Source organism: Nannobrachium achirus (genome assembly GCF_963921795.1).
Source record: "Nannobrachium achirus genome assembly, contig: SCAFFOLD_230, whole genome shotgun sequence".
Taxonomy (NCBI): Eukaryota; Metazoa; Chordata; class Actinopteri; order Myctophiformes; family Myctophidae; genus Nannobrachium; species Nannobrachium achirus.
In genome coordinates, this window is record NW_027664857.1 from 1 (window position 1) to 125814 (window position 125814).

The 125814-nt window shown below is 42.1% G+C and overlaps 1 protein-coding gene across 1 annotated transcript; it reads left to right on the top strand.

Annotated features, from left to right (window-relative positions):
* Window positions 1-24149: 24149 nt before the first annotated feature.
* On the top strand, window positions 24150-84950 carry LOC308280769 (NACHT, LRR and PYD domains-containing protein 3-like; the record flags this gene model as incomplete). Its single annotated transcript, XM_080755088.1, has 8 exons — window positions 24150-24465; window positions 26842-27084; window positions 27925-29698; window positions 29794-29961; window positions 73288-73461; window positions 75719-75868; window positions 76750-76787; window positions 84844-84950. The coding sequence occupies 8 exons, from the start codon at window positions 24150-24152 to the stop codon at window positions 84948-84950; spliced, it is 2970 nt and encodes a 989-aa protein (XP_080611214.1).
* Between the last annotated feature and the right edge of the window lie 40864 nt (window positions 84951-125814).

Sequence of the window (125814 nt, forward strand, 5' to 3'; positions counted from 1 at the left end):
TATATAAAATATCCAGATTCGTCTGGCCTAGTCATAAAAGATAAACATCAAGCATACATGTGCGTGTATACAGTCAGCCCCACAACACATTATTTGCCTTCTAAAACAATGTCTCCTCTGTTGCAAGCTTGCAAGCTCTCTCTCTCTCTCTCTCTCTCTCTCTCTCTCTCTCTCTATATATATATATATATATATATATATATATATATATGGGTGAGTGACGTGACGTAACGTTTTCGCTGTCCTCGGTGTCAAACATGTATAAATAAAAAATATATTTGTCAAAAACCTTCTGAATATTGTGCAGGACATTAAGCTTTATGTGAACTTATTCAAGATTAAAACATTTCATTCCTCATTTCTTCAGAATTTTCAACCAAACATGGCAAAACTCATATGGTGTGACTGTCCTGACCTTGTTTCTCAAAGTGGGAACTTGAATAAAACTAAGAAAAAGAATTGCTAAAAATCATTTGAAAATTAATTTAGGCAACAAAAAAAAGGCTATTTGTGAGCCTATATCTTTTCAAAGTCAAAGCATAATGTTTTCAGTCATTTCTGATCAAAAACATTTTGTCCCCCAAACCAAAATCATTTGGTGTGACACTAGTTTGGAAAAATTAAACAGGCAATTATTTGGACACCTATTGGCTAGAGAGGTCCTTCTTCTGTAAGGCTATTCAGCACTCCCAGCACAACTGCAAGACAGGTGTCTGAGGTGAGTTATGATTTCAACATTTTCATGAAATGCCATCTTGTTGAAACTTTGACAAGTGCACCACTTCTGGATGTCTGTTGGTGTGACACCTTTTCATTAAAAAAAGCTTAAGTTATTTGAAGTTTTGGTCATATTTCCATGTAGATCTAGGTTGCTTTGTTATAGCTAGCATGCTGTTAGCATGCTAATGTGTACATAGTAGCCTCAAGGTAAACCTAAATGCAGAAAACGTAATATAGTGTGACACTTAATCATAATGGTGTGACATGTCTGCTTGTCACGCCATATGACTTGATTGTCACACCATATGATGTATACTGTATTTAACTACAGATATAACAATAAATAACAAAGTTCCATGTTTCTTTTGTACATTTAAACATTTGTTTTAAACATTTTTACATAAAATTTAATTTAGCTTCATTCAGTGATACTTCAAATTCATCAGACAGAGCAGAAACCCCTTCACAGAAACCTTAACATATTGTTTCAATCTAAACAATATTTTCTCTTTGTCTTAAACTATACATTCCATTTTCTTTTGTCAGCTGGAAAATGACAAGTGCTGAGAGAACGAGAAAGTACAGGGAGAAACTAAACAATGACCCAGCAAGGAGAGAGGAGCCAAAGGGGCGAGACTGCATTTTCTACGAAGAGCAGGAGGTTGTCTGTGGCATAGCAGAACCGCAACAAGGCAGCCGGTTTGCTACCCTCACCAAATACGACTGGCTGATGTACAATACAGTCTAAATGTATAATCTAATCTGATCTAATACTTTTGTACTTTCACTCACTGGACTGGACAGTGGACAGTGTTAAGGTAGGACCCGAGACAAAACTAGCGAAAATAGCTGATCTACAAGCTCTCAACACGTTGTGCTGCGAGAGCTTGTAGATCAGCTATTTTCGGAGTTGCGCAACCCAGCACTCTTTAGCTAGTGGAGATGTGGTGTAATGTCATGATTCCTAATTACATTTGTTCAACACAAAATGCTGTGTTCAAGTTCAGGAGACTTCGGAAAAAAGCAATTTACCTGAATGCTGAGTTCTGTTTCCACTAATTGGTGTTAATAAAATGTTGCCTTGGCTCCAAGTGTGGCTATGGCTTTCTTATCCCATGTTAAAGCCCTACAATAATATCCTGTTCAGAAATATTAAGGCCATGTTATCCTGGGTAATTGTTTAATCAATCAGTAAAGTTCAGTACTCACTAATAGGTAGGTTAAAACACAGTTTGCTTTGACACATGAAGATATGATCATACGGTGTGACACTAAATCATTTGGTGTGACATTCCAAATAGTGAAAAATCATACCTTTATTAATGATGAAACCAAAAAAATGTTTATGGATTACATAGAGAATAGTATCAGGAAGAGTCACAAATATTTGTGTAATTTTAGAGAAAGTTTTGACAGAATACATTTAAAATATGTTGTAAGATCGACAACATGGGCCTCACACAGAGTGTCGATTATGAAAAAAATATACAGATATAATTAATAAAAAAAAAACTATAGTGGATCACTGGTTAGTTATGATAAAGGACTTTGATAAAGTGAGTAACTTAAGAAATGTACTCCATTTTCATTTTATGAACAATTATTTTCATGTCACACCATATGACGATTTTAGTACAACAAACTGCTGAATAAAGTCTGATTCCAATAAAATATCTAAAAACAAAATGTATTTCCATAAGGTTGAGAGTGAGTAGAACAAAAGTAAATAACTTTTAAGCCTGCAATTTAAAGTTTTTTTAAAAACACATTTTTTGGGGCGTCACGTCATATATACCTTTTCATGTGAAGGACCCCAAAAATGATATGTTTTTGGCCTCGGACCCCCATCTCAAAAGGTTTAGTTCCAGGGACCCCCCAGAAGCAAAATTTGAGTTACAAATGTTCGCTTAAAAAATATACATATTCAAATATTTGCACACATTTTCACGACTTTTCAAAAATAGCAGATCTACAAGCTTGCAGCGTGGCACTCGGTGCCGCACTGTGAGCTTGTATATCTACTATTTTTCTTAAGTAGAAAATAATGAAGGCCCCAACCGAGGGAGGGCGGCCGCACTTTGGCACTCGCCATTACTGCCCCAACCACCTTGGGCCTTAGTAACTCAGTCGCACTTTTCCCCCCCTTGTGGTCTGAACAAAGCATGGTGGGTATTCAGCCGTTCGGACAGCGCTGGTCCAAGGAACCTTTTGAAAGGAAAGGACGTGCTGGGAGCCGGGGGAAGCGCAGTGATGCTCATGGGTGGCAAAACTCGCACAGGAAGTTGGATTAAATGCATGGCAGTGAATAGCAGATATACAAGTTTGCAGTGAGTCACTTAAGTGCCACACTGCAAGCTTGTACATCAGCTAGAATAAAGGGTTATTTAAGTTTCACTCACTTGATACAGGCAAAACAACAAGAACAGATTTTGAAACAGTGATGGAGCACTACTGCCATCTTGTGGATATAGTCGAAATTTGCACTGACATTGATTGACACTGATAAAGATTAATTTATACAAGATATACATTTAAGTAAAACTTGACATTAATGCATCATCATCATCATCATCATCATCATCATCATCATCATCATCATCATCATCATGCAGCCTGAGTTGAAGTTGCAACCAGTGGTGGAAGAAGTACCCACATTCTTTAAGTAAAAGTATCAATACCACAGTCTAGTGAAATGAAAGCGAAAAAGTATTGGTATCAAAATATACTTAAAGGACAACTTAGATTGCAATTAGAGAAAAGAAAAGATGAGTTTTAAAATGTTTTCATTTTCTGCTTTCTATTGTTTTAGCGATTTTAGTATTGTGATTTCAGTTGGTCAGGGCATGCGTACAAGTGGCTAAATATGTATTTTTTGACAAAATAAGCCAGCAATTTCTTTGTTACTATTTACACCAGCCCCCATAAGTCACATCTACCCATGAAAGATTGTGGTTCATCTTGGGAATGGGCTTATTTTGTCTAAAAATACATATTTAGCCACTTTGCATGCATGCCCCCAACCTGGGGGCACTCATTATCCAGAATGTCCAGAATGTCTCATTTCACAAGACAATATACAGATATTTTGAAAATGTAGCTCTTGTATAAGACTTAAGTTGTAATGTGTGTTTTGTAATAATCAAATCATCTACAAAGTAACTACAGTAGGCTAGTAACAAAAGATAAATATATTTCTTAGATGTAGTGGAGCAGAAGTAATAGTATTGCACATTGGAAATACTACAGTACAGGGGACATGGCCATGCTGGCTTGTGCTGGACATTTTAGTAAAATCATATTTTTTCCATGGACACAATAAAGAGCTGTAACTCTCAGAGTTATGGTGGTCCTTATGGTGGTCCTTGAAAATACAATGTTTGAGAATACTGTCCTCCTAGTGGACCCCTAATCAATGTTCCATAGAGTCATAATCAATAATAGAACTGCTGTCCTAGTGGACTCCTAATCAATGTTCCATAGAGTCATAATCAATAATAGAACTGCTGTCCTAGTGGACCCCTAATCAATGTTCCATAGAGTCATAATCAATAATAGAACTGCTGTCCTAGTGGACTCCTAATCAATGTTCCATAGAGTCATAATCAATAATAGGCTAAATCAGTGTCATACATATCCTGAAGAGAAACCTGGAGACTGACATTCACTAATTGGGTCTTATGATCAAAATAAGAATATTATAATGATTACAAAATCTAAAGATTGTAGGCTACAAACAAACTACATGCCAGAAGAACACTCATCTCAAGACAGACCTCCATGGTTCCCTTTCTTGGTCTATTGGCAGTGGTGTAAAGTAGGGACCATACCTATGTTCCCCAGGTTCTATGTTCCCCACTTTCTTACCACCTAACCCTAACCCTAACCCTAACCTCAGTCAAACTATTGCAGGTTAACCTGTGGGGAACATAGAACCTGGGGAACATAGGGTGGACCCCGTAAAGTAACTAAGTACATTTACTTAAGTACTGTACTTAAGTACATTTTAGTTAATTAATGTACTTTACTTGGGTATTTCCAATTTCCAGTTGCTTTTGATGACATTAACATTTTATTGCAGACGGTTTACACAGCTTGCCTAAAATGCAGAATCCATTTCATATTTAAATCAATCTTTGTAAAACAATACTGCAAGGATCAGAGGGAAGGGGGCTGGGCTTATAGCTCAGGTGGCTTTGCTTCTCTGTAATGTGTGTGTGTGTGTGTGTGTGTGTGTGTGTGTGTGTTTGTGTGTGTGTGTGTGTGTGTGTGTGTGTGTGTGTGTGTGTGTGTGTGTGTGTGTGTGTGTGTGTGTGTGTGTGTGTGTGTGCGTGTGCGTGGGTATGCATGCGTGTGTATGCGTGTGCGTGGTGGGTGTGTGCATGCGTGTGTCTGTGTGTGTGTGAGAGGCCCGGAGGCAGTCTCAGGCACCCATGACCTCAGGATTGGGCCATGCTCCAGTGAGGCGCTCCGTTGTCAAATGATGGTCGTTCGAAAGAACGAGATTTCCCCAAAAGGCCAAGCATGTTCGTGATGATGGTTTATATGATGATTGTTATAAGTAAGTATATCCCATCAAACAAGACAAGTTAACAAGCAATATTGGAACCCATTCTGTAAAAAAAAAAGATACTATGTTGTTACTGTACACTGGTAACAGACGGAAGGACGGACAGGGTGCTTTCGGCTGGTGGAGACAATAATTGCCACCGCCAGGTCGCAGTTACTATCAAAACCTCCACTGGCTGTCAGTCAGTCAGTCAGTCAGTCTGTCCATCAAGTCAAGTCACACTTTTGCCCTACTCATATCTCTGTCACCGTTGCCCCTATCCATGCCAAACTCCTTGGCTGGCAAACCACAACCTCCACCCCTCATTTCTCAAATGGCCCTCTTCTAGCGCCACCATGAAGCTGATTCTTGCAAAACACATTTTTGGACATTGCTCCTACAGATGTTGCCCTTATATCACGCAAAGCGGTACACAGTATGTCTAAAGTCATGTCATCAACATGGATCTGTCCCATTTCCCATTTTCCCTCCTGATTGCCTACCATTGCCTTCTAAAGTTTGTGTATGTGACATGACGGTCGCTTATCTTACTGGTAAATAAATCAATCCATGAATTGAAGTCTCTATGGGGTGAGTAATCCATAGAAACTGGGTGAACTATCCCTTTAATGAGCAGAATCACAGATCTAAAAGTGTAGTGTTATTTAGCCTCCTGTGCACAGAATCCCTCCTATTAATGGTGAGGATAAAAAATATACAAGTTCACATTGCGTCACACTGTGAGCTTGTAGATCTGCTACTTTCTGTGCTGCGCTACACCTCCGGGTCCTAAGGCAGCTGGTGGATTCCTCAAAGGAATTGTGCTGCCTCAGCTGTGCCTGTCTCAAATAGCCTAAATGTAGCAATAATAAACAATATGCCCCAATGATTTATTAAAGAATAATCTACTCAACAATGGTGATTCAAGTTAAAAAAAATGCACCCATGACTAATGTGTTTCTTTGACAGCCAACAACAACACGCATTCAGCTTCAAACCTCATTTATTTATTTATGTATTTATTTATGTGTTTGTTTATTTAGACAGGATAATATCAGTTCAAGAACACAGAGATATTGACATATTGATTGATTGAAGACTTTATTAGAAGAAGTTTGCATAGGAAAAAATACAGTTGCATGACAGTACAGTTCACTGGTACAAGGTCTACTAAAAGGAGATCCTAGAAAAGACTAAGCTTATTTCCATAGGAAACCATTGAAGTATCTCATATAACATTGAATGACAGACGGATAGAACACAATACTATGCAGTAGATATAGTCAGGAAAAAAAGGAGAAAACAATAAAAAATCAAACCTTGGTTCGAAGTGGAGCCGTGAATTTGAGCACTTCCAGATCTATGTTTTTGATTCTATGTGTTCTAGATCTATGAATTCTATGTGTTCTAGAACTATAAATTCTACCCCCCTCCCCCCTTCCCCCCCTGTGTGTGTGTGTGTGTGTGTGTGTGTGTGTGTGTGTGTGTGTGTGTGTGTGTGTGTGTGTGTGTGTGTGTGTGTGTGTGCCTGGCCTGGCCTGGCCTGAAAACAGCGCCCCTCCCTTAACATGTGTGGTCATAAAAGGTACTGTTCGAACTGAACGAAACAACCTTGTTCGAACTGAACGAAACAACCTTTTCCCACTAGACGGGACAAAAGCTGAAAGCTGTGCACTGGGAGCTCATGTGCTTTGCACACGGCTCCAAAAATAAAAAATAAAAAACATACAGTAGGCAAATACAAAGAGGGTCAGGGGAGGGTAGGGCTGGGCTATGTTTGTTTTTAACAGTTGCGAACGGCTGCAGCCTGTAAGTGGTTTTTCAGAGCGATTTTAAAGGATAGTGATCCACACTCCTTTAAGGCCTTCGGTAAGGCGTTCCACATTTTTGTGGTATAGCAGAAGAACGAGTTTGACCCTTTCTTTGAGGTGACTCTGGGTTGAACGTGATCTGTGGCGCTGCCTCTGGTGTTGTAATTATGGACATCCTTAGCCCCATATAGAACCTCAACCGTCGCTGCATACTGTTGTGCTCCGAGATGAGGTCCTATAAAGGTGGCGAAGCGATCGCTGGACTGCCGCAACGAGTTGGAAAACACTTTCAACACTAAATTTTATCCAAAAAGTAAAGGTAGTTCCGAGCTCCCAGACTGTGATTACCTAACCACACTAGATAAAACATGAACCACGGCATGAAACAACCCCTTAAATCGCTAGTTTTGTAATGTTTTCCCATTCAACCGAAACTCCCCCTGCGGCAGTTGCCAGTATCTGCTACAATGGGAAAGATGCAGTACTGGCTTCGCCACCTTTATAGGACCTCATCTCGGACCACAACAGTATGCAGCGACGGGTGAGGTTCTATATGGGGTTAGGACAGGGAAATCTCGCTTTTGCGAACGCCCATCATTTCAACCGGAGGGTTAGCGACTCACTCCACGGAGGTTAAGGAAGATGACATGTAGTAACAGCGACACACTCCCGTTAGGACATCCTAAACCTTTATAAAGTATTTTGCCTAAGAATAGTCTACATATGATCTTAGTGTAAACCAGCCGGAGTTAGCTAAGGATAATTTTCATCCATTGTCCTCAGGACATAAAACAAGAAACAAAACAAGACAAACAAAAACAAAGAACAGAACAATACAGGGCAAACAACAACATAACAAAAACAAGGTGCTTGGCGCAACAGAGTGCCTAGTGTGACAAAGTGCCTAGTGCCAGAAATAAGAAGTTAAAAACCACACTGGAAAGAATAACCTGACAGACTAACTCGTACAGGCATCAACTCTTTGCTTATAGGTGGTTACATGTTTGGGAGTGCTTTAACCATTGCTTCAACTGCCCTTTAAAAGCACCGAATGTGGGGATCTCTCTAATTACGGCAGGGAGCTGGTTCCAGTATTGGCAACCAAACCAAAAAAAAAAAAGAAAGAAAAACAGTGGTTCTCAATATGAGGTCTGGGGACACCCAGGGGTCCTTCAGGGGTTTCCAGGGGGTCCCGAGCTAAAAGACTGGTAACTCTGAGAGAAAGGGAACCAAATGGACCCTTATTGGTCCAGTTATTGGGGTCCATGGCCCAATCGACTGGATTGTATCAAAGAGGAATTCAAAGCCAAAAGCCAATCACAACATGCCACGTCATCGTTCAGACGGAGAGCCAATCATATTGTGTGATGTCAGTCGCAAGCGCAGGACCCGCTCGCTCGTCTTGCAGGCGAGCCCGTTTGGTTAGCCTAGTAAACTGACTCCTCCTACTTTCTTTTCGAATCTGAACCCCCCCCCCATCCTCAAGTACGGGAGGAATACACGCACGCGCACACCACCTCCTGGTGGCGCTATAACAGGCCCATGTGAAAAATGAGGGGCAGTGGTTCTGCTCTGGCACCCAGGGAATTTAATTCACTGCCATCATGGCAACGGTTCTGGTGATTAGCTGTCCATAGACGGACGGACGGAAGGACACACGGACGGACGAACGGACGGACGGACGGACGGACGGACGGACAGGGGCGAAAACATGGTCTCTCGGCCTAGCGAGGACAAATATTCCCCCCTCCCATTTCACACAAGCAAACACGCGCACAAGTAAGCACAAACACACACACACCAATTGCTTAACCTCCAAGGTACGCTTCTTCAACTCCAGAGCATGTTGACACTTGTAGTTTTGTAGGCAGGATTCAGCGTGCAGCAACGGTCACATAGCATTGTGTTGACAGTGTTGTTATGCAACACTTTCTCACCTTTATGTCATTATAATGAACAACTATACATTTATTTGGACTAGATAATTATACGATGCCAGCTAAATATGAAGATAAACACAGAGACAAGGTTTAGAAACACCTGCTATACCCTCTCTGTGCTTCTCATGTGTGAGTTTGTATTTCTGTTACTGTGGTTGTGAGGACCCAACATCCCACACAAGCACTGATGTGTTCTAGATTATTTATTTAGGTCATACTATAATCCATGGGTTTTCAACTGGTGTGTGCATGCGTGCGTGCGTGCGTGCGTGCGTGTGTGTGTAGAGAGAAATTTGGCTCTATTATGATCCAGGTCTTATGCCTTATGCCTTAACTTCTTTGCCTTTTTTTTACTATTTTGAAAAACATTTTTAAATACTTCAAATGCTGATCTACATCTGCACGTTGTGAGCTTGCAGATCAGCTATTTGAAATATTAAAATAAATATGTCTACATAGTAAAAAAAGGCAAAGAAGTTAAGGCATAAGGCATAAGACCTGGATCATAATAGAGTGACTGAGCGACAGAGTGTGGGAGAGAAAGAGAGAGAGAGTGGGAATAGAGAGAGAGTTTGATAGTAACTATAACTTGATATCAGATCTGCATCCATTCATGAAACTCGGCAGGTAAGTGTGTGTGTGCAGCGCGATTACACAAGCCTGCCTGCAGGCTCACATTAATGTGGCAACCACCACACACCCAGCACAGCAGACACAGAGAGGAACGTTTACATGTCTGCACAACTCTGTGTCATCCGAGGTTACACTGATGTATATCTGCCCTGGAAACACTGCTGTCATCTCCCCCTCTGTTTTAACCAGTGGTGGATAAAGTACTATTTTTTTTACTTAAGTACAAGTATCAATACTGCAATGTAGAAATACTCCGTTTAGGGTGCCCACACACCAAAATACCTATGAGAGTGGAATCTGCGTTGCGTCAATGCATTTCAATGAGAATGGAGCGGTTTCATGCCAGTAGAGGATTTCTGCAAAAAAACGTTTCCATTCTCATTGAAATGCATTGGTGGAATGGGGAATCCACTCTCATAGGTATGTTGGTGTGAGCACCCTTAAAAGTAAAAGTCTGGAATTCAAAATGTACTAGAGTAAAAGGACGCAAGTGTTGGCATCACCATGTACTTAAAGTATCAAAAGTAAAAGTACAAAATGTTTGAAAATAGCAGATCTACAAGCTCACAACACGTCGCGACACGACCCGTTGTGAGCTTGTAGATCGGCTATTTTCAAATAGCCAAGGTATAACATAGGGTTAAAGTGCATTAATGTATGTTTTATAATTTATATCTGCAAAGTAACTAGTAACTAACTTCAAATAATTGTAGTGGAGTAAAAGTACAATATTTGTATCCGAGATGTACTGGAGTAGAAGAAAAGTACTCAAAACTGGAAATACTCAAGTAAAGTACAAATACCTCAAAACTGTACTTAAGTACAGTACTTAAGTACAGTACTTAAAGGGATATTACACTTTCAAAAAAACTTTTAGGTCTAATCAGGCTTGTATGAACACCCTGAACAGTTTTTAATTTGCTTCATTCAGTATTTAGATATTTGATGTAAATGTTACCAGCTCCAACACGCCCAGGCCCTCTCCACATACACACCCATTGTAACTTCAAACTCCATTTTAACCATGATAGATTCATTAAAAACACACATTATTTTTTCTGGTGACTCATAATACCCTCCTAATACGTGAGCAGACCGTGTTTTTTCAATAACCTTTTTCTTTTATTTTTAATAATTCTTTGGGAAAATGGAAAACATTAAATACAATAATATTTTATTGAAAATAAATGAAAAAAGTTATTGAAAAAACACGGTCTGCTCACGTATTAGGAGGGTATTACATCAAAATATCTAAATACTGAATGAAGCAAATTAAAAACTGTTCAGGGTGTTCATACAAGCCTGATTAGACCTAAAAGTTTTTTTGAAAGTGTAATATCCCTTTAAGTAAAAGTACTTAGTTACTTTACACCACTGGTTTTAACCACATGCACATGAACACATATAGGCCCTATTTTCATCCATGCCTTAAGAAATACTAAATAAAATACTTCAAATAGCTGATCTACATAGACACGTTGTGAGCTTGTAGATCAGTTATTTTAACTATTGTAAAAAAACAAAAATCAAAATAGTGACAAAAGAGTTTATGGATATGGATGAATAAAGGGCCCACTCTGTCCACACAGCGACAGAGGCTCAGGGGAAGAGAGGCTGGTAGAGAGGCTGGATGGAGAACCACGAGGTTCCCAGTTCGATCCCGGGCTGCCCCAGAGGTAGTGCTGAAGTGTCTTTGAGCAAGATGTTGAACCCCTAGTTGCCCCCAGTGAGCAGGTTGGTTCTTTTCCTCTGCCATCGATGTGCGTGCTTGTGTGTGTGTGAATGGGTGAATGTAATGCACAATCTATGTGAAGGGCTTTGAATAAGAGCGTTATATAAATGCACCATTTACCCTGTATAGGTAGTGTAGTGGGAGGTATGAACACATACATTACCTACCTTTGCTCCATATACACAAAGATAAAGTTCAATATGAAGATAAACATAAAGATAATTTCTAACAAATACACTCCCTCTCTGTGATGCAGTTGATTAACCTAACAATTAATCATTCATAAGTAACAACATTATGATATCATTGTCATTGAGTTGTTTGATTGCTGTCTTGTCTATCAATGTGTGCATCAAAAGCACACAGAGTACTGTATGTGGAGGGGGTGCGTTTGGTTGCGTGCAAGCTGGATTAATCAACAACGGTTGTTGTGTTGGTCTGGGTTCATTCCTGACATGATCAGACCTGTGATGCCTGCTGCAGTAAAACACATTGCTGAGACGCTGCAGGCCAGACTGCTATGGAAGAGACTTTCATTAACCATAAATACCACCTGTATCACTTACTACACTTGGAACATCCAACTACTGTTGTGTATCAACATGATTGATTGATTGAATACTTTGTTAGCAGTTCGTATGGGAAAAGCACAATACAGTACAGTTCAAATACAAGCTCTATTAATAGGATTTTAAACCCAATAAATCACTATCTTGTTTACATCGGGGTTCTCTCTTTGTACTCATTTCATTGAGACATTAAATGACAGACACATACCGTATACAACAACACTATGGAAAACATCATGTTGGCGACAGCAGGATACCAAACTGAATAAGTCGCTGCGAGGCGATGAGGTGGGCCTGACGCACTACAAACAAAAGCTGGGTCCAAAAGCATACGTTTTAAGGGGTTTTATTAAAGCAACAAAAAGGTAACTTAAAGTAACTTAGACTCTATAATACTCTATAATAATAGAACAATAAGGGAAACCAGTAAGATTCCCTAAATGGGGAGATAAGCGACCGTCATGTCGCATACACAAACTTTAGAAGGCAATAGTAGCCAGTCAGGAGGGAATATGGGAAATGGGACAGATCCATGTTGATTTTGATTGATTGATTGAAGACTTTATTAGAAGTTTGCATAGGAAAAGGTACAGTTTCATGACGGTACAGTTCACTGGTACAAGATCTACTAAAAGGAGATCCTAGAAAAGACTAAGCTTATTTCCACAGGAAACCATTTAAGTATCTCATGTAACATTGAATGACAGACGAATAGACAACAGTATATGCAGTAGATGTAGATGACATGACTTTAGAGATACTGTGTACTGCTTTGCGTGATTTTAGGGCAATATCTGTAGGAGCAGTGTCCAAAAAATGTGTTTTGCAAAAATCACCCAGATGGTGGCGCTAAAAGGGACAGATCCATGTTGATGACATGACTGTAGAGATACTGTGTACCACTTTACGTGATTATAGGGCAAAATTTGTAGGAGCAGTTTCCAAAAATGTGTTTTGCAGAATCGGCCTCACGGTGGCGCTAGAAGAGGGGCATGTGAGAAATGAGGTTGTTGGTTTGGCAGCCAAGGAGTGTGTGTGCCAAGTTTGGCATGGATAGGGGCAACGGTGGCGGAGATATGAGTAGATATGAGTCGCAATAAAGCGTACAAACTAAAGCAGTAAACAAAAGTGTGACTTCCCAACACTATACATACTACACATCCACTCACTGACACTATACTGTTTCCACTAATTGACACATCCCAGATGACTATTGTTGCATTTATGTCATTAAATAAACATATCTTTATAGATACACTTTTAACTGTACCGTGTGCCTTCCTCCTTTTTGTTATGGTCTAAGAGCCAGGTCGTAACAAATAATAATAATATATAAATAATAATAATAAACCAATTCATGGCTCCTGCACATCATAAACAGTCAGAAAGTCAAAAAATGTGTTCTTTGCCATTTTGTCACTGGAAAGATTTTGTCACTCTAAGACAGTGGTTCTCAACCTGTGGGTCGGGACCCCCAGGGGGTCCCCACATAATTGTGGGGGTGTCCCCAGATGATTAACTTAATGTGCAACACTGTACTCAACAGTAAACAAACCAACATAAAGTTTAAGTGTATAGAGGGTATATGCACATTTCTAGAGTGACAGTTTTGGGACTTTTTAACGCTTCCAGTGCCAGCCCCTAGATGGCGCCGTTGGAATGCCAGACTTTCTCCCATAGGCGAGCGCTTCAGCATCCAGGGGCTCACGTTGCAGTGACGCGCGTGCTCACATTCGTGCACATCATGGAAAGGTCCCGGATGTTAATGCTAACAGAATAGCTATTCCCATCTAGTCATTTTAAAGATCATTTTTAGGCGATTTCGCCGTAAATAAACCTCGGCGCGCATCCCTAAAAACACAATCCAGAGATATGGGCCTCCAAACATGTGTTTTTTCATTGGATTCGGCGGCGATTCGCGGCTACGTTCGCGGCTCACGGCCGGCATGGCTTCCCCAGGATTTGGACCAGTGGATTTTACATTTAGGCCCAGGCTTCAGAAGGCCTCGGATCATTTTATTCATTTCATTAAATATCCCGAACATGTTCGGGATAGGCACACTGGACTACGTTCCGGAAGCGGCGCTGAACATTTGGTGAACATTGGGGGTCTCAAAAATGTATTTTAAACCATTTTTAATGGAATATATCGTCGGACCATGTAAAATGGCTAGCTGGCTAGCGTAGGACGAGCCAGGACCACCCACGACTATACAAGCAGCTCAGGGTAAGTCAATTAATTAAAAAAAAATTGTATTGGACTGAAAATATCCCGAACATGTTCGGGATAGGCACTAAATGAGTTAATACCTCTAAAATGACAAATTAAACATTGGCCCAATTGTCAAATATTAGAGGCCTAAATTGTGAAAATAGCCGATCTACATTGCGAGGCGTTGTGAGCATGTATCGGCTATTTTCATACAAAATGTAATGCCTCAACTCATAATGCTCGTCAGGGTGGGGGGGGGGGTCCAGAGTTAATATAAGATTATTTTGGGGCTCGCGGCCTGAAAAGGTTGAGAACCACTGCTCTAGTATGACCCGGCCTAAGCCTAACCCAGGTAGGTAATTCCATCTTTTCTTGAGATAACATTATCACCCACATTGACTGTGAAGTTGTCGACGTTGCCGAGGTTAAAAGACGAGGTTAAAAAGAACCAAAGAGGGAAAACAGAACCATGTAAGATGAACGTCTCAACAACCAAATGTAAGGTGACGCGGGAGCGTGTCGCTGTTACTACATGTCGTCTTTTCGACACCGACTCTAACCCTCACCCTAACCTTAACCTCCGTGGAGTGAGTCGCTAACCCTCCAGTCGAAATGATGGGTGTTTGAAAGAGTGTGATTTTGCCAGCTGACACATAGATTCAGTTTAGACCAGTTTGACTTCACAGATGTTTGTCTAGATAAAATGCAACCTCAGATCAACTCAAACACCTGGGATTGTATAATTATGTACAGTAGGCTACATGATTACTGTACGTTAAGACAGTTCACTCTACTGTACATACACCATTATTTTAAGAATGACTCATCAGTGGTCTGCAAGATAGAAAATGTATGCAAACACGCGCACACAGGCACAGGCGAGCGCACACGCACACAAAACAATAACAAGACAGTGATTGACATGTAACCTGTGTGTGTGTCACATGAATCATTTTATACATGTGGAACATCGATATTGCAGTAGGTCAGTCTATGCATGTTGTGCTTTTGACAATAATTCATAAAACTTTAAAGACGATTGTCTCAACAAGCAGATGTAACCTGACACTTAGATTCAGGGTAGACCAGAAAGGCGTCACAGATCTTTATGTAGAGTGTGAGGAAGAGCAACTCCCTCAGATCAACTCAGACTCTCCACATCCACGGAGGAGAAAAAACAACGTCTCTTCTTTCAGCCTCTCCTCTGCAGATGAAGGTAAAAACTAAGAAATGTCTCTTTGATTTAAACTTAATATGAACTCACCTTCCTATCAGGAAATATGTTTTTCAAAGTTTATTCTTTGTACTGTCATATTGCATGATAAGATGACTGTATGGCATTTTGAAATATTATGCATTGCATAACACAACTCTATGAAAGTACAGCTCAGTTGGCTTGTGGTTAGAGTGTCCGTCCTGAGACTGGGAGGTCGGGCTCAAGGTGGAGAACAGATTTCAGATTACAGCAAAAGATTATTAAATGTATAGGAGCAGTGTCCAAAAATGTGTTTTAAAAAATCGGCTTGAAGGTGGCGCTATGTGGGACAGATCCATGTTGATTACATGAGTGTAGACATATTGTGTACCGATTTGCGTGATTTTAGGGCAAAATGTGTAGGAGCAGTGTCCAAAAATGTGTTTGAAAAAATCGGCCTGATGGTGGCGCTATATGAGACAGATCCATGTTGATGACATGAGTGTAGACATACTGTGTACCGATTTGCGCTAGAAGAGGGTCATGTGTGAATTGATGACAGACAGACTGAGGACGGACGGACGGCTGGTGGAGGTTTTGATAGTCAGGTTGTGGATTGTATTGTTGTCAGTAGGTGGATGTGATTGTAGAGGCTGATGGATAAACATACAGTAGAACTTGAAGGAGAGAGAATCAAGCAGACGACTAATTCAAAGTTCACAGTGCACGTCTCTGTCAGAAATAGTATTTTTTGGAGCGGTGAAAGCGCTCCCAATAGACAGGAATGTCCGTGGGTATGTGGATGGGTGGCTGGCTGGCTGGCTGGGTGGGTGGCTGGCTGGCCATGTCCGTAGCCTGGCAATACCTTGAGTGGCCACACACAACACACTAGTTAAAGGAGGGGCGCTGTTTTGTGCAGGCCAGGCACACTCACCACTCACTCACAGGCACAGTTTACTCACTCACTCACTCACTCACTCACTCACTCACATAGGGTACAGCTGCTCAAATTCACCGCTCCACTTCGAACCGAGGTTTGATTTTTTTTAGAAAGGAATACCAGCTCTGATTTTTTAAGGGTTGCTTGTTTATTAAAGGAGTAGTTCACCCCCAAAATGATTATTCTTATTTTTTTAATTGATTACTCACACCATGGAGACTTTATTTATTTATTCATTTATTTATTTATTTATGTGTTTATTATGTATTTGTCGCTTAGACAAAAATCTATTATACTGTAGTAAATCTACCCCCATTGAGTCCGCATTTGGGTCCCCATCAGGGGTACATTTATTGTAATCCAATTATTGTTTTAGGAATGAGACAAATACAAAAAAATATATTGAACTCAAGTCTCCATGGCGTGAGTAATAAATCATGTTGGGGTGAACTACTCCTTTATGGTCACGCCCCAGCAGCAGATCCAACACAACGGACGTTTCAGCCCGTAGGCCTTCCTCAGTGTGATAAATCATTCATGGGTTTGAGACTCCCTAATCGGGAGATAAGCTACCCTCATGTCGCATGTATACACGGCTGACTCTAAAGCTGGCAATACACTACAAGATAATCTGGCCCGACTGAATCGGGTAGAATTAAACACTACAGGATAATTTTTTCAGATTCTCTGACCAGATAATCTAAACAGGCTCATACTAGCCGTTTTGGACAGTCGGGCGCTCCGCACGCTACAGGATTCTATCCCGTTTGAGTCGGGCTCGAACACAGCAATAATAAATAATATAATTGATACAAAACGCCACAGGGGCTGTTCTGAGTGCTGTGCTTTGCAACACGCACGCACACGCACATACAAACACATTACGTTATCCACTCGCTCAACAACACACAACACCGCCTCACGCAACAACAAAAAAAGCTTCAATATGGAAGTTGTGTCCTATTTTGATGATAATATGAATTAACTTTGACACGTTTCATGTATCCATCCCCTCTCTCTCCTGCGCTATAGTCAAGCGCTGCTCCTTCTCACCGTGCCTGATTTATGATTAGTCGTATGACGGTGTTGCGCACACAGAACATATAGGTCTCCAAGACCAACCTGTGTAACCTCCATGCCACGTTGTAGGCTTGCAGATCAGGGGAGAGCCCCCGTAGATCAGGATGGGCGTGTACTGAATGATGTGATGTTCTTGTCGCAGCATGTGACTGACTGCAGACAGTGGCTGGTAGCGTTATTTCTTCTTTTTTTTTTTTTTCTGGATCGCGTTACCGTTGAGTTTTAATTTAAATCCCAATCATTCATGATACAACATAATGGACGGGCGGACACTATGAAAAGTGTGTCTGTGTGTGCGCGCGTGTGTGTGTGTGAGTGAGTGAGAGGCAGAGGGAGAGGTGGAGAGAATAAAAAGAGATAGATCTGTCACTCAGATATGTATGCTCAGAGACTTGCGTCTATCAGCGGCTGCTGTACCTATTTTCTCTCAGCCCCCTGCTGCTGTTCCAGTCTTCCAGACCAGTACTGATCCAGGAAAATATCAAACATGTTTGAAAAGAGTCGGGCTACCCCCGATCGTCCTCCGAGCCACTCGGCTGGGCTCCGAGTGGATCTGTGAGACCTCACGCTAGACGACATTCATGCCCGATAGTCGGGCCCGTTTCAGTCGGAGGCAGCCCGATTGTCGGGGGGGTAATTAAATAGCCCGATTATTGGGTAGTACTCATCGTTTCCCCTATACATAGCAGGGACCCCCTGAGTCTAAACATAGTAATACAGTCCCTAGCAGGGACCCCCTGAGTCTATACATAGTAATACAGTCCCTAGCAGGGACCCCCTGAGTCTATACATAGTAATACAGTCCCTAGTAGGGACCCCCTGAGTCTACACATAGTAATACAGTCCCTAGCAGGGACCCCCTGAGTCTATAAATAGTAATACAGCCCCTAGCAGGGACCCCCTGAGTCTATACATAGTAATACAGCCCCTAGCAGGGACCCCCTGAGTCTATACATAGTAATACAGTCCCTAGCAGGGACCCCCTGAGTCTACACATAGTAATACAGTCCCTAGCAGGGACCCCCTGAGTCTATACATAGTAATACAGCCCCTAGCAGGGACCCCCTGAGTCTATACATAGTAATACAGTCCCTAGCAGGGACCCCCTGAGTCTATACATATAATACAGTCCCTAGCAGGGACCCCCTGAGTCTACACATAGTAATACAGTCCCTAGCAGGGACCCCCTGAGTCTATACATAGTAATACAGCCCCTAGCAGGGACCCCCTGAGTCTATACATAGTAATACAGCCCCTAGCAGGGACCCCCTGAGTCTATACATAGTAATACAGTCACTAGCAGGGACCCCCTGAGTCTATACATAGTAATACAGCCCCTTGCAGGGACCCCCCGAGTCTAAACATAGTAATAATAATAATAATAATAGCTGTGATTTATATAGCGCTTTTCTTAGTACTCAAAGACGCTTTACAATACTAAATTGTTTGTGTGTGTGCGTGTGTGTGTAAGGCAGGTAAAAACAACAACTTTATTAGGAGAAAAAAAAAAACTAGGATAAGATAAAAGATACAGTAGAGAACAATAAAACATAAGTATGGTCCGAGATCAGCTGGGGAAGGCAATTTTGAATAGGTGAGTTTTCAGGGCAGTTTTGAAGGAGGGGAGGGAGGGGGCATCTCTGACGCATTTGGGGAGTTCGTTCCAGAGGGTGGGGGCGGCCACTGAGAACGCCCTGTCTCCCCAGGTTCGGCGGTTAGCCTTTGGGACCTCGAGGAGGCCAGCCTCTCTGGACCTGAGCGCCCGGGTGGGGACATATGGCTGGAGGAGGTCGGAGAGGTATGTGGGGGCCAGGTTGTGCAGTGCTTTGTAGGTGGTGAGGAGTAATTTGAAATGGATCCGTTGTTTTACGGGCAGCCAGTGGAGGTCATGGAGGATGGGTGTGATGTGGTCTCTGGAGCGGGTGCTGGTGAGTAGGCGGGCGGCAGAATTTTGGATATATTGGAGTTTGTTGAGTGAATTGGAGGTGATGCCATAGAGTATGCTGTTGCAGTAGTCGAGTCGGGATGAAATGAAGGCGTGTATGAGGGTTTCAGCAGCAGAGAAGGTCAGGTAATAAAGCCCCTAGCAGGGACCCCCTGAGTCTATACATAGTAATACAGCCCCTAGCAGGGACCCCCTGAGTCTATACATAGTAATACAGTCAAGCCCCTAGCAGGGACCCCCTGAGTCTATACATAGTAATACAGCCCCTAGCAGGGACCCCCTGAGTCTATACATAGTAATACATGCAGTCAAGACCCTAGCAGGGACCCCCTGAGTCTATACATAGTAATACAGTCCCTAGCAGGGACCCCCTGAGTCTATACATAGTAATACAGCCCCTAGCAGGGACCCCCTGAGTCTATACATAGTAATACAGTCAAGACCCTAGCAGGGACCCCCTGAGTCTATACATAGTAATACAGTCAAGCCCCTAGCAGGGACCCCCTGAGTCTATACATAGTAATACAGTCAAGAGTAAGACCCTAGCAGGGACCCCCTGAGTCTATACATAGTAATACAGCCCCTAGCATGGACCCCCGGAGTCCATAAATAGTAATACATGCAGTCAAGACCCTAGCGGGGACCCCCTGAGTCTATACATAGTAATACAGCCCCTAGCAGGGACCCCCTGAGTCTGTATTACATAGTAATACAGCCCCAAGCAGGGACCCCCTGAGTCTGTATTACATAGTAATACAGCCCCTAGCAGGGACCCCCTGAGTCTATACATAGTAATACAGTCAAGAGTGAGACCCTAGCAGGGACCCCCTGAGTCTATACATAGTAATACAGTCAAGACCCTAGCAGGGACCCCCTGAGTCTATACATAGTAATACATGCAGTCAAGACCCTAGCAGGGACCCCCTGAGTCTATACATGGTAATACATGCAGTCAAGACCCTATCAGGGACCCCCTGAGTCTATACATAGTAATACAGTCAAGACCCTATCAGGGACCCCCTGAGTCTATACATAGTAATACAGTCAAGACCCTATTATCCCAAGTCTATAAATTCATGGAAGGATGATTGTTATTGCTTTATAATTTTGTGGGATATAATATATGCTATATCAGGGGGTCTTCAATGTTTTTCAAGCCATGGACCCCTTAGCTGCAGAGAGATGAAACAGGGACCCCCACTCCATATTGTATGAAATGGTGTTACAGATTAAACATGTTAAACCTGACCATACACTCTGTACTTAGTCTGTTCTTTTCTCCCTTTACACCAAACCTCTTCTGCGAGGTGTTGTGAGCTTGTAGATCTGCTATTTTTGGCTAATGTTCTCCTCGAATGGGGATGCTAGCTTTCAAGTGGATAATATAAAATAAATCCTACCACACAAAGGTTTGGCCGCCCCCTATAACTCTGAGGTCCCCCTAGGGGTCCCGGACCACCTGTTGAAGACCCTTATATATTAGTTAATTAAAGGGCTATTTCACTTTCAAATACATTTTGGGTCATTTTATCGTGGGGAACCATTGCCTTTATGCCCATATATGGAGGTCCCTGATGTCAACTTCCCTAATGTCCACATTTAAGATTTACTGTAAATCCTACAGCCTGAAAGGACAGTCAGACATTTTATTGGTTGTTGTTGGTTGTCAGGGAGATCAGTGGACAGGCTTTTCATTGTTATTACTTATACTCCGCTAAAATTACATAATTTGACAGCTTTAGTTATGTTACTTTGCAGATTTTATTATTAATACAAACATAGATTTTATTATTCTAGATGAAACAATTAATACTTTGGCTAACAATCGTAAGAAGCTGATATACAATTTGTCACATGTTTTGAGCTTGTAGATCTGCTACGTACTTTTACTTTTTTTTAATATTTGTTTTGGGTCTTTTTTTTTATCCCACAGTTTTGCAACCCATTTTCTCACCCAGTGCCAACTACCTAACCTGTAGTCCTGGTTTCCACTCTCCCCCTGCCGTGCCAGGGGAATTGTGGAGCACCTGGCTGGCTAGGGGGAGGTAGTATAGAAATCAGGACTACTGCATGTTTTTGTGAGGGCATCTACCCTAGGAGACACGGGGAGAACGTGCAAACTCCACACAGCTTTGTTTGGGGCTTTTATGCCTCTATTGATAGTACATTAGACCGACAGGAAATGGGGGGAGAGACGAGGAGTGACACGCAGCAAAGGTCGCTCCCCCAGTTGGCAATGCCCAAGTGGTATGCGCCTGGACCAGCAGGCCAGCGGGCGCCCCTGAGTACTTTTACTTTAATATCCTAAGTATATTTTGATGCCTATACTTTTGTGCTCTATGGGTGTGTTTGTGTCCTAACCAAGTGCTCCAGTACTGGCTTGGAGGGTGGAGTCAGGTAATCTGCAGAAGGGGAGACACCTGGCTAGTGCCACCCCAAACAAAAAGTCATGCTCTTCAAAGCTCCTTCACCTCAGTCTTACCATGCAGCTGGATTGGCCACACAGAAGAGCACCTTTGTTATTATGTTTATGATACTGGGAAAATGACCCTGGGATCAACTGTTTTTAAGACGATTGCACTCCATAAATCTGTCTAGAATTCATATCATACATAACATGACATACCACAGTGTCATACTGTATGAGGGTAGGTTAGTTTAGTTCAGGGGTCTTCAATGTTTTCATGCCAAGGACCCCTTAGTTGAGAGAGAGATGAAGCAGGAACCCCCACAACCTGTTCATAGATTCCATATAGTTTCATTGTTTGACAGCACAATCATCAGTGTATTTTGCATTCATGTCAATTTGTGTTTTCAGATATTTAACCACTTGAACCGTCAATACTTAATAAACTTGACCTTTACCTCTGCTCTTTTTCCCCTCTACAGCAAACCTCTTTACCAAAAATAGCCGATCTACAAGCTCGAGCTTGTAGATCTGCAATGTTTTGCTAAAGTTCTCAGAATATGGACGCTAGGGTTCAAATCTTTAATATAAAAAAGAGAAAAAAAATCTATCACACAAAGATTTGGAGGACCCCCTGTAGTAACTCTGAGGACCCCCTAGGGGTCCTGCATGGACCCCCTGTTGAAGACCCCTGGTTTAGAGTGATAACTGTCATTAAGCTAAAACATTGGAAGGGCTGGTGTGGACTTATGGATCATATCCTGGTTGTGTTGTTTATTGTTGAAAAGTGAAGTGATCCAAGGCTAGTTGTGAATAATGTCCTTCACCCAAATGAGACGTCACCATGGAGAGTAAGAACATGAAGTAGAGGCTGGGGAGCTTACTGTACACCTTCAGTGTTGACAGTGGATCCTACATTTAGGACATATAAGCACTTGAACCCCAGCATCCCTATTCTGGGGAGATGTGAACATTCACCAGAAATAGCAGATCTACAAGCTCACAACGCATCAACAAGGTTATACCAGTATCCGTCAGGCTGGACGGCCAAGAGCCAGACACAATGTTTTCGCCCCTGTCCGTCCGTGCATCCATCCATCCATCCATCCTGTGTGCGTGTGTGCTCCTGCACGCGTGTGGTGTGTGTGTGGTGTTTGATGTGCGTTGTGCATGTGTGTCATTGAGATCACATTGAGATAACTTTCAGAACAATGATGTCTGGTCTCTGTATAACAATGTATTTTCTTTGCTTTCAGTGACTTCCAGATAGAATCACCAGAAAACAACAGAAGTTACTGAAGATCATTCCATCGGTGAGTCATAAATGAAGTCTCAGAGCTCTCTGTTTGACTGATACACCCACGTCTTCAAGGCGACCTTGAGCCACGTGAGACACGGCCTAGCGAGCGGCAGCGAGCGAGTTGCCGTGTCGAGTGTTGTGAAGGTCGCATGAGGCGACTCAGCGCCATTAGAAGTTGTGAAACAGGGAGCCAGAATAGTACATAATGTTTGGGGTTGAACTGTCACTCAAAGTGCCTCTGGCCAATCAGAGCGTGTCTTTTCGAGGACTTGCCTGCATGTCGCTATCATTCACTAGCTGGGGGGGGGGGGGGGGGGGGGACTGGGCACCTGGCATAAGGGGTAAACAAACAAACATACAAAGGCTTTGTGGGCTTGTATCTGCAGTTTGGGTGTGACTCCTGGGCCACAGTAGCCTGTGATTGGGCTACCAGGCCGGTATTCAGATGATAGACAAGCCTTTCTGTTTTAAAGTTAATGTTGTTGTTATTGTTTAGTTTAACTTAACAGTGACATGATGCTATTGTGCAGGTTCTGTGCTACCTGCTGTTCCTCCAGTCCAGGCAAGATGAGTGGTCCCTCCCCCCCTCCCTCGCATCCATCATTCACCACCAAGATGACATGCACACACACACGCTCACACAAAGGAAATCGTCTCCTTATCGTGTGTTTCTCAAACATACCTGCTCGCTCTCCTTGGGCTAAATCAGCACCATCGGCTAGGATTTTTGCTTACTTTCTCCTCTTCGTTCTGTGGAGTATGGATTCGTACCTTAACTCACCACGGAACCTCCACCAAATAGAGTCGGAGAATTATGTTCGAGAACAGAAGGAGTCCCACAACGCCTTCTACCTGCATGACGGGACCGAGCGCAAACATCTTGGTTTCGGTACAGCTACTATCTACTCCACGTTAACATCAAACCCGGATCGGAAGAATAAACCCCTCTCTGGCAAGTTTGATAGAAGGACATTGATCTTCCTTTACCTGCTACGATCGGGAGATGTACCACAAAACCCTGGTCCAAACACTACCAGGCAAGCAGATGCCAGTTTGGCCAGGGATCAGCCGATCCCACCCCAAGCTAATGTTGCTAACGCTACCGCGACAACAACAACAATGGATCCTCAGATCACGACTCATCCTCAAATCCCTGTCAAACCCAGCTACATCGGGACGCCAGGGAAGGAAACATTTTGTCCGACCGAGGGACAAAACGCTGCAGAGTACGAGGTTCCAGGGACCCCCGCAGCACCTTCACGGCTAACCGATGAACTCCAAGTGATCAACGCAGCCGTCCGCAGTCGTCCACAAATCCTGCAAATCCCTGTCAAACCCAGCTACATCGGGACGCGACGTAAGGAAACATTGAGTCCGACCGAGGGACACAACGAGGCCGGGAGTGGAGATCCAGAGTGTCCCACGGCAGAACACGGTAAGATTCACTTTTTGACCTTCTCAGAGACCAAGCTTGATGACTCAACAACAGACTCTTAAATTGAAATAGAAAACTATTCAGTAATCAGGAATGATAGAAATAGGTGTGGAGGTAGAGTTTGCATGTACAGTATATGTAGGCCTACTAATAGCACTGAATACAGACCTCCCCATCAGAGTGATTCTATGATTTGCTTGAGGAGTTCTTAGCAAAGTTGGATGGTGAAGAAAAACATCTTATTGGGTCTTCAAATCGTTCAGTAAGCTTTGTGATCTGCACGGCCTCAGTCAGCTAATTACTAAACCCACTAGAATGAGGGTACACTTTCTCAAAACATCAAAGGACAAGTCCATAATCACCTTGAGTGGGGCTATTGTATGCGGTTTAATTGATCACCATATGATTTATTGTACCCGTACAAAACAAAAATCCAATGCTGGCTGTGACAAAACATTCTCAGCTAGAAACATAAAAACCTACTCTAGCGAAGCCTTTAATCACAAACTGGTGAATTTGGACTGGTCTGCTGAACTCAGGAGTACACAGGTCAAAGAAGCATGGCTGGGGTTTAAAACCAAATAGATATTCTAAATGCCATGGCTGCCATGAGAACCATCAGGGTCAAAGCACGCTCAGAGCATGGATAAATTCAAACATAATGAGGCCTATAAAACTGGGGGTAAAAAGAAAACTCTAAGATTAAAAAAGAGTATGACTAAACTCACCAAATGCTTCAACAATGACCTCCAAACCCACATTGGGAAACAACCAGGCAAACACCCAACACCAAATCTGACCCAAAAAAGCCTATACATGATAAAGTTGCCGAAAACATAAACAAACCACATGAGCTTGGAAGTTAGGACTACTGAAAAACCAACTAGGCTGCAGTCAGAAACTGAAAACCAAACACCACAACTGAACATCAACATTATATCGGATGACACTCTCATTACAGACAAATCACTTACAGGTGGCTGCGACTCGAAACTGGTAAAAGGACAAAGCCAAAGCCTACCCATACCTCCCCCTGACCTTGCTGGTGACAGCTTGATGAATGCAGGAAAAGGTGAGTTTTTTCTGTCTATCTAAAAGGCGCATAGCGGCAGTGAGCCGAACGTTTGCTGAGGCTACATGTTGGGGGACTCCTCTTGTATCCTATCACAGAAAATATATCATAATAATAACAATGAGATTTCTGTTTTAAAATGAAAAGGGAGGACATGTATTAAGACCAGACTTTGTGTAGGTTATTATGAAATAATATTGCTATAATAGTGCTAATTAAATTGGAAAACAGTAGTGGGCGGCACGTAAGACACAGTCGTTTTCTGCGTCTGCAGTAATGGAAAAAGTACTACATTTTTTACTTAAAGCCATACTGTGTAAGATGCCCAACTAGTGGTCATTAGCCCTATAGCAAACCGCGGTCGCGTCCGCGTCTTTCGGACGTTTTTCGTACCTTCAGACCCCCGCGTCTGCCTCCACCTCGCTGAGATCTATCTTTTAAGGGGTCCCTTGTTCCTGTGCGTTCAGTAATTCCAGAGATACGGACTCCTTCACCCTGCCTGGTAGGCGAAATTACCTAGAGAAGGGATGGTACAAACGGGCGACAACAAATATGGCTGCCATAGCGACCCCACTTCAAGATGCGCTGTGATTGGCCGGCAGTTGTATAACCCTCGCTGTGATTGGCCGGTAGTGTGATGACGCAATTTTGGCGCGAGATCCGGTCCACGGCAAGGATCTCAGTTTACATACAGAGAAGGCTTTACAGGCTGAAATTCACGGCGCGGATCTTCTAAAACTTTTGTGATTTAATAGTTAGGAGAATTTTAAGATTTGTTTTATAAAAAAAGTTACATAGTACAACTTTAAGTAAAAGTATCAATACTGCATTATATAAATACTCTGTTACATGTAAAAGTCAGTAATTATTTGCCGTGGTATCAGGATGTGATTGGCTACTTGGGTCTTTTATTTTTTTAACCTAAGCCTAGCTGAATTATCACCTGATCATCACTAAGGGGTTGCAACAACACACACACACACACACACACACACACACACACACACACACACACACACACACACACACACACACACACACACACACACACACAATGCTATGCACATATATTATATATCATTTGTAAAATACCCAGCATAGCATTTGGGAAGGCCCTAGCCTTCCTTACCCTATGAACAGGAGGAACATACATCTTATTCCCAAACTATGCACGTACCAGTTGTTCCACTACTATTCTTGTGGGGATGTACAGATGCAGAGAGATTTATTTTTTAAATCACATAATGACAATTTTCTGTGATATATTTATCTGATCAACCACTCTTTTTTTCTCTTGCAAACAGGACATTTTGTGATCCAGCACAGGGCGCGGTTGATTCAAAAGGTCACCGCAGTCATGCCTATAGTAGACAGTCTAGAAACCATGGTCCATCCTGAGCACTATGTTGGGATTCGAGCTGAGAAGACAAGCATGGACCAAATGAGGACAATGTACACCATGGTGCTAACTCCAGGTGGAAGAGCCGTTAGAGAAGCATTTTATGATGCCCTTAAACAACACCACCCTGACCTGTTGAAGAGCCTTGGTAAGATCAGATTCATTGCTATTGTTATTGTCTCCGCCAGGCCGGACAGCCAAAGTCGAGAGACTATGTTTTTGTTTTCATTTTCAGAATAGTTTTCAATTTAATTTCATAAGAGAATGGCCAGCACATTGTTGGGATTACCACAATACAACATTATACTGTATTAATACAAAAAACTGAGACACAAAATGAACTCACAAAAGGCAATTTAAAAAAGTTGTTAATTAAGGTTGTTCTCAAATCTATACTTCAAAACAACTAATTCTGTAGTAATGTGGCCCATTCAACTTAAGCATCAGTGTCAGCTCCACAGGCCAAAGTACACATTGGTTACGAGGCTAATGTGGTCTTTCTGCTGGCAAGATATGAACGTCACTCTCCCTAGATGATGACAGGAGTTCCATAGCATGAATGTCACTCACAGAGCTCATTTCATTATCCTCCTCTCAGGACCTGATCTTCCAGTAGAAGACTCAACTGAAATTCATGCAGAGGTCCCACCTTCTCGTCTGCAATGTAAAACCATTGGTGAGTTATGAAGGAATCTTGGTCAGAGTAAATATTACTTTTGTAATTGTATTAAACAAATGTCACCAGGACTTAATGACATCTTTATGGAATTGGATCAAATGTCACATGACAACATAAATATAATGCCACTTGACAGTTGAATTGTGCTGTTGGCGACAGTATTAATTAATTAAACATAAAATTGACTGTATACAGTAGCTCAGCAGCAGACACATGATACTCTTTTAACGTTACAATTACCAAGACCTCTGAGGACGACATTCACCCAAACATGCAATTATCAATGTTGTCTTTCCTTTTGTCTTTTAGAACCCCAACAACAACTCAAGGCTAAACTGAAGAAGAATCTTCTGTGTGTGTTTGAGTGGACAAAAGTAGGGAAGAAAACACATTTGAATCAGATTTTCACAGAGGTCTACATCACAAAGGGAGATAGTGGAGAGGTCAATAAACAACATGAGGTCAGACAGATTGAACTGGCATCCAGGAAACCACCCAGACCAGAAACACCAATCAAATTCAACGACATCTTTAAACCTTTACCTGGAGAAGGTGAGATCAGAACAGTGATGATGAAGGGAGTGGCCGGCATTGGGAAAACGGTCTTAACTCAGAAGTACATTCTGGACTGGGCAGAAAACCAAACCAACCAGGATATCGATTTCATGTTTCCATTCACTTTCCGAAAGCTGAATTTGGAGAAGAAGAAGAATCACAGCTTAATGGAACTTCTTCATCCATTCTTTGGTGAAACCACACAAGCAGTAATCAGCAGCCTTGACAAGTACAAAGTTTTGTTCATCTTTGATGGCCTTGATGAGTGGAGGTTTTCTCTAAACTTTGAGAACACGAAAATCTGGACTGATGTCGCAAAGCCAACGTCAGTGGACATTCTGCTAATAAACCTCATCAGGGGAAACCTGCTTCCCTCTGCTCGCATCTGGATAACCACACGCCCTGCAGCAGCCGGTCTGATCCCTTGTGATTTTGACAGGGTGACAGAGGTTAGAGGGTTCTCTGACCCTCAGAAGGAGCAGTACTTCATGAAGAGATTCAGTGATGAGAGCCAGGCCAGAACAATCATCTCACACATCGGGAAATCACGAAGCCTCAAGATCATGTGCCACATCCCAGTCTTCTGTTGGATCACTGCTAACGTTCTGGAGGACATGTTGAGTATAGAGGAGAATGTAGTGCTGCCAAAGACCCAGTGTGAGATGTACATCCACCTCATTGTGCTCCATTACATACAAAAAGAGGCCAAGTATCATGGCAGAACTCATGGTAAGTTTCATTCAAATCCAGATAAGGCCATTCGGTCTCTTGGAAAACTGGCTTTTAAACAGCTGCAGGAAGGCAACCTGATCTTCTACGAAGACGACCTGAATGAGTGTGGCATTGATATCAGAGATGCAGCAGTGTACTCAGGAGTGTTCACACAGATCTTTAAAGAGGAGCGTGGGATGTACAAGGACACAGTGTTCTGCTTTGTCCATCTGAGTGTTCAGGAGTTTCTAGCTGCTCTTTATGTCCTCCTCAAATACAAAGACACTGGTGTCAACCTACTGTCAACCCCTGTCCCGAGGCCTGTGTTCCGTGGTCTGTTTAGAGATAAATCCAACTTAAATGACTTACACCAGACGGCTGTAGACAATGCCATGCAGAGTCCAAATGGACACCTTGACTTGTTCCTCCGTTTCCTGTTAGGCCTCTCATTGGAGTCCAATCGGGTGTTCTTAAAAAGACTGTTGAAACATCCAGGAAAAAGATCACAGACCAACCAGGAAACAGTTTCGTACATCAAGGAGAAGATCAGGGAGAATCCCTCTGCTGAGAGAACAATCAATCTGTTCCACTGTCTGAATGAGCTGAATGATCACTCTCTAGAAGAGGAGATCCAACAGTACCTGAAGTCAGGAAGTCTCTCCACAGCCAAGCTCTCTCCTGCTCAGTGGTCAGCACTGGTCTTCGTGTTGCTGTCATCAGATAAGGAGCTGGACGTGTTTGACCTGAAGAAATACCAAGCTTCAGATGAGGCTCTTCTGGGGCTGCTGCCATTGGTCAAAGCCGCAAATAGAGCTCTGTAAGTGAACTGATACCTGGATACATTTAACATAAAAAGTAATATTTATATCACATGAAATGAAATACATGATTTTATAACTTATTTGTTTTCAGGCTGAGTGGCTGTAACCTATCAGAGAGATGCTGTGAGGGATTATCATCGGTCATCAGTTCCTCCAGCCTGATGGAATTGGACCTCAGTAAAAACAATCTACAGGATTTGGGAATCCAGCAACTCTCTGTCGGACTGGGGAGTCCACACTGTTTACTGGAGATCCTCAGGTCAGTATTCCTGAACAGTTTCAACCAATTTAAATTCTGGAGCATTTGCATATGTGTAAACATTTAAAAAAAAAAAAAAAAAGTCATGATAAGGTTGTGGCCGGTAGCTGTAAAAATCATTATATAGAGTTCAAAACATGGGAAAAAAGCTGCAGCTTATAGTCTGGCAATCACGGTATTTAGTAGGCATAAGTGACCTATTTTTTTTTCTGTGTAAACATCAGTTTGAGGAGAAATCCCTTAAAACCATGCAGTAGAACTCTCCTTAAAATAGTTTCCAAGAAAGGTAAGACTTTGTGATTTGTTGTGATGGGGATTTTCAGAACACAATCACAACACAAAAGAAAAGCAAAGAAACATCCTAACATGACTAACAGGCCATTTTGACCGATTTTGAGATCGCAAAGTGCAATAACTCTTCCCATGAAGGTCTCAGAAATGTCCCCTTCCTGACTTTTCCTAAATACTCAAGATATATGTTCTCATTTTTTTCCCCTTCTGAAACGTTTCCTAAGTATGAAATAATATACGATTACACCACTCTGACTGCATTTATCAGTCAAATTGACGGGTAAATTCTCTCCTCCCCTGCTGCCAGTGGGGGTTCTATTAGGGGAGGAGGTGTTGCTCTCCTGGGAAAAAAGGGAGAGAATTTACATGTCAATTTGATTGATCAATGCAGTCAGAGTGGAAGTAATTTTGTTTCATTCACCCGAGTGTTATGTGGTTCATCCAGTTGAGTAAACTAGCAAAATACTCCTCCCAGGACTCCGCGGAGAAAAAGTCTTGATTCCACAGAGAACAATCCTGATTCTGCGGAATTCTGCGGAGAACATTTCTTGATTCTGTGGACATTAAAAAACAACCTAAAATGACCAGTTATTGAGCTAAAAATTATAGTTCTAATAATCAAGGTAAAACCCTTCATGAAATAGCTACAATTAATTGTAATTAGTGGTTAGAATAATCGAATATTCGATTAATCATTTTTGAGAATAAAAATCTAATATTAAGTATTATTTTTTAATTGTTATTGTTTTTAATAATTACTTTCTGTTGCAAAGACTATATTGTCATCCAAACCATGCCCATAGTAACCACATTTTAGAGGATAGCCTACCTTGATCCACTAAATATATAATTCACAACTTTTAATATGTTATTTGTATGACCCTAAGGATCATAAAAAACCTTGAACCATTACTATTGCAATTTCTTTTGGGTCAGGCCCTTTTTTAGCTTAGATTGACTGGCCTATAAGCTATTCCCCCAGGCTCTGTATGAGGTGGCCACTGGCCAGACCATGTACAGATTGTTTTATAATAGTAGTAATGACTACTCCCGCCGCTCTGCTGCCACTCGCGACTGTTATTCCGTGGCCGTCAGAAGAGTCCGCGAATGGCCGAGAAATCCGCGGGTGGTCGCGAGTTCCGCGATAAATTCTGTGGTCGCGGAATCGCAGATTCCTGGGGGGACTAGGAAAAATAGAGAATCTGTCATCCAGAAGTGGGAAGTTAATGTTATCAGTCTTACATGGAAAGGGTTAACAGTGATGGGCAAGCTACTTGGAAAATGTAGTAAGGTAAGCTACAAGCTACTCTTGATGAAATATAGCTTAAGCTACAACGAAGCTACCCACAGAAAATGTAGCAAAGCAAGCTACAAGCTACACGGCAAAGTAGCTTACTACAACAAAGTTACTTTTTTTTTATCAACTTCATGATCAAGTACAACTTTCCACCTAACAAATAGGCAGGCAAAACATTTTTCAGTTCGATTGATTATTATAAAACTGGAAACAAGCCCTCATGTATGGCTTTTTGTGTCATCCTTTCATTTACTTAAATTAAATGTGTACCTTTTTAGGCTGTGACCCCCTCAAAAAATCCTATTTGAACTGGGGACCCCACCCTGACAAGCAATTGGAACTAGAAAAGAAAATTTCTAAGACATTTTAAGTGTGCCTGCAGCTCGCTAAGTGTGTGCAACCTTGTGTAGCGGTTGGTGTTAGCATTAGCGTTAGATTTTTTTTGGTGTTAGCATTAACGTTAGATTAGCGTTAGATTTTTTTAACATTAGCATTTTTTGCATTAGCTTTAACATTATCGACTGTACGACAAACGGTTCATGAGATATATAGGCACTTCCTGTTTGGCAAAGGGCACTTCCTATTTGGCGCAGGAAGCACCAATTAAGCTTAAGGACTCTTAATCAAGTCATATGACGCCATCCGTGCGTCTGTATGACAAACGGTTCATGAGAGGGCACTTCCTGTTACAGAAAAGGCGGGGCTTAATCAATTACAGCTCATCCCTATTGGCCGGAAAAAGATCAAATTTGTTCGTGCATTTTAAAGTTTAAATCACGTTGCTAGGCAAAATTATGGCAGAGTTATGTGGCACCAAAGTTTCTGTTTTTTTTCCCGGGTCTCCCATTCAAAGTCAATGGGGGTTTTTGCGCGTAGTTTTTTACGAATTACGTTGCCATGGTAACGCGGATCGGAAAGAAAAGTAATAGCACACCATTCCCGGCCGAGCCGCACATTTTGATATATATATTGCGGGGGTGGCGTAAATCGTGCGGCAGTTATTACGTGCCAAAATTTCCCCCATTCTAAGTCAATGGGGTTTTTTGGCGTCCTTTTTTGCGAATTACGTTGTAATAGTAACACGGATCGGAAAGAAAAGTAATAGCACACCATTCCCGGCCAAGCCGCACGTTTTGATGTATAAATTGCGGCGGTGGTGTAAATCGTGCGGCAGTTATTACGGCTCCAAATTTGTGGGATCATTATTAACTAGAAAAGAAAATTTCGACGAAATTTTAAGTGTGCCTGCAGCTCGCTAAGTGTGAGCAACCTTGTGTAGCGGTTGATGTTAGCATTAGCGTTAGATTTTTTTTGTGTTAGCATTAACGTTAGATTAGGGTTAGATTTTATAACATTAGCATTTTTTGCATTAGCTTTAACATTATTGTCTGTACGACAAATGGTTCATGAGATATAGAGGCACTTCCTGTTTGGAGAAGGGCACTTCCTGTTTGTCGAAGGAAGCACCAATTAAGGTTAAGGACTCTTAATCAAGTCATAAGACACCACCCACGCGTCTGTACGACAAACGGTTAATGAGATATAGGGTCACTTCCTGTTTGGTGAGGGGCACTTACTGTTTGGCCAAATAGGCCCCAATTAAGGTTAAAGATTCTTAATCAAGTCATATGGCACCACCCACGCGTCTGTACGACAAACGGTTGATGAGATATAGGGTCACTTCCTGTTTGGTGAGGGGCACTTCCTGTTTGGCGAAATAGCCCCCAATTAAGGTTAAGGACTCTTAATCAAGTCATTTGACGCCACCAACAAGTCTCTACGACAAACGCTTGATGAGATATAGGGTCACTCCCTGTTTGGTGAGGGGCACTTCCTGTTTGGCGAAATAGGCCCCGATTAAGGTTAATCAAGTCATATGACACCACCAACGTGTCTGTACGACAAACGGTTCATGAGATGTAGAGGCACTTCCTGTTTGGCGAAGGGCACTTCCCGTTACAGAGGGGGCGGGGCTTAATCAATTACAGCTCATCCCTATTGGCCGGAAAAAGACCAAAGTTGTGTGCATTTTAAATTTTAAATCACGTTGCTAGGCAAAAGTATGGCAGAGTTATGTGGCGCCAAAGTTTCTGGGTTTTTTTCGGAGTCCCCCATTCAAAGTCAATGGGGGGTTTTGCGCGTAGTTTTTTACGAATCAGGTTGCCATGGTAACGCGGATCGGAAAGAAAAGTAATAGCACAACATTCCCGGCCGAGCCGCACGTTTTGATGTATATATTGCGGCCGTGGCGTAAATCGTGCGGCAGTTATTACGTGCCGAAATTTGCGGGAAGAATATTATTACTAGAAAAGAACATTTCTAAGAAATTTTAAGTGTGCCTGCAGCTCGCTAAGTGTGTGCAACCTATCATTAGCTTTAACATTAGCCACCCACCCACCGACTTTGAGACCAGTAACGTGTTGGGAACTGGAGACATGGCTGTTTAAAGCCCAGCCAATAGGAAGGCAGAGGGGGCGGGGCTTAAGCAATTACAGATGATTCCTATTGGCCATGCAAGAACACACGGCAAGTTTTGAGACAGTACCATGCTGCAAACTGGAGATAGAGCTGTTTAAAGCTCAGCCAATAGGAAGATATGGGCGGGGCTTAAGAGGGGACAGGGCTTAAGTAATAAGTCCCTATTGGCCGTTTAAGTCCAGACACCAAATTTCAAGACGGTACCATGCTGTGAACTGGAGTAATGGCTGTTTAAAGCCCAGCCAATAGGAATACAGAGGGGGCGGGGCTTAATCAATTACAGCTCATCCTTATTGGCCGGAAAACACCAAAGTTGTGTGTGCATTTTAAAGTTTAAATGACGTTGCTAGGCAAAAGTATGGCAGAGTTACGTGGTGCCAAAGTTTCTGTTTTTTTTTTCGAGTCCCCCATTCAAAGTCAATGGGGGTTTTTGCGCCTAGTTTTTTACGAATTACGTTGCCATGGTAACGCAGATCGGAAGGAAAAGTAATAGCACACCATTCCCGGCCGAGCCGCACATTTTGATGTATATATTGCGTGGGTGGCGTAAATCCTGCGGAAGTTATTACGTGCCGAAATTTCCCCCATTCTAAGTCAATGGGGTTTTTTGGCGTAGTTTTTTGCGAATTACGTTGCAATAGTAACGCGGATCGGAAAGAAAAGTAATAGCACACCATTCCCGGCCGAGCCGCACATTTTGATGTATATATTGCGGCGGTGGCGTAAATCGTGCGGCAGTTATTACGTGCCGAAATTTGCAAGGAAATTAATTACGTACTTAACTAGAAAATGTGCAATTTGGGAAATTGCGAGTGTGGTTGCTCGCCCCGCCCCCCTCCCACGAGTTTTGCAAGACGATTATGTTGTCACGTCGCTCCCGAGATCGTTTGTGTTTCGTTTTGAGAGGGTTGTTCCCCCTGAAAAACGCGTTTTGGCCTGAAACGGTTACGTTTTGTGCGTTTGTGGCGCCCCCTAAGGGTCGAAGTGGAAATGCTTTTGGGGATTTGTTGAATATCCCACCCGCAACTTGTGGTTAAAATTTGGTGTTGACTGGATGTTTCGTTTATGATTTATGGCTATTTTTGGCAAAACGGGCCCCTCTCGCTAACTTTGGAAGCGAGTTCCGGACGAACGGTATGGACTATCGAAATATCGCTTGAATATGTTTATCGCGTGGGTTCAGAGATCTTGTGTACCGATTTTTGTGACATTTGGAGAAAGTATGTAGGAAAAGGAGCAAAAAGTGTGTTTTGAAGAAAATTCAAAATGGCGGAAAATCTATCCTGACGCAAATGGGCGTGGCCTATATAGGGAGATGCGTCATGACCCAAGGAATCCAGGGAAAAAATAATTTTAATTTTCCGACCTACGGTTCAAGAGTTATAAAAACAAAACGTAAAGTGAGCTGTTATAGCGCCACCATGAGGCCGAATGATGTAATTATTTTTCAGTAAATCCTTGCCTGCATTATGAACCTCCTCTCCAAGTTTTGAAACTGTAGCCCCAATGGTTTGTGAGAGAAAAATAATTCAATGTGAGTTTTTGTGATTCCCATTATAAGTCAATGGGGAAAATTAATTCACTAATAAATTAATATCAATTAAACGATACAACCTTTCTCTTAGCAAAATGATAGCACACGATTCCCGATGAAGCCGGTCGATTTGACATATGGCGCGAGTGTGTGGCGCAAAAACTGTGGGCCGTGAAACGCGCCGAAAAAAAAGTTTATCTAGAAGAAGAATAAAGAAATAAAGAATAGTTTCCCTAGAACTATAGTGTGTTGCCCTGTAAGGGCAACCACACTAACTAGAAAAGAAAATTTCTAAGACATTTTAAGTGTGCCTGCAGCTCGCTAAGTCTGTGCAACCTTGTGTAGCGGTTGGTGTTAGCATTAGCGTTACATTTACGCGTCTGTACGACAAACGGTTCACGAGGTAAAGGGTCACTTCCTGTTTGGTGAGGGGCACTTCCTGTTTGGCGAAATAGAGATTTTTGAGATAAAAAAAAAAAAAATTGAGATAAAAAAAAAAAAATTGAGAAAAAAAACTTTTGAGAAAAAAAAATTTTGAGAAAAAAAAATTGAGAAAAAAAAAGTTTTTTGAGAAAAAAAAAATTTGAGAAAAAAAGTTTTTTGAGGAAAAAAAAATTGAGAAAAAAAAAATGTTTGAGAAAAAAAAGTTTTTGAGAAAAAAAATTGAGAAAAAAAATTTTTTTGAGAAAAAAAAAATTTGAGAGAAAAAAAAAATGAGAAAAAAAAATTTTTAGGAAAAAAAAAATTTTGAGAAAAAAAAGTTTTTGAGAGAAAAAAAGTTTTTTGAGAAAAAAACTTTTTGAGAAAAAAAAAATGTATGACACCAGCCACAACTCTGTACGATAAACGGTTCATGAGATGTAGAGGCACTTCCTGTTTGGCAAAGGGCACTTCCTGTTATAGAGGGGGCGGGGCTTAATCAATTACAGCTCATCCCTATTGGCGGGAAAAAGACCAAAGTTGTGTGTGCATTTTAAAGTTTAAATCACGTTGCTAGGCAAAAGTATGGCAGAGTTATGTGGCGCCAAAGTTTCTGTTTTTTTTTCGGAGTCCCCCATTCAAAGTCAATGGGGGTTTTTGCGCGTCGTTTTTTGCGAATTACGTTGCCATGGTAATGCGGATCGGAAAGAAAAGTAATAGCACACCATTCCCGGCCGAGCCGCACGTTTTGATGTATATATTGCGGCGGTGGCGTAAATCGTTCGGCAGTTATTACGTGCCGAAATTTGCAAGAACATTACCGATTTACTGACTTACTGACTTAAGTATGGCGGGATTACAATAAGTGTTTTGCCATTGCATTGCATGGCAGGCACACTTAATTAAGTATGGCGGATTACAATAAGTGTTTTGCCATTGCATTGCATGGCAGGCACACTTAACTAGAAAAGAAAAAAAAATCTAAGAAATTTTAAGTGTGCCTGCAGCTCGCTAAGTGTGTGCAACCTTGTATAGCAGTTGGTGTTAGCATTAGCATCCTTGTATAGCAGTTGGTGTTAGCATTAGCATTTTGCATTAACATTAACATCATTATTCAAATTTTTTACATCTGCACTTTTATCATTAGCTTTAACATTAACATTTGTATTAGCATTAGCATTAGCATTTGTTAGCATTAGCATTTGTTAGCATTAGCATGTATTAGCATTAGCGTGTGTTAGCATTAGCATTTGTTACCGTTAGCATTTGTTAGCATTAGCATGTGTTAGCATTAGCATTTGTTAGCATTAGCATTTGTGTTAGCATTAGCATATGTTAGCATTAGCATGTGTTAGGGATGTTCCTAGCGACTAATTTCACTGACGTGTACACGACAATTTTGTAACCGAATACTCGGATAAACGAAAATTAATTGATGAATTCATTTATTGACATTAACACGCAGAAAATAGCCAAAATTTTGCACATTTCAATCTATTAGGCTAAACCTCATTTGAACAAGATATCAAGAGTATATGAAAGCCTTTTAATAATGTTTATACTATTGGAATCTGCTCCAAAATAATTAATTACATCACCAGTGGCAGTGAGTGAGAGACGTAACCCTAAGTAGGTCAATTACCAATTAACAGCGCAGCGCAGCTCAGCGCACCGCAGCTGGACTGACTGGCCTCGTCTCGTCTGGTGAAGCGACCTGTTCATCTCTGTTACGTTAAACAATTGTTTATGGCATTCGCAGCCAACTTATGATTGAGACTACTTTCTCCATGTTCTCACCTCAAAATGGATTATTCTTCAGATGAGCGGATCACACTGATGCAGCAGGCAATAGCCTACTGGAGCCGAGGTAACGAGCCGAGGTAACGGTGATTCACATCCAGTCGCCTTTATTGGATTTGATTTCTCCATCACATCACTCAGACAAACTTTACATCGTAGCAAGTTTTAACAGTAGCCTAATGAATGATGAATGATGCTGCAGCTGCTCAATCACTCAATGTAGGCCTATACTCATGTTTAAGCAGCAGAAAGACAGACAGACAGACAGCTGCTGCTGCTGCTGCCGCTGAATGCTGCTGTCAGCGTGGTGCACCCGCTCTGGGTCATTGTGACCACTTATACCAGTGTGACAGTCAGGCTCCGCAAATCACCCATGGTAATTCTTAAGTTGCTTATTTTACTTATTAAAGCAAACTTTTATTATTAAGAAATGACATTAATATGGGTGCAAGATGCAAATTTTGAATAAAGTTCATATCTCAACAATTAAAAATATATTTAATAGATTAAACAAATTTTATTTACAAACCGAATAGTGGGATCAGCCCCGTGTAATCGGATAATCGAATAATCGCGCACATCCCTAGCATGTGTTAGCATTAGCATTTGTTAGCATTATCATGTGTTAGCATTAGCATTTGTGTTAGCATTAGCATATGTTAGCATTAGCATTAGCATGTGTTAGCATTAGCATTTGTTACCATTAGCATTTGTTAGCATTAGCATGTGTTAGCATTAGCATTTGTTAGCATTAGCATTTTTCTTAGCATTAGCATATGTTAACATTAGCATTTGTTAGCATTAGCATGTGTTAGCATTTGTTAACATTAGCATGTGTTATCATTTGTTAACATTAGCATGTGTTATCATTAGCATTTGTGTTAGCATTAGCATTTGTGTTAGCATTAGCATATGTTAGCATTAGCATTTGTTAGCATTAGCATTTTGGTTAGCATTACCATATGTTAGCATTAGCATTAGCATTTGTTAGCATTAGCATGTGTTAGCATTAGCATTTGTTAGCATTTGCAAGTTTTAGCATTAGCATTTGTTAGCATTAGCATGTGTTAGAATTAGCATCTGTTAACATTAGCATTTGTTAGCATTAGCATTAGCATTTGTTAGCATTAGCAAGTGTTAACATTAGCATTTGTTAGCATTGGCATTAGCATTTGTTAGCATTAGCATGTGTTAACGTTAGCATTTGTTAGCATTAGCATTAACATTTTTAGCATTAGCATTTGTCAGCATTAGCAAGTGTTATTATTAGCATTTGTTAGCATTAGCATTAGCATGTGTTAGCATTAGAATTAGCATTCGTTAGCATTAGCATTTGTTAACATTAGCATGTGTTAGCATTAGCATTTGTTAGCATTTGCAAGTTTTAGCATTAGCATTTGTTAGCATTAGCATGTGTTAACATTAGCATGTGTTAGCATTAGCATTTGTTAGCATTAGCATTTGTTAGCATTAGCATTAGTGTTTAGCCGTTGGGACTGTGGGACCACCCACCGAGTTTGAGACCAGTAACGTTTTGGGAAGTGGAGACATGGCTGTTTAAAGCCCAGCCAATAGGAATGCAGAGGGGCGGGGCTTAAGCAATTAAAGATAATTCCTATTTGCCATGTAAGTACACACAGCGAGTTTCGAGACGGTACCATGCTGCAAACTGGAGATATAGCTGTTTAAAGCTAAACCAATAGGAAGATAGGGGCGGGGCTTAAGAGGGGGCGGGGCTTAAAGGACAACTTTGTTTTTTTAACATAAGGGTTCATATTTTAGTATATAATTAGTTATTCTACAAGTCGAGTGCTAAATTGTTTCCATTTATTGCTTTCGCTTGTTTTTACCGTTTTTACCGGACACCTGGTGGCCGATTGGGGCATGCGAGCAGGCTGCTAATACTGTATGTTTATAGATTACATACCAGCAAAATCTTTACTATCATTCACTGTTTCACCAAGTCAGCAACATACAGAGCGCTTCCCTGCCTGGAATGGAATGTTTGGAATGTGTGTGTCACAGTGCCTGGCTGCTACTCTGGCAGCCCCGCCTCTCTCTAGCAAGGAACAACAGGGCTGACTGAGGGCACTCGGAACTAAACACGTAAACAGGCTTGGCTTCGTCTACTTTTTTCTTCCCAGCTAGGAGAAAGTAGGCTTACTGAAAAAGCGTACTAAAAACATTAAAATGGCCTACATCGACTCTACTCTACTGCAAGGATGGTGTACTATTCACAAGGATATAATTCACAAGGAGCCAACACAATAATGGTTCGTTTTTGTGCTACACAATGGAAACAGCTACGATTAGTTTCCACAAACCCCCTTTACAATGTCTACATACTTTGAAAATAGCCCTAGTGATTCTGCAAATGGACATGGAAGCATTGAGGGCTAAATACTTTGGAGTTTACAGTATTCATTTCGACAAAGTTTTGTATGCTATTCATTCACGCTGTTTGGAAGGTGTGAAACAGAACGACAGGACTGATGGGTGTCTGTCTCAACCATCTTTGCAAATCAGGGCGATTTGCAAGTCAATAGAGATGTATTCATTTATTGGACTAGCTGCTAGCAGAACAATTCAAAGTTTGTAGCCTACGGCTGGCTTCTGCCTGCTGCATAGACCTATCTGTCTGACAACAGTGGCAACATCTTCATCTGTGTTCTTTGCCTCACAATAAGGACGGCCATCAGGTAAGTTATAATTCCTTATCTTCTGAAAAATATTGTATGCCATGATGATGGTAAAGAGGAGACAGGAGTTTGTGGTCTGAGTGAACGGCGACACAGAAATGAATGCAGTGGTCGCTTGGCTCGCTGATTTTGTGCTTCGAGTCAGCAGTGACTAGTTACCTCCCACATTCCATCTCTGTCAGGCTTAAAGGCACGGTGTTCCATTGTTGGAAGATTGTTTGGGTCTACAGTAAATAGTATTAAATAAATCGCCGATTTATTGTGTCTTAATAAACAGAAAAGCAGCTTGCTCACATGCCCCAGCCCCTACAATCGGTAAAATCAAAAAACGAAAAAACGACCGAAAGCAGTAAATGGAAACAATTTAGCACTCGACTTGTAGAATAACTAATTATAAACTAAATTATGAACCCTTATGTTAAAAAAACAAAGTTGTCCTTTAAGTAATAAGTCCCTATTGGCCGTTTATAGCGGGGCAGATAAATGCATTTTTGTACTAAAATACTTCACAAGTGGAAAGAAACCTAAAACGTTTCACAAGTACTCCTTAGGGGTTGTTCCTATGATAAAACACGTTAGACACTGAAAAATCAAAATGGCTGCCATGTTTCCAAGATGGCTGCCTCTGAACAGTACGCCAGCCAGTTAATGTCCGATTTGCATAATATTAGAGTTGTTTTGTAGGTTTTAAAACATCCTGAGTTCATTTATTACACTTTTAAAGCAGCCAGAATAACCTTTCTGACTTTTGGTTGGGGTCTTTCCTCACCTGGGACCCCCCAAACAGACCTCTGGGCCTATCTCAGTAATCGCTTTGCTCCTGCTCCAGAGCAACGTTAAATTAGATCATAACTGAAGCATTAAAGTTGTTGTAACTGGGCTCTGAAAGCAAAAATTAGTAGTAGCAAATACCCAGGGGTCTTCCACAGGGGGTCCGGGACCCCTAGGGGGTCCTCAGAGTTACTACAGGGGGCCTGCCGAATCTTGATGGGGAAGTTTTTTTCCTTTTTTTGTTTTACATTTGAAACTGTTTTTAGTAGTATTCTCAGTATTATTCATAACATTTTTGTGTTAGACAGACAGGTTCTCAGGTGTTACTGCAGGGATTGCAAGAATTAAGGTATTGCAACTTCTCACTTTGGGCGCGCAGACTAACATGTCCATTTATGGCACTGTACTCACACTGACAACACAACACACACACCTCTTTGTTATGGTCACCCCAAATCCCGCACCCTATCCTCTTAACTCATCTGGTGCCGATCCCGAACTAGTTCGGCTTTATTTCAATCCAATACAATCTTTTTTTTATTAATTCACTTACCCCGAGCTGCTTGTAGAGTCGTGGGTGGTCCTGGCTCGCTAGCCGCTAGCCAGCTAGCCGTTCTACTCTGTCCGACGATATATTCCATTAAAAATGGTTTAAAATACATTTTTGAGCTCCCCAATGTTCACCCGATGTTCGGCGCCGCTTCCGATGAGTACACGAGTGTGCCGATCCCGAAGTAGTTCGGCTTTATTTAATTAAATGAATAAAATGATAAGAGGCCTTCTGAAGCCTGGCTTGATTTTTGTAGCTACTAGCCGAAAGCTAACAACGTCCCAGCCGGCCGTAATTTGCGAACGCAATCGCCAATCTCCGCCTAATCCAATGAATGACCGCATCTTTAAAGGCTTATATCTCTTTTTTGTGTTTTAGGAAAGCGGCGCGAGGTTTATTTACGGCGAAATCGCCCAAAAATGATCTTTTAGATGACAAAATGGGAATAGCCATTCTGTTAGCATCTTCATCCGGGACATTTCCATGCTGTGCATCAACGTGAGCACGTCAGGTCCTGGAAGCTGAAGTCCTGGAAGCTAAAGCGCTCGCCTATGAGAGATGCGCTGGCATTCTTTGGCCCCTAGAGGGCGCTGGCACGCAAAGAGTTAAAGAGCTCGCGGTCAATTGTACCCAGAGAAATTCACTACTGCATACATGTCCTCCCTAATAGTGTTGACAGTTTCCACTATAGCATTTGCAGGGAGGAGTGCAAGGCAGATTATTGTTTGCTTTGCAGCCACATTTGATGAGCTCAAGTACTGCCTTTGGAGCAGGGAGGGCAAGAAACCTGACTGGAACATACCCTCCACTCTCTGAATTCCATCTATTTTTTTAATTGATGGAAGCTCAGGGCAATTTGTCAGGTATGAAAAAGTAGGCATCATAATATGATACCTTCATCAAGGGACATGATTTTGAGGAAGTGCAAACACATGAAGAGGCTGATACCCCGATTCCTTATCAAGTTCTTGCCTCCGGTAAACAAAAAAGGAAATTGATATATTCGAGTGAGTTCAAGTTATTGGATGTTACAAATGTCAAGGGTTCCTTTGCGTGCATAGTTTTTCAGGTGCTGACTGGGGAAGATTTGATGATGATGATGATGACCAAGCCATTAACCGCTTCAAGGACCTTGGCAAGGTCATTGGCCATTCCTCCTGAGCTTATAAATGGTGAGCTTCCATCAACATTGCAGTCGGAACATTTTGCATGCCATGTTTACAGTTCAAAAGGTCCAACAACCCTGGGATTACTCTGATGGGAACTATTTCTGTCAAAGAACTTGGAGGGTGAGATGCTACCTCCAACTCGTGCTGCTACCACATTACCTCCGTGCCAACTCCGTCACAATGCAGGATAAATCATACCTGACGAATTGCCCTGTGCTTCCACCAATCGAAGAAAATAGATGGAATTCAGAGAGTGGAGGGTATATTCTAGTCAGGTTTCTTGCTCTCCCTGCTCCAAAGGCAGTACTTGAGCTCATCAAATGTGTCTGCAAAGCAGGTTTTAAGGGACGGTGCAGCTGCTCAAATAACCTGCCTTTCACTCTATGCTATATGGTGGAGACTGTGTCAACACTATTAGGTTGGACATTGAAGATGATGATGATGAAGACGAATATATCCTTCATGTCTGAAATTACTGTATTGTAGTGAATCTCTTTGGGCGTAATTGACCATGGGCTCTATAAGAGGATAAGGTGAGGGTTTTGGGGTGACAATAACAAAGAGGTGTGTGTGTGTGTGTGTGTGTGTGTGTGTGTGTGTGTGTGTGTGTGCGTGTGTGCGTGTGTGCGTGTGTGTGTGTGCGTGCGTGCGTGCGTGCGTGCGTCAGTGTGAGTGCAGTGCATGGAAATGTTGTTCTGCGCCCAAAGTGAAAAGTTGCAATACCTTCATTATTGCAATCCCTGCAGTAACAGCTGTCAACCATAACTGTTTAACACAAAAACATTATAAATAATACTGAGAATACTAATAAACCATCAAAGTACAATACATAAAACCAGGATACATAAAAACATTAAAAGTTTCAAATGTAAAAAAAAAAAGGAAAAAAAAAGATCTCATCGAGATTTGGCAGGCCCCCTGTAGTAGCTCTGAGGACCCCCCCAGGGGTCCCGGACCCCCCGTGGAAGACCTCTGTTATTTGCTACTAGTCATTTTTTATTTCAGAGCATATTTCAGATCTAATTTAACATTGTTCTGGAGCAGGAGCAGAGCGATTACTGAAATAGGCTCAGGGGTCTGTCTGGGGGGTCCCAAGTGAGGAAAGACCCTAACCAAAAGTCAGAAAGGTTATTCTGGCTGCTTTAAAAGTGTAATAAATGAACTCAGGATGTTTTAAAACCTACAAAACAACTCTAATATTATGAAAATTTCGATATTAACTGGCTGGCGTACTGTAAAACATATCAGAAAAGGCGGCCATCTTTAAAACTGGCGGCCATTTTGAAAATTAAGTGTCTAATGTGATTTTTCTAAAGAATGACCCAAGAGGTACACTCTGTAAAATTTTGGTGTTTCTTTCCAGAACTGAAGTATTGTTCTCCTTAACTGCCTCGCTATTAAGTCCAGACACCAAGTTTCAAGACGGTACCATGCTGTGAACTGGAGTAGTGGCTGTTTAAAACCCAGCCAATAGGAATACAGAGGGGGCGGGGCTTAATCAATTACAGCTCATCCCTATTGGCCGGAAAAAGACCAAAGTTGTGTGTGCATTATAAAGTTTAAGTGACGTTGCTAGGCAAAAGTATGGCAGAGTTATGTGGTGCCAAAATTTCTGTTTTTTTTTCCCCCGAGTCCCCCATTCAAAGTCAATGGGGGTTTTTGCGCGTAGTTTTTTACGAATTACGTTGCCATGGTAACGCGGATCGGAAAGAAAAGTAACAGCCCACCATTCCCGGCCGAGCCGCACATTTTGATGTATATATTGCGGGGGTGGCGTAAATCGTGCGGCAGTTATTACGTGCCGAAATTTCCCCCATTCTAAGTCAATGGGTTTTTTTGGCGTCGTTTTTTGCGAATTATGTCGCAATAGTGACGCGGATCGTAAAGAAAAGTAATAGCACACCATTCCCGGCCGAGCCGCACGTTTTGATGTATATATTGCGGCGGTGGCGTAAATTGTGCGGCAGTTATTACGTGCCGAAATTTGTGGCGACATTACTTACTTACTTAAGTATGGCGGATTACAATAAGTGTTTTGCCATTGCGTTGCATGGCAGGCACACTTAATTAATTATGACTAAATGACTAATGTACACCTCAACCAACTCAATACATTCTTTGGATTTTGCTTCCAATAGTTATGTATGCTGTATGAGCAGCTGCTTCTTCTTTCTTTCACATATAATAAGCTCCTCCCTATGAGGTTCTTCTTTAGTCCAGGCATTTCTTCTGTCATGATTCGATGGCTGCCATGACGATCTTAACCCCACAGTTAATCTGCATAACTGTAGCAGCTTAAAGGCAAACGTGCAGTTTAAACACTACTTTTCAATAGTATGCAGTAAATATCGTCAGTATTTCAGTTAATTATTTATTTTTTGTCCATATGACACCGGAAATACAGCTCAGGAAGGGTTAAAAGTGGCAGCGCTTGAATCAAGTTTAGGCGCATTATAAAAACCTTTATAGACTCTTATCAGAGCGGTGACGTCACATGGGGGCAGGGGGGCTCCTCTGCTCATAAACACTGGAGTTTTTCTACTGCGGTGAGCTGTTTACTCAGACAAGCTCTATTGTGTAGCCCTATGGCATGGATGGGCAAGTGGCGGCCCGCGGGCCGCATGCGGCCCTCGCTGTCACTCAGTGCGGCCCTCGGCCGATATCCGAATATTGATAAACTATTATTGCTTTCAGCTTTTGCAAACATACAATTTTCCATGAGAAATTTTCATTACAACAGTCTACCAGCAGAGCGCGCTCTCGCCGCTGACAAGGGCTCCTTAGATTACACGACGTCATGACGCAGCCAGAACGTAACCGGACGTAACCTAACCTGACGCCTAACGCTGAGTCACGCAGTGCTGCTGAGCTGGCCCGCGACCGCGAGGAGGGAAAAATAAACATGTGTGCAGCAAAAAGGAAGATTGACCAGGAGAACCGTACATTTCAGCCAAGATGGGAAATGGATTATCTTTTTACAGAATTCAAAGGCAAGCCAATGTGTTTAGTGTGCCTACAGATGCAATCTTCCATGAAGGTTTACAACTTAAATCGCCATTATAACACCACCAAAGACCACAAAGACAAATATGAGAAATACACTGGAGCTGCCAGATCTGCTATTGTCGCTGACCTGAAAGCTAAAGTAAAAAAACAACAGGACCTTTTTGCCAAAGCTACAACTGTACAGGAGTCCTGTCTCAAAGCATCTTATGAGGTTTCACTTGATCTTGCTAAAAATAAAAAAAACATTGTCAGACGGTGAAACAGTGAAGCGATGCGCAATTCTGATGGCTAAATCTTTTGGAAATGAGGACATGGCAACGAACTTTGAATCCGTGCCTCTCTCCCGTCGTACAGTAACGCGTAGAATATTTGACATCCAGAATCACGTCGAGGGGAAGATAAAACAAGCCCTGAATGACTGCAAATACTTCTCCTTGACGGTGCCCCATCAATGCAAGGCAGACGCACAGGATTCGCTGGGCTTCTACGGCAGAGCGGCGTTGAGTGTCCGATCCTGCACTGCATTATACATCAGGTACGTTTGGTTACATAAGCCAGTGGTTCTTAAAGTGGTGTCCGCCTGTCTAGGGACCCCCAGGGGTCCTTGAGGGAGTTCCAGGGTGTCCCCAGCTAATTGATATAGTAACCAAATGGACCCTTATTGGGTATGTAACTCCGAGTGTACCAAATGGACCCATTAGGGTCCATTTGTTCATTCAGAGTTAAATTAACATTGATTTTACAATATAGATTGGGGTCTCAGATAGAGAAATATCATTTAATGGGGCTCCGTTGCCTAATGCATGACAAACCGGGGGTTCTTGAAATTAAAATGGTTGAGGATCACTGCTAGAGCCATAAAATATATTCTCCTATGGGGGTCCCCAGCATTATGAGGGTCGCAGCAGGCTATTACAGTACAATTTGGGGTCCTTGACACGAACAAGTGTGAGAACCAGTGACATAAGCTAATACATTTGCAATTTCGAGTGTAGTCAAATTATATGCGAGAGTAGTTATTCATACTCCATCTCTTATTTTGTTTTTATCTGATATAGGAGGCCCTCTGTGCCAAGCGCCTGGACTTCAGCCATGTTATGGAGGTGGTTACCAAAGTTACCAATTTAATTCGTGGAGGAGCGAATAGGTCACTGAACCACAGAAAGTTTATCTCTTTTTTGGAAGAGATGGATACGGCTTATGGCGACTTGCTGCTTCACACAGACGTAAGGTGGCTGAGCCGTGGAAAGTGCCTGGAGAGGTTTTTTGCGCTGCGTAATGAAATCCCCACATTCCTGGAGGAACAGATGACGAGTGATACAAGCGCATACTGCACTAAACTCAGAGATGCTGAGTTTCTCTGTGATATGGTCTTCCTCACGGATATCACTGGGCACCTTAATGGCCTCAATACCCAGCTGCAGGGGAAAAATCAAACCGTATCACATGAACGGATTTCGGAATAAACTTTCCCTTTTCGCACATGGCTTTTCATCTGACCGCCCGATGTTGACCCACTTTACTGCATGTGAAGAGATGCGCACAGATGCCCCCGAATGTGAGGAAATATTCAGAAAGTACAGAAGCGACATTGAAACTCTGCAACAGCAATTTAATGAGCGCTTTCAAGATTTCCACGGTATGCAGTCACGGATATCGCTGTTTGCCGCGCCCCTCACAGCCAATGTCGCAGATCAGCCCCCAGCGTTACAGCTTGAACTGTGCGAACTACAGTCTGATCCATTTTTTCAAGAGAAGAAAAACGAGACGGGAATTTCGTTTTGGAAACTGCTACCTGAGTCCCGCTTTCCACTCCTCAGGGACTTTGCTCTTTCAATGGCCAGTATGTTTGGAAGCACATACATCTGTGAGAGCAACTTCTCCAACATGAAGCACATTAAGTCAAAGGAGAGAAACAGGCTGTCAGATGAAACTTTGTTCCATCTGATGCAGATCGGATGCACAAACATTGAAGTTGACATTCCTTCTATTGTGCGCCAACAGGAGAGACCACAAGTGTCTCATTAAAAGACTATCCATGAATCCGCTGTGGGTGAGGGTAAATGACTGATAATGATAATACATGGGGTTTGATAAATATATCAGAAAGGGAGCCATGTAGAAATGCACTAGAATGTATATCACTTGGATATGCTGTTTACTTGTAGTGTTCAGATAACACTATTACACTGAAAAGCATGATTGTATATGAAGCAATGAAGAATATCCTGTTCTGGTTAAGCAGCAGGCTAAAGTTTTGATTTAATGGTGTTGGCTGTATTTGAGGTAACAGTATTATAGGCCTACTACTGAAATGCTGCTTTGTGTTCAACAAAAGCATTAAATGCACTTTTGTTTATTTTTGTTGGCTATAAATGAGGTAACAGTAGTATATGCCTACAACTGAAATGCTGCTTTGTTTTTGACAAAAGCATTAAATGCCATTTTGATGTATTTTTGTTGGCTATATTTGAGGTAACAGTATTATAGGCCTACAACTGAAATGCTGCTTTGTTTTTGTTGAGCTTTATGTTCATACAGTTGAGTAGCATATTATTTTCATAGAAGCCTTATTAATTGTAATTCTTGTGTTCATTTTTGTATATATTTAATGTTACAGCAATACTCTGAAAGGCATAGCACTCAGGAATGTCAAGTTTTGTTGAACAGTACAGCTATATTTAAGTTCCTAAAGCTGATAGAAGCATTACTAAATGCATTTGAAATGAAATAAAAACAAAGTTACTATGAATAATATGCATTTGAAATGAAATAAAAACAAAGTTACTATGAATAATATTTGTTAATATCCCTTATTTATCACATCTGTGACTATTATGAGCTATTTGAGTTGATGTCGCGATTGGGCGACTGTGCTGATAAACCATGTGGCCCCCCAGAGTGAGTGTGGAAATTTAGTGGCCCTCACCCTCTTCAAAGTTGCCCATCCCTGCCCTATGGTGTAGCCTGACTAGCCTCGTAAACCAGCTCTTCCTGCCTTCTTCGAACAGAAGATGGGAGGAGGAGTCAGTTTACTAGGCATATTTTGATCTTTTGGACAACCGACAGACATGTACCCAATGTCGCCAGGTGATGGAGGCGTCGTGCCAGGATTTGGGACAGACAGCTATCACGGTAAGCTAAGCTAAATTGATCTAATCCTAGGGGGGCTAACGCGGGTGGCAACACCATAGAGGTTAGGTTTATGGTTAGTGGCAGCCAGTATGATCATTGTTTACATTGGTGTCCTCTTGTACCTGGCTCTAACGTTTAGTTTAGTTTAGTTTAGTTTAGTTTAGTTTAGTTTAGTTTATTTGCACATTAAAAAAAAAAACACATGAAAAAACAAAATAGAAAAAGACAAAACAATACATCATAAAGAAATAAACAAGACAAAATACAATAAAAAAATAATGTGCCGGAAAGGCCAAAAAAAAAACATGAAGGGCTTGTCGAGTGGCCTTCCTAAAAGCTATCATTCAAGCTTAGAATCATCTTTACAATAGATTGAAAAATTGTTATTACTAATAATACATATTTATGAAATGGTATTCATTTTTCAGCACGTATATAGTGACCATCCGTGAAAGCAGATATTATCCAATATCAAACAGTTAATAATTAGAAATATATACATACACATACCCATACACTGAATATGAACCCACATAGAACATACCAGTATCAATTGCAAACAACCATGTCCATAACTAACCCACGAATGGCTAGCTATGTATGTTTTCTAACAAAAACATAATTAGTTGTCTCTTGAAAGAGCTGAGGCTTGTACAGTCTCTTATTTGATGTGGCAAGCAATTCCAAAAATGAGGTCCTCTATATTTTATGGAAAATTGAGCGGTTGTTGTCCTAAAGAAATTAGAATGCAGATCATCAGCTGATCTGGTAAAATAATTATGAATTTCATTATTAAACTTAAATACATTTTGAAAACTGTCTGGAAATAGTTTATGAGTTGACTGAAATACAAAAATGCATATTTGAAAGTTATTTAAAGCAAAAATGGGAAGAATTCTGAGAGATTGAAACAAGGGAATTGAACTAGTGAATCTGTTAGAAAAAGTAATCATTTTTATAAAACGTTTTTGAAGCAAAAAAATACAATTGAGATTGGTTTTAAAATTGCTTGCCCAAACCATGTTACAGTATGAAATATAAGGATATATCATTGTATAGTATAAATTAATGAGTATCTTTCTTGCCACCAGGTGGCGTATTCTTCTGATGACTCCAATATTCTTTCCAATTTTATTAGATACAAGTGCTATATGATCTTTCCAAGTAAGGTTTTCATCTATAAGTACTCCAAGAAACTTTGTTACAGTGACCCTTTCTAATATATTATTGTCAATCTGGATATTATTGAGGGTAGGACCACTCTTAACTGGGTGATTAAGAGGTCTGAACAACATATATGAACTTTTCTTTGCATTCAGGGATAATTTATTTGCTTTGAACCAGGTGTCTACTTTACACAACTCCTGGTTCATTTCCATTATTAATTTTTGTTCATCTTTAACAGAAAAGAAAATATTAGAATCATCTGCGAATAAAATGAAATAAAGTTTTGGAGAGATTAAATATAAATCATTTATATAAATAAGAAAAAGCAAAGGGCCAAGTATAGATCCCTGGGGCACTCCACAAGAAATCAACTTGTATTCAGAGGAGGTGTTATTCCATGATACAAATTGCCTTCTTGATGATAAGTAACTTTGAAACCATGACAGGGGAGTTCCATTTAAGCCATAAAGTGACAGTTTATGCAATAAAATGTTATGATTGACGGTATCGAAAGCCTTCGATAAATCTACAAACACGCCTAGTGTAGTTTCTTTATTATTACGAGCTAAGAGGATATTATCAACTAATTGGGTGAGAGCCATTGAAGTGGAATGTTTTTCTCTGAAGCCATACTGATGGGCATAAAGCAGGTTATTATCATTAAAATATTTTATCAAGCGATTATAAACTAGTCTTTCTAAAACTTTAGAAAAACACGTTAACGTTAAAGTGCGACCCGTGAAAACGGCCAAAAATGCGCCAAAACGTCACTAATTGGTCAAAATGGCTGACTTCCTGTTTGGTTTCGGACATGGCGCCAAGAGACTTTTTTGTGAGTCCGGACATGATACAGATGTGTACCGAATTTCGCACTTGTGGGTGAAACCGTATGGTGGGGCTTGAGGCACGAAGTTTTGTAGGGGGCGCTATTGAGCCATTAGGCCACGCCCCCTTTTTTTTTTTTTTAAATACGAAATTTTTCGCCACTTGTGATGTGTGTGCAAAGTTGCGCAACTTTTGGAGTACGTTTTGCGGCTCAAAAACGCGATTTATTCGGGGGAATAAGAATAAGAATAAGAATAATCTTTACAATTACAATAGGGTCCTCACACTGTGTGTGCTCGGGCCCTAATAAAGCTGCAAGCAGCGATGACCGGGCCCTCGCAGCTCTACCCACGTCACAAGGCCAGCAGCCAATCAGAAACCAAACAGGAAGTCAGCCATTTCGACTAATTAGTGGCGTTTTGGCACATTTTTGGCCGTTATCACGGGTCGCACTTTAACAACAGTTTTTTGAGAAAAAATTGTTTTGTGAGAAAAAAAAAGTTTTTTGACAAAAAAAAAAGTTTTTTGAAAAAAAAAATTTATGAGAAAAAAAATTTTTTGAGAGAAAAAAAAAAACAATTTTGAGAAAAAAAACATTTTTGAGAAAAAAAAACATTTTTGAGAAAAAAAAACAATTTTGAGAAAAAAAAATGTTGAGAAAAAAAATATTTGAGAAAAAAAAATGTTTTGAGAAAAAAAAATTTTGAGAAAAAAATTTTTTTGAGAAAAAAAAAATGTATGACACCAGCCGCGAGTCTGTACGACAAACGGTTCATGAGTTATAGAGGCACTTCCTGTTTGGTGAAGGGCACTTCCTGTTTGGTGAAGGGCACTTCCTGTTTGGCGAAGGAAGCGTCAATTAACACGTTGCAAGCCGCGGCAGAACCCTCTGAACAGAGGTAGCGCCGAAGAAATAAGCCATTTATTTACAAACATGTTTTAAAAAAACAAAGCCCACATGATAACAACACGTAATGGAGTGCTCGATACAGCGTACATATTCATCCTGCAGAGGTCGGCGATCTTACTTTGGCGAGGCGGAGGGGAGATCAATTCCATTCGTTTACGTGCGGCGAAGCAGGGAAAGGAGCGATAGAGAAGCGGCGCCCGAACGTGATTGAAACCGCGATCCACGAACAGAGACAAAGAGTAGCCATCTTGTGTGTTGTCCTTGTCGAGTTTCAACACTGGGGAGAGTATCAGGCCACTCCTGGCCAGCCATCCATCCAGAATGTGAGTCAACGGCGTGGCCTGCTGGATATTACGAGTATCACACCCAGCACCAGAAAATGACTGTGAGAGCATATTAACCGTTTCAGATAGCTCCAAAAAGACACAGAGAAGAATTTCCGATGTTTTTTTTTTTTATTATTATCATTTATATCAAAAGTCCGGGAATAGACGTGTGGCTGATGGGACCCAGTAGGAAGTCCGAGGGAGTACGACCAGGCTTAGAAGGTGTTAAGGTTAAGTACTCTTAATCAAGTCATATGATACCAGCCACAACTCTATACGATAAACGGTTGATGAGTAACAGCCAAAAAAGGAACAATCAAGTTTCGGCCAATCAGAAGAGGGGGCGGGGCTTAGTTAAACCAATTAAGGTGAAGGACACTTAGTCAAGTCATATGATACCAGCCAAAACTCTGTACGATAAACGGTTGATGAGTAACAGCCAAAAAAAGGAACAATCAAGTATGGACCAATCAGAAGAGGGGGCACTTCCTGTTTGGCGAAGGAAGTTTGACGCTTCGCCACGGGCACACCGTTTTACGAAAACTCACGATTCGCACAACTTTTCATCGTTAAGGTGTCTTGACTATGCCGAGCGAACTTGAAGTTGATCCGATTAACCCCCTAGGAGGAGTTCGTTAAAGTGCGACCCGTGAAAACGGCCAAAAATACGCCAAAACGCCACTAATTAGTCAAAATGGCTGACTTCCTGTTTGGTTTTGGACGTGGCGCCAAGAGACTTTTTTGTGAGTCCGGACATGATACAGGTGTGTACCGATTTTCGTACGTGTAGGTGAAACCGTATAGTGGGGCTGTTGCGTTGAAATATTGTAGGGGGCGCTGTTGCGCCATTAGGCCACGCCCCCTTTAGTTGTTTTTTTTATACGAAAATTTTCGCCACTTGTGATGTGTGTGCAAAGTTGCGCAACTTTTGGAGTACGTTTTGCGGCTCAAAAACGCGATTCTTTACGGGGAAAATAATAAGAATTAAAGCTGCAAGCAGCGATGACCGGGCCCTCGCAGCTCTACCCACGTCACAAGGGGCAACGGTTTCACTATTACACTTATTGCCCTTTTACACTTATTGCCCTATTACGCTATTACACTTATTTCACTATTAAACTTTTTGCGCTATTACACTATTACACTTATTACACTATTACACTATTACACTATTATACTTATTGCACTATTACACTATTACACTTATTGTGCTATTACACTATTACACTTATTACGCTATTACACTTATTAGACTATTACACTTATTATGCTATTACACTATTATACTATTACACTTATTGTGCTATTACACTATTACACTTATTAGACTTATTACGCTATTACACTTATTACACTACTAGACTTATTATGCTATTACACTATTACACTATTACACTTATTACACTATTAAACTATTACACTTATTACACTATTACACTTATTACACTATTACACGTATTACACTATTACACTTATTGTGCTATTGCACTATTACACCTATTACACTATTACACTTATTAAACTATTACACTATTACACTTATTACACTATTACACTTATTAGGCTATTACACTTATTGCGCTATTACACTATTACACTTATTACACTATGACACTATTACACTTATTACACTATTACACTTATGGCGCCATTACACTATTACACTATTACACTTATTACACTATTACACTTATTGCGCTATTACACTATTACACTTATTACACTATTACACTTATTGCGCTATTACACTATTACACTTATTGCGCTATTACACTATTAAATTTATTACGCAATTAAACTATTACACTTATTACACTATTACACTATTACACTTATTACACTTATTGCGCTATTACACTATTACACTTATTACACTTATTACACTTATTACACTATTACACTTATTTCACTATTACACTATTACACTTATTACACTATTACACTTATTGCGCTATTGCACTATTACACTTATTACACTAATACACACTTATTACACTATTACACTATTACACTTATTACACTATTACACCATTACACTTATTACACTATTACACTATTACACTATTACACTTATTACACTATTACACTTATTGCTCTATTACACTATTACACTTATTACACTGTTACTCTATTACACTTATTGCGTTATTACACTATTACACGTATTACACTATTACTTAATCAAGTCATATGACACCAGCCACAACTCTCTTTGACAAACGGTTGATGAGTAATAGCCAAAAAAAGGAACAATCAAGTTTCGGCCAATCAGAAGAGGGGGCGGGGCTAAGTTAAACCAATTAAGGTGAAGGACACTTAGTCAAGTCATATGATACCAGCCACAACTCTGTACGATAAACGGTTGATGAGTAACAGCCAAAAAAAGGAACAATCAAGTATGGACCAATCAGAAGAGGGGGCACTTCCTGTTTGGTGAAGGAAGTTTGACCCTTCGCCACGGGCACGCCGTTTTACGAAAACTCACGATTCGCACAACTTTTCATCGTTAAGGTGTCTTGAGTATGCCGAGCGAACTTGAAGTTGATCCGATTAACCCCCTAGGAGGAGTTCGTTAAAGTGCGACACGTGAAAACGGCCAAAAATACACCAAAACGCCACTAATTAGTCAAAATGGCTGACTTCCTGTTTGGTTTCGGAAGTGGCGCCAAGAGACTTTTTTGTGAGTCCGGACATGATACAGGTGTGTAGCGATTTTCGTACGTGTAGGTGAAACCGTATGGTGGGGCTTGAGGCACGAAGTTTTGTAGGGGGCGCTATTGAGCCATTAGGCCACGCCCCCTTTTGATTTTTTTTAAATACAACATTTTTCGCCACTTGTGATGTGTGTGCAAAGTTGCGCAACTTTTGGAGTACGTTTTGCGGCTCAAAAACACGATTCATTCGGCGGAAGAATAATAATCTTTGCAAATACAATAGGGTCCTCACACACTGTGTGTGCTCGGGCCCTAATTAAAGCTGCAAGCAGCAATGACCGGGCCCTCGCAGCTCTACCCACGTCACAAGGCCAGCAGCCAATCAGAAACCAAACAGGAAGTCAGCCATTTCGACTAATTAGTGGCGTTTTGGCGCATTTTTGGCCGTTATCACGGGTCGCACTTTAACGATAGTTTAAAGTTTTTCTCAAAAAAAAAATTGAGAAAAAAAAAATTTGAGAAAAAAAAAATTGAGAAAAATAAAGTTTTTGAGAAAAAAAAATTGAGAAAAAAAAATGTTTGAGAAAAAAAAAATTGGAGAAAAAAAAATTTTTGAGAAAAAAAAATTGAGAAAAAAAAATGTTATGAAAAAAAAAATTTGAGAAAAAAAAATTTGAGAAAAAAAAAATGAGAAAAAAAAAATGTTTGAGAAAAAAAAATTTTGAGAAAAAAAAAATTTGAGAAAAAAAAAAATTTGAGAAAAAAAAATTATGACACCAGCCGCGAGTCTGTACGACAAACGGTTCATGAGTTATAGAGGCACTTCCTGTTTGGTGAAGGGCACTTCCTGTTTGGCGAAGGAAGCGTCAATTAAGGTTAAGGACTCTTAATCAAGTCATATGATACCAGCCACAACTCTGTACGATAAACGGTTGATGAGTAACAGCCAAAAAAAGGAACAATCAAGTATGGACCAATCAGAAGAGGGGGCACTTCCTGTTTGGTGAAGGAAGTTTGACCCTTCGCCACGGGCACGCCGTTTTACGAAAACTCACGATTCGCACAACTTTTCATCGTTAAGGTGTCTTGAGTATGCCGAGCGAACTTGAAGTTGATCCGATTAACCCCCTAGGAGGAGTTTGTTAAAGTGCGACACGTGAAAACGGCCAAAAATACACCAAAACGCCACTAATTAGTCAAAATGGCTGACTTCCTGTTTGGTTTCGGAAGTGGCGCCAAGAGACTTTTTTGTGAGTCCGGACATGATACAGGTGTGTAGCGATTTTCGTACGTGTAGGTGAAACCGTATGGTGGGGCTTGAGGCACGAAGTTTTGTAGGGGGCGCTATTGAGCCATTAGGCCACGCCCCCTTTTGATTTTTTTTAAATACAACATTTTTCGCCACTTGTGATGTGTGTGCAAAGTTGCGCAACTTTTGAGGTACGTTTTGCGGCTCAAAAACACGATTCATTCGGCGGAAGAATAATAATCTTTGCAAATACAATAGGGTCCTCACACACTGTGTGCTCGGGCCCTAATTAAAGCTGCAAGCAGCAATGACCGGGCCCTCGCAGCTCTACCCACGTCACAAGGCCAGCAGCCAATCAGAAACCAAACAGGAAGTCAGCCATTTCGACTAATTAGTGGCGTTTTGGCGCATTTTTGGCCGTTATCACGGGTCGCACTTTAACGATAGTTTAAAGTTTTTCTCCAAAAAAAGTTTTTGGGCAAAAAAAAATTAGAGGAAAAAAAAAATTTGAGAAAAAAAAAATTGAGAAAAAAAAAATTTTTGAGAAAAAAAGAAATTTTGAGAAAAAAAAAATTTTGAGAAAAAATTTTTTTTGAGAAAAACATTTTTTGAGAAAAAAAAAATTGAGAAAAAAAAAGATTTGAGAAAAAAAATGTTTGAGAAAAAAAAAATTTTGAGAAAAAAAAATTTGAGAAAAACAAATTTGAGAAAAAAAAATTTTGAGAAAAAAAAAATTGAGAAATAAAAAATTGGAGAAAAAAAAATGTTTGAGAAAAAAAGAAATTTTGAGGAAAAAAAAATTTTTGAGAAAAAAAAAATTTGAGAAATTTTTTTTTGAGAAAAAAACATTTTTTGAGAAAAAAAAAATTGAGAAAAAAAAGATTTGAGAAAAAAAATGTTTGAGAAAAAAAAATTTTGAGAAAAAAAAATGTTTGAGAAAAAAAAAATTGAGAAAAAAAAATGTTGAGAAAAAAAAATATGACACCAGCCGCGAGTCTGTACGACAAACGGTTCATGAGTTATAGAGGCACTTCCTGTTTGGTGAAGGGCACTTTCTGTTTGGCGAAGGAAGCGTCAATTAAGGTTAAGGACTCTTAATCAAGTCATATGATACCAGCCACAACTCTGTACGATAAACGGTTGATGAGTAACAGCCAAAAAAGGAACAATCAAGTTTCGGCCAATCAGAAGAGGGGGCGGGGCTTAGTTAAACCAATTAAGGTGAAGGACACTTAGTCAAGTCATATGATACCAGCCACAACTCTGTACGATAAACGGTTGATGAGTAACAGCCAAAAAAAGGAACAATCAAGTATGGACCAATCAGAAGAGGGGGCACTTCCTGTTTGGTGAAGGAAGTTTGACGCTTCGCCACGGTCACGCCGTTTTCCGAAAACTCACGATTCGCACAACTTTTCATCGTTAAGGTGTCTTGAGTATGCCGAGCGAAGTTGAAGTTGATCCGATTAACCCCCTAGGAGGAGTTCGTTAAAGTGCAACCCGTGAAAACGGACGAAAATGCGCCAAAACGCCACTAATTAGTCAAAATGGCTGACCTCCTGTTTGGTTTCGGACATGGCGCCAAGAGACTTTTTTGTGAGTCCGGACATGATACAGGTGTGTACCGATTTTCGTACTTGAGGGTGAAACCGTATAGTGGGGCTGTTGCTTTGAAATTTTGTAGGGGGCGCTGTTGCGCCATTAGGCCACGCCCCCTTTTAATTTTATTTAAATACGTAATTTTTCGCCACTTGTGATGTGCTTGCAAAGTTGCGCAACTTTTGGAGTACGTTTTGCGCCTCAAAAACGCGATTCTTTAGGGGGAAGAATAATAATAAGAATCTTTGCAATTACAATAGGGTCCTCACACACTGTGTGTGCTTGGGCCCTAAAAAGAATAATCTTTGCAATTACAATAGGGTCCTCACACACTGTGTGTGCTCGGGCCCTAATAAAAACAAAATATTTATTTAGGCTAGACTAGGCCTTCTCCTTCTCCAGACTCTACAGGAGCAGTGCGCGGACGCACGACCAGCTTGTCATATCTGAGGTGCGCAATGTTGCCTTTGGTGCGTGCCTCTCTAAGCTGGGGTAGAAGATCCTTTCTTCTCTGTCGAACTTGGTCTGAGTAGTCCTCATTAGGGCCCGAGCACACACAGTGTGAGGACCCTATTGTATTTGCAAAGATTATTAGGGCCCGAGCACACACAGTGTGTGAGGACCCTATTGTATTTGCAAAGATTATTATTCTTCCGCCGAATGAATCGTGTTTTTGAGCCGCAAAACGTACTCCAAAAGTTGCGCAAATTTGCACACACATCACAAGTGGCGAAAAATGTTGTATTTAAAAAAAAATCAAAAGGGGGCGTGGCCTAATGGCTCAATAGCGCCCCCTACAAAACTTCGTGCCTCAAGCCCCACCATACGGTTTCACCTACACGTACGAAAATCGCTACACACCTGTATCATGTCCGGACTCACAAAAAAGTCTCTTGGCGCCACTTCCGAAACCAAACAGGAAGTCAGCCATTTTGACTAATTAGTGGCGTTTTGGTGTATTTTTGGCCGTTTTCACGTGTCGCACTTTAACGAACTCCTCCTAGGGGGTTAATCGGATCAACTTCAAGTTCGCTCGGCATACTCAAGACACCTTAACGATGAAAAGTTGTGCGAATCGTGAGTTTTCGTAAAACGGCGTGCCCGTGGCGAAGGGTCAAACTTCCTTCACCAAACAGGAAGTGCCCCCTCTTCTGATTGGTCCATACTTGATTGTTCCTTTTTTTGGCTGTTACTCATCAACCGTTTATCGTACAGAGTTGTGGCTGGTATCATATGACTTGACTAAGTGTCCTTCACCTTAATTGGTTTAACTAAGCCCCGCCCCCTCTTCTGATTGGCCGAAACTTGATTGTTCCATTTTTTGGCTGTTACTCATCAACCGTTTATCGTACAGAGTTGTGGCTGGTATCATATGACTTGACTGAGAGTCCTTCACCTTAATTGGTTTAACTTAGCCCCGCCCCCTCTTCTGATTGGCCGAAACTTGATTGTTCCTTTTTTTGGCTATTACTCATCAACCGTTTGTCAAAGAGAGTTGTGGCTGGTGTCATATGACTTGATTAAGTAATAGTGTAATACGTGTAATAGTGTAATAACGCAATAAGTGTAATAGAGTAACAGTGTAATAAGTGTAATAGTGTAATAGAGCAATAAGTGTAATAGTGTAATAAGTGTAATAGTGTAATAGTGTAATAGTGTAATAAGTGTAATGGTGTAATAGTGTAATAAGTGTAATAGTGTAATAGTGTAATAAGTGTGTATTAGTGTAATAAGTGTAATAGTGCAATAGCGCAATAAGTGTAATAGTGTAATAAGTGTAATAGTGTAATAGTGAAATAAGTGTAATAGTGTAATAAGTGTAATAAGTGTAATAAGTGTAATAGTGTAATAGCGCAATAAGTGTAATAAGTGTAATAGTGTAATAGTGTAATAAGTGTAATAGTTTAATTGCGTAATAAATGTAATAGTGTAATAGCGCAATAAGTGTAATAGTGTAATAGCGCAATAAGTGTAATAGTGTAATAAGTGTAATAGTGTAATAGCGCAATAAGTGTAATAGTGTAATAAGTGTAATAGTGTAATAGTGTAATGGCGCCATAAGTGTAATAGTGTAATAAGTGTAATAGTGTCATAGTGTAATAAGTGTAATAGTGTAATAGCGCAATAAGTGTAATAGCCTAATAAGTGTAATAGTGTAATAAGTGTAATAGTGTAATAGTTTAATAAGTGTAATAGTGTAATAGGTGTAACAGTGCAATAGCACAATAAGTGTAATAGTGTAATACGTGTAATAGTGTAATAAGTGTAATAGTGTAATAAGTGTAATAGTTTAATAGTGTAATAAGTGTAATAGTGTAATAGTGTAATAGCATAATAAGTCTAGTAGTGTAATAAGTGTAATAGCGTAATAAGTCTAATAAGTGTAATAGTGTAATAGCACAATAAGTGTAATAGTATAATAGTGTAATAGCATAATAAGTGTAATAGTCTAATAAGTGTAATAGCGTAATAAGTGTAATAGTGTAATAGCACAATAAGTGTAATAGTGTAATAGTGCAATAAGTATAATAGTGTAATAGTGTAATAGTGTAATAAGTGTAATAGTGTAATAGCGCAAAAAGTTTAATAGTGAAATAAGTGTAATAGCGTAATAGGGCAATAAGTGTAAAAGGGCAATAAGTGTAATAGTGAAACCGTTGCCCCTTGTGACGTGGGTAGAGCTGCGAGGGCCCGGTCATCGCTGCTTGCAGCTTTAATTAGGGCCCGAGCACACACAGTGTGTGAGGTCCCTATTGTAATTGCAAAGATTATTATTATTATTCCCAAAAAAGAATCGCGTTTTTGAGGCGCAAAACATTCTCCAAAAGTTGTGCAACTTTGTACACACATCACAAGTGGCGAAAATGTACGTATTTAAAAAGAATCAAAAGGGGGCGTGGCCTAATGGCTCAATAGTGCCCCCTACATCATTTTCCGCATAGACGTTTACAGAATTAAGTTTCACCTACACGTACGAAAATCAGTACACACCTGTATCATGTCCGGACTTACAAAAAAGTCTCTTGGCGCCATGTCCGAAACAAACAGGAAGTCAGACATTTTGACTAATTAGTGGTGTTTTGGCGCATTTTTGGCTGTTTTCACAGGTCGCACTTTAACGAACTCCTCCTAGGGGGTTAATCGGATCAACTTCAAGTTCGCCCGGCATACTCAAGACACCTTAACGATGAAAAGTTGTGCGAATCGTGAGTTTTCGTAAAACGGCGTGCCCGTGGCGAAGCGTCAAACTTCCTTCAGGAAGTGCCCTTCACCAAACAGGAAGTGCCTCTATAAATCATGTCCCGTTTGTCGTACAGACTCGTGGCTGGTGTCATATGACTTGATTAAGAGTCCTTAACCATATTTGGCACTTCCTTTGCCAAACAGGAAGTGCCCTTCGCCAAACAGGAAGTGACTCGTGGCTGGTGTCATATGGTTTGATTAAGAGTCCTTCAGCTTAATTGGTTTAACTAGCCCCTCCCCCTCTTCTGATTGGCTTCTGCCCCTTGTGACGTGGGTAGAACTGCGAGGGCCCGGTCATCGCTGCTTGCAGCTTTAATTAGGGCCCGAGCACACACAGTGTGAGGACCCTATTGTATTTGCAAAGATTATTATTCTTCTTCTTCCGCCGAATGAATCGCGTTTTTGAGGTGCCAAACGTACCCCAAAAGTTGCGCAACTTTGCACGCACATCACAAGTGGCGAAAAATTACGTATTTAAAAAAAGAAATTAAGGGGGCGTGGCCTAATGGCGCAACAGCGCCCCCTACAAAATTTCAACGCAACAGCCCCACCATACGGTTTCACCAATAAGTACGAAAATCGGTACACCTGTATCACATCCGGACTCACAAAAAAGTCTCTTGGCGCCATGTCCGAAACCAAACAGGAAGTCAGCCATTTTGACTAATTAGTGGCGTTTTGGCACATTTTTGGCCATTTTCACGTGTCGCACTTTAATGAACTCCTCCTAGGGCGTTAATCAGATCAACTTCAACTTCGCTCGGCATACTCAAGACACCTTAACGATGAAAAGTTGTGCGAATCGTGAGTTTTCGCAAAACGGCGTGCCCGTTGCGAAGCATCGAACTTCCTTCGCCAAACAGGAAGTGCCCCCTCTTCTGATTGGTCGATACTTTATTGTTCCTTTTTTTGGCTAGAACTCATCAACCGTTTGTCGCACAAACTTGTGGCTGGTGTCATTTTACTTGATTCCAAGTCCTTGTTCTTAATTGGTTTAAGTTAGCCCCGCCCCCTCTTCTGATTGGTCGATTATCTATAGTTCTTCTTTGCTATCTTTTCAATGGTTTGTAATAAGTGCAATAGTGTAACTGTGTCTAGGTGTAATAACTGTAATAGTGTAATAGCGCAATAAGTGTAATAGTGTAATAAGTGTAATAGTGTAATAAGTGTAATAGTGTAATAGTGTAATAGTGTAATAAGTGTAAAAGTGTAAAAGTGTAATAAGTGTAATACGTGTAATAGTGTAAAAGTGTAATAAGTGTAATAGTCTAATAGTGTAATAAGTGTAATAGTGTAATAAGTGTAATAAGTGTAATAGCGCAATACGCTCAATAGTGTAATAGTGTAATAGTGTAATAGTGTAATAAGTATAATAAGTGTAATAGTGTAATAGCGCAATAAGTTTAATAGTGTAATAAGTGTAATAGTGTAATAAGTGTAATAGTGTAATAGCGCAATAAGTGTAATAGTGTAATAGCGCAATAAGTGTAATAGTGTAATAGTGTAATAAGTGTAATAGTGTAATAGTGTAATAAGTGTAATAGTGTAATAGTGCAATAAGTGTAATAGTGTAATAAGTGCAATAGTGTAATAGTGTAATAAGTGTAATAGTGTAATAGTGTAATAGCGCCATAAGTGTAATAGTGTAATAGCGCAATAAGTGTAATAGTGTAATAAGTGTAATAGTGTAATAGTGTAATAAGTGTAATAGTGTAATAGCGCAATAAGTGTAATAGCGTAATAAGTGTAATAGTGTAATAGTGTAATAAGTGTAATAGTGTAACAGTGTAATATTGTAATAAGTGTAATAGTGTAATAGCACAATAAGTGTAATAGTGTAATAAGTGTAATAGCACAATAAGTGTAATAGTGTAATAAGTGTAATAGTGCAATAAGTGTCATAGTGTAATAGTGTAATAAGTGTAATAGTGTAATAGCACAATAAGTGTAATAGTGTAATAAGTGTAATAGTCTAATAGTGTATTAAGTGCAATAGTGTAATAGTGTAATAAGTGTAATAGTGTAATAGTACAATAAGTGTAATAGTACAATAAGTGTAATAGTACAATAAGTGTAATAGTATAATAAGTGTAATAGTTTAATAAGTGTAATAGTGTAATAGTGTAATAGCACAATAAGTGTAATAGTGTAATAGCACAATAAGTGTAATAGTGTAATAGTTTAATAAGTGTAATAAGTGTAATAGTGTAATAGTGTAATAGTGTAATAGTGTAATAAGTGTAATAGTGTAATAGCGCAAAAAGTGTAATAGTGAAATAAGTGTAATAGTGTAATAGGGCAATAAGTGTAAAAGGGCAATAAGTGTAATAGTGTAACCGCTGCCCCTTGTGACGTGGGTAGAGCTGCGAGGGCCCGGTCATTGCTGCTTGCAGCTTTAATTAGGGCCCGAGCACACACAGTGTGAGGACCCTATTGTATTTGCAAAGATTATTATTCTTCTTCTTCCGCCGAATGAATCGTGTTTTTTAGCCGCAAAACGTACTCCAAAAGTTGCGCAACTTTGCACAAACATCACAAGTAGCGAAAAATTTCGTATTTAAAATAAAAATAAAGGGGGCGTGGCCTAATGGCTCAATAGCGCCCCCTACAAAACTTCGTGCCTCAAGCCCCACCATATAGTTTCACCTACACGTACGAAAATCGCTACACACCTGTATCATGTCCGGACTCCCAAAAAAGTCTCTTGGCGCCACTTCCAAAACCAAACAGGAAGTCAGCCATTTTGACTAATTAGTGGCGTTTTGGTGCATTTTTGGCAGTTTTCACGTGTCGCACTTTAACGAACTCCTCCTAGGGGGTTAATCGGATCAACTTCAAGTTCGCTCGGCATACTCAAGACACCTTAACGATGAAAAGTTGTGCGAATCATGAGTTTTCGTAAAACGGCGTGCCCGTGGCGAAGCGTCAAACTTCCTTCACCAAACAGGAAGTGCCTTTCGCCAAACAGGAAGTGCCTCTATAACGCATGAACCGTTTGTCGTACAGACTCGTGGCTGATGTCATATGACTTGATTAAGAGTCCTTAACCTTAATTGGCACTTCCTTCGCCAAACAGGAAGTGCCCTTCGCCAAACAGGAAGTGCCTCTATAAATAATGAACCGTTTAACGTACAGACTCGTGGCTGGTATCATATGAATTGATTAAGAGTCCTTAACCTTAATTGGCACTTCCTTCGCCAAACAGGAAGTGCCCTTCGCCAAACAGGAAGTGCCTCTATAAATAATGAACCGTTTGTCGTACAGACTCGTGGCTGGTATCAGATGAATTGATTAAGAGTCCTTAACCATATTTGACACTTCCTTCGCCAAACAGGAAGTGCCCTTTGCCAAACAGGAAGTGCCTCATTACCTCATGAACCGTTTGTCGTACAGACACATGGGTGGCGTCATATGGCTTGATTAAGAGTCCTTCAGCTTAATTGGTTTAACTAGCCCCTCCCCCTCTTCTGATTGGCTGCTGCCCCTTGTGATGTGGGTAGAGCTGCGAGGGCCCGGTCATCGCTGCTTGCAGCTTTAATTATTATTCTTCTTCTTCCGCCGAATGAATCGCGTTTTTGAGGCGCCAAACGTACCCCAAAAGTTGCGCAACTTTGCACGCACATCACAAGTGGCGAAAAATTACGTATTTAAAAAAAAATTAAAGGGGGCGTGGCCTAATGGCGCAACAGCGCCCCCTACAAAATTTCAACGCAACAGCCCCACCATACGGTCTCACCAATAAGTACGAAAATCGGTACACACCTGTATCACGTCCGGACTCACAAAAAAGTCTCTTGGCGCCATGTCCGAAACCAAACAGGAAGTCAGCCATTTTGACTAATTAGTGGCGTTTTGGCACATTTTTGTCGCACTTTAACGAACTCCTCCTAGAGCGTTAATCAGATCAACTTCAACTTCGCTCGGCATACTCAAGACACCTTAACGATGAAAAGTTGTGCGAATCGTGAGTTTTCGCAAAACGGCGTGCCTGTGGCGAAGCATCGAACTTCCTTCGCCAAACAGGAAGTGCCCCCTCTTCTGATTGGTCGATACTTTATTGTTCCTTTTTTTGGCTAGAACTCATCAACCGTTTGTCGCACAAATTTGTGGCTGGTGTCATTTTACTTGATTCCAAGTCCTTGTTCTTAATTGGTTTAAGTTAGCCCCGCCCCTCTTCTGATTGGTCGATTATCTATAGTTCTTATTTGCTATCTTTTCAATGGTTTGTAATAAGTGCAATAGTGTAACTGTGTCTAGGTGTAATAACTGTAATAGTGTAATAGCGCAATAAGTGTAATAGTGTAATAAGTGTAATAGTGTAATAGTGTAATAAGTGTAATATGTGTAAAAGTGTAAGTGTAATAAGTGTAATAGTGTAATATTGTAATAAGTGTAATAGTGTAATAGTGTAATAAGTGTAATAGTGTAATAGTGTAATAGTGTAATAAGTGTAATAGTGTAATAGCGCAATAAGTGTAATAGTGTAATAAGTGTAATAGTGTAATAGTGTAATAGTGTAATAAGTGTAATAGTGTAATAAGTGTAATAGTGTAATAGCACAATAAGTGTAATAGTGTAATAAGTGTAATAGTGTAATAGTGTAATAAGTTTAATAGTGTAATAGTGTAATAAGTGTAATAGTGTAATAGCGCAATAAGTGTAATAGTGTAATAGCGCAATAAGTGTAATAGTGTAATAGCGCAATAAGTGTAATAGTGTAATAAGTGTAATAGTGTCATAGTGTAAATAAGTGTAATAGTGTAATAGCGCAATAAGTGTAATAGCGTAATAAGTGTAATAGTGTAATAAGTGTAATAGTGTAATAGTGTAATAAGTGTAATAGTGTAATAGTGTAATAGTGTAATAGCACAATAAGTGTAATAGTGTAATAGTGTAATAAGTGTAATAGTGCAATAAGTGTAATAGTGTAATAGTGTAATAAGTGTAATAGTGCAATAAGTGTAATAGTGTAATAGTGTAATAAGTGTAATAGTGTAATAAGTGTAATAGTGTAATAGCACAATAACTGTAATAGTGTAATAAGTGTCATAGTGTAATAGTGTAATAGCACAATAAGTGTAATAGTGTTATAAGTGTAATAGTGTAATAGTGTAATAAGTGTAATAGTGTAATAGTGTAATAGCACAATAAGTGTAATAGTGTAATAGTGTAAATAGCACAATAAGTGTAATAGTGTAATAGTTTAATAAGTGTAATAAGTGTAATAGTGTAATAGTGTAATAGTGTAATAAGTGTAATAGTGTAATAGCGCAAAAAGTGTAATAGTGAAATAAGTGTAATAGTGTAATAGGGCAATAAGTGTAAAAGGGCAATCAGTGTAATAGTGAAACAGCTGCCCCTGTGGCGTGGTTAGAGCTGCGAGGGCCCGGTCATTGCTGCTTGCAGCTTTAATTAATGTAGAGATTTGTACCTTTTAGATTTTTGCATCTTTTAAGTATTTCTTCTTTATCTTTGAACCGGAGGAGTTTAATCACCACGGTTCTGGGCCGCCCGTCGGCTTCGAACCTCCCGGCTCTATGACAGCGCTCAAGTTCAATGAGTTTAGGATCCAGCTGCAGATGTTGGGCTAGAATCTTTTTTACTTTACTCTCTGAATCTTGCCAAGATTCAGTTTTAGTGTCAGGGATGCCGTCAATCAGGAGATTGTTGCGCTTAAGTTGATTTTGCATGTAATCTTCTTTAGCGGATAAATCAGCAAGGGAGGACTGAATTTTTAGCAGGTCATTATTAACCTTGTCCTTTTCATAAGACACATTTGCCTTATTTGTTGCCAATTTCAGATCCGCTATTTCTGCTTGTGAAAACTCCAGGCTCTGTGCGATCTTACCAAGCTCACTGCTAAAGCAGTCCATTCGCTTGTTGGTGGAATCCATGATCATCTGTACGAATGATCTGTAGGTCTTCTCCTGCTGTTCCAGTAGATCTTTGAAATAAGCCTTTTGTTGATCAAGCAGTTCTTGAAGAACTGAGTGGCAAATAAACTCATCATCCGACCCAGCGCCGCCGCCGGCAGTCTGGATTGGAGCTTTCCGTGGCATGGTGAATTCAAACTGTAGCAAATAGTCCGCTGCGGTGTCGGAATCTGGGTCCCGGCTGAAGACGAGCCTACCAGGCTAGCAATGTGTAAACACAAATCTCAAACAAAACAAATATAACTCACCAACACCGATAGCTAGGTCTCACCAAACACACACGATGATTTTAATGAAGACGGAACACAGGCTAGAAACAAGCCCCACTGTCTTCTGGCTACTGCTGGGGGCACAGCCAAGTATTTGGTGGTGCTGGTTGCTGCTGCTCAGGTCCTGGTGGTGCAGGCCGCTGTGGGCCTGGTGGTGCAGGCTGCTGTGGGCCTGGTGGTGCAGGCCTCTGTGGGCCTGGTGGTGCAGGCCTCTGTGGGCCTGGTGGTGCAGGCCGCTGTGGGCCTGGTGGTGCAGGCCGCTGTGGGCCTGGTGGTGCAGGCCGCTGTGGGCCTGGTGGTGCAGGCTACTCAGGCAAGGCCTGGTGGTGCCAGGCAGGCTGCTTCTGGCCTGTTGGTGGTGCAGGCCTGATGGTGCAGGCTGCTGCCGGCCTGGTAGTATTTGCCTGCTGTAACAAAAAGGATATATCAAACTAGCTCTCCCACACCAATGTAAACAAACCATTGTGCCATTGGGTTTGAATCCTATTAGTAGACCTTACCTGAACTGTACTGTGTTGTGCTTTTCCTATGTGAACTTCTAATAAAGTATTCAATCAATCAATCAATGAGTGATCATACTGGCAGCCATGAAATAAAACACTTTTACAACTTGGCTAAATACAGTAGGCCATGCAACGTCATGCCATATGGTTTCCTTTGTAGAACTACAATATAGCCTACGGTGCAGTATAGCCCTGAATCATGACGGTCACTGAGAATGTCATGTTATCAGCTACCGTAATGTTTCAGGGCTACAGTGTCTATAGCTAGCGTCATGGACGAGTCATAGCCTTTATCCGTCCTAAAATCTTCACGGTCTGACACACAAAATGAGTGGACAAAGCTACCAGAAACACAGGAAGACTATAGCCCTGAATAACCAGAACATCTATAATTCAGTTTACAAATGGAACCAAATGGACCCTTCACCCTTGATACACTGAGCTATGGGTGTATTTGCAAATAAAACATTTGATAACCAGTACTAGTAGGACTCATGTCATAGTAAATAATGTTCTGTTAGCCAGGCTATACTTCTGTCGAATGACAAACAAGCAAAATGAGGACTAATATTATGAGAAACACAACGAGCTAGCTTAGTGTTATAGTAAATCAGTGTCACACATATTCAGGATAAAACCTGTAGACTTGACATTCAGTGATTGGGTATTATATATCTCTATACCTCTTCAGGATAGCCTATCCCAGCTGAGGTCTGGAAATTATGCCTCCAGTCCCTGGCTGATTTTTATCTTTTAATTGTTGAATTTACTGTTTTTATTCTAATAAAGTTTTTTTCCCTTTGTTAAGCGCTTTGTGTAAGTAGAAAAGCGCTATATAAATCCAAGCTATTATTATTATTATTATATATGACAACATATAAATCCAAGCTATTATTATTATTATGTATGACAACATTACAGTATAAAGGTGTGTAAAACAGAAAATCAAAAAATCAGGTCTTTGCCACAGACATGTTGATGACCCTTTGTGTATGTTTTGTCTTTAGTCAGGAGATGATTCAATCCGGTGGTGTGAAGAGGCTGATGAAGAGATGGAGGACTTGTGATGGATGAAGCAGAGCAGATCTCCCTCCAGGCTTACAGCGACGGCACCCTCCAGGACGATGTCAAGCAGTGGACAAATCTTTGCACATTATTTCGAATAAAAAACATTGATTTACACCTTGCCTTTCAAATTTCTTAAACCTTCTGATGACCTGGTCAAGGAAGCAATCAATCCATGATTGAAAAGAAAAAATAACTTTTATTTACATACAGGTACATTATTGTCTTCTAGACTAGAGTTTTACTCACCCCATGGGAAAGTCATTTGTTGTGCGGTGTGTCTGTCCATCTGAAGAAGCCCATGTGACAAAGACCTAGAAGAGAAACACAGTGTCAAAATGTTGGTAGTCAAAACTCAACAATTAGTTCCACTAAAATGTAATCAAATGGTTGGATGGAAAGCATGGAGGCCTGTGATTGAAAATAACACATTTTGCTCTCATTTCAGTCAGTGTAACAGTAGCCTCGGAAACCCAGACTTTTATTTTAGTGTAACAGCTTCAGCAGAAAGTGACATTACCTCTCCATGTGTTTTCTGTATTTTAGCAAAATGTCACACGGGGGAGTGGTGAATAAATATTAAAATGAATAGGTGTGGCAACGTTGTTATGATGATGTACATAATATGCAATGTGATTTGTTTGCTGAACATTTAGAAGAAATGAATGGATGTGGCAATGTTTTTATAATGATATGAGCACTTCACAAAATAAACTGGCCATGACTATGAGGCTGTTTCCATAAACAAGATATCATTCAATCCCAAAATCAGCTATAGACTACGATGCAATAGTTGTAGGCTATTTATTGTTGATGTATTCACGGTGTTGTCCAATGCATGCTAACAGCCTACTTGGTTTAGATTGAGCGTGCTGCGTTTTTATTATGTGAGGAAAGAAAAACACTTCAGTAGACTAGAGAGAGACTTACTTGTATAGCAGATCACACATTTTATAGCCTACAGCTGCTCACAGTGTCTGGGGGACTTATAAATTAACAGTATAGGCCAAAGTCTAAAATATTGGTGATATCATATGATATTATAAGTCTTCAGGAAAGCAGATAGCTTCGCCCCCTCCCCCCGTGTTTTGGCATCGTGGCTACATACACGACTGCTTTCACCTGCTTGATTTTCAACATAGTTTGACATCTAATTTATTGTACTCATCATGATGATTGAATAACCCCTTGAGATGTGCATGTCGCTTTTGAGGGGGTACTGAATCCTCAATCCAGTAAACTGACACAGCTAGTCCAGCAAGCTGACACTGGCATTGAATAACATCCTGCTAGCGATAGCATGCTAGCGTCAATTGTATAGTAGAGAGACACTTACCCAGACATGTTGTACCACTGTAGCACAGCTCCTGAATTAGCCTCACCCGGACCATGATTGAATTTGACGAAACAACAACACGACCGAAGACGCTATTCTGTCTCAAGGGAGACGGGGCTCGTGTGCACAGACAGTGAAAAGTCAACGAGTGGCCGGACATGTATCAACTTGTTTTGACAACATGACAAAAGGATGCATTGCTTCGCTTGTTCTACAGAGCCGCCTTGGCGCCCTCTGGTGTGATCCCCATGTTACGTCATCAAAGAGCGACAAGATATCCTTATGAAAAACATATTTTCATAACTGCATATGCGTGGCTGGCCAATTTTTTTCGGTAAAAACATAAAAACATAATGTTTTAATATAAATATACATATCTTCATGAAAGTAACTTTTGGTCAGGTCTAAATTGTTTATTTAACAAAAATAAAACGTGCACCATCAACTTTAAGTGGTCACATATTAGGTAAAAGGGATCCCAGCCATTCAGCTACTACTTCCATCACTTCACTCATTTGACCTATTTGACCTGCTAGCAACAAGTCTTGCGAGGCTAGACTGTTGCCTCCGCGATTTGGGCAAATGCTCCCGTCATACAGTCTGGCAAACCAGAATAGAAATTATGAGTGCGAAATAAAGCAGATGTGACGCAACCGCTCCCTTGATGCCACTTCACTGTCATTAGTTAGCTGTGGACAAAAGAGTGCACTGACTTGTGTGCTGTCGAAACAGCTGATAAGCTGCAGCCAGCGGTGGTCGGTGGACAGTAACTGAGTAAATGTACTTGAGTACTATTTGTACTTCAAGTAGCTTAAAAGCATGTACCGGTATGTACTCTTGAATAAATACGTTTATTTAAAAGCAAGTACTTTTTTACTCTTACTTGTAACATTTTGACTGAGTTTACTGTGCATTGGAGTAAATGTGACCAGGAGTATATTCTGTACTCTTACTCAAGTAGGCTACTCGGGTCGCGCGAGTAGCCTACTGTCCATCTCTGGCTGCAGCGCAGCGCCTCAAGCCTGTTTATGCTCCCCCCCCCGGAGATTTATAAGCTCACAATGTTGGATTTGCATTTGCAACGCGATGTGAGCTTGTATGTCAGTTCTCACTCAGACGCTCTCTGAACACTTCACTGTGTCATTGCGGAGAGAGGTGGGACGTCCGCGAACGAATCGAATCTTTTGAACGGCTCTTTGAAGTAAACGATGGGATCCGGTTCGCGCAGGAGAGAGCGCGAAGAAGAGAGCGCATAGTGAGACAGATCCTTGGCTTGGGCTCACTTCAAAGAGCCATAAATCCATTGCTTTAGTCTCTTCTCTCTACACAGAGGAGGTTTGTTGAATGAAGTGAAAGCAAAGCAGTGCTGCGCAGAACAACACGTTTGGGGATCTGTTGGGAATTATTTTCCTCACAAACTTTATTTAGCAGTCAAATTTCGCCGGGATAGTAACGTGTAGCATTTGTTGGACGCTACTTCACTACTGGGGTCTAAAAATAGCTACGCTATGCTACAGCTACGCTGGTTCAAAAGGAGCTGCGCTAACGTGACGCTACTGAGAAATGTAGTTAAGCTATGTTCAGCTGCCTTAAAGTTAAAGCTCCAAACAGCCCAAAACAAACTAATTAGGGTTGTGCTTGGTCTGAGGAGGGAGACCAAGCACAACCCTAATTAGTTACCGATCATCACCACGAAAGCGTGGGATGGCTCAAAGTAGCTGACATGAGTACAGCATCTTGCAATGGGCCTGGTGTACAAGATACACTACACCTCCAAGATTCCCATGTACCTGACAAACTACTTCTTAAAGGTCAAGGATGTTCACGATCACAACACCAGAGGCAGCTCCACTAATCATCATCAACGTAGATTTAACACTAAACAAGGCTCTTTCAATGTTATATGAGATACTTAAAGTGTGGTTCCTGTGGAAATAAGCCTCGGCTTTCTAGGATCTCCTTTTAGTTGACCTTGTACCAGTGATTTGTACTGTCATGAAACTGTACTTTTTTCTATTGCAAACTTCTAATACATTCTTCAATCAATCAATATGTAGCGTCGCTACTTGTAGCTCGCTACTGCCCATCACTGAGGGTTAATAAGTCTGGTTTGTCATAGTCTACATTTAGGTGAAAGTTGGAAAGTAGCATGCTATGACTGATTTGTTGTCAAAAAAAGAAAAAAAATATATATATATATATATATATATATATATATACACATACATATATTGAATTAAAACAAAATCAGAGAGTTTTGATCAATTACCTTATCAAAAATAAATGTAAAAATAATTTTCCAATCCGGCAAATCAAAATTAAATTCTTAATAAAAAAAAATGCTATATTAAGAAGAACTAAATCAATACAACTCAATTTAAGATAAAATGGTTAATCGTAAACAAAACCAAGGTAAAGAGTATTGATAAATTACGATTATGTCTGAGTATCTTCGGATCTCACAAAATACTTTGATAGGAGCTTTTCTTGGGGGCAGGCCTTTGATCAGGATTTAAACTGTGTTTACCCAATTAAAATAGATAGGGTGTGACAGAATGAGAATGTATGTAAAACAGTCAAAGGGGATGAATGGGATATACGTCACTTCAAGGGCTAGTGTAAGTCGGGGGTTTGGTCAACAGCCATTAAACACTGCTGATAACTTAAAGGGGAAAAGCACCCATTTTCAACATTGAACTATGTCATAATATACTTTAGAGGAGTTGTGTGGAAATAATAAAAAAGTCCCCCCCCCCCCCATTTCTGTGTTGCCTAGAACTGGAGGATTGATTGTGGGGTCATGGCTTGCAGAGTATCAAGATGTACTTAGTTATACTTGTACATAGTTCAATGTTGAAAATGGGTGGTTTTCCCCTTTAATTCTTGAGACAAATTGGACAAATTGATCGTGTCATCCCTTAGTTTCAGGTCCTTTTGTTATATGACTAAATAAATGTCCAAATCAGCAGAAACATTGTATTGAAATAATAGCTCTGTAGGTGAAATGATACCTGGATACATTTAACATATTAGGTCATCTTTTTTATTACATGAAAGTATACAGTATTCATGATTTTATAACTTATGATGTCTTCAGGCTGAGTGGCTGTAACCTATCAGAGAGATGCTGTGAGGCGTTATCATCCGTCATCAGTGCCAACTCCTCCAGCCTGAGGGAATTGGACCTCAGTAACAACAATCTACAGGATTTGGGAGTCCAGCAACTCTCTGTTGGACTGGGGAGTCCACACTGTGTACTGGAGATCCTCAGGTCAGTATTCCTGAACCCTTTCAACCCATTTAAATCCTGGTGCATGTGCATATAAGCATGTGTAAAAGTTTTAAAACAAAGAACCAAAGTGATGACATTGTATTAGAAAGACCCCCCAGGAATCCGCGATTCTGCGATCGCGGATTTCTCGGTGACCCGCGGAATTCGCGGCCATTCATGGATGTTTCTACCATCTGCGGAATAACAGTCGCGAGTGCCGGCAGAGGGGCGGGAGTAGTTATTTTATTACATACATTCTCATTCCGTCACAACCACTCCATTTTAATTGGATTAACACAGTTTAAATCCTGATCAAAGGCCTGCCCCCAAGAAAAGCTCCTATCAAAGTATTTTTCTTACAGAATTACGTGCAACAATTGTAGTCCCGACTTCCTGGGAAAACTAAGGAACTTCTGCCAGTCAAGTGACTACTGGCCAATCATAGCGCGTCTTTTCCGGGATTTATCAATTCATCCATTTCCTGATGTTTCACGGCTAGGCAGCTCAGCTGTTCTTACAGGCTGCGTACGTAAAGATCCGTCCCCACCTGCCTCTGATTGGCCTACCAACGTCCCTTTGTGTGACGCACATGGAAGCGATGCACACAGATTCCCTTGGTCCCCTGATGCATATGCACCAGAGCCGAAGGAGACGTCTACCTTTATATATCTATGACTAGCACTAGTGAGCAGGAACGTAGATAAACTTGGGTAATGTAGGCACAGACGTTGGCTGCCATGTTTGTGCTTGTGTCCAAAGTGGCCACTGATACCCGAAACTGCATAGTATGACTTTAATGCACAGGCTGCAGGAGGCTCTTCTGAGGCTGCTGCCAGTGGCCAAAACCTTAAATACAGCTCTGTAGGTGAACTGATACCTGCCTGGATACTTTTAACATAATAATAAGCATATATTTCAAGAAAGTAAATGCATAGATTTTTTTTAACTTATGTGTCTTCAGGCTGAGTGGCTGTAACCTATCAGAGAGATGCTGTGAGGTGTTATCATCCGTCATCAGTGCCAACTCCTCCAGCCTGATGGAATTGGACCTCAGTAACAACAATCTACAGGATTTGGGAGTCCAGCAACTCTCTGTTGGACTGGGGAGTCCACACTGTTTACTGGAGATCCTCAGGTCAGTATTCCTGAACAGTTTCAACCAATTTAAATTCTGGAGCATTGCATAAGCATGTGTAAAAGTTTAAGGGTTAACAAAGATCCAAAGTGATGACAATGAATTTAATTATGACTAAATGACTAATGCACACCTCAACCAACTCAATACATTCTTTGGATTTTGCTTCTAATGTATGCTGTATGAGCAGCTGCTTCCTCCTTCTATCTCATATAATAAGATCCTCCCTATGAGGTTCTTCTTTAGCCCATGCAGGTATTTCTTTCTGTTATGATTTGACGGCTGCCATGACGATTTTAACCCCACAGTTAATCTGCTAACTGTAGCAGCTTAAGTGGCCACATATTAAGTAAAAGGCATCCCAGCCATTCAGCTACTACTTCCATTACTTCACTCATTTGACCTATTTGACCTGCTACCAAATGGATATTCAATTATATGTGTGTGTGTGTGTGTGTGTGTGTGTGTGTGTGTGTGTGTGTGTGTGTGTGTGTGTGTGTGTGTGCGCGCGTGTGTGTGTGTGTGTGTGTGTGTGTGTGTGTGTGTGTGTGTGTGTGTGTGTGTGTGTGTGTGTGTGTGTGTGTGTGTGCAATCTGAGTGTCTTCAGATCTCACAAAATACTTTGATAGGAGCTTTTCTTTGGGGCAGGCCTTTGGAGTGGGTGTGACTGAATGAGAATGCATGTAAAACAGTCAAATGGGATGAATGGGATATAATATGTCACTTCAAGGGCTAGTGTCTGAGTTGCTAAGTCGGGTGGGGAGCAACCCTCACATTGTTGTTGTTGATTGTGGGGTCGGGTTAGGGTTGATGATGTCATCAATATTACTTAGTTGTACTTGTACATAGTTCAATGTTGAAAATAGGTGGTTTTCCCCTTTAATTCTTGAGACAAATTGGCCCAACTGATTTTGTCATCCCTTAGTTTCACATAGCAGAGGTCCTTTTGTTATGACAAAAATATCCAAACCAGCATAAACATTGTATTGAAATAACCTGTGTGTGTGTGTGTGTGTGTGTGTGTGTGTGTGTGTGTGTGTGTGTGTGTGTGTGTGTGTGTGTGTGTGTGTGTGTGTGTGTGTGTGTGTGTGTGCTTGTGCATGTGCATGCGTGTGAGTGTAGGTTGTCCGGCTGTATGGTCTCAGAGGAAGGCTGTTCTTATCTGGCCACAGCTCTGAGATCAAACTCCCATCTCAAAGTACTGGACTTGGACTACAACCATCCAGGAGACGGATTGGAGCTCCTCTCTGCTCTACCACTGGAGACTCTGAGGTATGGACAGAACTGCTGCCACTCACTGTAAATGTGTTCTACTTGTTTTAGAGTAATGAAACAAGTAACACGGCCTAAGGTCGAGAAGTGACTCTCAGGTTGTGCAGCAATATCCCCCAACACACACACATGCACAAACAAACACACGCACAGTTCGGTTAAACCAGTGGTTCTCAACCTTTCAGGCCGTGACCCCTCAAATAATCATATTTTACTGGGGACCCCCCACCCTGACAAGCACTAAGAGTTGAGGCATTACATTCTGTATAACATGGTTCTATTGTGAAAATATCAGAACTAAATTGTCACTTTATAAATGTGCAGATACCCTCTATAGACTTAACTCTAAGGTCCTCTCCCACTGTGGCACGATACAATAACGATAACGGTAACGGTAAAACAATATTTCTCCATTGAAGTGGATGAGAGTGGATGTTAGCGTCCACAACACAACAATAATGCTGCATAATTGACCTGAACGCCGACATGTCGTTATCGGTATCATTATCGGGCACAGTGGGAAAGTGGCTTTATGAATGGAGTGTTTACTGTTGAGAGAGAAAACAATGTTGCACATTAAGATAATCATCTGGGGAACCCCACAATAACTTATGGACCCCCCTGGGGGTCTGGACCGACAGGTTGAGAACCACTGGGTTAAACTACTGAGCTGACCTGCCTTCAATGCTTTAGTGCCCCCATGTGGACAATGTATGTATTAGCGTGACTCATGGACGGACGGAAGAGCTGGACGTTTTCATAGCAACTGCAACCTGACGGTCACAATCATATGGTGATGCAATAGAATATTGTTTTACGGTAATTGTATCTATTATTGAATGGAATAAGTAGACCTTACGTTGTGTCTCCTCCACCCCCAGTGTTGACCATGGTGGTGAGTGCAGGCTGCTGAAGAAGTGTAAGTGTGAATTCTGTTTCATTCATTATATCAAAGTATCACGCATCCAGCTATGTAAATGAACAGTTAGTATACATAGCAGCATTGACATTCACTCATTCACATCCTTCTGTGAATGAAGATGATAATCACTATAAGTGTAATGTTCCCAAGAGCCCCTGTAAACGGGTAAGGTTGTAACATCATCATCATCATCATCATCATCATCATCATCATCATCAACTCTTTATTGACAGACACTAGGTCCAATAAGAAGACAAACAAAAACACAACATTAAAAACATCACACCAATAAAAAATAAGAGCAATCAGAACACTAAAATAAGGTACTATACAAGTGTTTCCAGATGCAAGAGTGGTATTTCACATTACTGAACTGGGGTTTAGTCAGCAGCATGATAATCAAATTATTAGACACATTCAGACAACAAATAAACTTGAACGTCAAATTTCTCAAAAGAGCATGAAAAGTGCACACTCCTACTTCACAAAACAATTGACTGGCACTCGACCATCTTGGTTTTCTGAGTAGAATCCTCATACAGTCATTGTAAGCAACCTGCAGCTTTTGGATGCTTGTCTGCTTATATTTTACCCACAAGGGGGCAGTATACAAAGGAGTGCAATAGGCTCTGAACAAGTTTATCTTAACATCATTAGAACAAAAGTAGAACTTCTTCCTAAGCATGTTGGCTTGTGCATAGAGCATACAACGCTGCCTATATATGTCATCATAACAGTTCAAATATCCATTCTGGAGTTGTGATTCGGCCTTCCATGGCCCATTTTGTACTTTTTACTCCACTACAATTATTAATCAGCTTGCAGATTTATTATTACAAAACAAACATTAATCACTTAAGCCCTATTTGATACTTTGGCTGTTTCAAAAGATCGGATCTACAAGCTCTTAATTGTAGATCTGCTACAGCGCGCGCACGTGTGTGTTCGTGTGTGCGTGCATGCATCTGTTTGTGTTTAATACGTTAGTAAGTTAAGTAAAAGTACCAATGACACAAAAGCCCACATTGAACATTTTATTGAGTAAAGAACAACATAAAAAAAATACAATTTTGAGGTATTTTTACTTTATTTGGATACTATAAATTTCCAATAATTTTACTTCTACTCCACTACATCTCAGAGGCAAATATTGTACCTTTACACCTTAAAATTATTTGAAAGCTTTTGTAACAAGTTACTACAGAAATAAATTATAATATTATAAAACATACATTAACCACTTTAGCCCTATTTTATACCTTGGCTGTTTGAAAATAGACAATCTCCAATCTGCGACGTGACGCGTCCTACTGCGAGATTGAGAGTACTTTTTTTGCGAGAATGAGAGTACTTTTACTTAAGTAAAATATGCGAGTACTTTTTCCACCAATTCGGGACTAACGTGTACGGTCCTTGCGAGAATGAGAGTACTTTTACTCAAGTAAAATATGTGAGTACCTTTTCCAGGACTGCCGGTCCTACTGTATATTCTCACATGCTCGCATGGACAGTGTGTGAGACCACACAGTCTACTGTCTGGACAGTCTGAGAGACCACACGGTATACTGTCTGGACAGTCTGCGAGACCACACAGTATACTGTCCGTGCGAGAGTCGCTTATCGATCAAAGCGACTCTTCAGCTGCTTTAGGTCATCACAGCTGGTCAAATGGGTATGGACTGTGGATATAGATATGGATGGACACTGGCTGGGCAGCAGAAGAGAGACGCCACGTGTCACTCGCGTTTGTGAAGGAACTCATAACTTTAATTCAGGTGGAAAACATTATGGGGTTATCTTTTGGGTGAGTTAATCCAATATCGTGTCATTGTTTGGTCCAGATGTAGAGAACACACATAAATCGAGAGGCAGGGGAAAACGGGAGGAGAGGAGGAAAAATAAATCATCCACAAGCACCGAGGAACAGGATTTTACCCCCCCAAATGAGCACCCATCTCTGGCAGGGACGGATCAAAGGGAAGATATGCCCTGTGCGACCAGATTGCATAGGCCCCGATTTTACAACTAGAACAACCCAAATACGACCAAACCACAAAAGAAAAGCCAATAGAAGAGAGATTACTCCGCAGTCGCTTCAAGTTCACTCCCATGTCCACATCCCACACAGACCACACACACATGCACACACACACGCACACACACGCAAGTCCAGCAGCAGTTTACTGTGGAACCATTATTACCATTTATTCTGTAAAGTAAGCTTGCAGCCTACATGAGTGACACCACACCAGTCATAATCATGAATGGAATACCCACTATCGGCGATGGGTGTGTTTGAGTGGTTACACAAAAACATAAAGTAATCATGTCTATTACCTATAAACCACTGGCTGCTATGCATGCCAATGAAGACCATGTTACTGACTGATACTTCATAATCTTAAGGTTTGGAGCGTCGGTTTTATCCGTAACACATTACTCCATAAAGGACACACTTCACAATTGGAGACCTCACAGTCCACGAAAAGAAGCAGCGCCGCAAAATGCCTACACTTCCCTACATTTTGGCACATGCCTACATTTTGATATGCACCACGTTGATAAATTAATGAGGGCCAATGTGCGCATACCTCAGCCAATGTTGAAACTTTGAATTAGAAAATAGACGATCTACAAGCTCACAATGTATTTATTTTACTATGGCGGCTCTACACACCATAGATTTGCATGGGGTTATTGGTTACAGGACAAAGAGAGAGAAAGGCTGGCTAACTCCATAGTGAACACAAACAGTTAGTTAAATAAAGCCATGTCGTTCTTACCTTAAGAAAATATCCAATTGTATATTGAGGTGCCCAGATGTCCTAAAGTGCTATTCCTTGGAGGCACACAACACAACGTGTCATCCAGCTTCTTTGAACAGCGCCGAAAACTTTAGTTCACGTATGGTAAATGTAAAAGCTATCCACATGTCCTATGGATGTCTGTAGTTAACCCTATAGCATATTTCACTGTGGAAACACATGTTTAATTTGTGTATTCAGATAAAGCCCGGTGCCATGTTTGTTTATCAGCGCGCTGTCAGAGAGAGGTTCAGACAGTCACTGTGATTGGTTGAGAAACCAGTAGTTCTATACCTCCCGCCCCCCATTCGCTGTGATTGGTTTAGAAGCCATGCTATGGGTGCTTCAAAGGGTAAAAACAGGCGAATTTCAGATTTTCTTCTCCTTAATCATATTGCGTGTTTATGCAATCATAAATAAAATAAAAAAAAACTATTAAATCCGAGTGCCCATATTGGCTCAGGGCCCTGTGCACAAGCACACATTGCACAAGCCAAGACCCGGCTCTGATCTCTGGGCTTGCTGGTCAACAGTGCCTCGCTAGAAGAGCCGGGTCGCCAAGAGACACGGCCCCCAGGCTATTACCCCAGGGCTCCACTGACGGCGTCGCGTTGCTCTGCGTCTTGACGGCGTCAACATTGACGTCCGACCGGCTCCATCGCAGCGCAGCGGCTGTGACTGTGAGGTATTCATTCTATGGCCAATATAGCCCATTTCCAAAACAACGTGAAAATCACTTTCAAACAGGAATAAAACTATTTGTGACATGAATCTGAACGTATAGCGCACACTATGTTCAGAGAGCAGCAATGCACCACTGACCACTTTGTCATGATTATAGCCTGTTGTACATAATTTTATCAAAGTAGACCGCTGTAATTACATACAAAAATATGCTAGGATTTTTGGGACATCTAGTCACCCTTGTGAATGGATAGCCAACAGCAGAAACGCACGTATAGCCTACATTTATAATATACAATGCATTTATTCATATTTTATACATGACTGGACGTTGTGGACGCCGTCAAAAAATTTAACTGGGGCGATTTTCGAGTTTGGACGCCGTCACCGGAGCGTCCGACGTTGACGTTACCGTCGGCAGTGGAGCACCCTTCATTGATTAAAACGGGAGCGTTCCCAGCGTTGGCGTTCCCAGCGTTGGCGTTGACGCGGCGCTCGACGCGCCCAGTGGAGCCGGGGGGTTACATAGACGCATGCTTCCAGGGGTGGAGCTATAGGCGAAGCAGCCAATGCAGTCGCATTAGGGTCCGGGGGGGGAATAATAATAATAAAAAAATAATATAAAAAAACTTTATTTTGAAATGCCTACCGGATTGAGAAGACACTCTATTGCCCCTCTTGACTGATTGCCCAATCACATCAGTTGCTTGAGGACAGCTATTTCCTGTTTACTTTTAGCGGTAGGCATGCTTCTCTCTGCCGTTGTGGGTGTACGAATACCCACACCGTCTGTTTAGCGTTTAAGGCTGTTATCGGTAGTTTTCTCTAGTTTTTGCTCTGAAACTAATATCTGATTTCTTTGGTGGGCCCGCCGCCCAATTAAAAAAGAAAAAGAGTTGTAGGCTACAGAAGCATGTAGGATATTGTTGATCAGTCCGTGACTCAGAGGAGGAGGATTAGGAACAGAATTTCCACTCAAAGGTAATTAATAGCATTTAGGGGTCTTCAACAGGGGGTCCTCCTCAGACAAAGTTACTACAGGGGGTCCTCAAAATCTTCCAATCTGCAAGCTTGTAAGCTTTTCGGCAAAGATGTTTGTTGTAGAGGGAAAAAGGACATGTTTATTAAGTATTGACGGTTCAAGTGGTTAAATATCTGAAACATGAATTGACATGGGGGGGGGGGGGGGGGGGGGGGCTGTGGTGAAAACCTTGCATTGGGGCCCGGCGGGGGGTCGCTACGCCAGTGCATGCTTCACTATAATGGATACGGAAAATACGTGCGGCGGATTCTTACAAAAAAATAATATGGTTGCATTGGCAAATATTTTCACAACAATTAAATTGGGACAAAGTAGAGGCCATTGTGCTACTCTCACTTTAAGTTGCTTGATTCAGTATTTAGATATCTGATATTGATTTCATCAGACACGCCCCCTTCCTATACAAACTCAATGTAACTTCAAACTCCATTTTAACCATTCATTGAAAACACCCATAATGTTTTTTTTCTTTTCTGGGGGCTCATACTACCCTCCTAATACGTGAGCTGGATGTGTTTTCATTAATTGTTTTGATTTATTTTAATAATACTTTTATTAAAACACGTCCAGCTCACGTACCCGGAGGGAAGTATGAGTCCCCAGAAAAAAGGACGGTGTTTTTGATGAATCTATCATGGTTAAAATGGAGTTTGAAGTGTCTGATAAAATCTAAATATTGAATCAAGCAACTTAAAAACTGTCCTGGGTGTTTCCAAAAGCCTGAGTAGATGTCATGATACAATTTAAGTGAAAGTACGTGAAATATCCCTTTAAGGCACAACAGTCAAACATACTCACATAATCAACAGCCTCTTTAACTCCTCACACATTTTCAAAAATAGCAGATCCACAAGCTTACAATGCAATGTGACACAATGTGAGCTTGTATATCACCTATTTTCAAATCGGACTTTGTCAAATGTCAAAAATAGCAGATCTACAAGCTCACAACTCATTGCATTGTAACATGTTGTGAGCTTGTGGATCTAATATTTTCAAAAATATTCATATTTTTGGAATAACAGTATGAAGCAGGCTTAATCGTAAATAATTGTAATGGAGTAAAAAGTACAATATTTGCTTCTGAGATGTAATGGAGTAAAAGTACAAATGATTGATAAATGGAAACACAGTAGGCATGTACAGTAAAAGTAACTCAAATTTTACTTAAAGGGCACTTCACCTCTGGACAACCCTATCTTATTTTATTGTTGTTTGGGACACGATCAACACAATCCTGAGTTATTTTTTGTGTTCAATCTGTGTTTTTAGATATTTTAGTATTTCAGCATGTACTAGTGATGCATTTTGCATCATCAGTGATGCGTTTTGCATCATATGATGCGATTGTGTTGATCGTGTCCCAAACAACAATAAAATAAGATAGGGTTGTCCCAGAGGTGAAGTTGCCCTTTAAGTACAGTACTATATTAAATGTACTTAGTTACTTAACACCACTGACCATTTCAGCCCTATACGTATACTGTAAAACAATATTGAAAATAGCAGATCTACAAGCTCACAGCACATTGCAATGCAAAGCATTGTGAGATCTGATACTTTCACTGTTTATTTAAAGGACAACTTTGTTTTTTTACGACAAGGGTTCATATTTTAGATTGTAATTAAAGAATATAAAAGATGAGAGTTAAAATGTTTTCATTTACTCCTTTCTATCTTTTTAGAGGTTTTAACAATTTGATTTCAGTGGCTGGGGGCATGCGTACGAGTGGATAAATATGTCTTTTTACACAGAATATGTCCATTCCCAAGATGCACCGCAATCTGTCATGGGCAGATGTGAATTCTGGGGTTACTGTAAATAGCAATAAAGAAATTGCATGCTTATTGTGTCTAAAAGTTATATTTAGCCACTTGTACACATGCCCCCATGTGTATGAATGCCCCCACATTTTAGTACGCTAAACGTGCTAAAACGATAGAACAAAGTAAATGAACACATTTTAACACTCACTTTTTCTTTTCTCTAATTACAATCTAACATTATGAACCCTTGTTGTAAAAAAACAAAGTTGTCCTTTAAATATGTTTTGTGAAAACAGAGCTACATCCCTACACAATAAAATCCTTAGTATTAATTTATACTCTACAATGTATTAATGTAACCAAATGGACCAGCAAGGGTTCATTTATACACTGTTAAATTAACAGGAAGGCCTTATTCAACATTATACTTGAGTAACAGTACAAAAGTATTGCATCAAAATATACTTACAGTACAAAAGTAAAAGTACTCATAATGAATGGCCTGGATTTAATTTATGTTTTTCTCTGTCAAATGTTTTAAAAATCATCAGATCTACAAGTTCACATGCGTCAAATGTGACACATAGTGAGCTTTTAAATCAATGTGTCACGATGCGACGTATGAGCTTGTAGATCTGCTTTGTCACTATTTTTGATTCGAAAATGTTGACACAATTGTAACAATGTTGATAAATGTTGATAATTTGCCCAAAATGATAGATTCAAATATAAAAAAATAAATACATTAGCCCCATTGATTCCGGATGGAGACCCAGATTTCATCCGGAATCAATGGGGTAAATTTACTACAATACATTTGTTGTCTTAGAATGAACACTGCCACACTCACACCCATTCACACACGCAGACATGCACAATTAGGAATGCGACAAATAAAAAATAAAAATCAACTCAAGTCTCCATGTCGTGAGTAATCAATAGAAAAATAAGGCCTTTTTGGGGGTGAACTACTCCTTTAAGTTCGGTTCAGGTCATTTTGACCCGTTTTACATTTTCATTTGAAAGGTAGAAGTTACATTTTTTTCCACCTGAAACTGAATGGCCTTAAAGATTCTTCTGTGATGAAGATGCAGAAAAAGGTGTCCACCCCGAACATAAGGTATCAGATCTACAAGCTCACACCGTACGTACTGCTTTGTGTGCTTGTCCAATAGCATCCAGCTGCAGACTCACAGACCACGTGAGAGTTGATATGTGAGCTCTCCTCTCCTCCTCTCTCCTCTCCTCTCCTTCCCTCTCCTCTCCTCTAACCCCCCCACCCCCCGACACACACACACACACACACACACACACACACACACACACATCACACACACACACACACACACACACACACACACACACACACACACACACACCACACACACATTCCTCCTCTCCTCTCCTCTCCTCTCCTCTCCTCTCCTCTCCTCTCCTCTCCCTCTCCTCTCCTCTCCTCCAGCCTCAGGTCTTAATGGGTTAATGTAGTAATGCACACACACACACACACACACACACACACACACACACACACACACACACACACACACATTTCCTTCTCTCCTCTCCTCTCCTCTCCTCCAGCCTCAGGTCTTAATGGGTTAATGTTAGTAATGCCCCCCCCCCCCCCCCCCCCCCCCCCCCCCCCCCCCCCCCCCCCCCCCCGCAACGGTGACAATAACACTGTAACTCTATAAACAATGGTTTGATGAGGTTTTAATTAGTTGTGATGTTTTTGTCATGTGTTTTCTCACAGATTCCTGTTCACTCTCACTGGATGTGAACACAGCGCACCACTTCCTCTCCCTGTCAGAGGAGAACAGAAAGGTGACTGGAACACTGGGTGACCAAGGTTACCCCTGATCATCCACAGAGATTCACCTCTTGGTGGCAGGTGTTGAGTAAAGAGAGTCTGTCTGAAGGTGGGAGGTCTACTGGGAAGTGGAATGGAGTGGAGTGGAGGTCTGTATAGCAGTCAGTTATAAAGACATCAACAGACACCGTGCTGAGTCATTGTTTGGACACAATAAGTCATGGTGTTTACAGTGCTCTCATGGAAGCTACACGTTCAGACACAACAATGTTAATACTGCAGTGTCAGGACGTTTGTCCCTACAGTGGAGGCAGAACGGGGGGTGTACCTGGATCACAGTGCAGGGACTCTGTCATTTTACAGTGTTACTGACACCATGACCCTCCATACAGTTCACACCACCTTCACACAACCTCTGTATGCAGGGATATATGTTGGTTATGGAGGTACAGCAGAGCTGTGTAAGATGTGGTAGAGAGAGAGAGAGAGAGAGAGAGAGAGAGAGAGAGAGAGAGAGGAGAGAGAGGGGGGGGGGGGGTGTACGGACGCCGGACGAACAAACGGATGAACGGAGAGAGGAGGGGGAGGGGGGGGGGGGGTGGCCGGCCGGCCGGAGGGAGGGACGGACGGACGGACGCGGACGGACAGACAGACAGACAGACAGACAGACAGACAGACAGACAGACAGACGAGAGGGAGGGAGGGAGAGAGAGGGGGGCACAGACAGACAGACAGACGGGGAGGTGAGACAGAGAGAGAGAGAGAGAGAGAGAGAGAGAGAGAGAGGGGTGGGTGGGGGGTGGACGGACGGACGAACAAAAGACGAACAAACGGATGAACGGAGAGGGAGAGGGGGGGAAGGGAGGGAGGGAGGGAGGGGGGGGGCGGCGGCCGGAGGGAGGGACAGACAGACGAGAGGGAGGGAGAGAGAGAGACAGACAGACAGACAGACAGACAGACAGAGAAAGAGAGAGAAGGGGGGGGGGGGACAGGTGCTGCAGTGCTGGTAGAAGTACTCGAGTGGACTTGAGTAAAAGTAGAAATACCACATGTAGAAATAACTGTTACCAGCGTTCTGAATTCTACTTGTTCAAAAGTATTAGTGTCAAAATATACTCAAGTAGCAAAAGTAAAAGTACTTGTTATGCAGAATGTATTTCATGTTATTAATTAAAAATACTATTGTTGATCATTCACCAGATATGCATGATTTTATGGTTTGGGCATTTGAAAATATCAGATCTACAAGCTCACAACACGGCACGATGTGACGCGTTGTGAGCTTGTAGATCTGTTATTTTTAAATGTCTTTCAAATTAATTTTTTTGAAAACACACTGCCATATGGACCAATGCTCTACGCCTGGTGAGCTTGTAGCTCTGATATTTTCACTATTTCTGAATAGTTTTGAATGTTTGTTAACACACGCCCATATATGGACCCATGTTCTACACCAGTGGTTCTCAAAGTGTGGTCCAGGGACCCTCAGGATCCCTTGAGGAGGTTCTAAATGGACCTTTAAATGTCTGGAACTCTGAGTGTCCAAATGGAACCAAATGGACCCTTACAGGTCTGTAACTCTGAGAGTGTACAAATGGTACCAAATGGACCCTTACAGGTCTGTAACTCAGAGTGTACAAATGGAACCAAATGGACCCTTACAGGCCTGTAACTCTGAGAGTGTACAAATGGAACCAAATGGACCCTTACGGGTTTGTAACTCTGAGAGTGTACTAATGGAACCAAATGGACCCTTAGTTACAGGTCCATTTGTACACTCTCAGAGTTACAGACCTGTAAGGGTCCATTTGGTTCCATTTGTACACTCTCAGAGTTACAGACCTGTAAGGGTCCATTTGGTTCCATGTGTACACTCTCAGAGTTACAGACCTGTAAGGGTCCATTTGGTTCCATTTGTACACTCAGAGTTATTGGGTTTCCTTGAAATTACAAAGATTGAGAACCACTGCTCATGTTGTGAGCTTGTAGATCTGCTATTTTCACTATTCCTGAATGTACAGTAACAGTGTGATAACTTGTCCTAAACCGAGACCAGGGTTCATGAGGTTAAAATCAGTGTAAATATTTGTACATCAACACCCTGATGAAGACAACTTGTCCAAAACGTTGATCATTAAAATCTTTTACATGGAACTACACTGAGTGTGTGTTGTTTTTATATGTTCTTACACACGTATGTATACGCACACTCACACACACACAATCAGGATTGATGAATCAGGATGAATATAATGATTATTTTTCAACTACTTTGGCTTCTATAGTTTAATAATCCTGGGGACATTTTTATACACAAAAAGCTAGGTTTTCTTGGATACAGAACAACACAAAGATCTGCATGTTACTGATAGACTGTAAAAAATATGGACCTTGTATCTCCAAGTTTCAAATGTGTACGTTTCTTTGCAAAGTAAAGCCCTGCTTCATCATACAAGGCTGTCGCACAACAGTAGTGAAAACAGCAGATCTACAAGCACACAACGCCTCGCACCGCGGCTATTTTAAATCATTTTTAAAATGATAAATACAGAACTGGCTTTCAAGCAGTTTCAAGGGGCACACTTGACCCTTCTCAGGGGCACACCAAAGGTCCCCAGGCACAGTGGTTGAGAAACACTGAGCTAAGGAACCAGAGGTGAGACGTTTGTGAATGAATCGAGTCTTTTGAACGCCTCTTTGAAATGACGATGGGATCCGGTTCACAGTAGTAAAAGTACAAAAGTATTGGTATCAAAATCAAAATGTACTTAAAGTACCAATAGTAGAAAGTACTCATTATGCAGAATGTCTCATTTCAAAGGTTTTCCAATGAATAAAATGTAGAAACATTTTTTGAAAATAGCAGATCTACAAGCAACAAGCTCACAATGTGTCACGTTGCGACGCATTGTGAGCTTGTAGATCGGCTATTTGTCCACATTGTATGACAGATGCGTGTATCTATTCTACGTCTAGCTTAAGGCAAGACCCAAATTCAGAGTGAACAGTTTTATCTCAAATCTTTGCTTCTGGGGGTCCCTGGAACAACATATTTTGAGATGGGGGTCCGTGGCCAAATACATGTCTTTTTGAGGGTCCTTGACTTCACAAAGTTTGATAACTGACTATCTATAGGTGGATTCTACAAATGTCTTCTAAATCAGAAGACCAAAAAAAAAATAGTTACAATATCAGTGGTTCTCAAACATGTCAAGGACCCCCAAAAGGTTATGTATTTGGCCGCGGACCCCCATCTCAAAATATGTTGTTCCGGGGGCCCCCAGAAGCAAAGATTTGAGTTAAAAATTTTCATTCTAAATGTGGGTCTTATCTATTCTGCATCTAGCTTAGGGCCTCAGACCAGGTCATTCTAAATGTGGGTCTTATCTATTCTGCATCTAGCTTAGGGCCTCAGACCAGGTCATTCTAAATGTGGGTCTTAACTATTCTGCATCTAGCTTAGGGCCTCAGACCAGGTCATTCTAAATGTGGGTCATATCTATTCTGCATCTAGCTTAGGGCCTCAGACCAGGTCATTCTAAATGTGGGTCTTATCTATTCTGCATCTAGCTTAGGGCCTCAGACCAGGTGGCGTCACTTTAAGATTTCACTGTAGTGGAGAGTTGACGCCCACTAACTTCCCATAAGGCCACAGTGAGAGCAGGAAGAGCCATTTGTTTGAAAGCTGCATGGCAGGTAAATGTTTATTTGAATGCAACTTTAGACACTGTTGAAGCAATGTTGTTGAAATATGTTGCAGTTAAATGGATTGGTTTACATTTGCTATTTAAAGCAATTGAATAATTGAAACGCTGCATTATTATTTAACTTTTATTGTTGAATTGAATGAGTTGTCTTTAGCCCTAGAATGTCTGTGATCATTCATATAGACTTTGTCAATATTCCTGTATCACAGCCATAGAACACCCATTGCGTGGCGGTTAGCAGCTAATCTGCGCGGCACTAAAGTGTTGCGCATTACTTGTGTACTCACCCAATAATTTATTCCTCAGCCTGGGAGAAAGATATTGTCCTGTAGTGTCATATCCCTTTGAAAGTTCTGGCTGAAAACGTATATTTAGTCAAATATCTTCACTTATCCACGAGCCAACACGGACGACTTTCCGACCGGGCGAGGGGCCCGGAATGACTGCTGGACTGAATATATCAAAACTTCCTTTGGGAAGCACAAACGTACGGGGCACACAATCACGCATCAGGTGGTGTGATTAATCACCCCACGTCAATCACAAGCACCTGTCAATTGTGTGCCCCATACGTTTGTGTCCCGAACCCCTAAAATACAATAGTTATAGTTAGTTATAACTAACACACAATATTGGGTAAGCAATGTTTGTTTTGCAGTTTGAAATCGGCAACTGTTTCCAAAATATGGAAAATTTAATTGTATGAATATCCTACCTGACCTGGCGGAGACCTGTGCGCCGAAGCGGCACTTTTTCTAGTTCATATATTCTTTTCCAGGTCAAAAATAAAATGTTCAAATTCAAAGACATTTTGAAAATGGCAGATCTACAAGCTCACAACGTGTCACATTGCAACACGTTGTGAGCTTATAATACCTCAATAAAAAGATAAATAAAAAGAGAAAAAAGTCTGCATGTCACAAAGTAATGTTTTGAACCCAGATGCAGACACAGAGGCAGAGGAGTTGCAGTTTAAATGTCAATTTATTCACAATACTGTTTGGAGTGGAGTGTAGCTGAATGCATGGGATCCGGTAGGCACAGACAATAGGCAGAGCTCAGCGGAGGTTGACGAGGGAGGCCAAGGAGGTTCCAGGGTTCAGGTGGTCACTGCAACAAAGGAGAGAAATGTAAGTACTTGGAATCACAAACTGAGAATATTAGCCCGGGTGGAACATGACTGACTGGAGCATTAGAGACTGTAAGACCTAGCCAATATGGACCCAGCAGAACTCCAGGAGATTGACGACGACCTGCTGGCAATTCACAGTTATTTAGATGCAGTTAAGAACACCACATGTGTTTTACAGCAGGAGACAGCTCTTAGGTCTGCCCTCAAAGAACTCTTTAATTTCATGAAGAGGAGACCAAACCTAGTCAGTCTGGTGGAGGAAACGGCAAGGCAACTGACCACCATGTTAAAGTCCTTGCTGTCCAGCAACCACCCTTTGCCTGCTGAGCCTGCTTCACAGCCTGTGTTCCAGCCTGTTGTGGCTTGTGAGCAGCCTTCTCCAGTGGTTCGGCTTGGGTTGGTGAGCCTGGAACCCACCTGTCCGGACCCTGTGCTCCCTCATCCTGTCGCTCTTGAGGTCACCCGGAGAAGACGTGGACGCTCCCATCGTCACCAGCGTGTCCAGGAGCCCTCACTGCCGCCCAGCACCTCCGAGGCCCCACCGCAGCAGCTCTCGTCTCAGGCCCCGCCGCTGCAGCTCTCGTCTGAGGCCCCGCCGCTGCAGCTCTCGTCTCAGGCCCCGCCGCTGCAGCTCTCGTCTGAGGCCCCGCCGCTGCAGCTCTCGTCTCAGGCCCCGCCACTGCAGCTCTCGTCTCAGGCCCCGCCGCTGCAGCTCTCGTCTGAGGCCCCGCCGCTGCAGCTCTCGTCCGAGGCCAAGCGCTGCAGCTCGCTTCCACGCCGCTGCAGCTCGCCTCCACGCCGCTGCAGCTCGCCTCCGAGGCCACACCGCTGCAGCTCGCCTTCACGCCGCTGCCGCTCGCCTCCGAGGCCCTGCCGCTGCAGCTCTTGTCTGAGGCCCCGCCGCTGCAGCTCGCCTCCGAACCGCTGCAGCTCGCCTGCGAGGCCACGCCGCTGCAGCTCGCCTCCACTGAGGCTACGCCGCCGCAGCCCGCCTCCACTGAGGCCATGGTCCAGCTCGCCTCCACGGAGCTTACTGCTCCACCTGAACCCTCTTCAGCCATTCCCAACCTGCCTGAACAGTCTCCAGAACCCTTGTCAACTTTCCCAGCTGACACCCCTTCTGACCATTCCGAACATTGTGACCCTCAGTTTCCCCAGACTGGTACCTTTCCCCGGCCCCCCCTGTTCAGTTTTGGAGCATCCTCTCCACTAACCAGTCTTTTGGCCACTCTACCTGTCTGCTTGTCCACCTGTCTCCCAGTTTGTATGTATGCATGTCTGTCTGCCAGTTTGCTTGTGCGTTTGTCTTCTCCTCAGTCCCCTCGGCCCCTGTTTAACCACCTGTTATGTCAGACTGCCTGCTTGTCTGCCTGTCTGTCTGTCTGTCAGTTAGTTTGTTTGTCTCTCAGTTTGTCTCACCTTGTCCCTGTCTGCTTGTCCTTGTGTTTGCCTGCATATCTGTCTGTGTGTCTGTCTGTCAGTTAGTTTGTTAGTTTGTGTATTGTGTTAGCTGTGTTTAGCTTTATGTCTTGCCCTGCCCAAAACTAGTCAAATGTGTTTGTCCTGACTTGTATTTGCCAGTCCAGTTTTTGGTGCTGAGCCCCTCCTTTCCAACCCCCCTCCACCCACCCTAGCTAAGTGTTCTGTAAAGTTTTTTATTTTATTTTATTGGTTCTTGCCAATAGTTAACAAATATGTCTTCAAAGAATGTTCTCCCTGCTAAGTGTTCTGACAATGTTTTTGGGATGTCTGGAATCCATCCCTTAAAGGGGGGGTACTGTCAGGAACCGTGTACTTTATTGTGTAGTATTGTTATTAGTGTTTCCTGTCTGCTGTAGTTGTTACCGTTTCCTGTCTTGTCTTACCAGTTAGTAATTGCAATTGTAGTTCACCTGTGTCTTGTTTCTGTTCCAGCCAATCGTGTGTTGATTGTTTCACCTGTGTGTAGTTACCCTGTGTCTACTTAAACCCTCCAGTCCCTTGTGTCCCTTGCTAGGTCTTAGATGTTGTTATGGGTGTTGTTATGTTCCAGTCCTGTTGTTATGTTCCATGTAGTTTGAAGAATAAATCATTATATATTTGACCTGCTCTGCTCCTGCCTGTGTGTTCTGCTACTGGGTCCTACAATCCTGCCTCTCACCGTGACACTGCACACCAATTTTGCTGTTCCCAGTATATGTTTTTTACTTTACCAAAGTAAAAACCATATACTGGGAACAGCAAAACTGGTGTGCAGACTTTTTTTCTCTTTTTATTGTTGATTACCTTTAGTCTAGCACCCAGCCAATATGGCTCTGGATGTGCATGGCCTTTATGGCTGTTTATCAGCTTATGTTTCCAGCTTATAATACCTCTCCTGTGTTATGTTGTCCTACTTCTGAATGACAGCTGAATTTCCTTCCCGGGATCAATAGAGGTTTATCTCATCTCATGTCACCTTAGTGTATCTTATCTTGACCTGGTAGAGGGGTTGCTGCTGGTTGCTGGTTCCTCCCACCAACCTGACAAAGGCGCACACAGAGAGTTTGGTGCGCTTGTGTTTGTGTGTTTTGTCGGCTAGCGACGCAATCCGGAGTGCCGATCCCGCACTAGTTCGGCTCTTTTTGTAGGCTAGCAACGCAATGCTTTGGTCCTTACCGTGAGCTTATTATTGAAGCCATAGGTGGTCCGAGTTGGCTCCATCTAGTGGTGGCACTAGATGAGTTAAACGTCTTGTGTTTTTTACACATCTCTTCTGTGAACTATGAGTGTCGTTATTTAATAACGAAACACTCAAGCTTGTCGAGCGGCTCGCTTGTGGGGTAAATGTGATGCTCGCCGCAACACAGCGTAAATGACAGGCAGCGGGCTGTGAGTGGACTCCCTCCATGGACTCTGACAGACCGTGACCAGAAGCAGTGTGAGTGGACTCCCTCCATGGACTCTGACAGACCAGAAGCAGTGTGAGTGGACTCCCTCCATGGACTCTGACAGACCAGAAGCAGTGTGAGTGGACTCCCTCCATGGACTCTGACAGACCAGAAGCAGTGTGAGTGGACTCCCTCCATGGACTCTGACAGACCGTGACCAGAAGCAGCCACCGCACGAGACACAGGATGTTTACGCTCACAGGATGTCCTGCTTGCCTCCCGCGAGTCCCGCCAGAGCTGGTTTTAATCGGGAAATCTCGCTCTTTCGACAACGCAACATTTCAACAACGGAGTGTCGGGAGGTGTTAGCGACTCTCCCCACTGAGGTTAGGGTTAGGGTTAGCGACTCACCCCACGGAGGTTAGGGTTAGAGACTCACCCCACGGAGGTTAGGGTTAGGGTAAGGGTTAGAGACTCACTCCACGGAGGTTAGGGTAAGGGTTAGAGACTCACTCCACGGAGGTTAGGGTAAGGGTTAGAGACTCACCCCACGGAGGTTAGGGTTAGAGACTCACCCCACGGAGGTTAGGGTTAGGGTAAAGGTTAGAGACTCACCCCACGGAGGTTAGGGTTAGGGTAAGGGTTAAGGTTGGGTGTGGAAAAGATGACATGTAGAAACAGTTAAGCGCTCCCGTCTTTAATATTTCCTGTGTTTTACTTTGTTCATTAGTGTTAAATTCAGTGTTTGTGTGACAGACCTTTATGGGGCATTTGGGAAATACAGAAACAAACTGCGTTTCGTATTGGTTCAATACGGAACGCAACATTTCATTCTCAAATACGGGACGAATCCTTATTTTACAGAACAGGTAGCAACCCTAGTCCCTGTTATAATGTCATACAGTCATCATGTCAAAGTGTGTGCATTTTTCATACATTATTCACTATTCTGTTGACCAAGACAATCTCTTTTTAAATGATGTATAATTCAAACCCAGTATATTTTGATATGAAACATTGTATGATATCTTCTGGCAGGGAAGCTGATTTGTCAGCAGGACAGTCATTATGAATGAGTGGAAATTGACATTGATTCAGTTTTATTGGATTTCTGTTTTTGCTCTTTCACTTGCAGTATGTTCACATGTATTTCTTCATTCATCCATTTATTCATCATTCATGAACATTATTGCTCTGAAAAAAAGTGCAGGGTCTTTTTATCTGTTATAATAACTGGTGTTTTTCATCTCTCTGAAACAGCTAAATGAAGAAAAGAAAAGCTGATGCAGTTTCTGCTGCCTTGTCCTCGTTTGTAAATTATTATTGTTGTGTCTTCGACAGACTGGTGCCTTGGACTTTAAAAAAAATATATATAAAATATTTTCTACCCATAAAACAAAGGAAAAACTTGTAAAAATGTGAACTTTATTATTGCTGAGCTAGGTGACTAGGTTGTGCAGAGAATGTTAGAGAGGCAGGGGCTGACATTTCTAAAAGGGCCTTTTGGTGGAAATATCGGAAATAGCAGACCTCAAAGCTCACAACGCGGTCGGCTATTTTGGGTACTTGATAACCACACTGAACCAACTATTGAATGCTGCTTTCAGGTATGGCATGGAAAGAGGGGACATTTGCATTTCTTTCACCGTAGTAAAAACTGCATTCATGGTCTGGAGAGGGCATTTTTTACAGACAGATAAAAAGGGCAGGGGCTCAAGCCCCCTTTGATGTCTATGTGTGCACGTGCCTGCCACTGTGTATAGCGGGCCTTAGAGTTAAAAGATGTCACCCAAGGACTTTGAAATAGTAATAAATACTTTTTCTTTCTTGTATCATCGTCCTTGATGACATTTTATTTCACAAGATGTCTTGTCACCTAGGGGGAGACCATGGGGCTGGCTGTTGTCTTCTCCACCTTGCTGACGACGGCTTAAGCAGGGTTTGAACCTCTCACCTTCTGCATGAAGGACATGTGCACTAACCACTACACCAACGTCATGCCCCGATCTTGAAACTGGGCACTCCAACCACGGACCCCCACGAGGGCCCCCGGTCTATAATTTTTTAGGGGCCCCCCCACCCTCCACCATATCCCCCCTCGCTCCCGACGTGCACTGTCCAGGTCGGATTTTAAGCCATGATGATCATCTGTGGGCCAAAAAAACACATGTCGACAACAGAGTAGGGGCCCGCACATTTGATTTGTAATTAATGTATACATTTAATTTGAGTAAATTGTCAATGACCATGCGGTCCAGTTACCCCAAGGGCCCCTGAGAGCCAAGGGCCCCTGGCAACGGCCCCACCGGCCCAATGGTTAATACAGCCCTGACTCCAACATTACTTCTGAGACTCCTACATTCAATCCCTCAAACCCTGCATTGGGTGCTTAAAGTTAAATATTTCAAAAGCTACAAAAGATTTAACGAGGGTGTTGTTGTTATTTATATATCAGGTCACACCTGTTGGTGGTGATGTCACCAAGAATGCTGCTCCCTCATTGGCTAAAGGCCCTGCCTTCAAACTATCGGCCAGTTTTGTGGAGAATAACCTTATTTCAAAGTTTAAATTTGTTTCTTGTTTTTTGGTCTTCCCAGTGTCTCTTCTCTTCCAGCCCTAAAAACCCCACGCATTAACTCTAAGGGTCGAAGACCAGCAAAGCATGTTATATATATATATTTTTTTTTTTTGAACCCTCACTGAAAACCCCAGGACAATGATCAAGTTGCCCCAGAAACTTCCAAAAAGAGATGTAATTTATGTTTCTTTGAAGTGAGTTACAGCCATGGATCTGGCTCACTTAAAAGTGTCGTCCAAAAGGCTGGCTCATTTGGCTCTTTTGTCTCATTGCATATTTAAATATTTCTAAGAAGCATTGAAACATGAATCCACAAAATGGCACCACATTCCTCAGTTGACAGTTGAGATCACAATTTTGTATTTACCCTTTTAATAAAACATGTGTGTGTAAATTAAGCTACCTTGACTAATGTTATTCATGCAACACCTAAAAAAATAACAAGCTAGCTTAGAATGTTATTATTTTTTTACCTGACTCATAAACATATATCTAATCTTTCAGTGAAAAGCGCACAAGAGAACAGATTAAGTATTAACCATGGTGGTGCAGACACATGACTCCATACATCCATACCTTCAAAGCCTGATGGAACCCTACAACCCCACCGTGCACTCAGATCAGCTGACACAGGGAGGCTGACTGAACCCTCACTGAAAACCCCAGGAGAAAGATCAAGTTGCCCCAGAAACTTTCCTAAAGGTAGCCTTACTCTTCAGGTTTGGCTGACAATTGAAGACTCACTTCTTTAGACTCCTCTTGAGCCTTTAGTGTGTAATGTAGCGCTGTTTGTCCTCATTCACCTTACTTGATCATATCATGATTAATTATGACCATCTTAATTGAAAAGCATCCCTGTCTACCTATGTTATCATATGTTGGAAGGCATCACAGTTAAAGCCCCACCCGTGCTCACTCCGGTGAGGTCCTGGAAGTGTTTTCCCCATTCAATTCATCCATAGACATTTCATAAAGTATTTATTTAAATGTCTTAAAAGCCTTTGACAAAGCCATCCTGGTTTGTGAGTAATCATGACAAGAAACACTATTTCTTGCATGCATGATTAATTAGGCAGTGTACAACTTGTACCCTTGTATTTTTTAAGCTTTCTAATTACTACATAAAACTTATACTAGAAGGTTTTTCTTTTCCCAAGTTTTATTTGGCTCTTGTAACGTAATATCTTAGTGAAAAGGACAGAATGGTTGACGACCACAGTGGAGCAGTGGTAAAGATACAAGTCTTGCACACGGAAGGTTCTGGGTTCAATACCATTAGTGAAATCAATCTCACTTTCACCTTGTTTCTTGATCTTTCCAGTGTCGCTTCCAGCCCCCAAAAAACCCATTCACTAATTTGAAGCCTTGCCTTTCATTTCAGTTGGAACCATGAGCAAAAGTGGTACTAAAATTGGTTTGAATTGGATTGACTCTACATGGTTCTCATCATGGTATCATGTTAATCTTCTCTGTATTGTTCCAATTGTAGCCCAAAGACCGCGTCCTGTTGCCAACAAAGGACATTTTAGTATTACATTTGAAATGCCTAGATATTTTACATTTATCTAGGCTTACAATGAGGAACACACAAGAGACCAAAAGAGGTGCAAATTACAGTTGATGCAATGGTAATAACATAGAGTTGGCAACTTTAAAGTCCTTGGTTCAAGGTTGTTGGTTCGATCCTGGTAAAGATTTTCTGTCAGTTTCATCTGGCTCTGTTACCCCTATCAAATCTTTTAGTGAAGAAGATGCAAGTGATTTACCCAATACATGGTGGAGCAGTGGTTAAGGTACAGGTCTCATGAACACAAGGTCCAGGGTTCAAAACCACCTGGTGTATTTTTCAAGTTTGAACCAGCATTACCACAAGCAGAACCATTTGTTGTTTATTTATTCTATCTTTCTTTATTTCCTCTTTTTATTTGGCTTTTTGATTTAGTGGATAATCAGGATGTTCTTGATTTGCAACCAGCAAGAACATTTCCCATGTTTTTCCTGGCTCTTGTAACTTCATCTTCTATCATAAATTGCTAAATTGGACAGAGCAGACATCAGATTCAACGGTCTAGTGGTTAAGATGCAGCTTTGTAGACAGGAGATTTGGGGTTCAAAACCAGTGTGGGATTTTCTCCGTATTTCGTCTTGTTTTTTTGTTTTAGCTTTATTTAAACTTAAAACAGCTTTAAGGTTCCAGTGGTGCAGTGGTAAGGTCCCTGACTGGCAACCTGAAGGGTCCTAGTTCAAATCCAGCAAAGAATCCTTTTTGCTTTTATCTTACTCTTACACCTTTTTCCATTCTTTTAGTGAAGATGTCCTAAGGAAGACAACTAGACCAAATCTTCATAGAGTAGAGGTTAAGGCCAAAGCCTCATGGCCAGGATCTCTCTGGTTCAAACCTTACATTAGTCAAGGATATTATTTAAAGTTTTACCCTGGTGGTTGAGTGCAATGGTAAAAAACATAGTTTGCAACTTCCTTGGTAAAACCCAGCATAGATATTCTCCACCTTTTAAATCACTCATGCACATCTTCTGATCTTTTAGTAAAAATGTGAAAGAGACACAATCAAAATGATAACCTTATTTGGAGGAGTGGTTATGACATGGGCATTGCTACCACAAGGTTGTTTGTTCAATCCTGGTAAATAATTTTCTGTCAGTTTTATCTGGCCCTGTTACCTTTGTTCTTTCAATCAAGAACATACAAATGAACTGATCAGGATTAGTCATGGTGGAGCAGTGGTTAAGGTACAGGTCTTAGAATCTGAATGGTTTCTAATCCGCTAGGGGTGTTTTTCAAGTTTGAACTGGCATTACCACAAGCAGATCCATTTGTTGTTTATTTATTCTATCTTTCTTTATTTCCTCTTTTTATTTGGCTTTTTGATGCAGTGGATAATCAGGATGTTCTTGATTTGAAACCAGCAAGAACATTTCCCATGTTTGAAGGTACAGGCTGAAAATGGTTTAAGAATAACAACCCATAACAAGGAAACATGGGTAAATCATGCAAAGAAACCCCGAAAGATGGTGAAAGTGCAAAGAAGTAACCCGAAAGATGGTAGAATGGAGAATCCCGAAAGATGGTGAAAGAGGAAGTGGCAAATCCCCGAAAGATGGTTAAAGACAGTAAACATCAGCACGTAACATGTCAGACACTAACGAGATTCCAAAAGTGACGGTCCAGGCTGGTGGAGGCGATAGATGGCAGAGAAGAAAAGCTGGCGGTCATGAAAGGAAGAAGAGAAAGGAGGCAGGGGAAAAGTAAACAAAATATTATTTTTTAATTTTTTTTAATTTGAAGCCCCTCCCTCTACCACCTGAGGGAGGCGGGCTATACTCCTCTTATGGACAAAAACTTGAAGCTGCTGACACCCAGATTCAAACCACCAACCTTCCACATACAAGGCCTGTGTGTTACCTCTGCACCACCAGGCCTTTCACACCTATCTGGTATTTTAGGTCATATTTGAAGTCGAAGCAAGAAACAGCAGACCAAGACATACAAATATTTAAATATTCGCATATTTATTAATGTGTTTTTTTTATTCATATACAAGTAATTTGATAAGTTACCAAAACTAGAAAGGTTATTTTCTAATCAAACTTGGGGTTTTACATTCATTTTGGTCTTTACATTACACTAATTACACTAATTAATGGCTATAAAGTTTCAGACGGTGTCATACTACCCCGAAACCTAAATGTTTAACTGAAAAAATATCACTCATGGCATGCAGCATCACATTAATGAACAATTTTAAGCTGAGCCACATAGTTATCAACGGCATTCACTTTTTAACTGATTTTAGACACCATTCTGCCTGTTTGACTTGAGGCTTACATAAAATAGATTCCAACCACATTGTCTTTGTTACAACATTAAAACCTTCATGTCATAATTTACTATGTTCAATACAACCATTAATATAGTAAAAAAAACTCATATCATACGACACAACATATCCTATGACAACATACTGTAATATAATACTGTCAAAAACATGAACCTAACTAACCCTATGTCATCCAAAAAACACGACAAGGTGGGTTTTGATTTCATGACATCTTTATTGCCTCAAATGCATATTAATAAACGTCTGTCAAAAGGAATTCCATTGTGTTTCTTTGTAGTGTGTGTGTGTGTGTGTGTGTGTGTGTGTGTGTGTGTGTGTGTGTGTGTGTGTGTGTGTGTGTGTGTGTGTGTGTGTGTGTGTGTGTGTGTGCGCGCGGTAGAGATGTTAGTGTATTCCCAGATTTCTATAAACTTACCTCATTGGCTGCCGAGGTGTCTGTTGGAAGGAGAGCAGACATACTTATTACAGGAAAACTAAATCAACAATACATTAATTTAGGGTGACCATATTCTGAAAACCCAAAAAGAGGACACTCTACCCGGCATATATATATATATATATATATATATATATATATATATATATATATATATATATATATATATATATATATATCCCCCCCAAAAATAAATAAATAAAAATAATTTCTATTACGTATAGGCTACTCCTAAATTTACAGCTCAATTGTGCCCTATACCACTAATAGCCTATTATTAGTTATGTATTTATTTTTGAGGGGGTACCAATTGGACCCTTTACAGATCTATAGGCTAGAGAGATCCACTCAGGGCCGTAGCGCGTCTAATCGGCGCTCTAGGCGAGCTCTCTCGAATGCGCCCCCCACTCCCGCGCGCACACGATTTTTGCGGGTTTTGCCGTGAATTTAGTCGGTTTTGGGCCGGTTTTGGGCTGGTTTGGGTCCACTCCCTCCATTTCGGCGCCCCCCCGGCGCCCCCTCTAGGATGGCGCTCTAGGCGACCGCCTATACCGCCTATAGCTTGTTGACTACGTCCCAAAATGACGATTCAGGTCACCCCATGATTATTTTATGAACTGACAGGTTGAGATGTCTCTTATATGATTTAACAGTCAGGACCTTTAAGTTATCACTGTCCATGTAAATAGAATGAACATCAGGAATGACAGAATTGAAAGATGGCGTAAGCTTGTAGATCGGCTATTTTCAAAAGGAGAATATATGAAGTACTGAACAGCTATTTTTCAAACTGTCATCCCTGAGTTTACTTGCAGATTGCAGAAGAACATATGGCCTATGCAATACTTTAGCCTTGAACTTTGTGACTTGTTGAACTTTGTGGCTTGTCGACACAGAGAAACTTAAGTATGCAGCCGTTTGTATGACTGAGGCGTACTGGATGGAAAACCCCATGTCAGCCATAAAACTAGGTAGAAGGCGAGGGGCGCTAGACCACAGTCTAAGTGACAGATGAACAATGAGCCGAGGGGCCCGACCACAATCTCAAAGCGACAGGCGACAGGCGAGGGGCCCCAACGACAATGTACGTGACCACGTACGCTTTTACGCCTCTTCATATCCATAAGTCAAGTAGGCTGTGGTATTGCGCTCGCATACTCCTCACCTCCATAGGTAAATAGGCCACGAGATAGCAACGGTTGCAAAAATTGCAGACAGCCATTGTGGTTAGACGCTTTTGGCGGGCCGCGCCATACGAGACAAACATTTGGCGGCTAATGGTGATATGTTTCCCGCCAAGATGATCTTGTGGGCGAGTGACCTAGTTGGACTCTTGGGCGAAGAGGTATAAATGGGTGGCGTTGCCAGCCTCTAGGGAGTCTTCTCTAGGGCTGCTTACTTGAAGCATTAAGTCCCTTATTCTCTGACCTTCACTCTATGAGGCTGGACCACCCGTTTGTTCCTTTCGGCTGAGACTCTTAGCTTCTTTTTTACTTAGATTCTTTTATACTTAGTTTTTGCTGAAATGCATAGTATAGAAAAGGCTCATAGCTACTATTATAATCTGCTTTGCTCAATATTCTAATATTGTGATGAATGGTTAGCATAGTTACTCCAATGTAACTTTTATAACTTTAATGTTTTAAACCTTGTAATCCATTTTTGATTTTTAAACTTTTTCATTTTTGAACTTTTACTTGTAAGCCCTTAAGGCCTTTTTCCTTTTTCGTTAAAGACAAAAAATAATATAACTTGATAAAATAAAAAGCGTGTAAAAGCCTTTTTTACCAACCCTTCCTCTCCAGTCCCTTTTCTTTCTATTCTCTGAGTTGACAACTATACAAGAATCAGAGGGTCTTCCTAAAGGTATCGCGTGTGGCCCCTGAGAGGTAAGCAAAGGAACCACACTACGGCTGTACATTTACTGATACACACACATCTCATATAGGTGGATATTTGCAATTGATGTTTTAGAAGTATGTCATGATCATTGACGTTGTGAATGCATTGGGAATCGTGCTTTGGTTTATTTCATTATACGTGTTGCTGAAAAGGATTAGGAGAATATATATTAACACTGCATATGGTGGAAGGAATTGAATACGCAATCTCTGGACTCCCACGCGGTAGGGTTGCATTCTGAGGGTGTTAACATATTACCTAAGATAATTCAGCTAAGGTTTACAGTCATTTTCCTACAGACATTAAGGGCTAACACTTTCACTGCCACGGCGTGATATGACGTTACATTTTTTAAACTGCCACGGGCGTGATATGACGTCACGTTTTTAAAACCCCTTCATCGCCACCGGCGTGATATCACGTTAAAATGTTTTTTTAGTTAGGGGTAACCGTTACTACATTTAAAAGATTATAATCAAATTTGGGGTCATTTATTGATTGCCGTCTGTCCAAGGAGATGTGTTCTGAGTTCCTTCCGCCATCCAGTGTATCTGTGTAGGGTACTCAATTGTTTTGGATCGACAGAAACTTTACATCTTTGCATTTATCTAGATTGAGAGAGTAGGACAGGTTAAGGTCGATAGACTTTGAGGAGCCCTCTCAACCTCTACCTTATCTTCAATAACAATCCTCTCACATTATTTCCTCCTAGCCCCTTTCATGAGTTATGGGACTAAGCTAGTGGGAGAGAGGAGTTATTGAGGGGTCTATCGGTGGTAACCAGGTTAGGTCTGAGCTTCAGTTGCTTTTCCCTGGAGGGCCCTCCAGGGCACTGGCCGGACTAGGTACGACCTGAAATTACCATAGGGAAACGATTTGCTGTCTCTTCTTTCCCTACCACAAGCGGCTGCAGTTCCATAGCATACACTTCTGTGGTGACGCTTGTTTTAAAAGGTCCCGGAGGAGGGCCGCCTGTCTTGCAGTTTACACACCTCTTTCAGGGGTCGTGACCTCAGGGGGTCGCGACCTTCTGTCAAGGTTTACATGGCGCCCAACGTGGGGCTGGTAGAGGCTAGCTTGGTCTGATGTTATAAAGAGTAGGATCTGCTTAGCCTTCTCCAGTTAAACTACAAAAACCCACTAAACTGAGAAAAAGTGTCTTTGCTCAAACCAGCGAAATCAAGCTGAGGTAGACGTTGAAAATTGCCAGGACAGGGCTGCACCCTACATTGATGTTGTCACATCGCCCGCGGAGAACCGACGGGGCCATTTTTGGAGCTCTCACGCTTGCAGCCCTCTCTTGGTCGACCCAACCAAACCGGTACCTGCAGACTGAGGCTATAATTGGACTCCCATAAAAACTTTGTAGCTCCTCTCAGTGGAGAGGATAGCGCCTTAGTAAAGAGGGAAGAAAAGCGGTCTGTTTTAAAAAGGGGTAAAAGCCTTCTAAGGGTATCAAAGCTTGGTTGGTTGGGCCGATAAGCTCACAGGCAAAGCTAAAGGAACTTGTTTTGTTTGTGTGTAGTGAAGATTAAACGTACTACCACCCTAGGTTGTCAGGTACCTAGGTTGTTGGAATAGGAAAAGTGATAGCCTCACCCTTCTTGTTCTAAAAACAGCGGCCCAAAAAATAGGTCGCTGGCCCGGAGACGTAGTACGACCCTGTGAATGATGTTCCACGGGTCTCTCCCGTCCCCCCACCAGCTGTATCCGATAGAGTAGCCTGGAACTAGGTGAAGTGGTAATCCTTTGCCGTTTATTGTATTTGTATTATTGCAAAACCCACCAACAAAGTGGGGTGCCTTTGCTGTTTACTATTGAAACTACTGTTCATGATTGAATTGCTGCTTATTATTGAATCGCTGTGTTTGGTTGAATTGTCATTCATTATCGAACTTGCTGTGTATTGTTGAATCGCTGTGTTTTGTTGAATTGCTGCGAAGTCCACCCACCCAAAGGAACAGGGTGGGATTCCTTCGCCGATTCTACCGTGTAACTGCAAGGCCGGCAGTAGCCTTCATATGTGCGGGGTATCAGACTACTGGTTGTAAATCCACCATACTGTTGATAGGGAAAGTCTGTATGCGTGGCGAACTAGCTCTTTGGTTGTAAACCCACCATACTGTTGATAGGGAAAGTTTGTATGCTGGTAGACCAGTACAACTGATTGTAAAGCCGCCATATGGCTGTTGGCTTTGTTGTTTAAATATATATAAAAATAAATAAATAAATAAATAAATAAATACATAAATAAATAAAAATAAAAGATAAATAAAATATATACTGCTGCACAACAAACGGCAGAGCCCGAGTAGTTTGAACCCAAGAAAGAGAACAGTTTTAGGTACCAAAGGAAGTATCCCTGTGAATATACTAGCCAGTAACAAGATAAATCAAATTAGAATAAAAATAAATAAATAGACGGATATATATACAGTAAGAAACGCATATACCAGAGAATAACTAAAAACTAAAAATAAGAAGTTATCATAAATAATGGCCGACGGCAACACAGTGAATACTACTGATGCGAATCGAATCAATTTTGGAGAGATGGAGAAGACCAGCCCTGCTAACCGATGAGATGGGAAATTGATATTCAAATAAGATTATTATTATTATTATTATTACTAACAACATTATTACTATTATACAGAGGTTGGCGAAGTAAACTTACTACGATTGTCCACAAGGCGCTGGCCGCCCTTGGACTTAGAAAACCACCTAAAGGAGGAATGATTTCCGAGACTCATAAACAACAAATAGAAAGCTTCCCAGAACCCGAGAGAATTGAAGACCTGGAACGATTCGTGGCAATATGCGAGCCTGTGAAAGCCCATGTTCCACTGTTTTGTGAACTTGCATTTCCTCTACTTAAGGCGGGGGCCTGGGATAGGAGGAGAGAACCCACTAGTCCTCAGCTAAAAGAAGAAGACAAGAGCAATTTTAGAATAATGAAAGATCATGTACTGACTAAAGCTCAATATTTGGAAGAACGAGTTATGAAGCTCCCCTTAGAAGCCCATTTAGAAGTAAGAGAGAATGGCGGAGGAATAGAGGCACGCAATTTGAACTCAAAACATCCCTGTATGTTCCTATCAAAGCATTGGTCACTAAAAGAGGCTAGATATACAAGGGGAGAAAAATACCTGTCCCTAGCATTAAGATGGCTTAGGGAGGGGATTGGGCACCCCGAACCTAGGCCATAACAGGCGGCGGCGGAATCGCAAGGTTCCGAGGGCACGATAAATCCTTAATATAGTGCTGGGGAGATTGACTGAAGGCCCCCGTGTCTAGTGAAGGGTGAGCACACCCTGCCGTGGTTCCGTCTAGTCGGCGTGGTTGTCGCACGGGATGTGAGGGCAACTACGTGGTACGTGGACGACAGTCCACACCAAGCAGAGGTGCGGGGAAGAAAACCTGTCACCTCTGTGAACAGGCGAGGCTGGTGAAAACGGTCAAAGTTTCGATTCCCATAGCCAAGTGGGGTCGGGATCAGACCGTCGGCTTCCTCCCTGGGTGACCGGTTATCACCACGGGGTCAGGGGTCGCTATCGACTGGGTCACCGGCCGGTCGGGTCACAGAAGGCAATAAGTCCATAGTACCTGATAAGGACTGATGGCCGCCGTGCTCGGCTCAATGTACAGTCAGGCCACAGTAAGCCAAAAGCGAATGCGTCAGTAGGCGAGCTGTGCTCCTGTGATCGGTGGACTTTGAAAAGAAGACACCGGGAAGCAGGAGGCTAGAGATCTCTACCCAGGGTAACCTGAGTGCAGGCCTCTTATGGAAAGGGGTCTAGCCCAGGGCTGCACCCTGAGAGGGGAGGCCCAAAAGACTCAAGTGTTATAAACTTAGAAGAGCGGCCGGAGATAAGAGTGTGATATTCTACTCCCCAGACATTTGCATGATAAAAGCCACCAAACAGACCATGGCAGATACAAATGCCATGATGCCCCAATGGGCAAAATGGAAATCAATGATTTGTGATCCCTTAGTTGAGTTCCGAACGAAAACCCAAGAAACTAATCGGACTGCGCAAGGATGCAGCCTTCCTGAAAAAATTTATCCCAAACCAGAAATCAAACTGTTCACAAAAGGTCTTCTCCTGGAGAAGGATAAGAAAGCCGTTTGGGCCTTCACAATTGAGAACAAGGAAAGGCATGTACTAGTGAAACGAAAAGGCCGCTGGCCTGGATCCGCACAGCAAGCAGAAGTGACTGCTATCTCGGAAGGACTTTCAGTTGCAGCAGAGAGAAATATCTCTAGTATCAAGGTAATAACTGAGAACAAGTATTGTCATGACGTTGGTGTACAACTATCAAGGAAGGGGAAGAAAAGAGAACTGTCTGACATAGATAAGAAATTGGCTCAAGTTATTCCGTGGGAGCGGATTGCAGAAAGATGTGAAACAATGCACGTAGAATGGGAACACATAAAAGATCCCAGAGTCCCTAAAACTAGGGACTCTGGCTACAATGGTAATGGAGAAGTTGATGCATTGGGCCAAGCCGGGCCTAAAATGGCTAAACTGTCCCTGACATTCCCGCCAGAATGGATGGGACCTGATGCACTAACCCAGGTACCCACCGATCAAGCCTATCGAGTGGTTGCCCAGGTACACGAAGGTCTAGGTCATACGGGATTTGAGAAAATTCACAGGTATCTGTTGGAGAATCAAATCCAAGTGTCTAACCTTAGAATGCACACAACACAGGTGAGGTCCAGGTGTCAACAATGTGCAATGGTCAACGAAAATGAGGGAGCTGCCCCAGTAGGTGACCCTCCCGGGGTTACGTTTAGCGTCGCCCTAACTGGGCCGCTTCCAAATAGGACGAGACTAGGAAATAGATATTTCCTCATAATAGCTGATCATGGCTCAATTTATAAACATGTGTATCCCTTACAGAGTGCCAACGGCAGGGTTGTAGCGAGCCATCTCAGTGACCATATGTGCAGGTGGCCAGAGACCAAAATTATACACCTACCCATCACTTTCAACAAAACACTGTTCAGAAATCGATGGGTGGAGGAGATATTCACTGGCTACACTGTGCAAAAGATATGGCTACTCCCTGACTCACCCACCATTAATATTGCAGAGAGGGCAGTCGCCACAGTAGAGTGGTGGATCTTTAAAAATGCCCTTAAGGACTGGGACGAACCCCTAAAATTGACCCAGTTAAATCTGTTCCTGAAAGAACCAAAGATAAGAAACCCAGCGAAAAAAGACCAAAACCAAACTGACGCCTGCCCCAATTCTCTCCCCAGGGGATCGAGTGTGGGTAACCAGGAGTAAAGTGCACCCTGAAAAGGGGAATTTGAAGACCCAGCTTGAAGGTGTAGACGAGGTTCTGAATCAGGAAGGTAACGTAGTTCACCTAAAATCATTTGGCCCAGTCCCCAGTCCACCCTAGACAGATTAGAAAGATTCTATAAAATGGAGGAACCTGTATACTGCAAGATAGAGGAAACAGTATACTGCAATATGGCGTCTCCTTACCCTGTAGCTCCCATTGCACATGTTGACCCTTGCGACCTCTACATACATACCTCCAAGGCCGTGTGGGTCCTTAGCTGCTCAGGGGACAAGATTTGGGTAGGCGAAAGCCTCAAGAACCTCTCCTGCGCCCAACAGGGCTCAATTTTGGATTGTTGGGAAAGAACTAACAAATTAATGTGGCGCCGTTACAGATTGGGCTGTTGCGCCAGGTGCGAGGCCCACGTCGGGAATTGCGTCTGGACAGGTCAGGCGGCCTTACGTCCCGAACTGCCAGCCCTGCCCCCCCTTGCTCAAAACCCTGGGAACTATGCCCGGGAGGGGGTGCCTGCCTGCCGACTGCTCTTCTGCAGCGAGTGCGTCACACGATTCAGTCTTAGGATGTTGCTGGCCAGACTTGACCATCCATTGGGGTTTAACCCTTAAGTGCTGTTCGGGTCATTTTGACCCGTTTTACATTTTCATTTGGAAAAAAAAGGTAGAAGTTTAAATTGTTTCCACCTGAAACTCACTGGCCTTAAAGATTCTTCTGAGATGAACATGTAAAAAAAATATTTTTGCACTACATCCATGCTACAACCCCCTCATATTTTTTGAACCTTAAGTGCTGTTCGGGTCATTTTGACCCGGAAGCACAGATGCACAGAAATACACAGTATTATGCCAAAACAGAGACACACAGTCACCCCCACTTGTCACCCCCACTTCTAACACCCCCCTTCCGAAGCCCCATTCCGAACCCCCCCCCTTTTCTGCACCCCCCCCTCCCCACACTTAACCCCTGATGCACAGAAATGCAAGGAATCATGTACAAACACAGATACACAATCACCCCCTAACCCCTTCCACCCCTCCAACCCCCCTCACCTCGCCCTTATCCCCTCCCCTCCAAACCCCCCAACCCAACCCCCCCCACCTCCCTCCCTCCCACCCCCCGCCACCCCCCCCCCCCCGCCACCCCAGATGCACAGAAATAAAAGAAAGCATGTATACTAACACAGACACACAGTCACACCTCGTTCCCCCCCTCCCCCCTCCTATCGCCCTCACCCCCCCACACCCTTCACCCCCTCTCCTCCTCACCCCTCCCCTCCTCACCCCCTCTCCTCACCCCTCCCCTCCTCACCCCTCACTTATCTGAAGTTTTCCTTGTGACTGTACTGTATCTTAGGGGAAATTTTACATTATTTTACATAAACATAAGGTGCTGTAAAGTAACACTGTATTTCAGGGGTGCTGTGGATGAAAATGTTGTTTACAGGGGTGCCCTGAGACCAAAGTGTTTGAAAACCTGTCCTAGTGTATACGTTCAAGTGTATATTCATATTATGTGACGTTCATGTGTGTTCACATGTGTGTTCAGCTCTATGTGAGAATGATGTCCTGTTGAACCACAAGTATTCAATTAATGGGCATGTTGTTCATAAAAATATTGTCTGATTTTCATTTTGTCCTATAAGCATGAGCAATATTGCCCAGTATTAAATGAAGTAGTTTTTTTACATGAATTTCAGCTAAATCATTAAAAACGCCTAGCTCTTTCAGTGTTTAATGTGATATAGCAAAGCAAGAATGCAAACATTTACCATATATATCATATGAATTGTTTGGTATTGAGTCAAAGTCAATGTATCATGATGATTTGTTAAGTTAAAATTTATATTAGTGTTGTTTTTTTTTAAACCAAATACCCCCCGGGTCAAAATGACCCGAACAGAACGAAGGTGTAGTGAATCTGAACAGAACTTAAGGGTTAAAGGCAAGTGTGAGTGCTCGGTCACTGTGGATCAGATACTCCCCTGCCCTGATGCTGTTAAGATAGGCCTGGCCTCGGGCCTGTCGTTACTGAGTGGAGGTGGTGACTTACACCCCCCTGAATCTGTGAAATTGGGATACAGGAAAAGGGGTAAAAATACTTCCAAATGGTTTAAACTCGGAGGAAAGCCGAAGCCAAAGACTTTCGGTATGTATACTTCCACACCTGACCTAACTCACACTTGCTCCCCACTACAGAAAATGATTACCGATCAGTTCCCCAGCAGCGGTCCGATATCCCTCCGCCCGAGCCGAGTGTTGGGTGTCAAGGGTGAGACCACTGTGGTGTTGCACCCAGATGCGGCACGCAAGAAACTTTTTCCCCTGGTGGACCACAAACGATCTCTGACCATTGAACTCCAAGACGTGTTGCTGCAAATGCTGGGTGGTTCGTTCGATAAGCGCGAGCTCAAGCTGACTGGCAGGCGTCCTAGGGGTAAGGAATTCGATTGGGTCACCGCATTCTCTTCCAGCCGGGGGGGAACGCACGAGTGTCAGGTGAACGAGGTTACTCTTCTTGCCTCCCTGACGGGTCCACAGGCTAGGCCCGGTGCCACCCTTAATCTGAATATCAAGCTTGCCCTACTGCGCGACCATCTCTCCAGGGTCGTGACGGCCTCGGTAAATGTGGAAGGGAGCCCCATTGAACCCCCACCTTCAAAGTTCGAGAAAAAAGGCAAGAAAAATAGGTGGAGGATCCTAGCCAAAGGGGGCTCGAGCATAAATGCTCAAACATAGCTATAGTACATTGGGGCCCTCCTCATCCTCCTCTTCTTTCCCTCTACAGGGGCGAAAGAGGGGAAGGATCAGGATGCCGGGCCGGTCTTCCCAGTGAGGATCCCGCTGGACAGACTTAATGAAGCCTATCTCTTCAAAATTCAGAGATCCATTTTTTCCGAATGATCCAAACACGGTGTATGCCTGATAATCTGTTTTGAAATATTGAAACTGTGTCTCGTTGGTTTGATGCAATTGTGTGTGTTCTGTCTGAATAGTAGGTGTGTTCCTGGGAGGAAGTCGGGGAGGGCTCATCACACTGTGTGCCTTGCTGCCCAGAGGGGGTGGGGCCTCTAACTGACGGAAGTGCCTGATATATACACGTGCCGTCTGAACCCGAGCCCTCACTCCTCACGAACCCCTCCTGGTGACACGTGGGGAGCTTGTAGTCTCTCGCAACGCCTCGCCTTCCCCCGAGTGGCATGTGTTCTATCCCTGGGGGAACGCAATTTCTCCAGAGAGGACATCTTAAGCACTTTATATTACCTCTACCTCACTAGCCCTTTGCGCGGGACAATAATTGTGATATAAACAAATTACATGGGAATGTTCCCGCTAATGCTTATATAGGAAGCTTTGTTTTATTTCTGACACTATTTTTTCGCAGGATCGCTATGCAGGATCGATCTGTTGAAGTAACAGCATTTCGAGACCTTGTGGACCGAGGCGTTTGGCGTTTTCCCGGGGTATACCTCCCTGTCGGAGAAGGGGTATCAAGGAGAGCCGCTCTGGCCACGGCGATAATTAGTGACGCGACTCTCCTCTGTCATTTTTTGCAGTTTCGGGGCGGGATTGAGCCTACTGATTTGGTTGTACGCCCTGCGTCTTACCCAGGGGAGGTTGCCCTCCTCACACTGAAGACTCGCGCGAATGGTTTGATAGACGTGTCGGTCCACATCACCTTTGAGTCACCTTAGAGTTGCCTCTCCTACGAGGTCGAGATTTGTCACCACGGGGACTGTGTGAACTCTGAGGTGCATTCAAATACTTTTTCTTGAAACTTGACTTATTTGTCCCGCTTTTCGAGGCTCTTGGCGTTTGTAATGGCGTGTTATATGGACCCTAGTAATGTCCCCGGCAACGTGAGCCGGGGGAACGATAACTACAGCACACCTTGGGGTTCTGTCTTGACAGACCCCCCAACGGGTGCGGCAATAAGCCAATTTGTGTCCTCCACGATTATGATGCTGTGGCTGACCCAGAGACAAGGCTACTCTCTAATTCGTGGAGCATTCCTGGGGCTCATGTACACGTGTCTGAACCTGTACAGGGGCTACCAGGGATTATGGAACCTCTCTGGGTGGATCCTGCCTATCTATTTGTCCAGTATGGACATCGGTAACAACGCTTTCACCTCGGTGACCACTGGGAGCAGTTTCATGGGTATAATTGGTTCCGGGGTGAAATTGTATTGTCTCGGAAAGTACCACCACCTCTCTGGCCCTTATTTGATCGGCGCTGCGTTATCTGATTGTGGCGTTATGGCTTTCGCATTGGTCCTGTTGTGGATCTTCCTGATTAGGGAGACAAGAACCAAGGCCAAGCGCACCCTCAGGGCCTTCGTGAGGTCCCTCACGGTTTTTACGTGCGGGATCATGTTGCTACGGGTATTCGAAGCCTTCTTTCCCTATTCGAGGCCAAGCTTCTACCTTGTTGGAGCTTTTATCTGGCTAACCGAAGGCAGACAGCGTTTTAGACGTGAGCAAAATGTAGTAGAAGGAATCGCAAAACCAAACATGTTCATGCTCCCCTGTTTGAATTGTCGGGCCGTGATCGGAAGGAATAAGATTTTCTATGGGATTTACTACTATTGTTATGTAATAATAATAGTAGTAAGCTTTTTCGCGTGCGCTGAGTGCCTATATTTTAATGCGACGCTTGCTTACTTACTGTTGAAGTCACGAACCAGTATGTGCTGTATTCACTTTTAATGGGGGGGTGGGGTTTTTGTTTCTTTTTGGGGTTCAACTTATTTTGTCCACATTACTTTCTGATGTCCGCATTTTATGCGGTAGTAGTCTTATTAACCTCCATTGTCTTGTATATACAAGAGTGGATAGACCATGGAGCGCTTGCCCCGCAGCCCAGCCAGGAGAGGGGGTGTTGGAGGACGCCCTCGGTTCGTGTATCCAGAACCAATGAGGGACTTCCCGTTGGGATACCGGGGTCCTTCCTCCAGCACCTGGGAACTGCTGGGTGAGATGAGCTTGCAGGTCCCTATCTACTACCATGGCCTCAGGACACGGGGCCATCCCATGGGGGGAGCCGCAGTGAGGTGGATGTCACCTGGGGCTGAGCAGGAGCGGGTGCCGCAGAGACCTGAGACTCCACTCCCTTGCCAGTGGCCTCGCATCACGGGGACACCAGCTCTTCTGCCTGTCCGGGGGATGCCCAGCCTGGAGGGTCCGCGACCTCGGTGTTCCGGCACGCTGAACTTCCGACACCTGGTCACCTGCGATGGCGTTCATGAGTCTGGGGGTCCGAGTGGAGTGGTGGGAGGGGGTCAAGGCCGACCCTCTTCGGAGGTCCCTACCGCCAACCCACCCGGACAGGATGGACCAGGAACCCCTGGGCCCGCTCCCGCATCGATTGGTTCTTCCCCTGCTCCGCCTGCGGGGGATCCCGCGCTCCTCTACCGAAACCCCAGCCCTCCTGCTTCACCTCGGCGCTCTCCGGCTGCACCTGTGTCGCCCCCATCTCCCTCCTTTTCGCCCACAACTCCCTCCCCCTCTCACGCGTCACCACCCTACTTTCCCTCGTCGCTCTCTTATTCTCCCTACACTCCCGAAGCCCCTGCTCCCGTACCGCCCCCGTCCCCTGCTCGTGTCCCGAGTCCTTTGCTGGCCTGCTCGAGTCCTTCTGGGAGGGGCCGCTCCCTGGCCCCGAACCCCCCCGACAGCCCAGGTGAAGGGGTGTCCTCATCCACTCACAGGCAGGCATCGACACAGTGTGAATTCCCAATCATTGACTTGACTCAGCCCCACTCTCCCTTCTCGGAATCTGCCAACGTGTCGGTAGGAGGGACACCTCCTGTCTCTCCTAGTCCCTCTGCCAACGTGTCGGTAGGAGGGACACCTCCCGTCTCCCCTAGTCCCTCTTCCCCCCCTAGATCCGTAACCCCGGATCCTTGTGGCTTGGAAGTTCGGAGTGAGAGAGAGTCTGAGGACGATGAGACCGAATCCCATGGCTCCACGGTCAGCAAGGGGGCCCGGTGGGATTGGGCATGGACGACATGTAGGGGGAGGTCGGAGATGCGTGAGTCCAAGTGGGGACCTGTGTTACGTATTGAGGTCCCTTTCGAGCAGATTGACCGTCCTTTTCCCCCAAATACGGACAGCATTTCAGGGATTCTATGTTCTATGGGTTCCAAGGGGAAGGAGAAAGCCAGTGACGCTGGTGATGACGATGGAGAAGGGTCTTCGGCGTCTTCCTCTCGTGCGCCGCCTCCTAAGCGCCCGCGCTATAACAATTATCAGCTGATCCTACATTCCCCACCTCTCCCGCGGCCTCAATCTCCCAATCGCCGGGCGAATGTTTCAAGCCCCGGTCCAAGGGAGTGTGCGGTGACAGACTATGTCTCGGTGGGTGGCGAGGGGGCCTCTACCATGGGTCCCCCTCGCCCCAGGATTGCGTTGGGACCACCGTTTCTCTTTATGGACAGAGACATGGAACCTCTCGACATGAACGGTATACCCTATCCGGGGCTGGACTGGGACGAGAGCTTAGAATTCTACGAGGTGGATCATGTACCCATTTCCCGGGGACAGCTGTATGACTTCTGTAGGGACGGACTCGTGGCCTTTGCGAGGCTGGGAAAAATGGACACCTCCCAGTATAAAGGGAACATCGCTGGTGGGGAACTCCTATGCGAACGTCGTAACATGGCAGCCAGCCTGCTGGCTGTCAGTGATCACGTGAGGGATGAGCTCCATGACCCTCGCAACCGCTGGGCTGGAAGAGTTCGGTGTGACTGTATGATGATGGAGGCCCGCTTACGGACATGGACAAAGGATGGGTGTGGGTGTCGTGCTGGCATCCGGACTGGGACATTGTTGTACGTGAGTTTATCGTTTGGGAAGATGATTCCCACGGGCCTAATTGGATAGGCCATGCCGTGGAGGGTGGGCCTGCCCACTAGACTTTCCGCGGATCGCGGACTTTCCCGTACGCGTGGACTCTAGTTTCCTGGATTAGGTGTGAAAAAAAAAAAAAAAAAAAAAAAAAAATGCTTTGTTGTATGTATAACTTTGTTGTTTGTTTAACTCTTTTCTTTTACAGGGGTGGGTATTTCTTTTAGGTACTGGTTCGTGACGGTTTTTCTGTGATTTTGACTATTAATGATGTTCCTTGGTGATGGTTAGCACACTCCCGGAGGTGGGCTATGTTTTTGATCCTTTGTACTTGTGTTGCCGTGGTAATTCCACGGTCCTGGGCATGACGTTAAACTGCTCACCGGTGGCGTGGTATGACCAAGGATGGTGATGCGGTTTCTTGCAGGGGTTATATTTGGGGTGAGTTCAGAGTGGCCTATTCCTCCGTGTTCTTTAAGGTTATGGGAACATTGTGGTGACCACTCGGGGTCGCTCGATAGAGGCATCCTGCCCTACTGAAGGTAGTCCGATTTCCCAAAAAGGGGGGGGGAATGTAGGCATCTTGAGCGATTGACCACAGAACCTCTTCTGTTTCTTAGGGGAGGAGGTCCTGTTGTCATTCGTTTTAGGCCTGTACTGACCACGGGCCCGCCTGATGGTTTGACTCTTGGGTACTGAAATTTAAATTGTATATGCGATCCCCGAAGACCCCGTCTTGGTCCTGCCACACGCCTGCGGGTGTGGCGTGTCCGTCCCGGGTGTGTCAAACTTCATTTTTGGATTTGCTACGTTTGGGTCGTGACATGCCACATGCGCGCCTGCCATGCCCCTCTATACGTGCGGATGCCGGATCCCATGAACATCTGTATAGGACGCTCCCTGTGTGGGGTATGGTAGGGGTGCCTTGAATCGCCAGAGGGGGTGTTGACTACGTCCCAAAATGACGATTCAGGTCACCCCATGATTATTTTATGAACTGACAGGTTGAGATGTCTCTTATATGATTTAACAGTCAGGACCTTTAAGTTATCACTGTCCATGTAAATAGAATGAACATCAGGAATGACAGAATTGAAAGATGGCGTAAGCTTGTAGATCGGCTATTTTCAAAAGGAGAATATATGAAGTACTGAACAGCTATTTTTCAAACTGTCATCCCTGAGTTTACTTGCAGATTGCAGAAGAACATATGGCCTATGCAATACTTTAGCCTTGAACTTTGTGACTTGTTGAACTTTGTGGCTTGTCGACACAGAGAAACTTAAGTATGCAGCCGTTTGTATGACTGAGGCGTACTGGATGGAAAACCCCATGTCAGCCATAAAACTAGGTAGAAGGCGAGGGGCGCTAGACCACAGTCTCAGTGACAGATGAACAATGAGCCGAGGGGCCCGACCACAATCTCAAAGCGACAGGCGACAGGCGAGGGGCCCCAACGACAATGTACGTGACCACGTACGCTTTTACGCCTCTTCATATCCATAAGTCAAGTAGGCTGTGGTATTGCGCTCGCATACTCCTCACCTCCATAGGTAAATAGGCCACGAGATAGCAACGGTTGCAAAAATTGCAGACAGCCATTGTGGTTAGACGCTTTTGGCGGGCCGCGCCATACGAGACAAACATTTGGCGGCTAATGGTGATATGTTTCCCGCCAAGATGATCTTGTGGGCGAGTGACCTAGTTGGACTCTTGGGCGAAGAGGTATAAATGGGTGGCGTTGCCAGCCTCTAGGGAGTCTTCTCTAGGGCTGCTTACTTGAAGCATTAAGTCCCTTATTCTCTGACCTTCACACTATGAGGCTGGACCACCCGTTTGTTCCTTTCGGCTGAGTCTCTTAGCTTCTTTTTTACTTAGATTCTTTTATACTTAGTTTTTGCTGAAATGCATAGTATAGAAAAGGCTCATAGCTACTATTATAATCTGCTTTGCTCAATATTCTAATATTGTGATGAATGGTTAGCATAGTTACTCCAATGTAACTTTTATAACTTTAATGTTTTAAACCTTGTAATCCATTTTTGATTTTTAAACTTTTTCATTTTTGAACTTTTACTTGTAAGCCCTTAAGGCCTTTTTCCTTTTTCGTTAAAGACAAAAAATAATATAACTTGATAAAATAAAAAGCGTGTAAAAGCCTTTTTTACCAACCCTTCCTCTCCAGTCCCTTTTCTTTCTATTCTCTGAGTTGACAACTATACAAGAATCAGAGGGTCTTCCTAAAGGTATCGCGTGTGGCCCCTGAGAGGTAAGCAAAGGAACCACACTACGGCTGTACATTTACTGATACACACACATCTCATATAGGTGGATATTTGCAATTGATGTTTTAGAAGTATGTCATGATCATTGACGTTGTGAATGCATTGGGAATCGTGCTTTGGTTTATTTCATTATACGTGTTGCTGAAAAGGATTAGGAGAATATATATTAACACTGCATAAGGTGGAAGGAATTGAATACGCAATCTCTGGACTCCCACGCGGTAGGGTTGCATTCTGAGGGTGTTAACATATTACCTAAGATAATTCAGCTAAGGTTTACAGTCATTTTCCTACAGACATTAAGGGCTAACACTTTCACTGCCACGGCGTGATATGACGTTACATTTTTTAAACTGCCACGGGCGTGATATGACGTCACGTTTTTAAAACCCCTTCATCGCCACCGGCGTGATATCACGTTAAAATGTTTTTTTAGTTAGGGGTAACCGTTACTACATTTAAAAGATTATAATCAAATTTGGGGTCATTTATTGATTGCCGTCTGTCCAAGGAGATGTGTTCTGAGTTCCTTCCGCCATCCAGTGTATCTGTGTAGGGTACTCAATTGTTTTGGATCGACAGAAACTTTACATCTTTGCATTTATCTAGATTGAGAGAGTAGGACAGGTTAAGGTCGATAGACTTTGAGGAGCCCTCTCAACCTCTACCTTATCTTCAATAACAATCCTCTCACATTATTTCCTCCTAGCCCCTTTCATGAGTTATGGGACTAAGCTAGTGGGAGAGAGGAGTTATTGAGGGGTCTATCGGTGGTAACCAGGTTAGGTCTGAGCTTCAGTTGCTTTTCCCTGGAGGGCCCTCCAGGGCACTGGCCGGACTAGGTACGACCTGAAATTACCATAGGGAAACGATTTGCTGTCTCTTCTTTCCCTACCACAAGCGGCTGCAGTTCCATAGCATACACTTCTGTGGTGACGCTTGTTTTAAAAGGTCCCGGAGGAGGGCCGCCTGTCTTGCAGTTTACACACCTCTTTCAGGGGTCGTGACCTCAGGGGGTCGCGACCTTCTGTCAAGGTTTACAAGCTAAAAACGGCCCTGCATCCACTGATTTAAAGTAGACTATGCCTTTTGACTCCTGTATGAACGTTCAGCTTTGTAACTAAATAAAAGAGAGGTAGTCCATTATTCAAACTGCCGTATCTTCTGCTTTACAAGGTTGTACAAAAGATTCTGTCAATTTAGTTAGCAGAAAGCTCTCACCTCGCACAGACTGTCTTGTATTGTAGGCTACTTTACAGTGTTGATATGGGCTTGAAGCAGAACCTTTATTTGGGTCAGTGACGTGACGCCCCAAAAAATGTGTTTTTAAAAAAACTTTAAATTGCAGGCATAAAAGTTATTTACTTTTGTTCTACTCACTCTCAACCTTATGGAAATACATTTTGTTTTTAGATATTTTATTGGAATCAGACTTTATTCAGCAGTTTGTTGTACTTGTGCCTAAAATCGTCATATGGTGTGACATGAAAATAATTGTTCATAAAATGAAAATGGAGTACATCTTTCTTAAGTTACTCACTTTATCAAAGTCCTTTATCATAACTAACCAGTGATCCACTATAGTTTTTTGAAAATTAATTATATCTGTATATTTTTTTCATAATCGACACTCTGTGTGAGGCCCATGTTCATGATCTTACAACATATTTTAAATGTATTCTGTCAAAACTTTCTCTAAAATTACATAAATATTTGTGACTCTTCCTGATAATATTCTCTATGTAATCCATAAACATTTTTTTGGTTTAATCATTAATAAAGGTATGATTTTTCACTATTTGGAATGTCACACCAAATGATTTAGTGTCACACCGTATGATTATATCTTCATGTGTCAAAGCAAACTGTGTTTTAACCTACCTATTAGTGAGTACTGAACTTTACTGATTGATTAAACAATTACCCAGGATAACATGGCCTTAATATTTCTGAACAGGATATTATTGTAGGGCTTTAACATGGGATAAGAAAGAATTGTAGTAGTAGATGGATGATGAGGATGTGCACAGGAATGCTACGCACACCTATGTCTTCTGCCGGCCCACGGCAGAAGGATCCTAAAGAGACAATAAGGCGCATAGCCACACTTGGAGCCAAGGCAACATTTTATTAACACCAATTAGTGGAAACAGAACTCAGCATTCAGGTAAATTGCTTTTTTTCCGAAGTCCCCTGAACTTGAACACAGCATTTTGTGTTGAACAAATGTAATTAGGAATCATGACATTACACCACATCTCCACTAGCTAAAGAGTGCTGGGTTGCGTAACTCCGAAAATAGCTGATCTACAAGCTCTCGCAGCACAACGTGTTGAGAGCTTGTAGATCAGCTATTTTCGCTAGTTTTGTCTCGGGTCCTACCTTAACACTGTCCACTGTCCAGTCCAGTGAGTGAAAGTACAAAAGTATTAGATCAGATTAGATTATACATTTAGACTGTATTGTACATCAGCCAGTCGTATTTGATGAGGGTAGCAAACCGGCTGCCTTGTTGTGGTTCTGCTATGCCACAGACAACCTCCTGCTCTTCGTAGAAAATGCAGTCTCGCCCCTTTGGCTCCTCTCTCCTTGCTGGGTCATTGTTTAGTTTCTCCCTGTACTTTCTCGTTCTCTCAGCACTTGTCATTTTCCAGCTGACAAAAGAAAATGGAATGTATAGTTTAAGACAAAGAGAAAATATTGTTTAGATTGAAACAATATGTTAAGGTTTCTGTGAAGGGGTTTCTGCTCTGTCTGATGAATTTGAAGTATCACTGAATGAAGCTAAATTACATTTTATGTAAAAATGTTTAAAACAAATGTTTAAATGTACAAAAGAAACATGGAACTTTGTTATTTATTGTTATATCTGTAGTTAAATACAGTATAAATCATATGGTGTGACAATCAAGTCATATGGCGTGACAAGCAGACATGTCACACCATTATGATTAAGTGTCACACCATATTACGTTTTCTGCATTTAGGTTTACCTTGAGGCTACTATGTACACATTAGCATGCTAGCTATAACAAAGCAACCTAGATCTACATGGAAATATGACCAAAACTTCAAATAACTTAAGCTTTTTTTAATGAAAAGGTGTCACACCAACAGACATCCAAAGTGGTGAGTTTGTCAAAGTTTCAACAAGATGGCATTTCATGAAAATGTTAAAATCATAACTCACCTCAGACACCTGTCTTGCAGTTGTGCTGGGAGTGCTGAATAGCCTTACAGAAGAAGGACCTCTCTAGCCAATAGGTGTCCAAATAATTGCCTGTTTAATTTGTCCAAACTAGTGTCACACCAAATGATTTTGGTTTGGGGGACAAAATGTTTTTGATCAGAAATGACTGAAAACATTATGCTTTGACTTTGAAAAGATATAGGCTCACAAATAGAATTTTTTTTTAGCCTAAATTCATTTTCAAATGATTTTTAGCAATTCTTTTTCTTAGTTTTATTCAAGTTCCCACTTTGAGATTGTTTCTCAAAGTGGGAACTTGAATAAAACTAAGAAAAAGAATTGCTCAGGTCAGGACAGTCACACCATATGAGTTTTGCCATGTTTGGTTGAAAATTCTGAAGAAATGAGGAATGAAATGTTTTAATCTTGAGTAAGTTCACATAACGCTTAATGTCCTGCACAATATTCAGAAGGTTTTTGACAAATATATTTTTTATTTATACATGTTTGACACCGAGGACAGCGAAAACGTTACGTCACGTCACCCACCCATTTGTAAATGGACAGAAGTAGGCTACCAGCTTTGCTGACAGAATGCTCTGCTTCTCATTGTTGGTCACTGGCACTTTTCGCGCATTTCATCAGTGAAACAGCAGCGCGAGCTGCTGCAGAGCTCTGCTCTGCCTCTGATCTGAATGAGACAGGCTGAGGGAGCGATCGCAGCGCAGGCAGAGAGTAGTATGAATAATACAGGTTCCGGGGTTTGGGGTGGAAATCCGCCTCTCACAGTGTGTTTCCAAACGAACCATTGAACGTGCATTGTAAATGCCCATGCTTTAACTGTCATATGCGCGAAACCCCGGACATTTGAAGGAATTTATAAAACCCCCCCGGACAGCCCGGACAGCCCTCTAAAAGAGGACATGTCCGGGCAAAAGAGGACGTATGGTCACCCTACATTAATTAATAACATTTCCAACTAACCATACAACTAAAAATAACATTAACATTGAGGGGGGAACATTCACAGACAATAGATGATCTACAAGCAGATCGTCTATTTAAGGCTAAGTGGTTTTGGTGCGGATGAGAAAGGGAGTAGACCTTATTTTTGAGCAGCAGATTATTGAGTATTGGTTAAATATCTAAAAATACACATTAATAGGGGTAGGGGGTTTAACCCATTTAGACAGGGAACACATTATTACTCATTATTTTGTGCTTTAACTATTGAAAAATAGCAGATATACAAGCTCAAAGCGCTGCACCGAGTGCATTTGTCCACGGACCCCCATCTCAGAGTATTTAGTTCAAGTTGACCCCCAGAAGCATAATTTCAGTTACACATGTTCGCTTAAAAAGACATATATTCAATGATTTGCCGTGCTGTGAGTTTGTAAATCTGCTATATTTCAATAGCTAAAGTATAAAATAATTAAGGCCCCTCCACCTTGGGCCCTGGTAACTCAGTCCCACTCCACCCCCCCCCCCCCCCCCCCCCTTGTGAGGCCCCTGAACATGAATCCAACACACACCAAAAACATTCATTTACACAAGACTGATGATAGAACTGTGATCAAGTCTGTGAAGCCATCTATGAAATCTATGACAACATTTAATCTGCAACTCATTTGTATTCACTACATGTAGTGGAGTGACTGCGTTTCACTCATCACTGAAACGCAGTCGCTGATTGGCCCAGTCATTTTCTGATTTCTCAAGTCCAGACTGATACTGTGGAGGAACATGGGAGTGAATCCACACTCCCATGGGGGGTCCCTGCTTCATCTCTCTATCAGTCTAAGGGGTACCTGCTTCATCTCTCTATCAGTCTAAGGCAGGGCTGGGGGTCCCTGCTTCATCTCTCTATCAGTCTAAGGCAGGGCTGGGGGTCCCTGCTTCATCTCTCTATCAGTCTAAGGCAGGGGTGGGAAATTATTTTTTCCATGGGGCCACATGAACAACAGAAAATATAGTGGAGGGCCAGGCCAAAAGGCAGTGTTCCCTGCAAGATGTGCTCCCCGCAAACTAAACACATGGCTTTACCTCCGACTTCAGTAAGTGAATACTTAGCAATCCAATTTGTGTTGATTCGCGACTTTAGACATTTTGATGGTTAGGTCGTCTTGACGCATGTGTGACCAGTCTGACCACCTGCGTGTTATTGAGACAACATCCAATGATCACGCACACATGCTGATGTACGCATCATTAACCCTACAAGGGCCGGTCAGAGTGCCCAGAGTGCCCAAAATGCCCAGGTCTGGTCTAAGGGGTCCCTGTTTCAGTTCTCTCTCAGCTAAGGGGTCCCTGGCCTGAAAACCGGTGAAGACCCCTGATGTAGTGGTTTTACAGGCAGGGTAGATTGGCCATTTTATCAAGTAATAAAATGAAGATGATTAAACATTGGATTTACTGTGTGGATGTGCAAGGTTTAAGTGCTGTGCATCTTTACACAAAGGAAGCAAGCAGGACTCCAATTCATCTCCTCCACCTCTCTGAGCATTTTTACCGGGTGCACGGTCGGGAAAGTAACTTTTACAAGAACATCTCTAAGAGAGAATACCAGCACTCACGGAACTGTCATTTAAGGCACTTTAATTTAAATCTACAAGTTGGCATGGCACGCCACAGAGCAAACAGCACAACGTACGTTTTCAGCGTCAAGCCTTCATCAGCGTTGTACGATGCAGTCACATTTTATAGTGTCTGCAGGGAAGACAACTTCCCACGTCTAGGAAGAAGTTCCTACAAATAGAAAAATAAAAGTCTGCACACCAATTTATGCTCCCAAAGAGTAAGTTTACTTGTGAAGTAAACTTACTCTTTGGGAGCATAAATTGGTGTGCAGACTTTTATTTTTCTATTTGTATATACACTGTCTTTTAGTTAGCAGTTCCTAACTTAATTAAGTGCTGTGCAGCCTATCCCAGTGGTTCCCACACTAAGAAATGGGCATTGTGAAAATAGCCGATCTACAAGCTCTGATATTTTCACAATATTTATCTGTGGAACCGAGTCAAACTAAATGTAATGTCTACAATTCCAAGAGCTTGTCAGGGTGGGGCAGTTCAAATAGGAATATTTATTTTGGGGGGTCCCCAGTTCAAATATGATTATTATGGGGGGGGGGGTCTCCAGTTCAAATAGGATTATTTTGGGGGGTCGTGGCCTGAATTGTTCAGGAACCCTTGGGCATTAGGCATGCTATGGCTGTGTCTGCATTGTGCTGCCGCTTGCTGCAGGTATGCAGTGTTTATTGTTTTAATTAACATTAAATATGAAAGATGTGATACACCAAAATAGTCTAAATACAGATAACCTTGTTCCCATGCCCTGAGCACCCTGCAGTGCAGTCATTTATCATGTCTCCAATAATGTAAGCATGTTCATGTTCTTGTGTTTGTCTCAGGTGCATTCAGCAACTTGTTTTAGAGTGTTGGTGTTGGTGTTATTCTTACCCTCTGGTCACCGCCCGTCTGCTATAGAAGGTGAAGGTCAGGATCCTGATCCACTCCTCAACAATGGATCCACACTGAAGGTCAAACACAAAGTTCACAGGTCACAAACTGATGCACACAGTGATATTTATAATCCATTCATTTCACTGTTGCTCTTTTACAACAGTAGAATAATGATCCTATAGCTATAGACAGTAATATTTATAATCCATTCATTTCAACAGTAGAATAATGATCCTATAGCTATAGACAGTAATATTTATAATCTATTCATTTCAACAGTAGAATAATGATCCTATAGCTATAGACAGTAATATTTATAATCTATTCATTTCAACAGTAGAATAATGATCCTATAGCTATAGACAGTAATATTTATAATCTATTCATTTCAACAGTAGAATAATGATCAGATCCTACAGCCACAGACAGAGCAACACCAGGGCCTGTGGGGTGCTGGAGAAGGTTATTATAGTTTAGTGCCCCCCTGTGGAATGTTGGGTGAAGAACATCCCTCCTCTGTACATGTCCTAGCCATCTCAGTCTGGCCTCTCTGGCTTCATCTCCAAAACATCTAACATGCTGTCCTTCTGATGAACTCATTCATCACAGCAATGGTTTCATCATCATCATCAACCAATAGTAAGGAGTACAATTCTCCTATAGATCTGTCACAGTGTAAACAGAGAAAAGCAGCAGTGAATCACTCTGCTCTCTTTTCTAAATGATTCTAACATGAAGGACACATCCAGTCCAGAGGGGGAGAAAAGTCCTAGAAGTTTACTTCACAAACTACATGTATTTTTGTCCTGAATGCTGTGAAAATAGCCTACAAGCTCATCACTGCATGGCGTTGTGAGCTTGTAGATCTTATATTTTCACAACATTTATCTGTGGAACAGAGTCAATCTAAGGGGGCGTTCTCACCCAAAGTCCGCTTAGAAGGTCCGGATCAGGGACCAAATGTTTACATTGTTGCATTTTGAATTTGGTCCGGTTAGCGTTCACACGGGACTTTTGTTAAAAGAACCAAATATGTAAACAACTGACACGTGGTCATACAGGCTGCTGTTTGACAGAATAGGCTATTCCTATGGAAAATTACTTCACTGCCTATTCCAATTAATTTTGTATTATTAATCACAGCCGCTTCCTATATCTCTTTTTTTAAAAGAAGTGAAACTCACGCATTTCAGGCAGTAATTAGCGATGGATGGGTGGAGGAATCTCTCTCTCTTTCTTTCTTTCTCTCTCTCTCTCTCTCTCTCTCTCTCTCTCTCTCTCTCTCTCTCTCTCTCTCTCTCTCTCAAAACATGCCTGTATAAAGCCTTCTCCTTGATTAATTTAACAATAAATAGCGCAAGAACGCGTGAATAATAAGCATCCCTGTTTCCACATCAAATCTCTCTCTGTCTTTTTCTTTCTTTACAAGCAAGTGAAGCAACGGGTCCATAATGATATTTCCTATCCTTATCAGGTTGGAAATGTGAAGCTAAATGAATAAATAACCTAAATAAAAACAATAAAATAATGTAGGCCTATAATCCCAAATGTCGAATCTATAGGCGTGTGAGCCATAACTTTATATGCGGTGGCGCATGCTGATTGATTGATTGATTGAAGGCTTTATTAGAAGTTTGCATAGGAAAATGTACAGATTCATGACGGTACAGTTCACTGGTACAAGGTCTACTAAAAGGAGATCCATGAAAAGACTAAGCTTATTTCAACAGGAAACCATTTAAGTATCTCATATAACATTGAATGACAGACAAATAGAACACAGTACTATGCAGTAGATATGTAAAGAAAAGGGGAAAAAAAAGAAAACAGTAAGTCTAAACAAACAAACAGTAAGTATATACAAGGAAGGGGCAGGGAGGGTAGGGTTGGGCTAGGTTTAAGGTTTATGCTTAAAATAACATATTAATCTAACGGGATGCTAGCTTGCATATCTGTTCTTTTTAACCACATGATTCATTTAGCCATGAAATCGGACACTCGGACAGTGTTGTAAGCTTTTAAATCCGTTATTTTTGTGCACCGCACCCGATGACATGGTCTGCCGTCCCAGCAACAACGTGAAGAGTTTGACTCGTGCACGCCTGTCCTCAGGGAACAGCGAGAGAGCGAAAAGAGAGCGAAAATCCTAATGCCTCGAAAGAAAAGCCAAGTTTGACTTTATTCTGTGTTGTGGTCGTTTGGATGGAGGTTGTGCGCACCCGCCGCGCCGCCTCCTCCTCCTGTGTTATACACAAGATGGTGACCTTACTTTTATTTGTGACTGTATTTGTGTCAAAACAAACAATGATCACCGTGTTCGGAGAGCGACCCCTGGAGTCACTGCACACGATGGGTCACCAGTTTTGTAGCTAACAAGACACTGCAGCGCCTGCTCACAGGGAGAGGAGATGATACAATTATTAACGTGTAGCCTACTGCAGGTCATGAAGACATATCAGCGGTCGGGTCATATCAATAATGATTCCCGTAAGAAATTCATGCTTTTAGAACTAATTATTAATCCAGCTTCACAACTGCAATTAACAAATATTGATGAGTGTAGTCTCTTGTAGCCGAAGTTACAATTGCTTCACGAGTAGTCGTTTATTATTTTTTCCATATTGTTTTTCAATGAACAACACACAATGCAGAATGTAGTAGGCTGATCAGACATAAGTTTGGTCCTCAATAAAGTCCGGCTCCGTTCACACCAGCAGAGGACCGGACCATGGTCCGTTTGGAAGGGGACCGAGTCCTGCCTTTTCAAGAGGACCATGGTCCGGACCAAACAAAGGGACCATGGTCCCTTTGCACGTTCACACCAGCGGACCAAAGGAGAAAGAGGACCATGGTCCCTTTTAAGCGGACCAAATAACCCTGGTGTGAACGCCCCCTAAAAGTCAACTGATCTTAATGTCCCAATCTGTCCCATACTCATCACAGTATCAGCAGACGTTAGTGCAAGGTGGTGAAATTCATCACCATGCTTTTCTGTGACCGATCTGATTTGGATACAGCTTTTTTTTTTTTTTTATTATAAGGATCTCACCAATTAATTATATATTCAGTTGAGATTCAGCTTACGTTTTTGAATGACAAGCTCATTACATTTTATAGGTCAGTTTTTCCTCTCAAGAAAGAAGTTAAGTTAAATTAAATTATCTTTTCTCAAATTCAATTTGATCCCAAGTAATCTTTTCTACACGTATTCTAATTGTTTTTGTCTTTATTCACTGCTTTTTTCTGTTAATATCTTTGCTGATATCAATTTCAAGTATGTATACTATAAACAGAGGTCGAAGCACCCTGGTGGTAGTAGTAGTAAATCAACATCATGTAAGTGTTGGTTGTG